The 144,179-nt window shown below is 37.0% G+C and overlaps 3 protein-coding genes, 1 long non-coding RNA gene and 3 pseudogenes across 7 annotated transcripts; 4 read left to right on the top strand and 3 right to left on the bottom strand.

Moving 5' to 3' along the window:
• Nucleotides 1-21,631: 21,631 nt before the first annotated feature.
• On the top strand, nt 21,632-22,629 carry LOC143634999 (uncharacterized). Its single transcript, XR_013153977.1, has 3 exons — nt 21,632-21,950; nt 22,052-22,091; nt 22,349-22,629. It is a non-coding gene; the product is annotated as an uncharacterized LOC143634999 (long non-coding RNA).
• Nucleotides 22,630-35,705: 13,076 nt separating this feature from the next.
• Nucleotides 35,706-38,041, top strand: LOC143634998 (uncharacterized). Of its 2 annotated transcripts, XM_077102926.1 has the most exons (4): nt 35,706-35,748; nt 37,002-37,111; nt 37,199-37,287; nt 37,358-38,041. In XM_077102926.1, exons 1-4 carry the CDS (start codon nt 35,726-35,728, stop codon nt 37,604-37,606), a joined length of 471 nt encoding a protein of 156 aa, XP_076959041.1. In that variant the 5' UTR covers nt 35,706-35,725; the 3' UTR covers nt 37,607-38,041. The 2 variants fall into 2 exon arrangements, with proteins under 2 accessions (XP_076959041.1, XP_076959040.1); XM_077102925.1 differs by having other exon boundaries at nt 37,002-37,287.
• A 7,885-nt stretch (nt 38,042-45,926) lies between these two features.
• Nucleotides 45,927-49,080, bottom strand: LOC143634997 (small ribosomal subunit protein uS5c-like; annotated as a pseudogene). The gene is made up of 3 exons (XR_013153976.1): nt 48,631-49,080; nt 46,789-46,991; nt 45,927-46,181 (listed from the first exon to the last, which is right to left on the bottom strand). The product of XR_013153976.1 is annotated as a small ribosomal subunit protein uS5c-like (transcript).
• A 5,116-nt stretch (nt 49,081-54,196) lies between these two features.
• LOC143634987 (uncharacterized) lies at nt 54,197-54,887 on the bottom strand. Its single transcript, XM_077102918.1, has 2 exons — nt 54,812-54,887; nt 54,197-54,714 (listed from the first exon to the last, which is right to left on the bottom strand). Exons 1-2 carry the CDS (start codon nt 54,885-54,887, stop codon nt 54,197-54,199), a joined length of 594 nt encoding a protein of 197 aa, XP_076959033.1.
• A 2,056-nt stretch (nt 54,888-56,943) lies between these two features.
• Nucleotides 56,944-57,840, top strand: LOC143634985 (antimicrobial ginkbilobin-2-like protein; annotated as a pseudogene).
• Nucleotides 57,841-83,625: 25,785 nt separating this feature from the next.
• Nucleotides 83,626-84,312, top strand: LOC143634984 (cysteine-rich repeat secretory protein 1-like). Its single transcript, XM_077102917.1, has one exon. The coding sequence runs from the start codon at nt 83,626-83,628 to the stop codon at nt 84,310-84,312; it is 687 nt and encodes a 228-aa protein (XP_076959032.1).
• A 15,840-nt stretch (nt 84,313-100,152) lies between these two features.
• LOC143634996 (cysteine-rich receptor-like protein kinase 26) lies at nt 100,153-124,610 on the bottom strand (annotated as a pseudogene). Its single transcript, XR_013153975.1, has 7 exons — nt 123,771-124,610; nt 101,657-101,804; nt 101,454-101,574; nt 101,134-101,344; nt 100,815-101,052; nt 100,582-100,726; nt 100,153-100,478 (listed from the first exon to the last, which is right to left on the bottom strand). The product of XR_013153975.1 is annotated as a cysteine-rich receptor-like protein kinase 26 (transcript).
• Nucleotides 124,611-144,179: the final 19,569 nt, after the last annotated feature.

The following is a 144,179-nucleotide window of genomic DNA, read 5'->3' as shown; positions in this document are numbered from 1 at the left end:
ATAAAAAAAACTAAAATGTTTCCACCACCATTCCCGTTTAAAAAATACAAAATAATAATAAAAAATTGACGAAAAGAATATAAAGAAAAAAAAAACACAATGTTAAAGGAAAAAATACACAATAAATGACGAAAATAAGCATAAAACACAATGATAAACAAAAATACACGACGACTTTTTTCACTTATCATTGTGGTTTTTTTTTTGTTTTTTTATGAGAACGAGAAAGACGGTGTAAACATTTTTGTGTTTTTATTTTTTTCGTTTTTTATTATATTTTGAGTTATGATTTATTTATTTATTTTTGATTTTTTTAGGGGTTTTTTTGTGTAACTATAAATCTTTCTCATCTTTCTAATTTTTGTTCCCTTTTGTAAAATAACTTGAACATTTGATATAAATAGTTTGTTAGTTTGTTAGTTTATATCAATAACTTATTGAGGTATACTAATTAACTTTAGTGAACTTACTCGAATTTCTATTTCCTAATTATCCATAGCTATATTATCAAGGAAAGTGGATCATACTCTATATGAGGAGTGGTTATATTAGTAAATGAAATGAGATGGCTTTGGGTTTTACTATCATGAAGCCTAAACCCTCAATACCTTGTGTTAAACATAATATATCCGTAAGGCTAGATACATAGTGTTAAGATATGCACTAAACTGACTAGAAAGACTCTTACTAATTTCTTCCCTTGCTATCCAAAGCGTGTTGTAAAAACACTAGAACATTCTTTTTGCTATTAGTCGTGTTATGCTCTATTTGACGTAATGAGTCTCCGCAAGACTAGTTGATCAGTAACACTGTTTTGGGAAATGATTAAATGGGTTTTAATATAGAAAGTTCTATTTTCTCAAGAATTACTTTAATACACTCTTGGAAGTTAGATAGCTACTATACTAAGTAATTCAATAGTAAGTATTATATAATCTTATTAACATACATCTTTTAAATTTAAAATATTATCTTATATACGGAAATCCTAAACTAGTCCTAAATAATACGAGGTTTTACATATTTTGATTGGGTGTTCTATTGTTTGTGTTTGTGTGACTAGTTGCAATCATAGAGCGTAGGAACCATGACTATTACTTGAGACCATTGTAACACCCCGACCAAAGGCGGATTATACATCGGGGCGCCACATATTGCTTCATTACTCGCGACACTATTGGTGTCAATATTTATTAATACACATTTTATCGCGCACGCGCAGCGGGGAAAATAAAGAACATAAATCAAACATAAATCAAACATAAATCAATATATTATAAATTATAACATCCAAACAACATTAACTTGTCTTGATACATTTTAATTCTAGGTCCAAAAGTGAAAACGTCCTACGTGTCCACAAGCTCCAAAACAGCTACTGCAAACCTGAACATGTGTTAAAATAAACGTCAAACACTTGCGTGTTGGTGAGAAATCAAGTTTAATACAATACATAGATAACAATAAAATCTGCGCGCAACACGTGTATGTCTGGTGTTTAACAAGGGTGCAATCAGATTGTGATCAAGCCTAGATAGATCATAGCTCATAGTTCATAGTTCAATCCGTGCTCCCAATTGAGCACAAAAACGAGAAAACATACTGTGCAAGTGTAAACAAAGAAAACCGTAAACGATAGGTCTCCCGTGTTCATCCAATGGTACCATGAAAACTTCGGAATAGGCCGAACAAAGCGGTTAATGATACACACATACAAATAAACAGCCAAGTAAACGTCCTCAACACATGGGATACTGCGCGACTAAAGTTCATAAACAGTTTTAAGACTCAAGTTTTGTATGAACACATGAACATCCCAAAGCATTTAAAATAAAAAGGGATTAGATACGAGATAACTCACATGATAAACGATGCGGTGTAAGATAAAGCAAGAACCAACTTTAAACAAGCACAAGTTAACCTATAAATAAGATTATTGTTTTAATGATTGGTTTCAAGTCTTGATTATAAGTTAGCATAATTAATAAGTATATATTACCGGAAAAGCAGGGCAGAACAGGGAGGAAGACGGAGGCAAGAGAGGGAGGCGTCAGAGAGCAAGGAAAACAGGAGAGAGTAAGTGTAGTGTGTGAAGTGTTAAGAAAATAGTACTATATATAGGCAAACCCTAGGGGACACAAACCCTAGAAAAAAAGGGAAAAGATCTCAAAAAGTAAAAGATTCCAAAAGCAAAAGATATGGAAAGATATGGCAGCTGCAGAGGCAAGATAAAGCTGTCAGGGAACAGTAAAAAGCATGGGCGGGTCAGATAAAGGTACTGGTCAAGCATGGCAAAAGCAGATTCTCAAAAGATTATGTCAGTCACTTTTTCTGTCAACCAATGGGGTTGGTGCGCATGCTGCGCCGAAAGTAACTTTTCAGACATAAAGCAGATTAGGTCAACAGCTCAAAAGATAAGACAACACAAAAGCAAACGGCTAGTTAAACAGAAGAAAACTCAAAGGGTTCAGCGCGAGAAGGCTAGGCGCGAAGGCAGACACAGAAGGTCAAGAGAGCGCGAGCGCGAAGGCAGACAGAACCAACCTTAACGCGTCGCGGAAAGAACTACATTTCTAAGCGCGCCGCGGGAGGAACTAAAATTCCTAGCGCGCCGCGGGAAGAACTATAATTCTTCGCGCGTCGAGGGATGAACTACGATTCTTAGCGCGCTGCGAGAAGAACTACAATCCTTAGCGCGTCGCGGGAAGAACTACCGTTCTTAGCGCGCTGCGAGAAGAATTACAATTCTTAGCGCGCTGCGAGAAGAGTTCGTCTCGCGTATCGCTGAAACAGGTGGTCTTCACGCAGGATTCCTTGTAAGGAGTCTGGCGCGTGGAGCTGCGCAGACAACCTTAGGCGGGAAGGAACAAAGGACAAGCAAAGAGTTAGAGGGAAACAAGGCGTAAGGGCGGGACGGCGACAAGAGGGAAAAGAAGGCGGAAAGAGAGGAGAGGGACGGGACGGCGGAAAGAAAGAGAGAGAAAGAGGCGGGAAGGAAAATATATTATTATTATTAAAAATAAAGTATAAGTATAAATATATATTAAATCATAAAAGAAAGAGTTCGGGTCAGAGAAACGGGTACCTGGGTAGGGTCGGATCGGGCAGATGTCACAGTCTCCCCTACTTTAAGAAATTTCGTCCCGAAATTTATCTCGAAGTAGGTTGCGCAGAGAACAGGTGCGGGTACTTGATCTTCATTTGATCTTCCCTTTCCCATGTAAACTCGGCTCCGCGCTTGGACTCCCAACGAACTTTCACGATAGGGATACGACTGCGCTTTGTTTGCTTAACCTCGCGATCCATAATCTCAACAGGCTTCTCAACGAAATGCATAGATTCATCAACTTGAACTTCATCAAGTGGAATGTGAAAGTTCTCGTCAGCTAAACACTTCTTGAGATTGGATACATGGAACGTTGGATGCACATTACTGAGCGCGGGCGGCAGGTCAAGTCTGTAGGCAACTTTTCCCACACGCGCGAGAATCTTGAATGGTCCAACATAACGAGGAGCAAGCTTACCTTTCTTCCCAAAGCGGACAACACCTTTCCAAGGCGATACTTTGAGGAGAACAAGATCACCAACTTGAAATTCGAGAGGCTTCCGCCTACGATCTGCGTAACTCTTCTGTCGGCTTCTGGCAGTCAGCAAATGATCACGGATCTCGGCGATTTTATCGGTTGTCTCTTGAACAAGTTCGGGTCCTGTGATTTGAGTTTCACCCACTTCGCTCCAACAAATCGGGGAGCGGCACTTACGACCGTAAAGTGCTTCAAATGGGGCCATACCGATACTGGAATGATAGCTGTTGTTATAAGAGAACTCGATCAAAGGCAGGTGTGAATCCCAATTACCTCCAAAATCAAGAACACAAGATCGGAGCATATCCTCAAGAGTTTGAATAGTTCGCTCAGACTGACCGTCAGTCTGAGGATGATATGCCGTACTCATGTCCAAGCGAGTTCCTAGCGCAGATTGGAGAGATTTCCAAAAGTGAGATATAAAACGGCCATCGCGATCGGATATGATGCTCAAAGGAGTACCATGGCGGCAGACAATTTCCTTGACATAAAGCTGCGCGAGCTGCTCAACACGGTAGTTTTCACGAATGGGCAGGAAGTGAGCAGATTTAGTCAATCGATCCACTATTACCCAAATGCTATCATGTTTGCTTGCTGTCAAAGGTAACTTGGTAATAAAGTCCATCGCTACACATTCCCATTTCCACGTAGGAATTTCTGGTTGTTCGAGCAAACCAGATGGGCGTTGGTGTTCAGCTTTTACTTTAGAACAAGTCAGACATTTAGCTACGAACACAGCAATATCCTTTTTCATACCGGGCCACCAATAAGTTATGCGCAAATCCTTGTACATCTTATCAGCGCCAGGATGAATAGAATACCGAGATTTGTGCGCTTCACTCAGGATATCAGCGCGAAGATTCTCATCAAAGGGAATCCAGATGCGATTGAGATAGCAGAGAATTCCACTCAGATTAGGGACAAAATGTGCTTCCGCGCCACACGCTAACTCGGCGCGAAGATTACCATTACTGATGGATGCGCGCTGCGCGTCACGAATACGCGATTCAAGGTTGCTTTGGATCGGCGCAAAGTGAAGCTGGGTGCGCGGCAAGATACAGTTAAGTTGGCAGGGTTTTCGGCTGAGCGCATCGGCTACCACATTAGCCTTACCAGGATGATACCGGATCTCACAATCGTAATCGCTGATGAGTTCGTTCCATCGGCGTTGCCTCATGTTGAGTTCCTTCTGATCAAAGATATGCTGAAGGCTTTTATGGTCAGTGTAAAGGATACATTTAGTACCATAAAGGTAGTGTCTCCAGATCTTCAAGGCAAAAACAACTGCACCAAGTTCGAGGTCGTGAGTTGTATAATTCTTTTCATGAACCTTAAGTTGCCTTGATGCGTAAGCGATAACCTTGCCTCGTTGCATAAGAACACAACCGAGACCTTGGTTGGATGCATCGCAATACACGACAAAATCATCATTACCCTCAGGTAGCGCAAGAACAGGAGCTTCACACAACAAACGCTTGAGCGTTAGAAAGGCTTCTTCTTGCTTCGAGCCCCAAATATACGGTTTACCTTTGTGCGTTAGAGCTGTTAAAGGCAAAGCGATTTTCGAGAAGTTCGAAATGAAACGCCGGTAGTAACCAGCTAAGCCCAGAAAGGAACGGATCTCAGAAGGAGAGGATGGCGTAATCCAGTTCTTGATTGCTTCAATCTTGGATGGGTCGACATGAATACCCATCTTGTTTACAACATGACCAAGAAACTGTACTTCATCAGACCAAAATTCACACTTGGAGAGCTTGGCAAAGAGCTGCTCAGCTCTAAGCTTTTGCAACACCAATCGGAGATGTTGCTCATGCTCGGCCTTGGTCTTAGAATACACCAGAACATCATCGATAAACACAATCACGAATTTATCCAAGAAAGGCCTACACACCCGATTCATTAGATCCATGAAAACGGCGGGTGCGTTGGTTAGACCGAAGGACATGACCAAGAATTCAAAATGGCCATAACGAGTTCGAAAAGCAGTCTTCGGAACATCTTCATCGCGGATGCGCAACTGGTGATAGCCAGAGCGGAGATCGATCTTCGAGAAACAGGAGGCACCTTGGAGTTGATCAAAGAGGTCGTCAATACGCGGTAAGGGATACCGGTTCTTAATGGTGAGTTTGTTCAACTCGCGGTAATCTATACACATGCGAAACGATCCATCTTTCTTTTTAACGAACAACACCGGAGCACCCCAGGGCGAAGAGCTAGGGCGAATGAATCCTTTAGCAGTCAACTCTTGAAGTTGGCTGGCCAATTCTTGCATCTCAGCGGGCGCAAGACGATAAGGAGATTTAGCTACGGGGGAAGCACCAGGGACAAGATCAATACGGAACTCGACTTCACGAGCGGGAGGGATACCAGGAAGATCATCAGGAAAAACTTCAGGGAAATCACGCACAACAGGGATATCGCGAAGCTTCTCTTCTTCAGCAGGTTTAACCACATGGGCTAGAAATGCAATACACTTCTTCCGCATGAGTCTTTGGGCTTCGGCGCAAGACATAAGTTTAAGACCACTGGAGGGTTTTTCGCCGTAAATATGAAGATCACCATTTTCTCGAGGTATGCGAATCATCTTCTTGGCGCAAATAACTTCGGCGCGATTCTTCGAGAGCCAGTCCATACCAATGATAACATCAAAGCTTCCAAGAGGCATAGGGATGAGGTCGATTAGAAAATCGTTTTCGTTAAGATTAAGCGTGCAATCTTTAATCACCGAGTTTATTAAAACAGTTTCACCATTAGCCAATTCAACTGAAAAATCTTCTTTTAAGTTATCGCGCGGTCGCGCAAGCTTCTGCTCGAAGGCGCGAGAAATAAAACTTCGATCGGCGCCAGTATCAAAAAGTATAGAAGCATAAAATCCGTTAAGCAAAAATGTACCATTAACTACGTCATTATTCGCTTGCGCTTGGTGCGCGGTTATGTTAAAAGCTCGTCCACGCGTCACTTGGTTTGAAATCTGGTTCACCGGATTCGCTTGCGTAATCTGAACTTGTAGCCTTGGGCACGCGTTCCGGAAATGACTGGGATCACCGCAGTTAAAGCACGATCTGGGTCGTGGGTTTTGGTAGGTTAGTTGTGGATTCTGCGGGTAGACTGGTGGTGTTTGCGCAATTGGGTTGGCGGGAGGGACTCTACAGTATTCGGTTGAGTGACCAATGCGGCCACATCGGTTACATTGTCGACACGGGGTCTGAGTTGGGTGGTGAAGTCTACAGGTTGGGCAAAGGGGTTGGTTTCCTGTGTAAGGTTTCTTAGGTGGCGGGGCAGGAAGTGCTGGATTGGTTAAGGCATAGTTGTGGACTACAGGAGGTGTTGGGTAGGCTGACAGGGGTTGAGGGGCGTATGCTAGAGGTTGGTAAGCGGGTTGCTGGACTATGGGCGGGTTGGTAAGCGCATAAGCCTTGCGTCTGCGCTTGAGGTTGTTACGGTTTGAGGGTTCTGGTTTGGTTTCTGTTGGTTCAGGGGCAGTCTTGGTGAGTTTGGTCTTCTCAGTTCCCCGCAGGAACAGGGTTCCTGCTCTGACATGGTTGTCGCTGAGCACAGCGGCCAACTCAATGGCGTCAGAGAGGGTAACTGGGTTTCTGGCCCATACAGAATCTTGAATTTCCATGGGGAGACCCCCAAGGAATTTCTCGATTGCTCGGCGTGAAGGGGTAACAAGGTGAGGGACCAGTAAGCTTAGCTCGTGGAAGCGCGTCGCGTACTCGCGCGCTTCGCCACTGTATTGCTTTAAGTTCCAGAATTCTTCCTCCAGGCGCTTCACTTCGTTGGGAGGGCAGAATTCTCGCGTAAGAATTTCCTTGAATTCCTCCCATGACATGCTAGAAGCAGCCTCTGCGCCACGCGCATGAGCTACTCCATTCCACCATGTAAGCGCTCTGGATTCCAGGACACTGGAAGCATATAGGGTTCGTCTGTCTGAGGGGCATTGGGTGTGAAGGAAAGTGTTTTCTATTTTCTCAAGCCACTGGAGCATCACGGTGGCTCCTTCAAGACCTGTGAACTTTGGAGGGTTACCCGCGTTAAAGGATTTAATGTTATAACTGGAGGTGTTGGTATTGTTTTGGCTCAAAGCTTGGGCTATCGCGGCGGCCATTTCCTGGGAACGTTGCTGTCTACGCATGCGCGAGGCTTCTCTTCTCTGAAATCGGCGAGATAGCGGAGGCATTCTATAAAAGTTTTAATTTTAGTTAATATCTTGGTTTTTATCGCAAAGTTTTAATCTTATAAAGCTTGGTTTCACGGAGTCAGTTACAGTCAACAGTTAAAGTAAAATAAATGATCCTAAATGCAGACTTAATAAAGGTAACAAATTCGAATCAAGAATCGACAATTCATGTATCACCATGACTTTCCGAATTCCCAATTTAAAATATACGAGTAAACGAGTATTGGAGATTGACGATTCATGTATCACCATGACTTTTCAATCTTCAATATAAAACATACAAGAAAATGAGTATTGGAGGTTGACAATTCATGTATCACCATGACTTTTCAAGTCTCCAACCTCAGAAAATAATCGTAAATGGAAATTGAAAATCAACTATTCATGTATCACCATGACTTTTCGGATTTTCAAATCCCACAAACGAATATGTAAGTAAAATCAATAAAAATCGAAATTCAACAAAAATCGAAATATCGCGAAATAAAACATAAAATCATATACTGCGCAAGCGCGAGCATATTCATAAATAACGAGTAATTAACAATAAGCGCGCAAACATGAGATTTCTCTCATGCGCGAGAAGGGACTCTTAGGTATTCTAGGCCGTTACGTCTAACCACCTATCCTAAAGTCAACGAGCTCTGATACCAATCTGTAACACCCCGACCAAAGGCGGATTATACATCGGGGCGCCACATATTGCTTCATTACTCGCGACACTATTGGTGTCAATATTTATTAATACACATTTTATCGCGCACGCGCAGCGGGGAAAATAAAGAACATAAATCAAACATAAATCAAACATAAATCAATATATTATAAATTATAACATTCAAACAACATTAACTTGTCTTGATACATTTTAATTCTAGGTCCAAAAGTGAAAACGTCCTACGTGTCCACAAGCTCCAAAACAGCTACTGCAAACCTGAACATGTGTTAAAATAAACGTCAAACACTTGCGTGTTGGTGAGAAATCAAGTTTAATACAATACATAGATAACAATAAAATCTGCGCGCAACACGTGTATGTCTGGTGTTTAACAAGGGTGCAATCAGATTGTGATCAAGCCTAGATAGATCATAGCTCATAGTTCATAGTTCAATCCGTGCTCCCAATTGAGCACAAAAACGAGAAAACATACTGTGCAAGTGTAAACAAAGAAAACCGTAAACGATAGGTCTCCCGTGTTCATCCAATGGTACCATGAAAACTTCGGAATAGGCCGAACAAAGCGGTTAATGATACACACATACAAATAAACAGCCAAGTAAACGTCCTCAACACATGGGATACTGCGCGACTAAAGTTCATAAACAGTTTTAAGACTCAAGTTTTGTATGAACACACGAACATCCCAAAGCATTTAAAATAAAAAGGGATTAGATACGAGATAACTCACATGATAAACGATGCGGTGTAAGATAAAGCAAGAACCAACTTTAAACAAGCACAAGTTAACCTATAAATAAGATTATTGTTTTAATGATTGGTTTCAAGTCTTGATTATAAGTTAGCATAATTAATAAGTATATATTACCGGAAAAGCAGGGCAGAACAGGGAGGAAGACGGAGGCAAGAGAGGGAGGCGGCAGAGAGCAAGGAAAACAGGAGAGAGTAAGTGTAGTGTGTGAAGTGTTAAGAAAATAGTACTATATATAGGCAAACCCTAGGGGACACAAACCCTAGAAAAAAAGGGAAAAGATCTCAAAAAGTAAAAGATTCCAAAAGCAAAAGATATGGAAAGATATGGCAGCTGCAGAGGCAAGATAAAGCTGTCAGGGAACAGTAAAAAGCATGGGCGGGTCAGATAAAGGTACTGGTCAAGCATGGCAAAAGCAGATTCTCAAAAGATTATGTCAGTCACTTTTTCTGTCAACCAATGGGGTTGGTGCGCATGCTGCGCCGAAAGTAACTTTTCAGACATAAAGCAGATTAGGTCAACAGCTCAAAAGATAAGACAACACAAAAGCAAACGGCTAGTTAAACAGAAGAAAACTCAAAGGGTTCAGCGCGAGAAGGCTAGGCGCGAAGGCAGACACAGAAGGTCAAGAGAGCGCGAGCGCGAAGGCAGACAGAACCAACCTTAACGCGTCGCGGAAAGAACTACATTTCTAAGCGCGCCGCGGGAGGAACTAAAATTCCTAGCGCGCCGCGGGAAGAACTATAATTCTTCGCGCGTCGAGGGATGAACTACGATTCTTAGCGCGCTGCGAGAAGAACTACAATCCTTAGCGCGTCGCGGGAAGAACTACCGTTCTTAGCGCGCTGCGAGAAGAATTACAATTCTTAGCGCGCTGCGAGAAGAGTTCGTCTCGCGTATCGCTGAAACAGGTGGTCTTCACGCAGGATTCCTTGTAAGGAGTCTGGCGCGTGGAGCTGCGCAGACAACCTTAGGCGGGAAGGAACAAAGGACAAGCAAAGAGTTAGAGGGAAACAAGGCGTAAGGGCGGGACGGCGACAAGAGGGAAAAGAAGGCGGAAAGAGAGGAGAGGGATGGGACGGCGGAAAGAAAGAGAGAGAAAGAGGCGGGAAGGAAAATATATTATTATTATTAAAAATAAAGTATAAGTATAAATATATATTAAATCATAAAAGAAAGAGTTCGGGTCAGAGAAACGGGTACCTGGGTCGGGTCGGATCGGGCAGATGTCACAACCATGTCCTGATTCGAGGGGTGTAGGTAAGGGTAAAGATAGGGAGCATATATTGCATTTGGCTTCTTGGAATGTAGGAACACTAAATAGTAAGTTGCTAGAATTGGTAGATGTGCTTAAAAGACGTAAAGTTCAGATAGCATGCCTCCAGGAGACTGAGTGGAAAGGGTATAGAGGAGCTGAGTGTAATGGGTATAAGTTGTGGTACTCGGGTCTGATGGATCTAGGAATGGAATGAGGTTTCTAGTGGCTAAGGAACAACAAACTAGTGTGGCAGAGGCGATAAGACATAATGACAGGATTATGGTATTGAGATTAGTACTAGGAGAGGAAGTGGTGGCAGTAGTTTGCGCCTATGCGCCTCATGTAGGCTTAGGGGATCAGGAGAAGAGAGAATTTTGGGATTGCCTAGACGAAATGATAGGGGGCATACCTAGGGGTGAGAGGATTTGTATAGGAGGTGATTTTAATGGATACATTGGTAAGGTTAATGACGGTTTTCAAGCAGTACATGGGGGTTTCGGTTTTGGTGATAGGAATGAGATCGGGACAGATCTTTTAGAGTTTGCGGTAGCCCATGACCTAGGTATTTTAAATTCGTATTTAAAAAAAAAGATTCACATTTGATCACTTTTAGCAGTGGCGTACGCGACACGCAAATTGACAACCTTTTGATGAGGCAAGGAGACCGACGTTGGTGGAAGGACTGCAAAGTCATACCTGGGGATACAGTTGTGGCTCAAATCGACTATTGGTGGCAAATATACTCTTCAGAAACAAGCTGATTGTCCGAGAGAGGAAATGTACACCTAGAATTCGACGGGGAAATTTGAATGATGAAAATCTTCCAATGTTTAAAGATAAACTCATGATGCAGACACTGACTCGACTAAATGGGGACTCAACTCAAATATCGGAAGATATGGCGACAAAGATAATTCAAGTAGCAAAGGAGACTCTTGGGGTCACAACAGAAAAGGCAGGTGCCCATAAGGAGTCTTGGTGGTGGAATGAGGTCGTACAAGACAAGATAAGGGACAAACAAGGATGTTTTAGGGAGCTTATGAGGTGCACTAATGAGGAGGAGCGAGTGGAATTGAGGGAGACCTACAAAAGGGAAAGAGAGAGGCGAAGAAGGCAGTATCGAAAGCAAAGAACACGACCTATAAACGGATGTATGAACGTTTAGAAACAAAAGAGGGGTAACATGCTATGTTTAAGATTGCCAAATCCAGGGAGCGTAGAAGGCAAGACCTAGGGCCTGTGAAGTTAATAAAGGATACAGATGGGCATGTACTGGTCAAGGAGGAGGACATCAAGATAAGATGGCAAACCTACTTCCACAATCTTTTTAACAATGGGAGAGCTTACCAAGAAGAATATGAAAACACAACCTTCCAATGACAACAACCAAATAACTGCTACTGCCGACGGATCACACGGGAAAAAGTGCAGACTGCACTTAGGAGAATGGGAAGGGCTAAGGAAATTGGCCCAGACAACATACCCATCGAGGTGTGGAAGTGTCTAGGAGAGGAAGGAGTCATGTGGTTAACTACTTTGTTCAATATTATCCTTAAATCTGGTAAGATTCCAGATCAGTGGAGGAGCAGCGTTGTAGTTCCTATCTATAAGAACAAAGGAGACGCCCAAGGTTGTGGTAACTATAAAGGAATCACACTACTAAGCCATACTATGAAGCTTTGGGAAAGAGTGATTGAGGTTAGACTTAGACGAGAAACTCAGGTTACAGTGAACCAATTTGGCTTCATGTCGGGGCGTTCCACCACAGAGGCAATACACCTTATAAGAAGATTGATGGAAAAGTATAAAGAGAAGAAGCGTGGCCAGCATATGGTGTTTATTGATCAAAAAAAGGCCTACAGTGTTCCACGACAAGTGCTTTGGGAGTACTTGGAAGGTAGAGGAGTCATGAGGAAATATATAGAGATAATGATGGATATGTATACTAGTAGTGCAACAAGTGTTCGTGCGCCCGTGGGGGATACTGATTTCTTCCCCGTGGAGGTATGCCTTCACCAGGGGTCAGCTTTGAGTCAGTTTCTTTTTGCAGTAGTCTTGGATGAGTTGTCAAAGTCGATCCAGGGGACGCTCCCGTGGTGCATGATGTTTGCAGACGATATTGTGCTAGTTGCTGAGAGAAAACAAGATCTAAACATGAGGCTAGAGAAGTGGCGAACAACCTTAGAGATAAAAGGTTTAAGGATTAGTCGTTCTAAGACAGAGTACCTCCACTGTGCTTTTGGTGGGGTAAATGACAATTACGACGCCCAAATCACCATTGAAGGGCAAATGGTTCCGCAGGTAACGAGGTTCAATATCCAGGATCATTTGTTCATAGCGATGGGGAACTAGACATTGATGTGACCCATCAAGTTCAGGTAGGATGGTGTGGATAGAAAGCAGCCACATTTATATTGTGCGACAAGAGATTCCCAACTAAACTAAAGGGAAAATTTTATAGGGTCGCAAGTAGACCGGTATTGCTATATGGAACAAATTGTTGGGCCATCAAGAAGGCACATGTAACACCGCGTAAATTACCCAATAAGAATTTAACCAATTATACTAACTTTTATAAGTTTAGGGACTAAAATAGAAATTCTGAAAATTTAGACTCATCGTGATACGCAACGGGGTAGTTAGTTGACCCATCGCGTATAGCGATGGACTTGCATAAAGACCCAGAAATGGGCGACGTAGCGATACGCTGCAGTCTAACCAACGAGATCATCGCGTATCGCGATGACCACGTTAATTAACCGGACACGTGTCCAACAAAGTGTCAACACGTGGCACGATATGGCAGGACATGTGTCACCACGTGACAAGGCGGTGTATATTGTGGTGCCGCGATACGCAACGGGGTAAAGAAAAACCCATTGCTTATCGCGTTGGGTTACTGAAATTGCCTATAAAAGGGGGTGATGGGCATGAAGCGATTCTCATCCCAAAATCACTTTCACAATCACATGTTTAACCTAAGGAATCGTGCCCACTGTCGTGACAAGCCGATGTGCCGTTTTCTCCAAGTTTGTGCAAGTCTTGAAGTTCTAATCAAGTTAGCATTCAACTAATCAAGTTATATCCTATAATCAAGTCGTCACTCTTTTCTTATTATCATTCCGAATTTCCGAGTAGCCGTACTAAGGTAGGGTATATGTTTAAGATGTTCAATTATAGCTTAAACTTCAATCGATGCTATGGTTTTTAACCTTGAAAGCATTTTATAAACATTCACAAACAAGTTTTCATAAATGTTAATTCTTAATGACGTAATGTTAACAAAGATATATTTTAATAGACATGTAGTAAACTGTAAGGGGGATATCACTAGTAGTGAGTTTATTGCCTAAGGAAAAGTAATTCGTACAAATCCCAATCAACTGAGGGACCCGTTTACTTACCTGGAGAAACTCACCAACGTGTTATAACCTATTAAGCCAAAGCATGCTATATCAAACGTCACATAAAACAAAGTGTTTTCATTCACAAACAAAGAGATAAACGATTTCAAGGTTAAGCTTAAAAATCATAGCTTAATCAAGAAACACCATTCAAATATTTATACAAACCTATTTATGTATAGGTTAATATCATTCTCAATCAAAGAAAGGTTTCAAACGCACCGATGATACAGGTGAATACGTTAACCTTTACAAACAGTCAAAATACATTTATACTCTATAAGATGAATGAGTTGTTTGTCTTAAAGAGTCAGTCAACGTGTACACGAGATTACGTGATCTCTAAAACGTTATAATACAAAGTAGAAAATAAAAGCAACTCAGACCGATTACACATGTTTCTGGATCTAAACATAGCTGTTCAGCCTAAACAGTCAAAGGCTACGTGGTCGCGGGCTAATAGTCATAACTAGTTCTCCATTAGGGGCTATGTGGCTCGGGGAACACTTTTGTGTGTGTAGGGTAGTGGTACAAATCCCGGAAGTAGAAATATTTCTACTGAGCCTGTACAGAAAACTATATTTGTATTGTAACTATTATTTAAATATTTTTGGATTCATACGTGTTCACCAGCACATAGCTGGCATATTTTTCCAACCCATTGTAGGTAATTAAGCATTAGTAGCAACAACAAGGATTAGAGTCTTTATAAAAATAGAAGCGCGTTACAAGATGGTTCCGTTTTTTATAAACTAAATCCTTGTAATATGAAACACATATTTTGTAAACGAATACTTGGGTATTTAATTCCCAAGTATTTTCAATGTAAACTAATATTATGTTCAACCTAAAAGTCTTCCGCTAAAATTAACCCATAAACTCTGATATATTTACAAAACATGTACCAACTTGTGGTCACACACCTAGGCCCTAAGTCTGGGTGTGACAACACAAGTGCGGAAGATGGAGGTAGCAGAGATGAGAATGCTACGTTGGATGTGTGGGCACCCAAGGTTAGACCGAATAAGAAACGTTGTGTTTCGGGAGAGATTAGGGGTAACTAACATATCATACAAGGTTAGAGATGAGAATTCTACGTTGGATGTGTGGGCACACAAGGTTAGACCGAATAAGAAACATTGTGTTTCGGGAGAGATTAGGGGTAACTAACATATCATACAAGATAAGAGAGTGGAGATTGAGATGGTTTGGGCATGTGAATAGAAGACAGGCGATGAATCCCGTTAGATCCGTAGAAAACAGTACTATAGAGGGGAAAAGGGGTAGAGGCAGACCCAAATTGACTTGGGATGAGAGGATTATGCATGATTTGATAGACCTAAACCTCTCTGAGGACATGGTTGAGGATATGAATTCTTGGAGACATAGAATTAAGGTTAATGATTTTTAGAGAGAAAAGAATACCTTAGGGGCTTCTGTTTACCTTATTTTGGTTACACACAACTATGGTATTATATATATATACACATATATATTAAGTGCTATTGTTAATTATATTATTACTGTTGACCTTTGATTTTCCTCTTTTATTCCCCCATACATATGTTTTTTAGAGCTGAGGGTCTCTCTGGAAGCCACCTCTTTATCCCTTTGGATAGAGGTACGGTGTGCCTACATCCCACCCTCCCCAGACCCTACTTATAGCTTTTCTATTGGTGGGACTTCACTGAGTATGATTGATTGAGTACTCCATGACCTTGTTGGTGATATAAACGGCTTCATTAGAAGGGTGTGGAGTGTCATGTTTCTCATCCCCCTATCTTTCATTACCTCTATCTTCCATATCAAGTTTTGCTCCCTCTTTCCAAAACTATGGAAATGCTATCTTTCTCATCCCTCCCAACCCTTAACCTTTTTCTTGCTTTAAGAGTTTGTACGGTTCGAACTATACTTCGACAATCCCCTTTTCTTTTGGCATCAACCACTGTACAATTACACTACCAAACCATACTGCATGAGCAATATCTTGTGGATGGGCAGATTTTCACACAATTATCATTTTGTCACTTCACACTACCGCACCTCGTATCACTGTCACACCCCTGCCCTAAAGATATAAAATTTCATTTATCTAATTCCGTCTTTAATGCCCATTCGTGAATAAGATTTCAGGCCTACCATGTGATCGGGCCGGTGAACGTCGATCACCCTGCCTCCTTCAAAGCTGGCACTAGCCCACTGGTTATTGTTTCCAACTGTTAATCGTTAAGGTACCTTTTTCTTGTTATACTTTAATCTTTTTGTTATAGGATGACAGTGATTTGTGTCGCTAAGTCTTGCAGAATGATGTGCATTCTACGTTTGACTATATATTGACGTTGATAGAAAGGTATGTGATACAACTGTATAACCTGATTCAATTCGCTATACACATTATCATGATAAAGGAACATTTTCTCTGTAGTTATAGGTATTTTTTAACGTTAGTTGCTGTTGTTCAGGTGGTGGTGTTGTTCAAATGGTGATGATGATGTTCCAGTGGCGTTTAGCTTGAGTTTTCAGGCTAATAATAGTTTTCTCGCCTAAAATTTTCTTCCGATGACATGCGACAAACGGTGTTAGGATTATGATAGTCAAGCTCTGTTGGTAGAAAATATGCTAAGAGGTATGACAACCAAAATTTTTTTTTGTTAGTTGGGACTATTATTTGTCAATCGCCAATAGAATAGTTGAGATTATTTAAATATATTTTTCATATATTTAATGTTATTTTTATACAATTTTCATTCATTTTTTAACATTGGCCCAAAATAGTTTCATGCAATTCTCACTGATACATAATTTAATAGGGAAAATTCCCAATATAGTCCAGGTGAAGAGAGAGATTCTCAAAATAGTTCAAAAATTTCCAAAATTCCCAAAATAGTATTTGCAAAATCATCTTCAGCGACACATTTGGATTCGTGACGTGATATTTCGTTAACCAGTCAGATGTTGACACATGTAAAGGTGAAGTGAGATTTACATTGAAATTTGTCTTCCCCGATACTTTTCAATCCAAAATCATCTCCACAGAAACCATGATTTTCCTATGAAATTTATCTGGCCCGTGAGTTTTCAAAAGTCATGGTTTTTCGCGTTTTTTGAAATTAATCTCCTCAGACGCATTTCAGATGAAATTCATCTTTATTTGAATAGAAAGAAGAGTTGCCAGAATAGATGAATTTTGTTACAACTCTATGCAATACGATGGTTTTTAGATGAAAGTTATTTTTTTTGCATAGAAAGAATAGATGTCAGAAAAGATAAATTTTGTTACAAATATATGGTATTCAATGATTTTTAGATGAAACTCATCTTTTTCGAAAGTATTGGTTTGTTCTTACATTTTTCAAACTCCACCACTAACCACCACACCACCACTATAATCTTTCCATGCATTTTACCTCTAAAGATTGAAACTTTACATCAAACCCATGATTTTTCCATGCATTTTATGTCCAAATATCGAATCTTTCTTCATACCATATCAACCACCACCACCATAGTCCACCACCGTCCGACGTCGTCCACCGCCACCATTTTCCGGCCAAACCTATTAAAAGTCCCATAATCTTTACATACATTTTTCTTCAAACCCATATCAACCACCCACCACCACCATCCACCACCTTCTTAACACTTGATACTCAACCAAAGATTAAATCTTTCTTCATACCCATATCAACCACCACCACCCACCACCATCATCCACCACCACCATCCACCACATTCTTAACACATGCCATTTAACCCTCACAACTACTTTCTTGATGAGCAAAGTTTCAATCTTTCTTCATACCCAATTTATCGGATTTTTAAAACTTTTATGGAAATCATCTGAGGAGATTAAATTCATTGGGAAATTATCATTTTTTTAAAAACTTTTTTGAAAATTATATGAGGAGATTAAATTCACTGGAAAATTATCGTTTTTTCAAACTTTTATGAAATTCATCGGAGGAGATAAATTTACCCGAAATGCATCCGAGGAGATGAATTTCAATAAAACCCGAATATCATCTTTTTTTGAAAACTCACGGGCCAGACAGATTTCATTGGAAAACCATGGTTTTTGAGGGGATGATTTTGGATTGAAAATTAACGGGGGAAGGCAAATTTCAACTAAAAAATGTCGTCACCTTTACACGTGTCAATACTTCAGTGGCTATCGAAATCTATCGGCATGAATACAAATGTCACGACAGAGATGATTTTGATGGACTATTTTAGGAATTTAAAAAAACTTTTAAAGTATTTTGGAAATCTCTTTCTTCACTTGAACTATTTTGAGAATTTTCTCAATTTATTATCATATGATATAAAGTGATATGAAATGATAGATATGATATAAGATGATATGTGATATGAGATTAGCATTAAATGTACATTTTTAACTTTTTATTAGGTAATAATTATATTTTTGTATTAAATGTTTTAAAAACTCATTCTTTCAATTTGTTTGCATTTGTCTCAATACTTCTGAAAAAGGTGCTTTGTTCATCTTCAAACTCGGATTCGTCATTTTCACTTTAAATTCTCTCGAGGACTCAATTTCTTTTGGTTCTTCAGTTGACCGACCTTCGGTGATAATTTGCCATCCAATAATTTCAAATATCAAGTAAGAAGTAAAATTTATGTTATTAGTTAATTAGAAAGGGCAAAATCAAGGGGTCTGTGGCCCTGATTAGTCAGATTTGTCCTATTTTTCAATATAAGCTTCTTATAAAAAAAACTATGAGTCATCGTAATTTATCATTTATTTTTCATGTAGCTGTTTATGTTAGAAAAAGAGAATTGAATCCAATCATCTTAATCCATAAACTTATTTTATTTTTTAATTTTAAATTATACGTTAAAAACACATGTACTCCGGTGATTGTATTTCATCTAATCTTTTATTTTTCTAAAATTTTAGCTTTTGAAAAATCATGAGTTGAACCCAATCAATGTGATTAATCCTTTTCTTTTATATAAATCCTAAATAACTTTTTTTTACAGAAATTGTCTAGTTGGATCCGGTCAACTTATATCTTTAAGTTGTTTTATTTATTATTTTGTAAAATAAAAATATAAAGAAAGCTTGAATTGTGGGTTTGTGTCCCTAGTAAATTAAATAATTAAATGCCGATTTCATAGCGTTAATTATTTATTATCAGGGTCGTCTTCGAAAATTGTGAAAATATTTTGGGCCGAACGCTAAAAGAATTTTTGGCTTTAAATTAGTTGAGTAATTGAGTTTAAACATTAAATATCTATTTGGGTGTCAGGCCGAGTCCATCGACCACCCGGTCATGCCTCATAGCCGGTTCTATTATTATAAGTTATTTATCTTGCATGATTTTTTTTATTTCTTTATGGAAATTCAGGAACAAACTATATTACTACGCTATGGATTATTTTCGTGTGTGCATGTAAGGTTATTTTTTCTTTACTCTTTAATGATATTTTCTTTTGCACACTTCAGTTTAGAAATAATTAAAGTTACAATAACGATTTTATTAGTAATATTTTTAATATGTAGAGCATATTTATTCACAATTATTAAATGCTTCTATTCACAATTATCAAAACTCACTACCACCAACTTATATGGGAGATATGAGGGATGACCCTGACTTGCCAGGGTTCTAGTCCTGATCTCACCTGGTTTTACCGGCTTCTCGCTATCGTGCCGTTTGGTGGGCGTGGAGGTCGGGTTTTATCCGGTGAATCCCTCAACAGGTGGACCGCTAGGGGCTCCGTCCGTCCGGACTAGTGGCCGGCTCGGGCTACCTTTAGCCAATGGGGGCCGCGTACGGGGTACCCGGCGTTACTTAGTTGGCCAAAAAAAAATTGTTGTTTTATTTTTCATTCGTTCAATAATATTAAAAGCTAGAAATTTACAAATACTGAAAGCAACCGGTTTTTTAAGGAACAATGCTCTTTAATTTTTATAAATTATTTACTAACCATTAAATGTTTTTATTATTTACTAACCATTAAATTATTTACTAACCGGTTTTTTAAAAAGCATTAAATGCTCTTTAATTTTTATTAATTTTTATAATTAGTGTTTTAATATAACTTTCACAATAATTAGTAGCATTAAATTCGACAATTTTTGGTTTTTGTTATGTTTTTAATGATTTAATCACAAATTCACAATATTAGATGGTAACCCAAATAAAGCCTTGGTTGGAGTCTTGGAGATTCCCCGGTAGAGGTGCACAAAAAAAGTAATAAGATTGGGCCTCTGCTTTAAGCTCGATCCTGGCCGGCCCCAATTATTTTGGCCCTTTGGTTGGAGATTCACTAGTAGAGGTGAACAAAAAATCAATATTCGGAACCGAACTCGATAAAATACACGAAACCGGGCTTTTTATACCGGGTATTTTATACCTGAAACTGTAACCGATCTTACCTGTAGGGTATGAATAAGGTATGCATTTTGAGCTCAATACCCGTACCTGGAACCATACCAGATTTATACCCGTAAATACCTAGAATTAGTCATCTTATACCCATACCCGGTTATACCAGATGCCCGATACCAATTTTTTTATTACCCGAAAAAAACTTTAGTTTTTATAGTATGTTTTTATGCTTACTTTACAACTTTTATGTTTAAGTTTTTTTAAAATGCATATTATAAAATACATAACTTGTACTTGAGTAAATTTATGGTTTTTGTAATATATTTTAATTATTTTTATAAATTACAAAGCAAATTTAATTTTTAAAAGAACTAAAATATGCATTAAAAAGTACAAATTCAAAACCAGGTAAGGACACATACCCAGTTCTAATACTCGGTTATACCTGACTCCGATCATACCCAACCCGGGTACATAGGGTTGAGTTTTTCTCCTCAATACCATACCCGAACCCTACCTGATTTCTTTCAACACCCGATTTCCAATACCTAATCATACCTGAACCGGTTTTATACCCGAAACCGGGCATTAGAAAAATCCCAATTTGTGCACCTATAAGATTCATGCCTTAGGACAAAGAAAAAATTGTTTAATCCAAACAGATATCACACTAAAGCAGGTTTGACCCAAACTGGTTCTCAACCCGACACTACCCAATGGTTTGTAAACCAGTTCGTATTTCCGCGCCTTAAAACCAGTTTGAACCCGACCCGTTTTAAAAAATTGCTTACAGAAAACCAATTAACTGATTTCAACCTAACCCTAATCAGTTCCTACAAGTTCAATAATTTCCCTCCTAAAACCGGCTTCCAACTCGAACCACTTTATAGCCAACCTTGTTTGACCAAGCTGATTTGGGCTTAGAAACTTATTTGTACACCTCTAGTTCAGGGAGGCTAGACGAATAGTCCACTTTAGCTTTATAAACCGTTTTGAAACTGAAAGTGAATTCGGTTCCTTTGAAATACGCTTGAAATTGATACGATCCTCCAATTCGAAATTGGTTTGATTATATTACCGTCAATTTAAAAGTTGTTTTACAACACAGGCCCATGTTTAACAACGTAGGCTTGTGGGCTTATACTAATAAACCCAATAATAATATTCATTTTCATTTAATTTTTGTTTTTCAGGTTACATTTTTACATGGCCGTACATATGCACGACCTAGGGCTGTATCAAATGGCTGAAGATTTTTCAAGAGAGGCTGATCGGAGGGCCCAAAACATTGGTGCTTCTTCTGGTACGTCTTTATACACCTTTTCCGTTCAATTTTAAAAGCATTATTTACCAGTTGTTCTTTATTAAATGATTGTTTGAACTTAGGGTTTATACTTACATTATTACTGTTGTAGGCCGTAGTTTTTTGGCAAACTGGTGGTGTGACCACTGGCAGATTGTTGAATGGACTCAAGAAGAATCATCTTCTCAGGTGATCATCATCTATCAAAATTTTAAATTTATTTTGGATTATTTAATGTTTATTAACTCTTTATCTGATGTAGGGTGAGGCCCGAGCCCGGGCTTGGGCTCAGATTCAGAATGATGCCCGAAATCTGGCCCATCCTCAAGGCCTGCCCTTTCAGTCAAGATTTGACATTAACGAAGCCCGGGCCCGGGAAGCCTACCGCTTATGGCAAGTTGGGCATGCAGGGAATGATGAACAACCCCGAAGGTGATGTCTTTATAGTTTATGTACCTAATATATGTTGTTACCGTTTATGTTGGTCTATTTATTTTCCACATTTTGCATACTTAACGGAGTTACTTCCGCAGGCACACCAAAGCTCGGGTTTCTCATTCGTCGCGCCGTAGGGTATGTTGCTAATACGTAGGGTTACTGACAAACGATACTAATAATCTAAATCTTTGATAAATTGATCCAAGTGGTTGGAATTTTTAAAACTAGACTTTGAGCGAGTGTTTGAGCCACATGTTCCGTTTTAGTTAATTTTTATTATTTGACCCATTTGAGATAAAACACAACTCTAATCAACTCATATATAAGTATGAGGGCTGGAATTCCATCTATGCTTTGGTTTTTAAGTAATTAAAACTTTACTTTTGTTACAGGTCAATAGATCTGGGAGGGGCAATGGTATGCAGAGGCATCCTAGCAACTAATGAATCACGGGTCTGGTAGTCACATTTTATTTATTGGAACTTCTTTATTTTTAGTGCTAAATGATACATTATTATTATTAATTATTATCAATACTATTTTATCTATCTATCCATTATGAATAATGTTATTATCATGACTACTACCTATTTATTTATTATACTATTTGTTTTTCTTTATTGCCTAAAGGTCTAGTGTTGAGTTCGTATTTCTTTTATACGATCCCACACATATGTTTCAATAGCCGGGGTTTTTTTTGGAAGCAACCTCTTTATTCCGTGGGATAGAGATATGGTTTGCTTATATCTCACCCTTCCACGCTCTGCTAATAATGCTATTAGTGGGATTTTTACCGAGTACGGTTGTTGTTTCTTAATAAATGTCTTGCGTCTCTTTGTTTCAAAGTTTTTGAAACTATAACTTATCTTTGTTTCTATCTCTCGAAGTAATTTCGTCATCTAACTGATACTTTAGACATCATAATAGGTTCTTCGTTTATATTAGTAAGTTATTGAAGTATACTAACTTTAGTGAACTTAATTGAATTTCTATTTGCTAATAATACATAGCTATATCATCAAGGAAAGTGAATCATACTCTATCATATAACTATATATGAGGAGTGGACATAGTAAATGAAATCAGATGGCTTCGGATTTTATTATTATGAAACCTAAACCCTCAATACCTTGTGTTAAACAAGTAAGTGCATAATATCAAGATATGCACTGATTTGACTAGAAAGGCTCTTACTTTCTTCCCTTGCCATTCAAGGTGTGTTGTTTAACACACGATTAGATTCTCTTAGCTATTTGTCGTGTTTTGCTCTATTTTCTCTAGGATGACTTCAATACACTCTTGAAGTAAGATATCTATCTTTGAGGGGAATTGAGTTCTCCATGAAGTTCTCCATGAACTTGTTAATGTTATAAGTGGCATCAATATGAAGGTGTGGGGTGTCATGTATCTCAACCTTCATCTTTCCTTATCTCTCATTTACATATCAACTTTTTCTCTCTCTTTCCAAAACCATGAAAATGCTCATCTTTCTCATCACTCCAACCCTCAACCCTCTTCTTGCGTCAAGAGTTTGTACGGTTCAAACTACACATCGGCAATTCTCTTTATTTTCGGCATCAATAGCAGTATAACTACATCGCCAAACCATACTGCAAGGATGTACCTGTGGGTGGGCCGATGTTCACGCGCCTATAGTCTTGTCACATTACGCTACCGCCCCTATCAATGTCACACCCCCACTTTAAAGATACTGAAGTTCATTTAGCTATTTCCATCTTTAATATCCTTTTGTGAATAAGATTTCATTAACATGGAAAATAAGTTCCAGGTCAAACCTTGTTTTCAATTCAATGATATGGACGTGAAGTAGTTCATTCTTGGGTTGGTGTCATGCTAGCATCACGCATCGTAGCCCATAAGTTTTCTTTTACAATATTGACTGTTAAGTTGAAGCGAACTCAAATCATTCTTATTATACCAACCAACACTATTCAACTCTTTCTTCTAAAAGGTAGTGATATGAGTGATGATGATCTTGATCTATATGGAAACTCTAATTACAAAATTTCGTTTCACAAAACTTAGCTTCAACTACTTTCTATACAACTCTTCAACGGAGATAGCGATGCACATAAAAAATCTTACCTTTTCAAAAACAACATAAATTTTAATTTTATCTAAATAGTGTTGTGTTGATGTGCTCCACCTTTAGACACCTCACCCACCGGACCCTAGAGGTGTAAGGTTTGATCACACCCCCAAGGGGTATAAGGCTTGATCTTGAAGCAATCTCATGCCTTATGGTGTAAGGCTTGATCACATGCCCTAAGGTGTAAGGTTTGATCCTAAGACTACCACTACATATTCCCACATCCTTACCGCTTAGCCTTAGGTGTGAGGACTTTTCTATCAAAATATAACTTGTTTGATGGTTACATGTAGTATAACTTTATCAAAGTGGTGCATTTTGCACCATTTCTTTTTACCTCTTCTAGTCTTCTATATATGCAACCTTCTTGTGCATTTTGGAAAAGGATGGAAGGGTGCATCCTTTCATCTATAAGGGTCGATAAACTATCTTCTCAACTTGTACTTCCACTTTTGAGGATGTGGGAAACTGTAGAGGCGTGAGAAAACGTTTAACTTCAACTAGATGTAACCACCAATAATTATCGTTCATCTCAAATTTTTTGTGATAAATGGGAAATCCTATGAAAAGTGTGATGTGTAGTAAGGCGAAAGAGTCCTCGCGCAAAGCGCAAATTACACTGTTTTTCCTGTGAGACAATTTATTTTTATAATTCTCATAGTTTTCTGGTATCATTTACCCAAAATTTAGACATAAGTAAGCTCTATAAATATCTAAATAACCTACATGTTCAACCTAAAAAGCATGTTGAAAATCATCCTAATGAACAAAAAGTCCTTAGGTAGGAGGCACACCTCCTAACTGCGTCTCAAGCCAATTTTCTATGCGCCTCAGTTGCTTTTTTTTGTACACTGTGCGCTCTTTTGAGTTAGAAGCATTTTTACCTTTCACCCGACGCCGCCTTGCGCGTTGGTGTTCTTATTAAAATCCTAATCTAAGGAGTGGGGTGGGTGGCCTCTTGGATGTTGAATTTGTGAGACTAAAAGATGGGACACTGTCACCACTCATCCACCCCCTTGGAGCTTTTTCGGTTATCAGTTCCATTGCTTAAGACCCAATTTAATGTTTTGTTTATCTCCATTATCATATTAACGCCTTCTATTGTTTTTCCTTACTTAAAACCGGACTTAATGTTTTGTTATGTCTCATATCTTGAAACTAGATTTGATTTAACGCCTATTTCACTAAGGTAAGACCATACATAATGTTTCACTTTTGATTTTAAGTGAACCTTCTATAAAAGACCTCCTTCATTTCTTAAGACCTTGTTTATCGGCTATCTTTTCCATTGCTTAAGACCGAGTTTAGTGTTTTTTTAATCTCCATTATCATATTAACGTTTTCAGTTGTTTTTCCTTAAAGCCAGATTTAATGTTATTATTATGTCTCATAACTTGAAACTAAATTTAATCTATCGGTTCTTTAGGTAAGACCATACTTAATGTTTCACTTTTATTTGAACCTCCTATAAAAGACCTTCATTGTGTGTGAAAATATTTTCTAACTGATATAATCTTATCCCTATATGTTTGTTTATTAAACATTTTCTAGAGCATATCTAGCACTTAGCTTTTCCATTTAGGAGGCGAGTAGTGTTAAACCAGATTTTATCTTTCTGTTATGCCTCATAACTTGAGGCTAGATTTAATTTATCGGTTTTTTCAATTACATAAGATCATACTTACCGTTTCACTTTTGTTTGAACCTCCAATAAACGACCTCCTTCATTGTATTTGAAATCATTTTCTAAATAATATAATCTTATCTCTATTTGTTTGTTTATTAAACATCTTCTAGAGCATATCTAGCACTTAGTTTTCCCATTTATGAGGAGAGTGGTGTTATGACTTATGGGGTTGGCCCAATTTAGTAAGTTAGGCTTTGTAGTGGGCTTCAACATTCTCTTTGGTAATTAGGATTTAGAGGAATTGACGTGACTTAGGCCCAAGTCGGCCTAGCACCCATGGACTCCACACATGACACATGTGTGAGCCTTGTCAATGGGTTTGGCCTTTTATTTTCATCCAATAAACTTTATATGCAGTATTGTGAGATTGATTTGTTAACATCTTTCACCCTTTTACGTGAAGACATCAAGCACGTCTCTAGCGTGTGGCCATAATGCAACGTTAAGTGGAATAGCAACTACAATCCATTTTTATAATATGAGTACATTTAATCAGGACATAAATTATGATTTTCTTTTTGGAAGAACATTCATCTTCCCATATCGATACAATGTATGAACACAAGTTGTATATGGTGGCCTTGTTGTTGCTTGAATTTGACGGGCTAAGTTGTAACTATCACATGTGCTAGATTTAGTTGTATGTTAATGCACTTTGAATGAGTGATCTCTTGTGACAGTGATAAAAAATATGATTTACTTGGTAGAAAATATATATCTTATCTTTTCGTGTAAATACTTACTATGCACATATGCATTGATGCCACCATAAATCTTTTTGTTGCAGGATGGCAGCGATGTATGCGATTAAGTTTTGGATAACGATTTGTATACCTTGCATGAAAATATATCGGAGTTCGTATTATGGATTTTAATACCGTATTCGCAGTACACGTTAATCATGATAAAGGTACGTTTGTTCAGTTGCTATAGTTTTTTTTTAAGAAGTTTTTCTTATAGTCTTATTTTTTTATTTACTTTTTGACACACTTCTTAGTTCCAAATAAAGGCACATTTGACTCTATGGTTAGGTGTACTACTATTTATTTTAGATACCATATGCTCAGAAAGGAAAATAACGAGTGTACATTGTCACCTTTGAACCCAATATATCAATTTTCACTTCAGATATTGCGAGCCCGTTAATTTGATTAGTAGTATATGCTAACTAGATTAGGAGTCACAATAAATAGATCTTTATTGTTTTGATTTAAAAGTAATTTTCATTTGCGTAAAATGCTATTTTGGAACGCAATATCACAGTGCTTAATCAAACAAATTTTGGCTGGAAAGATAGCGATATGCATTTAGCATTTTATAAAACTTGCTAGAAGAATTAACAGATAACAGAAATAACCCCAAAAAATTAGAAAACAAAGCAAAAATTAAAAGTTTAAAACACCAAAAAGCGAATGGAAGTGAAACTATTAATGACCTGGTGGGAAAAATCCGTTTTAACTTACTCTTCCCTGTATATAATCTATAAATATAACACTTCTGTACATGCTCTTCATCGTTACCTCTGCTGGTAGTAGGTGTTTAAATATGCTAACTGCAGAAGTCACTCGCATGACCTCGTATATCGAGGTATGTTGTTTGTTAGCATCCTTCCGTTTTTTCTTTTTCATTGTTAAGGTTGCTTATAATATTTGAGGTATTTGTTTCTGATTCCTGAAAGTTTTGCCATGTTAAAGCTCTTATACAATTATATTAATAATTAATATTTTTTTGCCATCGTAGACTACAACTTAATGAACCATAACATTCACTCAAGAATTTACTATAAAGGGAACTGCCCTCCTGATATGCCATAGTGCTTGGCACTTTGTCTAAACATGTGGTATGTCTATTACTCTCATGACTTGTGTGGCTCGTTGGGCCAAAACAGAGTAAGCACAACTAATAACAGTTAAGGGTGAATTAAACAAGAAATCACAACTATCGAGGTTAATACATCAAACTATCCCGCCATTGGAAAATAAATGTTGAGGTTAGTTACTTAAAGATACACTCAGATCCTGTGTATATGAACTTAGAGGCTCGCTTATCGCCTTTTTCATAATTCTTGCTGTTGTCAACTAGATGTAAGACAAGTATTAGTGAGACCAATTACAACCAAGCTTTATGGTTCTTCGAAAGTGGGTGCATGTTCTTAGCATGCATTTTCACTCATTCATAGTGTTTTACCACCAATATTATGGTTGAAACTATTGCTTTTCTAAAAGATTGATATACGAGGAGTCAAATATGGAGGGGTACTGCATATCTCTGAGAACATTAAGGTATGCGAATTTCCTTGTAGTCCATATTCATTGGATTTGAGTGTTACTTTTTAAATTGCTTGAATAAATTGTTTAATGGCTATCTATATAAAAGTTGTGAAAATACGATTTTTGTTTTTTATTCAAGCAAAATAATAGCAAACAACTTTCAACAGTTTTTCGACAGATATCTTCTTCCAATGCGGGTAAGATGTAGAATTCTTTATTTTTCTGGTTTTGTGTTTTAGTTTCATATTGCTTTGATTTGAAACGAAACTAAAATAATGTGTTTAAACCGTTATGGAACTAAGTAAGTATATCATAGTGCTTAATCCAACTAGGTTTTGCTGAAAAGACACTGATATGCATTTTACATCTTATAAAACTTTCTAGAAGAGCTAACAGATAATAGAAATAAACCCAAAAGTGGAAAAATGCAAAAAATATAAAATTTTAAAACACCAAAAGATCAAATGGAAGTGAAACAACTAATGTCTAGTGACATGGTAGGGAAGTAAACACCAAAGATAATAACAAAATATTCGTTTGTAATCAGCATGATAGTCAAATTTAGCTTCTTGTAAAGTTACTTCATTTAGTGCCTTTTAGACCTGTTTCTCGTTCTCTTCCCCTGAATGTAATCTGTACATATAATACTTTTGTGGGTATTAAATATTTATGCTAAGTACAGATATCACTGGCTAGAAATTTTATAACATGTGATGCATTGGATTCATCAAGTCAGTTTAATTTTGTTTTGTTGCAGGATGGCGGTGATTCGTGTCGTTAAGTCTTGCAGAACTATGTGCATTCTTCATTTCTTCGTATGACCATATATTGACGCTGGTAGAAAGGTATTTAATATAGTATTACCTGATTCAATTCGCAGTACACATTAATCATGATAAAGGTACGTTTCCTCAGTAGTTATAGATATTTTTAAGTCTTTCTTATAGCCTTTATATATGTTTATTTAATTTATATAGGTATTTTTAACCTTTTCTTGTACGAGTAGAAACTATGCTAGTCTTGTGGGCTCCCAAAATCTTATTCATTCAGTTATTTAGGCCTGTAAACTAACCGAACGAACCGAATGAAAACAAACATGGCTTGTTCATGTTAGTTCAATTAACTTCAACCGAACAAACGAACGAACACGAACACTAAACAAACAGATTCATGTTTGTTTGTTAAGAAAATGAATGTGTTCGTTTATGCTTGTTTGTTAATTTCTGAACGAACAGTTCATGAACATAAACGAACACAAAGTTAAATGAAGATAATTGAAGACAAAAACATGAATTTCTAAACACTAACTGAAAATTAACAGTTCTTAAACTTAGACTTGCCGCTTATGGGCTAAACAAAGGGTTTTAAATTTGAAATTAATTTCATTTAGTAATAAATAAATTTGTATGATTATTTACACGAGCGTAACTTAGCAAACATAGTGAAACGGATATAAGTGAACATGAACAAACATAAATGAACAAACATAAATAAACGAATGGGTGTAAATGAATGTTCACTTAAGCAAATGAACGAATGGGACATGTGATCATGCTCGTTTTTATAATAAAATGAACGAACATAAACAAACTTACGCCGAACACTTCACTTTGTTAACTTTAGTTACATCCCAATATTTCTGGAGTCAACCTAGGAAGGGCAAAGCTTGCAATCAATGAATAAAACCACAAGTTGGGCTGATAGTTTAAATTATTGTTAGAAGTTTTAAAAATTCTTTGATACAAAATTCTTGGAAAGTAGTATTTTTCTTTGTTTCAAATTTTTTCAAAGTAATACTCATCTTCGCTTCAAAATTTTTAAAGTAGGTTTTGTAGTCATGTTACTTTAGTAACTTTGTCAATATATCTCAGTGACTTACTGATTTAAACTTAGAAAACCTACTTTGTCTAATGGGCCAATTTGATGAAAGAATTACTGTATTAGTTTTGAAAAAAGATAAGTATTTCAAGAAACAAAAACAAGTAGGACTTTTTAAGAAATTTGTATAAATGACAAGCATTATTTTTAAGAACTTCCAATAATAATAATGTAACTACCAAACCTACTTGTGGATTTATTCATTGGTTGTTAGCTTTGCCAAGATCTGTTTGTCTGTAACACAAGTAAAGGTTTATTCGGACTTATGGGCTAAAAAAGGGTTTAAAACTATACATGAGCCTAACTTACCAAACATAATTGATATAAGCGAACATGAATGAGCATAAATGAATGTACGTAAGCAAACGTAAATAATTGGACTACAATGAAAGTAAGGTATGGGTGTAAATGAATGTTCACTTACATAAATGAACGAACGGGACATGTGATCATGTTCATTTATTTAATTAAACTGAACAACATAAACGAACCCCCCCATCCCCAGGGCCGGCCCATGGGCCAGCCAATTCAGGCCATTGCCTTGGGCCTCCAATTTTACTAGGCCTCCAAATATTATAGCATGTATTATATATATGTGTGTTAAAAATGGGCCAGAGACCAAAATGAAGGCCCAATCCCTTTCAGTTATGTATGGCTGCACATTAAATGCTTGATAGGGTAAAAAGCAAAAAACAAAAATCAAGATTTTTTCAAAGAACTTGATTATGAATATTTAATTAAACAGTTTGCATCAAATAAAGCAAGAAAGGTAAATTTCATATAAATATATTTACATACAAAATTTTTATTTTAAAATTTTTTTAACTCCGCAAACTATAAACATAATAATTTATTATCGCCGGTCCAAACCCGAGTAAATGAGGAGGTTTATATCAAATTGTTTTTAAAAAAGGCCTCAAAATTTTATTTCGTTTTAGGCCTTCAAAGACGTTGAGACGACCCTGCCCATCCCCCCACACACACGCGAACACTTCACTTTGTTTACTTTAGTTACATCCCAATATTTCTAGGAGTCAACCTAAAAGAGCAAAGCTCACAATAAATGCGTAGAACTACAAGCCGGCGTGGTAGTTTAAATTATTATTAGAAGTTTGACGGAATCCAGTGAATTGGGGCGATCTTGCCCGTTGATTTTGCCCATGCTAATAAACTAATAACATAAATTTTGCTTCTTCCCCGATATATGAAATTATTGGATGGCAAATTTTCACCGGTGACAAATCGATTGAAAAACCAAAAAGAAAAAGCGTGGAGAGAGTATAATGAGAAAAGACAAATCAGAGTTTGAAAATGGATATAACACCTTTGAGAAGTATCAATATGAAAATGCAAATGAAATGAATGGAATGATTAACTAAAGCTTTTAATACAAAAATATAATATCGTGTGTATCCATCTAATATAAAGTTAATAATGCACATTCAATGCTAATATCATATCATATCATATCGAGGTATATGTGTCTTTAAGAAATTTGCGATTGATAAACATAAAAGAAATGAAATAAATATACACCGATATGATATGATATTAGCATTGAATGTGCATTATTAACTTTATATTAGTTGGATGCATGTAATTATTATATTTTTTATTAAATGCTTTAGTTATTCATTTCATTTCTTTTGCATTTTGATTGATAATTTTGAAATGTGTTCTATCCCTCTTCAAACTCTAATTCATCTTTTTCACCTTAACTCTCTTGAAACTTCAATTTCTTTTGGTTTTTCAATTGATCTACCCCAAGCGAGAACTTTCCATAAATATCAGATAAATTGCAAAATTTATGTTATTAGTATATTATAAATGGAAAATCAAGGGTTTTCATCAGATTTTGTCATATTTTTTAGAGGCAATGGCATATTTCCCATTCCAATCCTCTTTAAATGCATATATACCCAATCCAAAAATTCAATTGCATTTTTCTACTTCCAAACTTAAAAAATATGCAAATTTACCCATTTAGATTTGTTTTATTAAATAATTTTTACAATGACTACTTTACCCTTGCTTTAAATAAAACTTTAATTATTGTATATTTACCCATTCTAACTAGTATTTTTTTATGTTTTTGTACTCGTTTTTGCAAAATATAATTGCAAAATTCCTCAATATTAAAGAGTGATTAAAATAATTGATAACAAGTAATAGATTTGGGAAATCGGCACCGAGTGTATGAAATCGGCACTAGTACTTAATGTGGAATCGCCGGGCATCCGATTTTAGTGTTCGGGGGAGCGAGGAGATTAATTTTTAGGGGTTTTTTTAGTTTTTAAAGGGCAATCTCGTCAAGTTCTAAAATATAATGAGAATGGGGAAATATGTAATTAAAATTTTGGGTTGGCTAAATATGCAATTATCTCTATTTTTTAATATAAGCTTCTTATAAAATACACTGTGATTCATTGTAATTCATCGTTTATTTTCATATAAGTGTTTTTTTTTCTTTAGAAAAAAATATGAATAAATTCAATCATTTCTTAACTCATCAAACTTAATAGTTTTCTTTTTTAATTTTCAAAACATACGTTAAAAACACTTGTATCTCGAGTCATCATAATTCATATAAAGTTTGTTATTTTTCTGAAATTTTTGCTTTAAAAAGAACATAGAGTTGAACTCAATCAACGTGATTAATCTTTTTTCCTTATTTAAAACCAAATTTTTATTTATTTATTTTATTGGTCGTAAGAAAACCTGAATCGTGGATTTATGGCCCTATTAAATACTCATTTTGATATCGTTTTTATTTATAATGTATAGTAATCTATTTGTTTTGAGGGTAAAGTTAAAATACAAAGGGAGACAAAAATGAGAAGTGTGAGAAGAATTTGTGACCACACAAAAATCCTCTTAAAATTAAATTCAAAAAAAAATAATAAAAAAATCATAATTCAAAATATAAATAAAAAACGAAAAAAAAATTAAAATGAAATAAAAAAAATTGACGAAAAGACACAATGCCGAGATCAAAGACACAATGACGAAAATGAACAAAAGACACAATTATAACTAAACAATACACAATAGATAGCAAAATATAACACAATGCCGAACAAAATATAGCACAATGTTGAGTAATATAACACAGTATAAAGAAAAAAAAGACACAATGTCAAGGAAAAAGACACAATCAATGACGAAAATAAATACAAAACACAATGATAAACAAAAAGACACGACTTTTTTTACTTAACATTGTGTGTGTTTTTTTATGAGTATGAGAAAGACGGTGGAAACATTTTTGTGTTTTCACTTTTTTAATTTTATTATTAAATTTTGAGTTATGATTTTTTTATTTATTTTTTAAAAAATTTTGAGGGGTTTTTTGTATGGCTACAAATCCTTCTCATCCTCCTTATTTTTGTTCCCATTTGTAGAATAACTTGACCTTTATCTTGAATGTATTTTTTTTATTTATGGAAATTCAGGTTGAAACCTTATTCACGCCGTTATGGATTATTTTCTTGTATGCATGCAAGTTTTTTCTTCTTGAATCTTTAATGATCTTTTCTTTTGCACACTTTTAATTAGAAAAAAGTTATACTTGTCGTAAAACGAAGCCCTACTTGCTATTCTATATACAGAAAAGGGTTAAAATAAAAAGAAGTAGTTTCCTAAGAATGGTAAGAAGGGTATAAAATTTGAAGTTTGGAAACTATGCACCCTAAATCCTAGATCCTAGGAAACTATTGGACATTTTAGAAACTAACAATCTCAACCACCAGATCTTAAATCCAATGGCCTATAATTATTCTTACCCTTTCTAGAAAACTATCTCTTTTTATTTTAACCTACCCCTATATACATATACCATATTAACATTAGAGAAATATAGAGACAAAGACAAAGAACGAAGAAGAAATAAATTCTTATGATTTCCATGAGCCAATGTCCATACATAAGACCCATATTTATAGTGATCATTACAATAAACATAAAGTTAATGAGGATAAATGAATAGCCACTTCCAACCAACAAATGGATTTATAACCATAATAAAAACAAAATTTATAACACTCCCTCTTGGTTATCAATATATTACGCTAGAGGAGTTGCCTCATTAAAAACCTTGCCAAGAGTTTTTATGGGTCAGGGTCAAACAGGTTTGGATCAGAACGGGTCAAAAAGGGGTTTCTGGTCGAATTTTGTTTTGGTGAACAAGGACAACAGAGGAAACATTTTAGTTTTTTTTTTAATTTTTTGTTTTTGATTTATATTAAGTTATGATTTTTTTTGTTATCTATTTGAATTTGTTGTTGAAGGGTATTTGATTATAATAGAAACCCCTAAAAAAGTAATAAAAAAATCATAACTCAAAAACCCGAGAAATAAATCGAAACTGAAAAACTCGACGAAAACGAAACTAAAAACCAAAATAATTGAAACCAAAAAAACCGATCAAAACGAAACTTAAAAATTGAAACGAACATAAATGAAATTGAAAAAACCGACCAAAACGAAACATAAAACCGAAAACAAATCCGAAATCGACCAAAAAGAAACAAAAGAAACCGAAACACAACCCGCCCTATACGAAAACTCGTGTCGTCTCGAAACCTGATCTGAGCCAAAGCCTGAGCCGAACTCGTTCCAATCCACAACCCGCTTTGCGCCAAAACCTATCTCGTGTGTGAATATGTGTCACTCTCCAAAACCCGTTTCGACATGAATCTGCCACATATCCTTAGGACACTAACCCATATCGACCCAATTCTTTAAATTTGTCGACCCATTTTGACTCGGACTTTAGAAGGTGAAATTTAAAGTGACCCATTTGACCCTTTTAATAAAATATCTGATCTAAACCAATCCATATAATTTTCAAAACCAACTTGTACTGACCCATTTGAAATGCTTTGGGTCAATTATATACCTTAATTTTTAATGATTGGTCCAAAATAGTTTCACACAATTCTCGCTTTATAATATGTGTGTAAGAATGTGACTTTTATGTATAATAAAGCGTAATATAATATTGTATGATATGATATTAGTATTGATGTATTATTAACTTTATATCAGCTGGATAAAGTAATAATTTTTATCTATATTAAATGCAATATTATATTAGTCATTAATTTCTTTTCTTTTGCATTTTGGTATTGATAATACTAAAAGTTGTTCTATCTCTCTTCAGACTTCTATTCATCTTTCTCACCTTAAAAACTCTCGAGGCTTCAGTTTTTTTAGTCTTCCATTGATCGGCATTCGGTGAGAATCTGCCATCCAATAATTTCATATCTCAGGTAAGAAGCAAAATTTATGTTATTAGTTTATTAGCAGGGGAAAAATCAAGTAGTTCGTTGCCCCCGAGTCATCGAAATTTGTCATATTTTTTAATGTAAGCTTATATAAAAACCACAAGTCATCGTAATTCATCATTTATTTTCTTAATAAAAAAGATGAATTGAATCCAATCATACTTATTATTTTTATTGTTTTCAAGTTATACGTTAAAACATATGTACGCTAGTGATCGTAGTTCGTTTAATTTTTTTCTTCTTCTGAAATTTTAACTTTTAAAAAAGCATGAGTTAAACCCAATCAACGTGATTAATCGTTTTTCTTTATATAAATCCTAAATAATATTTTTTATCGTCCGAGTTGAACCCAGTCAACTTAATTTTTTTAAATTGCTTTAATTTATTAATTTGTGATAGAAAGAAAATTCGGGCTTGTGGTCCTAATAAATTAAGTTCTAACTCAATAACTTTATTTATTATAGCTTATAACTTATTTATCTTGAATGCATTTTTCTTTTATTTATGAAAATACAGGAAGAAACTATATTAATACGGCTATGGATTATTTTCGTCTATGCATGTAAGTTTTTTTCTCGACTCTTTAATATCTTTTCTTTTGCACACTTTAATATAGAAATAATTATAGTTACAATAATGATTTTATTAGTAGTTTTTGAATATGTAGAACACAATGAGGCTGTGGTCAAGTGGCAAAAGCAAAGCCTTTAACATCTGGGGTTGGGAAGTGAGTGGGTTTAAGTCCCATACACATAGGGATTAAAAGAATTTATCGAAAAAAAATATGTAGAACATAAATATTATAAATTGCTTCTATTTAATTATTAAGTGCTTCTATTTAATAATAATCACAATTATTAAATGCTTCTATTTAATTGTTATTTTGTTTTTTAATTCGTCCATAAATATTAAAAGAAGTAAATTTATGAATGCTGAAAGCAACCAGTTTTTAAGGACCATTGTTCTGTAAATTTTAAATTCTTTATTCGTTATCAATTATTAAATGTTTTAATATAATTTTCATAATAATCAGTAGCATTAAATTCAACAATATTTAATTTCTTGTTTTTTAGTCATATTTTATAGATGGTAACCCAGATAAACCTTTCACTAGTAGAATTTAAAAATAGTAAGATTGAGCCTTCGGTTTAACCTCGGTCCTAACTGCCCACAATTATTTTGGGCCCTTTGGTTGGTAGTTTAGGCTTCAGGATTGATTGAGATGGGAAAAAAAATTTGGTTTGCGATATCACACTAAACGGGTTTGACCCAAACCGTTTTTCAACCCTACCCATCGGTTTGTAGATCAGTTCAAATTCTCGCGCCTTAAAACCGATTTGAACCTGATCCGATTTGAAATTATTTTTGGAGGAAAACGATTAATTGGTTTCAGCTTGAACCTATATGGTTCCTATTGATTCGATTATTTCCCTCCTAAAACCGGCTTCCAACTCTAACCGTTTTCTAGCCAAATTGGTTTAACGAAAGTTGACCAAGTTCATTTGGGCGTAGACAAATATGGTCCGCTTTCTCTTTGTAAACCGTTTTGAAACCGAAAGTGACTCCGGTTCCATTGAAATATGTTTGAAATTGATACGTTCCGCCAATTTGAAATTGGTTTGAGTATATTACCATCAATACTAGTTTTGCAAAATCAATCCGATTATGAAAATTTTCAATTACCATTGAAACCGGTTATAACTGTAAGAGAAAATACTAAATTGATATCGGATCACTTATGTTTTTTTACAACATAGACCCATGGGCTCTTACTAGTAAACCTTAAATATGAATATCCTCCACTTCGTTTTTCAGGCTGCATTTTTATATGGCGGTATATATGCATGAACTAGGCATGCCTCAAATGGCGGAAACCTTTATTAGAGAAGCCAATCGCAGGGCTCGAATCATTGGCGCTGCTTCTGGTACGTCTTTATACATCTGTTTCCGTTCAATTTTGAAAGCAGTATTTACCAATTGCTCTTTATTAACAATTCACAAGTGTTGTTCAGGTGTTAACATGCCCCCCAGCTTCTTGGCAAATCAGTGGTGTGACCACTGGGAGACTGTTGAATGGACTCAACCAGAATCATCTGCTCAGGTAATCATCATCAATCAAAACCTTATAACTTCATCATGGTGCTCATAATGTATATCTTATGTAGGGTGAGGCCCGGGCCCGGGCCCGAGCTTGGGCTCAGATTCAGAATGATGCCCGACATCTGGCATATCCTCAAGGCGGGCTCGCTCGTTCAGAATATGACATTAACCAGGCCCGGGCCCGGGAAGCCTATCGCTTATGGCAAGAATCGGTAAATGATCCCCTGGTTTCTGGAAACATGTCTAGTCAGCCCGTAGCGGGGCCCGCACGGAATGATGAACCACCCCCAAGGTTATGTCTTTATAGTTTATATACCTAATACATGTTACCGTTTATGTTGGTTTATTTTACTTTTCACACTTTGCATACTTAATGGAATTACTTCCGCAGGCACACCAATGCTCAGGTTTCTCATCCGTCACGCCGCAGGGTATGTTGCTAATACGTAGGGTACTCACAAACAATAATAATAACAATAATCTAAATCTTTGAATAAAACGAACGATCCAAGTGGTTAGATTTATTAAAACTAGACTTTGAGCGAGTGTTTGAGCCACATGTTCCCTTTTAGTTAGTTTTTATTATTTGACCCGCTTGAGATAAAACACAATACAACTCATATATAAGTATGTGGGTTAGACTCCATCTCTACTTCTACTTTGGTTTATAAGTAATTAAAACTTTACTTTTGTTACAGGCCAATAGATCTGGGAGGGGCCATCCTAGCAACTAGTGAATCGCGAGTCTGGTAGTTTCAATTTTTATTGGAAGTTCTTATTTTTAGTGCTAAATGATACATTATTATTAATTATTACCAAAACTATTTTATCTATCTATTTCTTGTTATGACTACAATTATTATCATCACTACTACCTATTTATTTATTATACTATTTCTTTTTCTTTATTGTCTAGAGGTCTGGTGTTCAATTTGTATTTCTTTTATCTAGTCTCACACATATGTTTCTGGAGTATGGGGTCTCTCTGAAGCAACCTCTCTATTCCTTGGGATAGAGGTACGGTGCCTACATTCCACCCTCTCAAACATACTAATAATGCCATTAGTGGGATTTTGACCGACTACGGTTGTTGGTTCTTAATAAATGCCTTACGTCTCTTTGTTTCAAAGTTTTTGAAACTATAACTTATCGTGTTACTATCTCTTGAAGTAATTTTGTCATCTAACTGATACTTTAGACATCATAATAGGTTCTTAGTTTATATTAGTAAGTTATTGAAGTATACTAACTTTAGTGAACTTACTTGAATTTCTATTTGCTAATTATGCATAGCTATATCATCAAGGAAAGTAGCTCATACTCTTATCATATAACTATATATGAGGGGTGGGCATAGTAGTAAATGAAATGACATGGCTTCGGGTTTTATTATTATGAAAAATAAACGCTCAATACCTTGTGTTAAAACACACAAATGCATAATATTAAGATATGCAGTAATTTGACTAGAAATGCTCTTACTTTCTTCCCTTGCCATCCAAAAGCGTCCACACTAGTAGATTCCTTTTGCTATTAGCTGTGGTCTGCTCTATGTAGACGTAACGAGCGTCGCATATTCCGTAAGACTAGCGGAATAACATTGTTTTGGGAAATTATTAAATGGAATTCAATATATTCTGTTCTATTTTCTCTTAGATGACTTCAACACATTCTTGAAGTTAGATAGCTATCTTTGAGGGGACTTGAGTTCTCCATGAACTTGTTAATGAGATAAGTGGCTTCAATATAAAGGTGTGGGGTGTCATGTTTCTCATCCCCCCATCTTTCATTACCTCTCTCTTCCAGATAAACTTTTTCTCTCTTTCGAAAACCATGAAATTGCTTATCTTTTTCATCCCTCCAACCACTCAACCTTTTTCTTTCTTGCTTTAAGAGTTTCTACCGTTCAAACTACACATTGACAATCCTCCTTATTTTCGGCATCAACACTATAACCACATGGCCAAACCATAATACAATGGCCCGGTGTTCACATGCCTATATCCCTGTCACATCACACTACCCCCTCCCCAACCACCACTACCAAGTATCAATTTCACACCCCACTTTCCATCTTCGATCTACTTCTGTGAATAAGATTTCATTCACATGAAGAATAAGATCCAAGTTAAAACTTGTTATCAATTCAATGATATTGACAAAGTAGTTTCTCCATGTGCATCCCGATCTCTATTGAAGATTTGTATAGAAATTAGTTCCAAGGTAAGTTTTGTGAGTTTTTTTTTGTAAATACAATTACCATATAGATCAAGATCATCATCACTCATATTACCACCTTTTAGAACATAGAGTTGTAGTGCTCCCAAGAGACAACCTTGCCAAACGACTCACGTGGCTCCATACCCTGGGAACGGTATAGTGAGTGGTGTTTTCGTTGTTGAATAGTTTGAGTTCACTTCAACTTAACAAGTAAATCTTGTAAAAGTAAACTTTTGGGTTACGGTGCGTAACCCAAAAACGAAAGGACACGGACACGGACACTTAAATGAACAAATTCATGTTTGTTTTTTAAGAATATGAATGTGTTCGATTATGTTTGTTAATTTCTAAACGAACAATTCATGAACATAATCGACAAAAAGTTAAATTTAGATAAATTATATAGCATACTATCGTATGATATATATATATATATATATATATATATATGATATAATATAATATTTGTATTGAATATGCATGTTTAATTTTATATAAGTTGGATACATATAATTGTTATATATTTGTATGAAATGGTTTAGTTACTCATTTCTTTCATTTTTTATATTGACCAATCACATATTTCTTAAACTCACTTAGGCTTTAATTTCTTTTAAAAGAAATTAAAGCCTAAGTGAGTTTAAGAAATATGTGATTGATCAATATAAAGAAATGAAAGGACCGAATAACTAAAGCATTTCATACAAAAATATAAAGCATTAAATATGCACATTCAATGCTAATATTATATTATATCTTATATATCAAACGATATAATATTAGCTTTAATATTGCATTTTTTATTTTTTATTAGTTGGATCAGGGTAATAATTAGCAATGCTTTAGTTACTCAGTTCTTTAATTTCTTTTGTATTGGTTAATAAAAAATTTCATAAAGTCTCTCTAGGCTTCAATTTCTTTTGGTTATTGGATAGCAAGTTACTTCTCATAGGAGACGTATCAATTGAAGAACCAAAAAAATTAAAGCCTTGATAGAGTTTAAGAAATTTGTGATTGATCAATATAAAAAGAAATGAATATTTGTGATTGATCGACATGAAAAAGAAATGAAATAGATGAACAACTAAAGCATTATTACCTTGATCTAACTAATAAAAAATATAAAAAAAATGCACAGTTAATGCTAATATTATATAATATGATATAACACCATATCAAATTATATCAGATGATAATAAACTATATTATATCTATATCTATAATATATATAAACAAAACCTTTAAAAGCTCTCTGGTTGCTCCCTACATTCTCTCAAGCCACTAAATTGCATTATTTGTAAATGGAGGTTTCTCATGCATTTGACCCGAATTCACGGGTATGGGTCTTACCAAACCCAGATATTCCTTAAACGGGTTATATCTCATTAAATTAAAAATTAATCTCACCAAATATTTGATATGGAAATCTTATAAAATAGGGATATACTAAAAATTAATATCTTTAAAAAAAAATTGATATCTGATTTCATTAAAAAATGATATATATTATTTATAATTAAAAAATAATTTTATAAAGTTAGTTTTATAAGCGAGTCATGGGTCTCACCAAACCCAAATAGTTTTTAAACCCGGTTATAACATCTCATTTATATGCGAAACCCTTTCGTCATCAAATACGAAGTATATTATTAACTTTTGTACAATAAATAAAATCAAAATTCCAAAAAAATATATAAATATTATAAACGAATAATGTAAAACAACCCCCGTAATACGGGGATAAAAGCTAGTTATACATAGAAGTCACAATTTTGCTCTAACACACACATATAAAAGTCACAAGCCACCAGATTGCTTTATTTGTAAATGGAGGTTTCTCATGCATTTGACCTGAATTCACAGGTATTAATCTCACCAAACCCAGATACCCTTAAATGGGTTATATCACATTAAATTAAAAATTAATCTCACCAAATATTTAATATGATAATCTTATAAAATAGGGATATATTAAAAATTAATATCCGATTTAAAAAAAATATTATTTATAATTAAGAAACAATTTTATAGTAAAAAAATAAGCGGATATATTTGAAATTTTATAAAACTTTATATTTCAAAAGTTATAAAAAAACAAAATATAAATAAAATTAATTATACTAATATGATATTAAAACAAATTTGGGTGCAAATAAGTAGGACGACGGATATTACAACCGATTTAACTTGGAAGACGGATTTTACAACCTGATGTAACTTGGACGACAGATTTTGTGCAAACTTGGACCGAGATATTAGATTTTTGACAAGTAGCATGTTATTAGTGGTTGTTAAAACTTGTTCGCTCGATTACAAATGTGTTGCCTCCAACAGCTTTTGCATGGGAATATTTAGGCAATATTCAAATAAAATAGGCCATATATGTGGTTCTTCTCCTAAAGGGGCTATTTTGGGAATTTTCACAACCTGTTTTTGTATAATGGACCGATGTGATGAAAGAATTAATGATTAGAGTTTAGAATTTGGACTAACAAACGATTCAATTACTGGAACATAATAGCCCGACTCGAGATGGGAGGTCTCCAATTACCCGATTCGAGATGGGAAGTCTCCGATACAAGGTTACCGAAAACCTAATACTTAGGTAATATTAAACATTGACCCCCCTCCCCTCCTTTTACTAGAACAGAAGATATAAAAGCACTAGTAGAATCATAACTTGCCCTAAACTTTAGTTTCCTTTTATTATTAGAATAATAACCGCTCCTAAATTTCAGCTATTCATTAACCACCTATCTCCTCTTTTAATAATTGATTTGACCAAGACATGGGACCGAATCAATTAATTACTTATTAATTTTAACTTAGCTGCACCAAAAGTGCTGACCGTTTGATCAACTACGTTTCCCATCCAACATGCCCATTAATACTCTCAACTTTCACTCATTGGACGATAACATTCTCAACTAACGATTTGTCTCCTACCACTCCCAACTTGTAACGTATTTTCTTATATCACTCCCGAACTTAACGGACCCTAACTCTGTTAGTTTTTTTTGCTGATGTGGCATGCTATGTGGAAAATACCTTATTTAAAAAAAAGAAAAACCTAACAACAAATACTATACACCTTGGTTTAAAAAAGCGTTAGGCGAGGCGAGGTGTTTTGGTTCAAAAATCCGAAGCGCTAGGCGCAAAGCGAGAGCTTCACGTATGTGAGGCGCTCAATTTAAAAATTACTAAAAAATTAATTATACATGGCATATTTTACTTGAAAATCAATCATAAAGATAAAACGTATCTGTAAAACTAAACATGAATACTTAATACGTAGGTTAAACATTATAAAAACATATTTAAAAGTTGCAAAACACTTAAATTCTTAAGAGTAAAAAGTAAAAGGTATAGTAAAAAAGTAATAATGAAGAAAAATACCTCTCGAGTCATAAATATATGTGTAATAATTAGGTGAGTTTGAACTAATTTAAAAGATGGTAGTGATAACTAAGGAGAAAAACTTGAAACATCTAGAAGGTTAATATTTGAAGAAGATAAACTTTGAATATGAAAATAAAGAGTGGTTTGAATTAAATATAGAGTGATAAATATATATAATACGGTTGGGTAATGTTTTATAGATGAGCCCCTATGTTATTATTTTAAGCATATGGCCCAAACAGCTACATTTTCAATCTAATTTAGACTGAATCACATGAGGCGCTGCCTCAAACGCCTCACGCCTCACCAGCTAATGCGCCGCCTCGGGGCGCCTCATGTATTTTAGCGCCTTACGTAAAATAAGGCGTTTTCAAAAACGCCTCGGGCGCCTCACGCCTCAGGTGCGCCTTTTTAAACCAAGCTATATACACACACACCCACACCCCACCACCGTCTACACCATGACACCACCGTCTACACCATGACACCACCACCACAGACCTCCGCCACTTCCGGGCTCTATCGCTACCTTCACCACTACCGCTAGACTCATTGCCTTCACCATCACCCGCCTCCATCACTGCCTGTCAAAATCCGAAACTCAAGTGTAATTGCCGTCGCCTCTGCGTTTTTCTGGCGAGTTCCCCCCGTTAATGATAGAGCAAGGATTCAAGGTAATCCTTTGCTTGCCGGAAAAACAAGTCGTGGGTTTCCGTCAAGCACCTTATCCATCATTTCACCGCCCACTACCACAACCACCACAACCTTCACCCTCCGCCACCACGAGTGTCTCACCCAACCACCTTCTGGAGTCGTTTGCTCGCCGGAAAAACGGGTTGTAGGTTTCCGGCGAGCACCATCTTCATCGTGTCTCCACTGGTGCACAATCTCCATGATCTCCATTGTCTTTCTACACCTCAACATTATCTCCATTGTAGAAAGACGAAGTAGCTGGAAAAACGAGACCTCCGAAAATGGAGGTTGTTGAGGTTTTATGTGGAAGAAAGGAGATGGCGTGGGACCCACAACCTGCTTTTTATTAATAAAAAAATCCATGTCACAAGAAAACTAACGGAGTTAGGGCTTGTTAAGTTCAAGAATGCCGGAAACAAATAGGGTGACAGTTGGGAGTGGTGGGAGATAAATTGTTAGTTGGAAGTGTTATCGTCCAACGAGTGAAAGTTGAGAGTATTAAAAACCAATATCCCTTCTTTTAATTTGTGTGTTTTCTTCATAATTGTTTTTTTATTTTTTTGAAGTTGATATTTTTAGTCTCTTTTGCCGAAACAGGTATGTGATTCTGAAACTTGGCGATGTCAGGCAATCACGATCCAATGAAGGTGTTTTATTCCAGTTTAATTCGAGGATGAAGTACTTGTTCATTGGCCTTTGATACTAGGATCAGATAATAAAAGAGCTAAAAGCCTAAAATGTCGATCTTGAAAGGTGGCTAGCCTTAAATGTTTTTACCAGCTTTATTTTTATTGATCGACTATCTTATGCAGTGATACATTTAAGGTTAACCGAACCATAATAACTGATCAATGAAGGTTTGGTTTGGTTTTGTTTTTTTGTTGAACCTAAAATTACTGTTCGATTTTGGTTATGTCCCAAAACCAAATCGAATCACATCTAACGTGGGAATCAAACAACACTGAACTTGTTTGAATGTTTGTTATTAGAATTATAGTCCAGGTTCATTCAGTTCATTATTGAGCTATAAGTTTGCCACTACTCGCACCGGATCTTGCCAATGGCTATATCATGAATGAGATTACATTTTAATGAGAGTACTTTTTGTTGGTTTGTTTATACCAAATAGGGCCGTCCAAACCGCTCGTCGCTCGCTCGGAAAATGTTCGCTCGTTCTTTCGCTCGATTGAAAACGAGCCGCTCTGCTCGGTTCGGTTTGTAAACGAGCCAAGCAACGAGCAAAGCTCTTCTTGGTTCGGTTTGGCTCGAATATTTTTAATTTATTTTATATATAATTATATATAAACAAATATATAAATATACAGACAAAACACATAAATATAAGCTTACAATTATTTTTACCCCTATAAATTTTTCATATTTCGTCAATTTTATAGTTTTATTTGTTTGCTTCAAGTTTTTATAATACTAGAAGTTTGTTTATATGATCATTACATCTCACTTCAAACTTATTTTCAATAAAAATTTACAATATATTACACGTTTGTCTAAAAAATATTAATTTATTTATAAAATATATTATTTACAACCTTCAAATTTGTTTCTTATTGAAAATTTTAACGTAAAAAGAAATAAATAATGCTCGAAATCGCTCGATGTTCGATCGGAAAATGCTCGATTCGAATTTGAAATAAATAATGCTCGAAATCGCTCGATGTTCGATCGGAAAATGCTCGATTCGAATTTGGCTCGTTTCGGTTTTCGCTCGGCTCGAATTTCAGCCGTTCGGTTCGGTTTAGTTGTAAACGAGCCAAGTAACGAGCAAGCCTTCACTCGTTCGGCTCGTGAACAACCCTAATACCAAAAGTTAAAACCCAAATTAATTATTTGAACAATTTTCATGCCCAAAAATAAAGCCCAAAAGTATAAAAAAATTACCCATAACCAAACTGAATCCACATATTAAACCAAAAACTGAAAACCGAAATCAATCATTTATTTAAAACTGAAAAGCCGAATTTCGGTTTTGTTTCTGCCTTAAGTCCAGAACCGACCCATTACCCATACGCATCTCTAGAAACCGCAAACCAAGTAGTCCTTACCATGAACCAGCTTTTGGTCCAAAACCGGGCCACATAAGTCTTTAAACCCGAACCGGAGGGTGCAATTTTGTTTACCTTGGTACCATATATCATATATGAAGCTCCAACAAGAAAAACATCTACCATTACAAACACAAAAGATATCAGCCAGTTGGAATGTTAGATCATTACATTCTAACAGCCTTCTGATATGAAGTAAAAAGCCTGAGCTGAAATAATAGGATTTGACAAGAAAAATAATACAGATCGTATATTCATACAATTATCTGATCATTTCCAGAGTTCTTCCATCGGGATCCCATGTTCACGAGCAACTTCACTAAACTGTCTCATTTGCTGAACCGCAACAACAGTTGCTCTAGCATTGTTGAGGGCGTTGTTACTCCCGAGCTGTTTCCCCAAAGCGTTTTCTACACCCGCCATTTCCAACACGATTCTAACTGCACCACCGGCAATGACACCCGTACCTGGGGATGCGGGCCTTAGCATCACCTTGGCTGCACCGTAGTCTCCATCAGACCTGCCATTATAATGATCAAAATAATCAATACTATAAAATATAATATATATTAAAATTTTATATAAATAAGAATTATCACATAAATATATATTAAATGTATTAAATACAAGCCATATAAATAATAGGCTTGCAAGATAGCTCAAGCTTGATAAGTGAGGCGTAGGCTCAGATTCGTTTATTAAACAAGCTTGCTTTTAGGCTCAAGCTAGGACTCGTTTATCAAACAAGCTAATATTATTACATATTTTAATTACAAGCAAATGTATGTATATAATTACGAACTATAAAAGATAATACTTGTTTCACTTCAAATAACCAACTAATTTGAGTTACGACATAAAATCAATATATAAATTTTAATTATAGAAATATACGGGCCAACTCGGGAACACACTAGGTCGATTCGAACATGACCTGTTTAGCTAAATTTCCTTGATTTTGCACAAAACAGACCGGAACCCGTATAAACTCAATCCAAACCCATGAATTTTGTGTTAGGTTCGAGTCATGTCAAAAAATAAACACCCCTAAGTACTTGAATCATGAGGTGACTTGTGAATCAACGCGTATAATTTTGATATGTAAAAGAAACTTAAATCATATTTACCTGTGGGGAAAGATCAAATATTTGGTCATAGGGACTGTGATAATATTCCTTCGAGCATTAGTAGCCGATTTCTGAACGGCGGCAACCACCTCTTTAGCTTTCCCAACACCGACACCAACTTGCCCTTTTTTGTCTCCAACCACCACAACCGCCCTAAAATGCAGTTGCTTCCCACCTTTCACCACCTTTGTCACCCTTCTTACCTGCACCATTAACCTTTTAATTAAACGGGCCGGGACAGTTTTTTGGTCAAACCCAACTCAAAAGTTGCAGGGCGACATCTAGATGGTCAAACAGTCAAATAAGGCATTGCTAGAACTGTGTGAAATTCAATACATATATCTAATGTGTCAAAGTGCATAACATAAAGTCATAGTTCTTGTTCAAGATAATGCAGAAACAAAAACTAATCAAAATGTTTCCTTTGACATTTCCAGGTCAAACCAGTAATTCTAAAATGCAAAAACTGATGCCAAATTTGTTGTAAACTATGAGCCAAAATTTATCTAATTTCAGCAACACACGTTAAGACAATCAACGCAATCACTATATCTTAGATTTAAACAAAATCCTACTTATCAAAAAACAAAATTCAAGAATTAGCTTTCATCAAAAAGTCAAAATGCCCCTCAAAGCCCCAAACTATGAGTAGGGGTGCGAGCCAATCACAAGTCCTGAGACTCTAATAAAGCTCTTTTAATTATTGAGCCCAAGTTTGAGCGTCATATGGGAGCATGTTTAAGCTCTTTAAGCCTTATGTATCTTTAAGTTTTACCTCTTTGGGACTTCTATGTATTAGGTTCGGATTGTACAACCAGCTCGAGCTGAGCTTTGGCTTGTTTAAGGTTTTTTTTCCCAAAATATATAAAAATAGTTAAAACTTAAAACATATACAAATTAACTAATAAATAATAACCAAGTCAAGCCCGAGTTTAAAAAACAACTCACGAGCCGAGCTCGAGCTCACGCAACTCAAAACAAGTGGAGCTCAAGCCTAATCGAGCTTGTTTACCTCTATGTCGTGTCTATGATCCAACATTTGTCTATTTGCAGCAATACATGTTACATACCAATTAATTGATTAATTAATAACAACCGAGTCGAGCCCGAGTTTGAATAAACAACTCACAAGCCTAATCGAGCTCATTAACTCCTAAGTCTATGGGCCAACATTCGTCTATTTGCAGAAATACATGTTACCACAATCAACACAACTACCATTTCCCAAACCCAACCAATTAACTAATAAATAATAATCGAGCCCGAGTTATCATAAGTCAAAACGACTAAATGAGTTCGGGCTCAGCTCAAACAAAAAACGCACTAATCAAACCAGTGTTTTTATAACCGGTTCAAACCGGCCGGTTGAACCGGTTCAACCGGATTTCGCATAGCAGGCCGGTATTTTGAGTCCAGTATTTTTGGCCGGTTTGCTAGAACATCGTACCAGCGGTTTTTATCTAAAATACCGGTTTTTACCGGCAAACCGGTTTTATGTCCGAGAAATTGTTGATATTTGCGGCCCATATTTTTTCAAAATTACAATTAACCTAACAATTAGCATTCAAACATATAAACTTTAAGACTATTTTTTTAAAAATTGAGTGCTTTTGCATTATTTATTTTAATATGGATTAACTTTTGAATTATTTTTTGTTATGGAATCATTTACTTTTGGGTAATTTTTGGATCGAAGTTACTTTCTATCAGTTGAACCTTCCGATTTAACCGGTTATACCATTTTTTAGCCCAAACAGGTACCAGTAAGATACAGGTTTTTAAAACATTGAAACAAACAAAGCAATTCAAGAATCATGGTTGAGCAAAAAGTCAAAAAGTGACCTGAACAACTCTTTCTTCAAACCCATCTCTAATCTTATCCTTCTTCACCTTCCCAAACGAACTCGTCTTCTTCACCTTCGAATCCATCACATACACATCATTACCCAGCACACTCTCCCCACTATACGCCGGTCCGTACAGCTCCTCATACGCCCTGGCAATCTGTTCCTCAGTCTCCTGCGGGCCCTCGTCGAACGACGGCGGAGCAACGAAGCCCTCGGGCTTTTCCGGCGGGTCAAAGGTGGTGATTTCATCTGGGTCGACGGTGTCGAAGAATGTGGTGTCAATGTCGGCTGCGTGGGTTTTGATTGATGGGAAAATGAGGGGTTTGGGATGGAGAAGGAGGTGGGATGGGGGTGGAGTGGGAGAGAGTGGCGGCGGAGAGAGAGGGTGGAGAAGGTGGAGGAGAGAGATGAAGTGAGAGAGGTAGCCATGGTGGAAGAGATGATGATGATGATGATGATGATGATAATAGAAGAAGAGAGTGATAATATAGATAAGGAAAGTGGTCTTCTTATCTTTTAAGATTATACGAGGGAATGATGTTAATAACATTCTAGTTTTGTTTTTTACCGTATTCGTATAATTACACTAAAAATTATTATATTTTATTTAATGTCGACCTGAATGATATTACCATCTTTGACTTGTTCGATTATGAGGGAATGATGTTAAGGATAAGGGCCTCTAGGAGACGGAAGAATAAATTGTCAGGGCGTTTAAAGATTATGAGGGAATGATGTTAAGTACCCTTAAAGTAGTAGGGTTGTTCATAAGTTGAGTTAGGTTGGGTTTGAGGTCAAGCTCGAATTTAAACGAGGCAGCTCAGCTAGGATCAGACTCGAAGTTAAACGAGCCTAAGATCAAGACATGACCGGAGACGAGCTTAGGTCGAGTTTGGTTTGGTTACAAAAATGATCCAACTCAGTTTAGGATGTTTCAAATTAAGTTTTTTTTAGCTAGTTTTATTCGAACTTTTATCGAGCGACCCATGAGTCACGAGTTTTTTGAACAACTCTAATTTTAAGTTATGGCCTAAACTAGAAATTTAACCCCATGCATTGCGGCGTGAAATTCAATACAGCATTGGCACTCGGTACTTCAAACGAGAGAGTAATACGGAACCATGGGAAAAATTCCATATAAATATAACCGTCGTATTTGTGAAAACCGTGGATTTAAAAATGACGTTACAAAAATTAACGTTAAAACATAGATAAAAAAAGTTATCGTGTATATTAGTAAAGTTAAAAAAGGAAAAACAAAGGAACACCAACTTTCTTAAGTAAAGGGGCTAAATGTGTTATTAGCCAAAGTTGAGGCACTAAACTTGTGTTGATTAAACTTTAATAAAGTAAAGGGAGTAAATATGTATATTAGTAAAGTTAAAAAAGACACGAATAAATTTGAAAACTTTATTAAAACAAAAGGGTAACTTTATTAAAACAAAGGGGTTAACATGTTATTAGCAAACTTGAGGGATTAGAAAGGTTGAAAAGAAAAAACAAATGAATTTCAAAACTTTATTGAAGTAGATGGGCTAATCATGTCATTAACAAATTCGAAGGATTAAAGTGACAAGAGTTTTCTCTTAAATATTTTAAAATTTGTGGTATTGAAACTTGTGATTGGATCAAGTTATGAATAGTGTCATATGTGAGTGTAGCCATATTAGCCTTTTAGTATATATATAATGTTGATATTAACGGGATTTTAGTTAGATTCGGGTTGATATCTGACAGGTTTACTAGAATGACTAGTTAACCTGTTGATTATACTAGAGTAAATGGTATTTTATAAAGTTTTTATATTGTATTTTCCTCGTAGGGTGCATGAAAACAAAGACTTTTTTTGTATTTTCAATTCCAATCTTCAAACTATTACCCGTTTGCCAATAATAATCTATTACTACTATTCGGATGTTAAAACATATTAACTCAATTTATAAGTGTACTTGTAATTATGTTCTACTGAAACTGCTTGTATGCTTAATGTTATATTGGCGGTGTTTCTACAACGGGTATAACGATAATGAGAGTATGGTAGGGTGATGATATGGATGCTTCCAGGGCTACCTTCCATCTTGTACTTACAACACGAAAGAACTCGTTAAAGGGGACTAGAGACCGGGGTTTCTGGACCAACCTCCAATGCTCAAAATTAGTAATTTATCCCATGAAAGTATATAGATAGTAAATATAGATATGTATACTTGAGATAGATAATTCGTATTGGTACGTTGTGTACCCAATCGCAATTCGCCGGCGTTCCGGTCGCCGGAGAATTCGCGAATTCAAATTCCGGTACGTTTCGATCCCTAAATATTAAAAACTTAAATCGCGATTTTGAATCTGAAGGTCGTCGCTCTAATTGAACAATAAATCGAGTATCCCAATTTCTGGTATGTCGGACCAAAGCAATTGGCGGGTTTCTATAATTCGATTCTTCCTTGTTTGGCCGGAATTCTAGAACATCGCTTCTGGAATGTCGCTCCAAACCAATCAGAAGTTGCGACTCGCCGAAAAGAGGAAGAAGAAGATGGGAGGCGGCTGATATGTAATTTTAGGGTTTAAAAAGTTTTGATAATTTAATACTTAACCCAATACTCTATCATTCTTTACATTTAGTCCCTAAAGCTTATAAACTTACATAAAGCCTAATAAAAATGTAAAATTAGTTTGTGTATATAAACAATTAACTCCTTCTATTACCACTAGTTTACGTTTGATCATTAAACTTATATATTTATACATAAAAAGTATTAAAATAAATTTATAATATATATAAATTATAAATAGCTAGTTATTTATTTGGTGCATCGAACCGAACTACATGGTACACCATACCGGTTCGTACCAAAATGAGCCTACCCCCTCCATACCGAATTCGTCTAGCCTAGCGAACCGCGTACTCGTACCGGAGTGTACCGCGATTTATGTGACTATGGTTGAGACCCGACGGTTAAAGAGCAGCTGAGGCGATTTCAAGCTGTTTAACCGGTGACTGGTCATTGTGGTTGGAGTGAGCTGATAGTGTTATGCCTCAACAGCTCATGGACTTAGCAACTCAAAGGACTAACAACTCAGTTAATGATGATTACTCTTTGGAGAGGATCTCTTAGTGAGTAGTATTATGTGGAGTGTTATTATATAGAGGAGTAGGAGGATGTAGTGAGAGTGGGAGAGTTGAAATGAAGAGAGAGTAGAGAGAACGAGATGATAACACAATATCTGGGGTCTCCTTTTATAGGTGCTATGAGAGCTTCCTCGAGGAAGCTTAAGCTTCTATAAGAGGAATGGGTCAACTTCTCCTTTTAGCTTACTCAGACAAACCATCCCTCTTTGATGTAACTTGTAGTCTGCTTTGAGCCTGCAAGCAGACATAGTTGCTTTTCTTCAGACTTTAGCTTTATGTCATATTATAGGTGCCAGACTTTAGCTTTATGTCACATTAGAGGTGACAACCTAAGGTTTACTATAGCGAGGAGCTTCCCTTGCAAGCCCAGATATGGTGATGAAGCTTCAAGCTTCCCAGCTTAGCTGCTGTAGTTTGTGGCTTCTTAGCTGTTAGGTTTCTTTAGCTTGTGAGTGGGTAGGGGTACCCACGTCATCAGCCCCACAATCAGAAGTATTTTGAGTGACATGATAAATGCTTCTGAATTAACTCTTTTCTTCACGAAATCCCCCATGGGTGTTTAATGCTTTTGGACTCAGCAGTGTTCCTCTTGTTAGACCAATGTACATATTGTAGCATCTTGAATGTTTCGTATTTGAATTCGTTTATGTTTAACCCGACTCGGGAATGGAATTCAGATATTTTGTATTAAATTTTTTAAATGACATTCACGTTATAACACCGACTTAAGACTTTCTTATTGCATCATCTCGTTTTCTTTTTCTTTTTTACGTTTTTGAGCACCAGATTATTGTTTAGGAGGCATATTTAATTAATCAATTGCTATAAGCCTAAAAGTCAATAACAAGATAACAATACAAGTTTTTCACTATTGACCAAATACTAATGAAGAATATTTATCATTCAAGTAATTAAGCATTATATACAGTAAATTCCGGATAGTTAAAATTGTTTGACCTAATAAAGATATATACCACTTAAGTAATTATCCAAATATCCAATCGTTCGACCGAATAGTGGGAACAACCATAAACTTATGTTGAATTGTTAGGAAAAAAACGGTCTATGTTGGAACGCAGGTTATTGGGAGATGTGGGAACAAAACCTCAAAAGATATACGCTCAAGGATATAGCTTATGAAAGTCAAACGCTGCACATAGTTATGCAATGTACTCAAGATATATCATATGATTCATATCCTTTAATGAACGCTTAACGTATCTAGCGAGATGAAATCTTGTTGTAGTGGAGCAATCTTGTTGTAGTGGAGCAACCGTTGCAATCGTGTTCTCTCCAGATTGTTATATATATGATATATGTGTTAAACCTTAGACAAGTGAATCAAAAATCATATACACGATTGTTTATGCGACTCATTTATTAATAATAATAAAAAACCAAATTTATACTAAAACAAAATAAAAGTAAATGAATTAAAAAATGAAATAACCCAAATAGTCATTTTGACCCCACATTCCAAGATTAGCCTCTCTTCTTAAAATACCCGAAGGGCCATCCAAAAACATTCGGTTCGACCATTTAAAACCTGTCATATGTCGAATTATGGAACCATCAAGATCTAGCCATGTGTGATAATAAAAAGGCGGTCCAACCGACTTCAAAAAGAACTACTAATTTTACTGTTTCCGACGAGATATACGGACATAAAAAAACAACTGGCCTCACGGGATTTCAAAGTGCTTCTATCGGACCGATTGCCTATCACTTGTTCTTCGGAAATAATATAGATACCGTAGAAAAAGCACACAAGGTTTTGATCATCACAGATTAATGTGGAAAATCACACCGCCTTCCCTAACGGAAACCTGTGATTTGTTCTTCGATAGATGAGTTCGTGATAACAAGAATCATTACCCTTTGTATAAAGAAGACGAATGCCCTGATTTGGCTTGCCAAACTTATGGCACAAAAGATTCCAAGTATTAAAAATGGAGATGACAATCCCAAGGCTGTGACTTCATATCCCTAGGTATTTCAAAGTCCTAAACCAACCCCCTGGCAACCTAAATCGGCGCCTTCACAAACTAAAGCGGCGTCCTCACAAACTAAACCGGCGGCATTACAACCTAAATTGTCTGTCTGACGAAAGCACTTTGAAATACCGTCAGACTAACTGTTTTTGGATGTCCATTTTAGGTATATATATATCTTTTGAGAAAAGGTGGCTAATCTTGGAATGTGAGTAATCAAAATGACTATTTTGATCATTTACCTTTCACTGGTATTCAATAAACAAAACCGTTGTTAGAATACAATTAGCAAGTCAAAAACTGTACATGTATTTTGAACAAAAACCATATCATAGGACATAGGTTTTTTTTTGAAACTTAACTTTCATTAAAAAACACCAAAACACAAGGCAACCTATCACCAAGGTGGGAAAAGGAAGCCGAAAACCAAACAAAGTATTTTACATTAAATCAAAAGAACACCATCGCTTCCAATCAACTACGCCTCTTTTAAACCTATGTTTGTACCACAAAAACCCCAAAGCCTTTATATCGGTGATCAAGTCCGCTACCTTCGTGTCTTTACTCGAAAATATTTTTTCATTCCTCGCCTTCCAGAGCCGCCAACATGCTATAATAATGATTCCATGGAGTACCGTCTTCTTATTCCCCGAGATGGCACAGTGCTCATGCATTTCCACCAAATCACTAACATGAAACACAAACATACCCGGAATCCTACACCATCTAGATATCCCGTTCCAGACACCCGCTGCAATACCGCAACCTGTAAGAAGATGCTCAATCGTTTCATCACAGGTCTCACACCAAATACATACTGGATTATCCACCGGAACACTTCGTCTCAACAAAGCCATCTTAGTTGGTAGGCGGTCCAAAAACGCTCTCCACATAAAAATGTTGCATTTAATAGGAACCCATTTGCTCCACGTAAAGCCGAACCTCTCATCGCTGTTTCCTGTATGTCGCAACCACCTTTTAATCGATGCCACACTGAATCCCAAATCCTTTCCATCGATCCAAACCCAAGTATCTTGGTTGTTTGTTATCCGCACCTGCTGTAGCATTAATTCCAATTGTTGTTTGGATTCTACCTCCTCCACAGTCGAAGGAGAACGTCTCCACTCCCATGTAATAATCCGAACATTGCTTTGGAACCTGAGTCTACCACTAACACAAACCCGTTTCTTTCTTTCTTTCTAAGTTGAATAAGTCCGGGAACTTATCCCTTAACGGCTCATCACTCAACCAACTATCTAGCCAAAACCGTATTTATTCTCCATTACCAATTTGCCCACGGATCCTGCTGTTAAAACCGACGCCTTGAACCTTGTGTTTATTCCAAAACGACACAAGGTTTCTCCATACTCCTTTAATAGAATTATTAACCGGCGCCGCACCCCAGCTTCGACTTGAACCGTGAATGGACGCAACCACTCTCCTCCATAACGCCTTTTGTTCAATATAAAACCTCCAAAGCCACTTACCAAACAACGCAATATTATTTATATCTAATCTTGCTATCCCCAAACCTCCATCCCGAATAGATTTTGTAACGATTTCCCACGACACCCAACTCATCTTCCTAACCTCATCCGATCCACCCCATAAGAAACGTCTCATAAGACCTTCCAAATTATTAATTACCTTCACAGGCGCCTTAAACAAAGAAAAATAATATGACGGTAGACTGTCTAGAACCGATTTAATTAACGTTACCCGGCCACCAATGGACAAAGTGTTAGCTTTCCACTTCGACAACCTTCTCTTGAACGTAGAAACAACCGGCTCCCAATTCGTAGTACGATTCATGTTCGCCCCGACCTTAATGCCCAAATAAACAAAAAGGAATATCACCTGCTTTACAACCCAAAGCTTCAGCTTCAATCTTTAAGTCCTCAATATCTACCCCTACAACATACAAAACCGATTTATGCAAATTAATTTTCAATCCGGAGCACAAATAAAATATTCCCACGATCCTTTTCATATTAACAAAATTGAACTCAGACCACTCCCCCATTAGCATCGCATCATCCGCATATAACAAATGTGATAAAACCGGTCCGTCGTTAGGAAGCCGAATACCATCAAAAGCACCTATATCACACGCCTTATTCATCAAACCCGAAAAAGCCTCCATCAAAATAATAAACAGAAATGGGGACAAGGGATCACCCTGACGAACTCCTTTTTGAAAACCGAACTCGAAAGTTGGCGACCCATTTACCAAGACCGCAGATCTAGCTGAAACCAAAACCCCACGAATCCACTCACACCACTTCGAAGGAAAGGCCATTTGATGAAGAACCGATAACAGAAATTCCCAATTGACATTATCTTAGGCTTTGTCAAAATCAATTTTAAACAAAAACATTTCCCCCCCCCCCCCCGCTTTTTTGCCCACGAGATAACCTCGTTTGCCATTAGAGGCCCGTCCAAAATGTACCTTCCTGTCAAAAACGCAGACTTTTTTTCTGAAACAATATTATTCATACACGTTCTCAATCTATTCGCCAGCACCTTCGACACCACCTTACTAACGCACCCTATGAGATTAATAGGACGAAAATCTCCTAGAGTATTCGGATCTCCCACCTTCGGAATAAGAGTAATGAACGATGATCCTACTACCGCACTAAACCTCCCAACTCTGTGAAATCGATTCATAATGTCCACGAAGTCCTTCTCAAACAAATCCCAAAAAGTCCTTAAAAACCGAAAGTTGAAACCGTCTGGACCGGGCGCTTTATCCGCACCACAATCAAATACTGCGCTTTTAATTTCCTGCCCAGAAAACATTTTAATCAAATCCGCTGCCTCCTCCGCCTGTAACCTCTTCAACCCGTACACCAAAAGCTTCGGTCTTCTAGCACTATTCTCTTTAAACTTATTACTGAAAAAGCGAAGCACCTCACGCTTTATGATATTCGGCTTCGACTCCCATATACTTCTAACCATCAATCCCATAGGACATAGGTATGTCATTTCTTTAATTGATCTCACAATCTTAGCATCAAATATGTTATAATCGAGTTGACTTTTTATAAAGCAGCATATTGTTTTAACAAAACTGGCCCTTGGGTTGTATGGCCAAATCCAATACTAGGTTGACTTTTTATATTTAATTATAAAAGAAATAGACTATAAGTTAGCCAAATAGTAAGAAAGCAACCACAATCCGAAAATGGGAAAGTTCATGTTATATACAATGTTGTTTATCTTGTTAGGGTTTGGTTTTGTCACTCATGTAGATGGTGATTACACCACTGCTTCCGACTGTTTACAAGCTCGGAACTCGACTTTGAATACCGCCTACAAATCAAACCTTAAAACACTGTTGGATTCGCTAGCCAAAAATGTGCCTCTTCAAAAGGTTTCTTCAATACGAGTGTCAGAATAGGTTCCAATCAAGTTTATGGTCTAGCATGGTGCCGGGCGGAGATTTCTCCCCGCACATGCTCCGAGTGTTTGAACGATGCTATCAGCATGTCATTAAAGGATTGCCCCGGAAGCAAAACATTGGTGGTGTGGTCGATCTTGTGTAGTTTAAGATTCGCGAACGATAGCGTGTATGGTCAACTTTGGGATACTTCATCGACGAGTAGTGGCGATGACTTGATAAACCATGGGTGTTTTCAAGAGGGTTTTCTATGATGCTATCTTTAGCTGGAAATGTTTCTAATCAACCGTTGATGTTTAACACGGATGTTGTTGATGCTGGAAGTGATGGGAAGAGGTACGGGTTCGGTCAATGCAGTCCCGATTTAAGTAAGATGGATTGTGAAAAATGCTTGGGGGATCTTTTAAGGACTTCTTATAAGTTGGTGTTGAATCAAACGAGTTGGGAGTTGCGGGCAATGAGTTGCGGTTTGTGGTATGACTTTATTCGATTTTACAACGACGGTCCAGCAGTTTCGAAGCCGATTGCTTCAGGTACGATAATATTAAGAATAATGAAATTGCTAATTTAACTATGATTTATGACTAATTTAATTAATGTTATGCAGGAGGTGGAGAAAAAGGGTATAACGGAGACATGACCTTGGCTTTCGTAGCACTTCTTGCGTTCCATTGGATTTGAATGAATCCAAATCAAGATCAGAATTAACAATGTAAACTGAATGGGCTGTTTCAGTTTCTGTTTGTTTGTAACTAATTTGTAAAGCCAATTAATAAAAGGATGTGGTTCTAACAATTATTCGTTCGCCAAAGAAAATGGAGCTCCTAAGTTTATGTCCCACGTCAGATGGTATTAGAGCTTGTGATATCATTTTATATCGCTTATGTCCCACGTCAGGTGGTGTTAGAGCTCCTAAGTTTCCTAATGGAACATTGCATTAACGAAAATCAATCTCCTCGTTATGGTGGAAATCATGGGGATGACTGTTTGTGGCATTTGTTCAATGATCTCTTTACTAAGTCCAACAAACTCGACATAATCGTTAAAGAACTAGATCATGGGTAGCAGAAACATCTACCAAAAGCATGAGATCGAGTATTACTATGGTGTAATTAGCTTGACATCTCATTGTGAGCAAAAGAGGTCTCGACATTAGGCGTTACTATCGACATCTTGAAAACATCCCCTCAGTTATTTGATATCTTACTTGATGAGATATATTTTGATGAGAAAACATCTAGGTTGAAATAGACAAACATTATGAATTATGAATAGAGGTTTACAATTAGTTTTTTATATAATACAACCTGAAGTTTAATATAGCCGATTCCGTTTTCTTTGTTGTTTTTTTTTCATCTTCATATGCCTTGAAGTGTTCATTCGTTTTTTTAAGCCTATCATTTTAAAATATCAGACAATTGATGGTACGATTCTGAGATAAAAAAGAACAAACAAACTCAAACCGCCAAACAGGGGTGCAACTTTTTGGGGACCCGGGTTGGCCCCGGTCACTACCGTTTTCTCCGTTAGTAGGGTAAATTTCACGATTTTTTCGAAAAACTTTTATAAGTTTTAAGTTCAGTCACCATCGATGTATTTTTCCAAAATGCTAACGGTCACCACTGATTTTTTTTTAAATATAATACCTCATTGTTTGGTTTTTTTATAAAAACACGCAGTTTTTATAAACAATAGTTACAAAATATAGTAAAAAGCTTTGTTTTTATAAAACTCAATATTGAGGAAGCTATATGTAAAAATAAAAAATCGTTTAAACAAAACATAAAAAAGAACGGGGATTGATTACTAATTAGGATTTGGATTTTTATAAAACTCGCATGTGCCTATGTAGCATGTTCGGCTGTTTTTACCGGACCGGAGACCACCTCAGGCCACAACCACTGCCATCGCTTACCGCCCGTTGCTCAGCCCTGTAGCAAAGGTAATAGTTCATCTTCGTGTTGTTAAACATTGTACTGCATTTATATTGATTAATGTTCAAGGATTATAAAATCAGGGCTTGTAATTGTGGAATTGGGGATTTGGGGAAATTTATCAATTAAGCTTGTAATTGGTATTGTATGGTGAAATTTAACTTTAACTCACCCTATTGAATCTTCTTAATTAGGTAAATCATGAAAAAGCAATATACTATTTATTCTTTTTTCAAAAAAAAAAAAAAAACAAATGATGAACAAACGAGTAAAAGTCACAGAGCTTCAACTAGTGAGCTGGTTAATTTTGAAGCTCCATAACAACCACAACCAAATACTAATGATGTGGATCTTAACCAAGTAAATCAACAAGAAAATCATGGTGATTCCGAAGCTCCACAACCACAGTCAAATGCTAATGAAGTGAATCATGGTGATTCAGCAATGAATATATTCAAGAATAGCATTCGCAATAAGATGCCAGATGAGTATCTCACAAATAGCTTGGTGGTTTATATAGAAAAAGAAATTGCTGAAACATATGATTCGGAATCCATACTTGAGGAATTCAAAAATCTTGAAGGTGGTTGAGCTGCTTTGTAATTCTTCTTCTAAGGCACTCAGCCTTCCTTTCGACTCTCGCATTATTATGAATATGTTAGGTCTTGTTGGTTAAAAAATTATATAGTTTTTTTTTAATTGTAAGAATAATCGTTTGATTGAATGAAACAAAATTAGATATAGATGTCATATTGTTTGATTCGACCCGAACCGAACCGAATTGTCGACCCAAAAATTTTGGGTCTGTGACTTATTCCTTGAATATTTCGTGAATGGTATTCCTTACTGTTGAATACATCAAAATATAAACAAACGGAAATTTGTATAGCGTAGAAGTTAAAATTAATAGAAATCGGAAATGAGTGGTTCACATGAGAAGCGAGAAAACATCCATGACTCACTAGTGTTTTCATGCTCCAAATGTGTATAAACAATTAAAATAATATGAAAAATCAAATTAAAACAAGATAATAATAACTTGAGTTTCACACCCCAACCTACAGCGGAATTGTCGGGGACGTGAACCGATTGTCACAACTCTCAAGGTTAATATTATGCATTATTAAAAGTTTCGATATCTATTAAATAAGTTTCCAAATAACAATCATTCATACAAAATCCAAGTAAACGAAGTACATATATCAATCAATAACAATATGCCTCATAAAGTTTTCTTCTAGCATAAATCCTTAAGTGATTTTGCACTTAAGTTACTTCACATCAAACGATAACCTGCATATGCGTTGAAAATAGAATAGTTTTGTCAACACAAGGTTGAGTGAGCAACACACCAGTTTAAATGTTCATATAGAAAATAAGTAATTGCAACAAGTCATATGAGGATAACAAATCAACCAATGAACAAGTATAACTGAGATGTCGAGAAGTACAAAGCTATAACGACTAGCGTATGATCATACTATTCTGCGATTATGTTAGACCTCTCCGAATGCGAAAGCATACAAGCACATAAATAAGTAAAGTATAAGTTGTTAACACATAAGACAATAGTTGCAGTTTTGTGTAGAAGTATATATGAGAAATACAATTTACGGATATGTCCCCAAAACGTGAAAAAAGAAGTAAAATGGGGGAATGTGGTACTCACCTCAATAGACGAACAAAAAGTGTTTCAGATAATGAAAAGGCGGGTACCGTCACACGCGAACGTTTAAACCTTGAATGATGAACAGACGCGGTTAATTGAACCCAACAGTGTCGGCAAAAATATGGGTATGAATGAGTAGTTAGATGGTCGATTTAATCTAATTATATATAAGGGTTGTGTCGGCCACCGATTAAGGAATGTGTCTAATCATTTGATTGAAATATAAACACTGATTTCGTGTTCTAGGGTAACTAAGGTTGCCGGTTTGGTTAAAGATGGAAGACAAATCAATTTTGATATTATTTACTCGATTAGTATGTCGGTTAGGCCGCATTTGATAATAATACGCGATACACAAGATCAATTTCATCAAATAAACGAAGATTATTGCCCAAGATAGTGATTGTTGAATTCGGGTTCAAGAAAACTAACATGGGTCGGGTTTGGGTATTAGGATATCCCGATTGTAATATGGGTTATAACATATTTTCAGTTTGGACCTTGAGGTTTGAAGTTGGATACAAAAGGATTTAAGACTTATACTTTGTATTGAAAATGTAAAATCAATAAAGATTATTATAAACAATTTAATATTAATAAAATAATCAAACAAATTCGATAACGAAATATTTTTAATAAAAATAACCTGAACCTTGAATCGAGTCGGGTGAAAGTATAAATCGAAAAACCCGAGTTGTTACAGTCTCCACTATTTTAGGGAATTTCGTCAAGAAATTAATGAATACTATAACAACACCGTTAAATAAAAAAAAAATACCTAATACAAAACTTTAGATAGTTGATGTAACGTTCAAAATAAAATCCGATAAGGGCACTTATATATAGGATGTACCAGCGGCGTATCCACCATGTCCTTATCATTCTTACATTTGTACCGTTATCTCAACTACTTCCGGTTCTTCATTATGACACACAACTATCTGGATCATGATTTCCATGCGAGGACTTAGGTAATTATGTATGCATCCACACATACTTAGATCGCCGGATGGTCCACATAACTCGTCCCATTGTGTGGGTTATAAAACATTTGAGTAAAACATGATTTTGAGGAAACAAAAATTTTAAGGAGTTTTAGTCAGAAAATAAATGTATAAAACGATTCCAAAAGTTGCAATGGAATTCTATTTAGATAACGCAAAAGTATAAGTATTTGAAGAAGACATCACTTTATGAAGGTAATTAAATAATATAAAAGTAAACTTTAATAAACAATTTTATGTAAACAAAAGGAACTTTATTCATGAGATGGAAGATAAATAGTCCAAATACGAAAATAATCCAAGGCCATAAAGAAGCGTTACAATACGTAATTAAAAAAAGACAAAGCAATTAAAGATAGATCGATAAAGGGAACGACAAAAGTCTTCATGATCGTTGAGTAGCTCAATTGACGTGACTTGGGGCACCATGAGGAGTTGCATTCATAGAAGTTGGAGTAGTGGAGGTAGATTGGCTCGGAATAGCTTGAATAGGTTGAGCTTGCATAGCAGGGGCTTGAGCAAGGTAGGCTTGGTACACTTGAGCTTGCGGATGCGGTGTCTGATAAAGTTGGGTTAAGTAAGATTGACCTAAATTGATTGGAGGAGCTTGGAGGAAATGAGGTGGTTGGGTTTGAACTTGATGAGCATGGGTCAAGTAGTAGGGTGTAGTCATGGTTTGGGCTTGATGGGCATGGATAAGTTGAGGGCACATATTACGAAGGTGGTTTGGGTCTCCACAATGATAGCACGTACGGGTATTAGGAGCACCGGGTTGAGCACGTGGGGTGGCTTGTGCATTTGGCGGAATACGGCAAGTGTTAGGAAGGTGGCCATGAAGATTGCATTGGGTACAAAGTCGGCAAGGGGTTTGGGGAGAGTGATGAAAGTTACACTTGGCACATAGGGGATGAGGACCGAGGTAAGTCTTTTAGTTCGGGGCACTTTGGTTTTGGTTAGGCATGAGGTTGGTTATTGGGTTGGTTAACGGCATAGGCTCTACGCTTGTTGTTGTAGAAAGCAGGTTTGGGTTTAGCTTTCGCATCAGATATTGAGTCGGTTTCAGTCTTGTCAGGATTAGGCTTGGAATCCTTACGAGACAAGGTTCCATCCCTAACATGACTATCGGTGAAAGAGGCAGCTAGGTCCATCGCCTCACCAATGATTAACGGGTCACGACTCATCACGGCATCACGAAAAATGATCGGAAGACCGTGAATGTACTTATGAATACCGCGAGTCTCGGGGGTTACCAAGTGGGGTACAATATGGCTAATCTCGCGAAACCGGTTAGAGTAAGTGGAGTTATCCCCACCAATATGCTTAAGATCCCAAAATTCAGCTTCCAATCTCTGCAGTTCGTGTTCCGGGCAAAATTCCTTCTTCATTGCCTCCTTAAGTTCTTCCCAAGGCATACACACGACCACGTCAGACCCTTGGTCATTCCTCAGGGCATTCCACCAGATGACCGCTCGACTCTCAAAACGGCTAGAAGCAAACTTGGTCCGTTTGGCATCCGGACATTCGCAATGGATGAAGATGTTTTCCATTTCCTCGAACCATTGAAGCAAAGCGGTGGCATTTTCCTCTCCACGAAAGGATGGAGGTTTGGTGCTCAAAAAGTTAAGGAAGTCATGGTTATTGGGTGCGACCGAGGTGGCTGACCCGTTGGAGTTAAGGCTCTGGATTTGGGTGACAATTGTGGGCATTGCAGCAGCAAATTCCTAGGTGATTCTAGCAGCCAAGCGGCGATCGCGTGAATCGGATGAACGTTGGTGACGACGATGGTTTCTTAGGGACGACATTCTATAGGGACCAAAATGAGAATTCATAAGATGAAGGATAAGTTGAGGAAAACACTAGAATAATAAAATGGTTAAGTATATAGATAACTTATAATAACATTGCCTTGAGAGGTAAAGGGATTTGTGTCACAAAGGTTAAAAGTAAAAGACTATAATATAAGGGGGGGGGGGGGTGCATAGCATAAATAGTTATTAAATGATATAGTCAATAAGATTAATGTGTGATGACCACATAAGAAGTTAATGCAGTTTAAAATTTAGATTTTTATTAAGTTTACAATAAACTAACGAAATATAATCGTGGATATTGTCATCCCATGAGCTCTCCATTGCAATTTGAATGGCCCAACGAACTAATGAATAAAAACAACTGAGTTGAACAGCCCGTGAGCGTTACATGGCAATTTTATTGTCCCAACTAATTAATGAATTATCAATGCAATATAGTTTGTCGGCACGATGAGCGTTATATGGCGTTTTAACCGACCAAACTAAATAACGAACTATCGAAATAAAATATGGGTAGTCGGAGTATCTTGTGAACCACCACGTTGATTACTCCAACAAAAATACAAATCAAGTTAAGAGATGGATAGTAGGAGTGCCCATGGGTTTCATGGATTTTTCACCCAACTAACCATTAAAATAACGGAACACGATAATCGGGAAAACCGAGTTTAGCCACGAACCACCGTGAATTCGGTTTAAAAAATATTATAGGGATGCAACCACTAACGTGGTCACGGTTGACAGCTTAGGGTGTCAGTCATATGGCATTTTTGGGTCTCGCTCGAGTTTATAGGGTCGAGTACTGTGGTCAGGTTATCCTCCAGGTAAGGAATAGCGTCTTACCTTTGGTTCTTGGAACCGTTTTGCCAAGGCCCAACTCACAGTTTATCTTCCCTTTTCATTATTACAGGGACATGCCACAAAACCTAGCCCTAAGGTGTACGAGCGAAAACAAATGTGGGAATTCTTAAGGAATTTCCCGAAAATAAAGGCAATCTAATATCAAAAAGTTTTCTTTGAATGTTGAGGCATAACCTCGGAGTTTGTGTGTGTGTGCATAACAATACAATAAATAATAACTAATTATCTAAGAAAGCTGTAAACAATTTAAAATTGAACACATAAATGTAAACAAATAGGCACGTATAGGGCTCCTAAACATGTGTCTATGGCAATTTCTAACGACCTATCTTAAACCTTCAGCTATGATACCAATCTGTCACACCCCAACCTATGGCAGAAATGTCGGGGGTTGAACTGATTGCCACAGCTCTCAACGTTACTATCATGCATTTATAAAAGTTTCGATATCTGTTAAATAAGTTTCCAAATAACAATCATCCTTACAAAATCCAAATAAACGAAATACATATATCAATCAATAACAATATGTCTCTTAAAGTTTTCTTCTAGCATAAATCCTTAAATGATTTTGCACTTCAGTTACTTCACATCAAACGATAACCTGCATATGCGTTGAAAATAGAATGGTTTTGTCAACACAAGGTTGAGTGAGCAACACACCAGTTTAAATGTTTAAATAGAAAATAAGTAATTGCAACAAGTCATATGAGGATAACAAATCAACCAATGAGCAAGTGTAACTGAGATGTCGAGAAGCACAAAGCTATAAAGACTATTGTAAGATCATACTATTCTACGATTATGTTGGACCTCTCCGAATTCGAAAGCATATAAGCACATAAACAAGTAAAGTATAAGTTGTTAACACGTAAGGCTATAGTTGCAGTTTTGTGTAGAAGTATATATGAGAAATATACAATTTACGCATATATCCCCAAAACTTGGAAAAATAAGTAAAATGGGGGAATGTGGTACTCACCTCAATAGACGAACAAAAAGTGTTTAAGATAATGAGAAGGCGGGTACAATCATACGTGAACGTTTAAACCTCGAATGATGAACATACACGGTTAATTGAACCCAACAGTGCCGGCACAAATATAGGTATGAACGAGTAGTTAAATGGTCGATTTAATCTAATTATATATAGGGGTTGTGTCGGCCACCCATTAAGGAATGTGGCTAACCATTTTATTGAAATATAAACACTGATTTCGTTTTCTAGGGTAACTAAGGTCGCCGGTTTGGTTAAAGATGGAAGACACATCAATTTTTGATATTATTTACTCGAATAGTATGTCGGTTAGGCCGCGTTTGATAATAATACGCGATACACAAGATCAATTTCATCAAATAAACCAAGATTATTGCCCAATATAGTGATTATTGAATTCAGGTTCAAGAAAACTAATATGGGTCGGGTTTGGGTATTAGGATATCCAGATTGTAATATGGGTTATAACATATTTTCAGTTTGGACCTTAAGGTTTGAAGTTGGATACAAAAGGATTTAAGACTTATACTTTGGGTTGAAAATGTAAAATCAATAAAGATTATTATAAACAATTTAATATTAATAAAATAATCAAACTAATTCGATAACGACATATTATTAATAAAAATAACCCGAACCTTGAACCGAGTCGGGTGAAAGTATAAATCGAAAAACCCAAGTTGTTACATTGAGGAGTCGGAGCATTCATGAATCACCATGGGTTATCATGCTCCAACCATAAAATAATTAAGAGAAAGATTGAGTTTAACCACGAATCACCGTGAATTCAATTATATAAAAAGGAGTATAACTCACATTGGTTACGATGACCCCAAAAAAATTTGAATCATAAATTCATTCCTTTAAGAAGAGAGGAGTAAAAATTGTGGGATTCTTAAGAAATTTCCCTTAAAAAATCTAAGGTTTTGAAAACAATTTTTAGGGTGAGGCATAGCCTTAGAGTTGTGTGTGCTTTGTGTAATAGATATAATATAAACAGTGTAAACAATTATAATTCAGCTACGAAGCAATAATCAAGATAGGCAATTAGGGTGCAAACGCGTATAAGGCACAAGTATAGGGACCCTAAGCATGCTACTAGGTCATTACGTCTAATGGCCTATCCTATAGACTTCGACTCTGATACCAATCTGTCATACCCCAACCTACGGCGGAATATGTCGGGGCGTAACGTTGATTTTTCAGTAGCTCAAAAGACACTAATATTAAGTGAAAATAACTATATAATTTATTAAAAATTACTCAAGTACACATTACATTAAATATAAAACAATTCAAATACAATATGATTTGATTATTACAAAACCTAAAGTTAATCTAAGTTATCTTCTAGATTCTCTAAGTCTTCGCTTATCAACCTGTAACACGCGTTAAAATAAATTTGATAAACATAAAGTTGAGTGAGTAAACACAAGTTTAATTAATATAATAATATAAAAAAGACAATTTTAATGCGGATGCGGTAAAGCAACAATTAATTTAACAAATGAGGTGTCTTTTGGCCATGACTCTCGAAAACAGTCAATGGTTACTCAGACTGCGTGTAAATAAAAAAATAACGTGTCTTTTGGCCATGACTCTCGAACATGGTCATTGGTTACTCGGACAAATATAAACATTATGTCTTTTCCCTTGACACAAAGTCAAGTTACTCGGTAGGTCTTATGATCATACTAATGTGAATGAGGTGGCCCAACTGCCAAAGCAATAAAAAAAATTAACACATAGACATGTAGCATATAAATAATTAACTGTGCAATACACATAACGCATATAAATAGAATTGCGGTGAAGGACTCATTTAACATAAATAGTTGAAATAGTGGTACGCATGTTACCCCCGAAATAAAAAAAGAAAAAGGGGTGTGATTACTCACCTTTGCAATTAAGCGAGCTAACTGAAAGGTCAAAGTACACGAGAAAACAAATGAGTGCATAGGCCACACTGGAATCCCGACAATAAGTCTTGTTGATGCGTGTAAAAATGATTTTCCCAAGAAAAGCAAAAGGACGCACTTGACTCGTTAACCAATACCTAGTACAAGTGGGGTTTAACTATGAGAGTGTGTTCAACAACACATGGCCTCATACACAATGCACAACTTGACTCGATGACTTGTTAGTGATAGCCTTTACGTCAATAGTATTAATATGCTCTAACATGTATCCTATATCATGCAATGATCAATCAAGCAAGCATTTATCATTTAACTCATATTCTGATCATACAATTGACGAGATAGATTTTAGCATGCAAATGATGATTTTATTGACCTAGTATACTATAAATATAAATTATGCAGTAGAGTTAATGAATTAGGCTTGTTAAAAAGATTGTATAACATTTTTATCATGCATACAATGATAACAATAATTCATTAACTACAGCTAGGTAACAGTTTATCAGATTATACAAAGAAACTATTGGCATGTAACTTTAACAATATAGACTCAAATAAAGCAAGACTAATTGAGTTATATTCCTAACTCGTAAAATTGAGTTCCTGAAGTGGAACCAACCCATTTGGAATTGTCGTGAAAGAGTTATGATGTCGGTAAGACAGGCCAGAAAATGACTCCCTGAATCATATTTGGCACACAATCTTGTAAAATCATAAGCACTATTCAAAATTTTTCCAAAATTAAAAAATATAGCTTTCTGGAAACTAGACCCATAGTAATATTTTTTTAGTTTTAGCCGCCAATATTTTTCCACTTTCAACTTTAGTCTCCTATACTTCTCATCTTTTACAAGATTTTTTGTTTAATGTTTACGTCAAAATTTTGCGAGTTAACCCGATGTAACGCATGTGTGTGGTTCAACATATTTATGTATATTTCCCCGTTTAATGGCCCGTCGCAACGCGTAGATGTTAAGTTGACTTTTTTTGTTGTAATTTACGTTTCAGTCTAATTTTTGTTTGTTAACACGACGCAACGAGCGTGTGTGGTTCAACGTTTTTACGTCTACTTTTTGTTCAGTCTCTTAATGGTTAAGGTTAATTACTAACTGTGGGAGAAAGGATAGCGAACGAAGGCGATGGTGATAGTAACTTCATGCTTTCGAATGGAGTGGATATGTAAATACACGATTTACACACCGACATAGCGCGAAGGGTGTTAATGCTAGTAATGAATAAATACCTGTACACACAATACACATGAACATGTCACAGGTAACTCCAATATCACTAATCCTCTGTATCAACCAATTACATTATCTAATTATTATTTGCACATAATACACCACAAGTCACAACATATTAACACAAAAACACCACACATGTGAATACAACTAGGGCTGTTCATGAGCTGAGCCGAAAACCGAGCGAGGGGTTGCTTGTTGCTTGGCTCGTTTACAACCGAACCGAACGGCTGAAATTCGAACCGAACGGAAAGCGAAGCGAGCCAAAATCAAATCGAGCATTTTTCAATGGTACATCGAGCGATTTTGGAGCATTATTTATTTATTTTTCACTTTAAAATTTTCAATAAGAAACAAGTTTGAAGGTTGTAAATAATAAATTTTATATACATATTAGTAGTTTTAGACAAACGTGTAATTAGTTGAAAATTTTTATGAGAAATAAATTTGAACTGAGATACAATTGTTCGTTGCTTGGCTCATTTTCCAACCGAACTGAGCAGAACGACTCATTTACAATCAAGCAAAAAACGAGCAATCATTTTTCAAACAATTTCCAAACGAATGACTAACGGTTTGAACGGCCCAAATTACAAGACAACTCATTACACTTCAAATCCATTTTTGTAAAAAAAAGAAAAAGGGAAAAAAAAAGAATACCATTTTGACCGGAGTCATTACACCCACAGTATAAAGACGGTGCAAGCTTCAAACCACGAGCTCCATTTTATTTCAATGGCGGAAGAAACCCTACCCGACGACATGAATGCAACACATACTATTGAAATACTTGCTCGATCGTGGCTAGCCACTCGCAAGTCTGTCAACCAATCCGACGTGGAAACGTGGCTCCAATCCAACAATTCATTGATACCTGATCACATCAAATCCATGCCTCCATCAGACGTCTACCAGTTAATCACTTCCTTTTCAACCCATGTAACTCCGTTATCATCATTCACTTTCAGTTTAACCGTATACTTTTTGATGTTGTGCGTGGTGCGGTTTTGCACTAAAACCGATCACAAGTCCAAAGTTTAGGTTTTATTGGTTTTGGGTTCAATTTGGTTTTTGGGTTCAGTTCGGTTTTGCTAATAAGTTTTTAAAAATTAATAATAAGTAATAGAATATTATACATTTTGGCCTAGAATATTAACGTTAAAAATAAAACAAATATCCAACTTTATAAAACATAAATGATTCAAAGAAAAAGTAATTCAACAAATCAGATTTTTCGGTTCGTTTTGTTTTTTTTTTCACAAAACCAAACCGAAGTCAATATTTCGGTTTGTACTGACAATCAAAAACCAAACCGTCGGTTTCTAATTCGGTTTGGTTTTCCTGAGTCGGTTTTTTCAATTTCATGCACACCCCTACTTATATTTAATCATTTAGGCATTCCATTAAAGGTTGATTGTTGTTTTTAGGGCATATTTTTATTGCAATTTGTGGAATGTTAAATGGTACATTTGTGTTGTGTTGAATTGCTGATTATGTTTATATAGGAAAAAGATCCTTTTTATTTTCGTTTCCAACGGTCAGATCAATGGATGCCGGTATACAATTAGTTAGAGTCTTTAAACACAGATGTGGTAGTTAACAAAATACAAGTTCAAGACTGGCTTACTGAGAATGCAGAGCTCATGGAAGATGTGTCAGCAAAACATCGCGACACTAATTATCTGGTGCACTACATTATAAAGTGCCATAAGAAAATACTGAAGAAAAGAGAGAAGAAAGAGGTAAAATTTATATCACAGCTTCTTTTTATTTTGTGTTCAATCGATTCAAAAAGCTTTCTTCTTGTGATGCAGTTCCATATTAGTTTTGGGAAAACTGCAAGAAAATGCAATGTACTAGAATACTAATCAGTTTTTGGTTTTAAAATTATATACGACACACATTCGTTTAGTTATTTGATTGAATGTACTTGATTTTTCTTACCAAATTACACAGTTTGTTTCATCAACTGCTAAAAATGCTATGCTGTTATGAATTACATATGTTGATAAGAAACGTTATGCTCATTAAATGGTTCAAAAAGGTACACTGTATTTGCATGCTGTTTGCTATCAAATATATTTTGCGGTCACTTGATTCTAAAAGCTTCTTTATTTGTTGCAAGGTTACGTTTTATTTTGCGGAAATCTGCAAGAAACTGCAATGTACCAGTCACTTTTTAGTTTTGTTATATGTAACACACATTCTCTTAATTGTTTAATGCAACAGACTAAATACCAATTCTTACCAACTTATACGGTTTGTTTCATTAACTGCTGAATAACGGTATGTTGTTACAAATCGCATATTTTGGCAAGAAATGGCAAGTATTCATGCAGTTTGCTATCTAATTTATAGCATAAAGCTTTAAACAAGAATTAGGCAAAGATCCTACAATATCTTTCTTATTACGACCTAACTTTATTTAAATTTCATAATGGCGACTTAATATGTTATTACTTTTTCATTTTGCAGGGATTGCATACTCGTGTTAAGAAGAGTTCTTCAAAGGCTCACAAGACCGAAAAAAAGAAATCACCAGCTATGCTTCCAAGTATGAGTTACATTTATTCATGCATCACTTTTCTTTTACTCCGTTAATGAATTCATTTATGTCCATTTTTGTAATTGTTTAAATTGATTTTAGTAAAAAAGTTGATTTTTTCTTTTTTAATTTTGCATGTAGTAGCGCGACCAAACTCCCAAAGGACAGTCCTACTACATACATGGTGAAACGGAATGAAGCTTTACAAAAATACCAGATGTGAGTTTTGTTTTATATCTTTGTAATTCTTCAAAGATTTAATTATAAAAACTGTTCCCACGTTTTGTGAAATTTGCACAAGATGTTTATTCTTTTTAGAAATTCAAGGTTTGTTCATGGTTCTGTAACACCTTTGTTCTCTCAATTTAACCAAGTTCTACATATGTTTTGCCCATATGGGCAATTTTGTCATCCCGTTTTCCAAACAGATACGTAAATTCACCGTAATTTATGAACATTGGATATTGAAATCACGATGAAAACGTTTCTTTTAAAAGTCAAGCTGAAAGCATTTAAAACACAATAAAGCTTAATTGGGAAGAAGGGGGGGGGGGGGGTGGGACAAAAGTGTTACAAAATTGTGAAAGTATATTTTGAGTTTTAAAGAGATATGTACCCTTTGTGCAAATTTTGTAAAGTTCAGGGGTGGTTTTTGTAATTAACATGATCTCTTTCTGTATTTTACAACAATCCTCATTTGGAGCAAAATAGTCAAACGCGGGGGTATGAATTTCTGACACGACAACCTAACTAAAATTTCGCAGACTTGGTTTAGTCTAAACGGTTTTGGTCAGTTTTGGGTTTGAACCCACAAATACGTTTAGCTAAATGTGTGATGTTTGTGTCAAACCTGCTAGTTCACCGTTTATTGTTTTTTAAATGTGTATTGGGTAAAAATTTTAACTATCTGTTTTTTTTTTTTGCCAAATTTTGAAAGTTCAAAAACAATTTGGCATATTTAAAACATAATTCTTAAAAGAAAATAAAAATAACATGTAGTTTTAGAATCTTAAGTATTAATATGCAAAATTATAATAATAAAAAAATAGAGTTATGCGTATCATTTGTACGTGTTGACTTGTGAATACACGTGTCATGTTTAGGTTATTATAAAACTTTTTGATGTGTGCCGAGCTTGACCTGTCAACCCTTGAAATTGACCGTTTAGCCACTTCTACTATAGATAATGAATTTGCGGCTCACTATTTTTATTAATTGTGTTAACAGTTTAACATGATTGGAAAAATAGCTTGGCGCCATGTTTCGAAATCAAGAAACCTCAAAAGTTGTAACAGGGCCATGATTTTTTATTTATCGTAAGTTAGCATGATGCACAAAAGACTGTTGGATGCTTTACTTTATAGTGCCATTTACAAAGTCTCTCTTAAGTTTGTGCAATGTAGGTTGGCTTATGAGGATAATTTTGTTGCACCTTATTTATTCACACACAAGATAACATCAACTTCAATTTTGGTTTCTAAAATAATTGAATATAATGGGTATAACCATATAAAAGATTAATTTTGTTTTTCATAATTTAACTATTTTGTTCATCGTATTAGATACGTTTGTTAAAACAAAATATTTGGTGACATGTAACATAATGTTCTTCATGTGGATCGTTGTCGAAACATATTTAAAAACATAAATTATGACAGAGCACATATTCTTTAAAAGTGTATTAAGTAGACTAGATACGTGTATAAATAATTTTTTTAAGGAGATCAAGATTAATTGAGAAGATATAACTGAATTTGTTTATGGTTCGGGGTGGGCCAAAATAATTCCGAACCTAGTGCCCGTATGCATGACACGCATAATCGGGCGCCTGCATCAAGGCGTCGGTACATGTTTTATAATACACAGTTAACCGCCATTCAGAAAAGAAAAAGTAAAAAAGTTAAGTTAATCCATCTTGACCTAAACATATCACAATTTTTTTTATAAAAAAATGACCTCTTTTGGCCGAAATCTTTTTTTTTTCTTTACCATGCCACCTCTGTGTATGCATGTACAAAATAAACAATACGCAACATGAAGGAAAACAAATTATATTGAGCACGCTTGCACAAGATACACAACATTAACAATATAAAAAATATTCAGTATGTATACATGCATGAGATGCCAAAAGATATAACTTTCACGATATATTTGAACACACAAACATTATATACTTATTATCATCACGTGTTTGTGAAATAACCGAAAGAAAATACAAATATAAATACAAAAGTACATGTATATGTATAATATAAACAACTAAACAACTATAAATCTAGCAATATTAAAGTGGAAGATGTCTGCACATTCACCATCCTTTCTACATCAACAGGAAAAGAGTTGAAACTAAAAACATTCTTTTTAACATTCAGACAAAATTACAATTTTTGTTTGAAAATTAGTAAATTACGGACAGGATCTTTTAAAACGTTCACTTTCACTATATGTCCTTTATAGGGGAAAATGCCTCCCTTTTCATTCTTTTGACTAATGTTCAACCATTTCCTCTGTTAATTTTTGACATGTGCCAAACATATGAGGACATTTTAATCTTTTTAATCATAATTTTTAATCATACTTATTTATGATTAAAAAAAATAAATTAAACAGTATTCAAAAACTAAAGAATATATTATAATATTCTAAATATTGTGGTCCATTGTCTAACCTCATTTCTTTCTCTCTTAGCCAAAAGTAATACCTCGTTAAATAGAGCAGGATATTTGACTCTTGATAAATGATCTAGGCACTCGAACCTGTTTAGTACAGTTCTTAAACACTATCTCAAGTCAGACCACCTTATCCGCCCTCGAGTTAAATGTGATATATGGATCCGCATAAGTTGTCTTGAGATTTGAGATTGGTAGTCATCCATAAATCAATCTTGGCTCGAGCCACACTTACGCTTTAGCTATGCGTCATAGTTACATTTTGGTTACCTCCACATTACATATTTCGGCTGCAGACCATATATTAATGATTTTACAAAAAAAAAAAAGATGGTCTGAACATTGATCGCACTACAAAACAATGGAATTGTATGGTGGAACTAAACTATCAAAGCGTCTAGGTTAAAAGTCACCGCAAAAATGCTTTGTCCAGACAAAAAAAAAATGCACAAATTAAGATCCTGTAGACCAAACATCATTCAACTAAGGTATCATATTATTACCTGAAATATCACATGGTTGTTTAGACGATAAACAGACTTTATATGGCTATCATAACTAGCTTTGCACTACATCATACTAGACGTTCGAGGTAATTTTTTTCTTTTGGGGGGTGGGTGGGTGGGGGGGGGGGGAGGGAATAAATGGGTCGGCCATAGCCCAATACATCAATGCAACCAAAGTGAGCCAAATGTTGGTAAGCCCAAATTAGTGCCAGCCCATTTGGGTTAAAGCCCAAAGTGTTTCCTATAATTAGGAGAATTTTTTTCCCAAAAAATGATAGATTATTCTCTACACTCTTCATGCTTATACATTTGCATATATATAATCCCACCATACGATGGATATGCATACATGTTTTATAACTTATACATTGTTAGTCACGGATGATTTACAAATTTTGAGGGCATAGTATAAAGTAGCCTTGCACTACATCATAAACCCACACTAGTTGTTGTGCCCTAATATGGTAAGTCCAACTAAAGGTCAACCCATTCGGGTTTGGGCCAAGTAATTTTCTATAAATACGTGGACTCCTCCGATCCGGTGGCAATACCTTGTCTTCTCTAACTTGTTATTTCTCTATTATGTTCACATTTATATGCACGGAGGGTCACCTTAGAGAGTCAGGGTCCCGGGACTCCAATTTTTTTTTTTTTAAATAAGTAGTAGAAACATTATAGAAATTTTGTTAAGGAACACATCAAAATATTTCAAGGGAACCCATAGTATCAAACTCAAGTTGGTTGTAGCGATAAACCCCTTAGCCTTTGAATGAATTGAGGTCACAGGTTCACGATCTTCTAGCGCTGGTTCTTGTTATCTTCTATATTGACATGTAGAGAGGGTATGCTAATTTTTTCGAGAACCCCATAAGAAATATTAAATATAACCCATACAAATAAGATTAATTTTGGTGTCGCACTGTCATCAGATATCAATTGTTGTAAGTTCAGCCACCCTTTTCATATAATTCTTTATCCTTTTCACATTTTGCTCATGACCCTTAACAACTTCCTTATCACAACAAGAAATACTACGATATAGAATATTGTTGGTGTCTACTAATTTCTAAGTAAGTCCGACGTATGAACTACTGTAAAAAGTAACAAGTTCGATTGAGAACCTGTTGTATTTGATTAATTTTCATATTCTTATAGTAATTTTAATGTAAAAAACTAAGTTTGATTGAGAACCTTTTGTATTTGATTAATTTTGATATGCTTATAGTAATTTTGATTGTCGAAATTCTATGGATCTGAAAGAAGTGTGTTTTCTAATGATCAGTAATGATCATATACTTTTTGTATCAAGATGTTGTATTTTATATGTTTCTCGCCACGACCCGATCGACCCGAATGGAATCCAACATTTAGTTGTGAAAAAATTGAACACTAAAAAGGGAACTCATTAGAAAAATTTTTGGGTCCGCCACTAGCGGCGATGACGTTAATCTGAGCCAGAGGTATCTCTCCCCTTAGCATAACTACACTAAACCTTACCCTGCATCTTAGCAAGAACATTAGCTTGGCTTAATTATAATAAAGAAGGGGCTGAAGTCGTTGGATCAGGCTTAAGATGATGAAAAACTAATTAACACTATCAAAACAATAAGACGAATCCGGACCTGAGTATCACTATCCTTTGTTATCCGAGTCCACCATTTCTTGATGTGGAAATGGGTTTCAACAACATGCATGACAACTTATATGTATTAGCTTGACATACGTAAGAACTCATACACAATGTTTAAAACCAATTTAGGTTAGAAACTCATTTTAGCCTAGCCGAGTTCAACAAGCAAAGTAACTCATACACATTGGCAAAGCTTCAAAAGAAATTCCCTTTTTAATCTAACCGAGTTTGATGACACCACTAGGGTTTTAAACGAATCAAACATATCCAAACAAGACCTTGTTGGTGTTCGTCCGTTAAGCTTTCGTCAGACAATCGAACGGTTCATGAACACTTTACCAAAAAAAATTTCTTGTCCATGTTTGTTCGTTATGGAATTGAGCTTGTTTGTGTTTGTCCATGCCAATTCGTTAATTTGGTAAACGAACACTACCGAGCACACACGAACGTAACAAGACACTAAATGACACTAATGAACGTAAGTAAACACAAACATACGTATATTAATTTGAGAATATAATAATCAATAAAGCAACACAAAATCACTCAAATAATGAGAAGTACACCACATAATATTCAAAAGAAAAAAGCTTAACACATCAATCATAAACATAATTATATCAAAATAGTAATAAATAAATAAAAATATTAATAGTAAAATTATAATAAACAAACACATACATGTAAACTAATGTAACCGGATGGAGGTAAACGTATGTAACCAGACGAACATAAACGAACATTAGCAAACGTTAACGGACGAGCCTAAACGAACACATTACCGAACGCTCACGAACAAATTGAATGAACGTGACCTCTCTTCGTGTTCATTCGTTAAGCTTACCGAATGAACTTGGTTCATGTTGTGTACGACTCTGTTTTGTAAATTATTCTTTCGTATTTACAAGTTCTATTAATGTTGTACACTAGTTAGCTTGTCGGTTTGTTTCTTGTATGTTTGGACGCGATGCCATGTAAACAAAAGCCCATTGGGCTGTTAATAATGAAGAATGGTGCATGAGATTCTTCTCATGGAAACATAACCTTCTGCAAATTATGTTATCCACTCACCTCCTCTTTCTCCTCTCCCTTTCTCCATATCCTCTTCAGGTAATAACCAACCAACAAGATCCGAGATCTCTATTCTTCACTAGTGATTCCAGCTAGCTAGTGGTGAGATTAATCCAAGAACACTAGTTATTTGATCTGTTATTAGGACCTACATTTGGTATCAGAGCTTTCGGCTCTACTAGTTATAGATCTTGGGTCACAATCATGGATTTTAGTCTTGTTTGTGTGTTGAAGACTTGTTTTTAAGTGTTTAAGTGGGTCTACGGGTTCACTTGTGGATAAAAAGTGTGTTTGCAAGCTTAAAATTTGTGTGTTCTTAGCTTCGGGTTTGTGGAAAAGGTTGTTTGTGTGTTCTTGTGTTGTTAAAGTTCAAGATTTTGGGTTGTTAAAGGCTTAAGATGGGTGGTTCTTAGATCTACAAGTGTTAAAGGGTTTCAATCGACTTTCCTAAGAAGAAAAGTGTGTAAAGATTTGCTAAAAGTATAATCCGTACTTTCCTTAAATTCAGATCTAATCGAGTTTGAAACCATTTGAATCGAATCTATACCATACAAATTGAATTGCTAAACCATTCGAATCGAATTGCTAAAACCATTAGAATCGAATTTAAGAAACCATTGTCATTAAACTTATTACATGTTAACTTCATGCCAGAGGGGTATGCCAAAACATGTTAACCCAGTTCCCATTGTCATTTAAACTTATTACATTCTGCTATGTGATGTTAGACATAGTACCTGTTTCGGGCAAAGTGGCTGTTAAATGCCAACGGGAGTGCATGGGCAGGGGTGGCCATGTGTTTTTAGCTCGTTTCGGTTTCACCTGTGGCTTAGTATAAAAACATCATACACATACATACATACATACATTGAATTTTACGAACAAGTATACTGTTTTTTTCCGTACTTGTGAAACTTGAAACTCATCAACTAGACGTAGTTGACCCGTTTTAACATGATTTTCAGGTGAGCCAAAGTTGGAATGATTTGCTTACATGCTCGGCGTTAAAAGTGAAGTTGAATCGCTGTAAATAGATACAAGTATATAATAAAGAATAAGCAACCACGAGAATTGGTTATGTGTTTTTTTGCCTAATTTGTAAACTTAGTATAAGCCAATGTAGTAGGATGTAAATAGTTTTAAATTTTCTTTATAACAATGTGGTTTTTACTAGAGGTGCCTGTTACATTCCCGTATTACGCTTCAGCAATTACCTAGTCAGGGTGTGACACTTAAGTATTTTAATTTATTTTATTTTACTTTATTTTATTTTAATTTTTAAAATTTTATCTTTAATTTCATTTTTAATTAGGTTTGTCTTTGAATCTATAGAAAATATGTGGGTTTATGATAAGGTCCATTGTGCAAAAGATGTTAAGTGTTGGACCGACAAATATATATATTGTATATATTTAAAATGTATGGATTCGATGGGTAAATATTTTTTGGTTTAAATTTGTAAATATTTTTAGAGTTTGGGGGTCGAGAGTGTAAAATCATTTAAAACTCGATATGTTTTGAACCTATCGTGAGATAAATAGGGCCAACCAAAATATCTTTCACTTCATTAACTTTCAAAATACTAAACACTCTAACTCTCTCTACTTTATCCTATCTCCACCACCTTCAAACTTCAAAAACCCTAGTTTTTGAACAACAAATCAGCTTGTTCTTTGGTATCATCACTTGATCATCATCAAGATGAATCCTTCACCCACAGTAATACACCTTTCATTATGGATTTCATATTGTCTCCGTTCATATTCTTCAACAGTTCATATCAGAAATGTTTAAAATCAAAAGGGTTTCTTATATGTTGTAGTTTGCTTTTATTGATGTTACAGATTTAACATCGATGTTATAACAAACATCTGGGTGGATTGAATTTAGTTTTTATCCGTGTTTGTATAGTTTTAGGATTTTAGGTCATGTTCGAACCTATTTGGGTTCAATTGACCCTGGTTAAGTATTTGAAGATTCATGAGGGCTGACCACAAAACCTTCATCGGGATTATATGAACCCAGAAAAGAAGAAAATCAGAGATTTGGAGAATGTTAAAATTTTTACTAGAATCCAAACGATCTGAATCTGAGTTCTTCAACCATTTGAATTCAATTTAGATTCAATTAGAATAGTTGGACCTTCTCAGAAATTTCTCGAAGGAAAAAGAAATCGAATTTAGTATAATATAAGAATTCGAATGGAATTTGATTCCAATCGAATCGAATTCAAAACCATTCGAATCGAGTTCCAGATTCATTTCGATTGGTTTGAAACTCGATTTGATTAGATTCATTTCAAATTCGATTTGATTGGTTAACACTTGGATAAAATCAGACTCTTACTAACTTGAAGGACTCGAATGGTTTATAATTCAATTCTTATCGAATACAACATGTTTAAGTTAATCTAATTCAGTTTGAATCGAATCTCTGGATTCGATTAGATTGAGTCTCAATTAGATTCGATTACTTTTACAGTCGATTCGATTGGTTGACATTTAAGAATTTTCATGTGTTTTGTTATCAACTCGAATAAATTAATATAACTCGATTCGATTGGTTTGCCATTGGCATTTTTTTTAACACACCTTCAAAACTGTTTTATTTTATTTTATCATTTAAGATATTTTCTTAATGTTTAAAGTTATCCTTTTATCATAAATTACAAACTTATTGCCTAGTTATTTTGGTTTCTCTTTTTGTTTCCTTTCACAGTTAGTATGCACATATATATATATATATACACCCACACACACACACACTTTTATTTCAACTCAATGATCGCCTCTAATGTCTATCTTATGTCTTAATGTAGCAACACAACATGTTTTTCCCTCTTGATCTTCAAAGGAAAAGGAAGCATAAAGTGTTCACATCAATGATCAAAGGGCTACAGGAATGTCCGTTAATCTACGCTATCTCTGCCAACCCAGAGATACATAGCACTTGGGTTGCACAATTTTGGGTAAATTTTAAGACAACAAACAAGGGTAGCTCAATCACAACCGAGGTAGCAAATCTTAGATTGACGATCATGGGGGATGTCATTAGAAGGGAGTTGGTGATTAATGATGCCCCACATCATTCATCTGAAAAGTTGGAAAAGAAGGATCTGGAGCAGTTTGTAAAGGACATTGGGTATGACGTCGATTGGGGACCTGTGAGAAGAGACATTTTCCCGCCTATTGGAAGTTCCTATTCCATATCGTTGCTCATTGTTTATCTGCACAAAAGGGTGGGTTTGACAAACTAAAAGATGAATGGGTTGGAGTAATGGCGTGTCAAACATACCAAACAAGGTATAACTTCTCATCGCTTATCTTCAAGAGCATGTAATTAAATGTGCTCTCAAAGAAAACCTAGAGAATGTATCCCTGTTTTGTCCAATTAATTCTGGATGACCTGTTAAAGAACGTTCCAAGACCGGTCTATCCAGAAGAAGTTGATGTTGAAGAAACAGTTGTTGAGCCATTGGAGCCTCATCATTTGAAGATGGTGAGACAAACAATCTTCAAGGCGATGTTGGAGCCAGTGGGGAGAAGTGGGTATAGGAACCAAGGTCAGGAGCCCGGTGCAAAGTTCGGTCAGTTTGCTGAGACCGAACCTGATAGTGAGAAAACGGAGGAAGAAAGGGATAGTGGGGATGATGACGACGGTTAAAGTGGCGATGATGCTGCAGATAGTGAGGAAAGTGACCCTAGGGTGAAAACAGAACGAAGAAGCGTCATGATAAAGAGAAAAAGGAAGGCTGTCAGTAAGCCTTCTGTTGGTGAGTCATCTAAGGAACCAGTTGAGGAAGAAGAGGAGCCCGAACACCCTCTCAAGCGTTTGAAAAGGATGAAAGACTCAAAGAAGTCTACATCTTCAAAGATGCCTACTTCGGTTAAGGTAATCTTTCCTTCAATTTCCACATTATTGATTATCAACCACACCACCACCAACTACACAAACCGACCCACACCAAGCCTCACCACCACCCTAGCTCGCACTATAGAAAAGCTTAAGGCCAAACAAATACATGTGCCCAAGACCAAAATCAAAGCCAAATCCAAAACGAAAACGAAAACCAAATCCACATCCTCTAGGACACTTGTAGATGAACCAGTCACACCTCCCGAAACCTCACCATCGAGGTTAGATGAACCATTGCCATCTATCTTAGAAAACTTACCCACATCCACCACCCAAACCGTAACCAAGCCTACACAACAAACATTTTCACCACCTAGGATTTCCTGACCATTTAGATCACCCACATATCCATTCACCTCCCCAATTAAAGGTACCTCCTTTTGGACCTCCACCTTCACCTCATCAATCCACACCCAAACAACCTCACAAACCATATCAAATTCAACCCAACCCATTAGCCTTCCTTTAACAATTACCACATTCCTACCTATCCAAACCATCACCATTCCCACTCAAACAACATTTTCAATCGCACCCCATCCACTTCCAAAATCCCTATCATATACGCTATTCCCATGTCAAGTGGTAAATCAAGGAAATCTCCAGTGTTTCGAGATCCTATCCTAGATAGGATTAGAGCATTGGAAGAATTAAACAAAAATAGGGTGAAACTGGAACACCTTGAAGGGAGGAAAGTCGTACCTTGATTGTGAGCCAAAGGCTCTGGATTGAAAACCTGCAAAATCGAGTGGACAATAAAAAACAACTGGCTACTCAAGAGTCTTTTCTAAATGCCAAACGTCACGATGACATGGTTTGACTCCAATCAAGGGTTTCATACCTTGAAACCGATCTTCCTTCATCCTCAAACTTTTCTCAAAGCCTAAGGAGGGAGCTAGAATCGACTGTTGACAAAGCCTTGATTGAGTTTGAGATTCTTGGTTCATGGGTTAGCTTGTTGAAGGGTGAGGCCAGTTCTTCAAGAAACGTGGGCACCCTCATTGGTGAAAATGTGGAGCTTAGGTCTATGACTGAGCGATTGGAGAAGGAGATAGAGGAACAGAGAAGTCTCAACAATAATCAAGACCTTATTAACGAGGGTCTTGTAAATCGTTATCTTGCAGCGGCTAAAGTGATGAGAATGACTGATGAAGGTGTTGAGGACTTGAGAAAACGTCTGATGGAGACGTTTGAAGTTGCAAGAAACCATCTGCTGTTGCTAACCTTGTTGCTGATGCAAGAAGAGTTGGAGATCAAAGCAGTCTTGATGGGATTGTCTTTGGATCTTCAAGCAAGGGTGCGAGTGGAAGCCGTGTTGCCACTGCTAGTGACTAGCCAATCATGGTTGTTGGATATTGGCTATAAATTTCTCACAAAACCTTCATCAAGTTTCAATATTAAAGTATTCAGCAAAACAAAGTGTTCCTCAACTCTACCAGCGTCATACTAACAGATCGATTTGGTCACTCAAAACACGGACACGTGGACAGACAAGTGCTTAATCAAAACCAGTGTTTTGAAACCCAGGCCGGACAGCCGGTTCAACCGGCAATCAGTCACTTGAACGATGTGGATTGCATACGTTGAACCATTTCTCAAAGAACCGGACGGTTTTCAATTAAACTAGTTTGACCGGCAACACGTTTTAAAGGTTGAACCGGCTAGAAAAAAGGAAATGAAATTTCACTTGAAGGTAACCAGAGACTGGGAATAATACGCTATAATGCTTGGAGCAACTTGCTAATTAACTACACTAGATTAATGAATGCTTTAAATTAACTTATATAGTAGTTAAACATTCTAGCACAAGATTGAATGGAATAATATTCTTTGATGTATATTTTCAACTTTCAAGTTCCTTTAAAATTACAAAGTTTTGTTGTATTTATTTATATTATTATTATTATTAATTTTGAATGGCAGAATATCTCACGTGTAAATCTACCCTATTCGGGGCTATGTCCAATGTCGACTCCTCAACCGTCGTGTGAGACCGTACCTCATGATTTAGGTACGTTGAGGAAAACAATTTATATTAACCCCTTAATGATTATGCCTAAGGATAGAGGCGTATGTCAAACATGAACAATGGAGATTAGATGCTAAGAATATTAGTATAGGCTAACAAGAGATTGCAGCAGTGTCAGATATGAGATAGTTATATAATTACACCTTGTCTTAAACACACAGTGCAAACGTTCTAACTTATTTTTATCAATAATATTATGCTACTCACATTTGGTACCATATTATCTATGAAACTCTCAGCCCTGTTAGGCCTTGCTTTGTAACTTAGTCTTTTGTATTATATAGTTCTATTCACGATGTATTTTTGTTAAGCTAGCGTCTTTGTATTTGTATGTTTAAGGCCCGAGTCCTTGTAATCATAATTTTTAAGGTACAATTCAGTAATATTTTTTTCAACGGCAGCAATTTAATTTGTTAGATGGTAATACAACCCTACACAAATCAAACTCTACATGATGGTATATTTTTAGGCAATTTACCAACTAGAATTCTGTAAAACTCTTAAAATGACATTACGTTTTACAACATCCAGTTTGGCCATTTGGGTTTATAAAACTACAAAGTTTCACAATTACCATGAAGAAACTAACAGAAATGAAATCCATAATTTTGTTTTTCTTTCTTCTACAAACAATCCTCAATGTTGTTAATATAGCCATGGCTGAACCAATCTACACCGATATCTTCAGATGCAAAAAAGACTCCGGCACTTATCAACCCAACAGCCCCTACAAAACAAACCTCATGGCCGAACTAAAGAAGGCGCAGTCTGGTACTGGCTCTGGACCAATTGGCAATAAAGCGGATGAAACTGTTTATGTTGTGACGCTTTGCGCGGGATATTTAAAACCCAATGATTGCACTTCTTGCATTAACAAAACAATTCCACTGCTTCTAGAGAAGTGCCCGAACCAAAAGGGAGCCGCGGCATGGAGGGTAACATGTATGGTACGATATGGGACGCCTGTTATAAATAACTATGATGTTTGGTTTCTTGCCAATGAAGTGAGTCCGATTAAAGCTATGGATGTTGCATTATTAGAGAAATCCTTGTCTGAGTTGGTAAGTATGTCATTGTATGAAGTAAAACCAGGGCTTCGAAGATACGTTTATAAGGATCTAGGTTATGGAAAAAATGGGACGTTGCACATGGTTATGCAATGTACTGATGATTTATTACCGAATGATTGTCATAAATGTTTAATACATGTATCAAACGAGGTGAAACCTTGTTGTAATGGAGCAAAAGCTGCAGCAGTGTTCACTCCCAATTGTTATATTAGATACTCACTTGGCGATTTTCGAGAAGGAGGTAACCGTCCCAGTTCAATTACCATTAATTGATATTATTAGCATACACCTACTTTATACACTTGATTCACGTTGAACGTGTACTATAAAGTGAACTGAGTATTCTGTATTTGAATTTGGTTAAAGCCTGTGTAAACTTGCTAGTTTTACTAGATTTTCTTTATTAATATGTGATTATAGTTCAATATAAGTTTATATGTATGCTAGTTTTTGATGTGCGTCTTCAAACGAGACCAAACCTATGAACAATCACTTTGCTTTTAATATGATCTATAAAAGCATAAATTGTGGAGGATTACCTATATCGCAACTTAACACTCAATTGCGAGAACGAAGCTTCTTGTCATCTGCTCAATGAATTAAAGTTATTAGGGTTTCCGTCGAACGAAAATGATGAAGAATGAGAGAAGATGTCGCATGGGGAGGAATTTAGGGTGAAAAGTTATATTTTTATGTATTTTGGTAAAGTGCATTTATTTTTTGCGACCGCCCATTCATTAGTTGCAAAGTCTGCGACCGTTTTCCAACCGCGACCGTTTTCCAACCACTGTTTATCATTAAATTTTGTTCAAGTAATTTAGATGATTCTTGCGACCGTTTTGCGACCGAGTCTGGGTTAGTCGTTAAAGCTGCAACCATTATGATTTAGGTCGCAATTCAGGTGCAAAAGTTGCCATTGTTTTTTTTTGGTCGCAATAGCCAATTTTTCTAGTAGTTAACGGTGTTTAACATGTTTTACAACGGTTGGCATTCACACTGTTGTAATTTTTTTTTCACCGGTTTTTATATACGATTTTGTAGTTGTTTACTTATTTGCTGTGTCCATGCGCTACAACGGGATGCGATAATATTATCAAACAAATGAAGGTTATTGGCTATAAATTTCTCACAAAACCTTCATCAAGTTTCAATATGAAAGTTTTCAGCAAAACAAAGCGTTCCTCAACTCTACCAGCGTCATACTAACAGATCGATTTGGTAACGGACACGCGAACAGACATACGAATAATCAAAACCAGTGTTTTGAAACCTAGGCCGGACGGCCGGTTCAACCGGTAATCAGTCACTTGAACGATCTGGGTTGCATACGTTGAACCGTTTCTCAAAGAACCGGACGGTCTTCAATTAAACCAGTTTGGCCGGCAACACGTATTAAATGTCGAACCGCTAGAAAAAGGGAATGAAATTTCACTTGAAGGTAACCAGAGAATTTGGGAATAATACGCTGTAATGCTTGGAGCTTGCCAATTAACTACACTAGATTGAATGAATGCTTTAAATTAACTTATATAATAGTTAAACATTCTAGCACAAGATTGAATGGAATAATATTCTTTAATGTCTTATCAACTTTCAAGTTCCATTAAAATTAAGAAGTTTTGTTGTATTTATTATTATTATTATTATTATTATTATTAATTTTGAATGGGCATAAGATCTCATGTGTAAACTTATCCTATTCGGGGCTATGTTTAATGTCGACTCTTCAACCGCCATGTGAGACCGTACCTCATGATTTAGGTACGTTGAGGAAAACAATTTAGATTAGCAACTGAATGAAAACAATTTAGTTTCTTTGTTTTAAAAAAGAAACTCTTTGGTGTGCCGCTATTCTGCATTATATTGCGACTGTTAAACAAAGAAGAAGCATTGTCGGTTGCTTCTTGTTGCCGGACTAGAATCGAAGGTCGTTCACCGGAAACCGTTGTCTATAGCCTCTGTTTCAACTACTAATCAGGAGAAATCAGGTTTAATCGTTTCTTGGTCTGATTAGCGTTTGCTTGTTTTTTGAGATTGTTTGACTCGGGTTGGTTGCCAAGATTCAGTTTGTTATTCGGGTTTGCTTTGATTGTGTGGGTCGGATATTTATTGACAGGTGTTTCGGGTTAGACCTTTTGTTTATTGGTTTTTTTTCTCTGTTTTCTCGTTTGCGATGTCTGAAGACGGGAAGGTTCGAATAGACAAGTTTGACGGGACTGATTTTGCATGGTGGAAAATGCAAATAGAGGCGTTACTTGGGGAACACGATTTGGATATGGTATTTGAGGAAAAGCCGGATAAACTGAATAAAGCCGAAGAAGCAATTTGGAACTCAAAGGACAAGAAGGCTAGAGGTAAAATTACATTGGCTTTGACGAGGAGCATTGCATTTAATATTATGAAAGAAACCACGGCTCGTGGTATGATGAAAGCTCTGTCAAATATGTATGAAAAACCGTCTGCAACCAATAAGGTGTTCTTGATGAGGGAATTGTTTATGACAAGGTTGCACGAGGGAAGTTCAGTCACGGGTCACATTAATGACTTCAACTCAATTATGTCCAGGTTAGCGGCATGAAATTGGATAATGAGACTCAAGCTGTTATATTGTTATCTTCTTTGCCCAAGAGTTGGTCTGGAACTGTAACGGCCATTACTAGTTCTGCGGGGGCCGATGGTTTGACATTTGAGGGGGCCCGAGACATTGTGTTGGGTGAAGACGTTCGCCGGAAAAGCACGAGTGGCGGATCATCTTCTGGTATGTTTTATGCCGGCAGGGGAAGGGTAAATAACAGGAGCAGTGGGTCGGGGGAGGAGTTCGTCTAGAACTCGGAAGAATGTGAAGTGTTGGAGGTGTAATGAAGTTGGACATGTTAAAAGTGTTTGTCCAAACAGATTACAGGGAAAGGCTGCTGAGGTGAACACTGCTGAACAGGTTAATGAAGGTGTCAGTGATGACGAGGCATTATTTTGCAGTGTGGATAGCATGGTGAACTCTTGGGTCATGGATTCCGGTACTTCGTTTCACGCTACGCACAGCGGGGAGACGATGGTGAATCTAAAGGCTGGTAACTTTGGGAAGGTACGTATTGCTAATGGTGATGTTCTTAATGTTACGGGCATGGGGGATGTTAATTTGGTAACTCCATTGGGAACCGTTTGGAACTTGAAGAATGTTAGGGTTATTCCATCGTTGAAGAGAAGGCTTATCTCTGTTAGTCAACTGGATAAAGTAGGCATGGAAGTAAAGTTCGGTGGAGGTAAATGGAAGGTAACTAAAGGTAATATGGTTATTGCTCATGGAAACATGTATGGTTCATTATACATGGTGCAGGTGCCTACTGAGGGAAGTATGACCTTCCCTCAAAACAAAGTCGGGTTCGCTGAGTCGAAGGGGCAGAATAAGGTTCAATTTGCAAGAGTAGAGCCTGGTGCCAAGGTGATTCAAGCTGAGCGGGGTCGGAGGTTAAAACATGTCAAGGGTTTGGTGACAGTGGGAGCGCGGGTTGTGTTCCGGGAACAGTTACAAAACAACATTGGGTTTTGAAGACCGTTATTCCGATTGTTAAAATCTCTCCTAGGAAACTCTTGCTGAAAGAGAAGAGTGGTAGTGGTTCTCGGGTTATCTCTGGATCTGGTGGACCGTGCGTATCAGTTGAGATAGAGGACAGAACAGTTTCGGCTAATGAGTTGGGGCTCGGTGGAGCTTCAACTGGCCCTTCTGGTACTTGATGTTGAAGGGGGTTGCTGCAACTAGGTGGTAAGTCTTAGCTTGTTTATGGGAACCGGAAACTTGGAAGACTTGTTAATAAAGATTACTGATATTACTGATGAGTGGGTTGCTTTGTACTTGAATGGCGGGCTAGAGTTTATCGCAAGGCCTTCAAGTGGGAGATTGTTATGATTAGTGAAGGCCTTTGGGCCGAGTTCGTTGGTTGACAATTAGAAAACAAAAGGGGCGGCCCGTTTAATTATGGAGGATGACCCATTTGACGTTTTCTTGGTCCCTAAGTCACTTAACCTAATTGTTCTCTATATATATCATGGTCATGTATTATAATCTTTGTATCGTGCTTAATAAAATACCCTAGTTGCAGCCCGTGGAGGTAGGTCGCCTTGACCGAACCACGTAAAATCTCGTGTCTCTTATTTATTGCTTTCGTTTGTGCGTGTGTGTTTGTGTTTCCGCTGCGTACCAACTCTGTTTAATACCTAACAGAAGTGAGTCCGGTGGATGTTGCATTATTAGAGAAATCCTTGTCTAAGTTGGTAAGTATGTGATTGGATGAAGTAAAACTAGGGCTTCAAAAGCAATACGTTTATAAGGATCTAGTTTATGGAAATAATGGGACGTTGCACATGGTTATGCAATGTACTAATGATATATTACCGAATGATTGTCATAAATGTTTGATCCATGTATCAAACGAGGTGAAACCTTGTTGTGGTGGAGCAAAAGCTGCAGCAGGGTTCACTCCCAATTGTTATATTAGATACTCACTTGGCGATTTTCGAGGAGGTAACCGTACCAATTCAATTACCATTAACTGATATTATTAGTATAAACCTACATTATACACTTGATTCATGTTGAAAGTGTACTATAAAGTGAACTGAGTATTCTGTATTTGAATTTGGTTAAAGCTTGTGTAAACTTACTAGTTTTACTAGATTTTCTTTATTCACATGTGATTATAGTTTAATATAAGTTTGTATCTATACTAGTTTTGGTTCACGGGTGAATATTACTAAGATCAAAACAAAATCAGTAGAATGAGAAGCTTCTCTATTTATTTAAATACAAACTACTTATTATGACTCCGCTCTACTACAGGTCTCGCGATCTTATCAAACGGAAATCACAAACCAGTACTGAATGTGAGACTATTACCATATGAGAAATACATAATATCCAATCCTGCAAATACCCAAGGGATACTCACGTTATACAAAGTAACATAATAAATAAATAAATAATAATGGTTCCTCAATTCCATTAATAGTCCCCTTATCATGTTATGTTGGGATAGAATTAGCAGGTTAAGTTATATCATCGTAACATAATAAGAGATCTCTAATGCTTGTTGATTAAGCGACACTCGAATTTAAATTGGGGAAAAAGATTTGCAGTGAATCTCCACCTTACCACTCGGCTATGGCGCCAAACTAATACACTTGGAAGAAAAGATTACATTTTCAGGTTGGATTACTCAATTTTAGTTTACTTGCATCCATTTCTTAATCCTTTTTTCAAAATTATAAAAACAAAAAACTTGCACAACCAAGACATACACAGTTATACATATCAAAGATAATAAACATTGAAAGTAACTAATCACTTTTAGTTATTGGAAAAATAATTGTTTAAACTTTAACTTAATTAATCATCTAGCTTTGATAAAGACTAACTAAATATGACTTGAAATATTATTAGTTATTGATTATATATTACTTGTGGAAAGTGAATACGGTGTTGTCATGTATTGTAAGCTTAGACGCAAAACTCATCAAAACTACTTAGTTTTGATTAAAAATATTCAAAATTAAAATTCTTTTATGTAATCCCTACCATCGATAATTAATTTCTCAATAGCTTGATCTCCAACCCACTGTCTCCCAAGGTTTTCATATGAAATTAATGCAATCCTTATTCAACTATATATATTTTGACATGTGTCACATATCTATGCCTTTTTCCTTTTCTCTGCTTTAACATCGGAAGCTCTATTGTAGACCGAATACTCACGTCAATATCATCGAAACTTCTAAATCTGTTAAATGTATGTGTTGTATCCACAAAAGTTAGAATGTTAATATTCAACTGATGTACAACTCATTATTAATATTAATAATACACAAAAAGTGAAATTGATGATCAACTGCGGGAGTAAATATGAATGAACAATATAATTTCCATTAGATTGCTAAAACATAAAAGTTCATATGAAATCGTAGATTCAACCGGAATTAGTATATGATGAATTACAAATCAATTTTAAAATTGATGGATTCCCAACAATCAGTTGCGATTAGATAATAAGAAAATTGAAAAAATCTTTTAGATCGAAGCTGTAGGTCTTATTAATGGATCAAACAACGTGTTCTAGGATCAATCTCGCTTGCAAGCTAGCGAAAATCACTTGCAAGCCAACCGAGGTCTCAGATCTTGAGTGTGTTTGTTATTACTCGAAACAGAAACAAAGAAGGGATAAGGTAGAGAGAGTAAGTACAAATTGCATGTGCAACGTCCTACTATTTATAGTAGAGAGCATGTCATGCTTTCTTTCAATTCATTCAGCCCAATGGGCTACTCTTTACAAGATCTTGGGCCCAAACATACAAAGAAACAAACGAAAGCTAACATAATATATTGTGAGTTAACCGAACAAATACAAAATATTTCACTAAACAATTTGGGCTTTACAATCTCCCTCTAGTTTTTTAGTATTTGTGGCAGCTTCTGTCTTCAGACTGTCTCATACACTAGGTACCCCATCTTCTTGTACTTGATCATCAACAAGACGACGTACGAATTTGTTGAAAGTCTCAACGATCTGATTGGTATTTTCTTTGCCAATGACTTTGAGTGTGGGCATAAGAGACTTGTAAAGCTTCTTCAAATCCTTCTTGTTGACTCGTCAAACACCCGAAGAGGAGGCATTGATTTGCAATGAATTATTGCTTCACCGGTCTCACTATCGAATTCCCAGCAAATAAAGTCATGAAGAATGTTGCGTGGAAAGGGTTCCCCATGATAAATCGGTCGCCCGTCCTTTGGTATCTTGTATCTCCATGCCTTTCTTCTCTTGCCTGTGACAGGGTCAACCTCATTAGGATGCAGATATGTTCTTCCCTTGTTGAGTTTGAAGTTGGGGTAATTGTTCTTCCATTCCCTGTGCAGAAACCTCTTGAACCAACTTTCAAGTTTCTTCTCCCCAATTCCATCACCGGTTGCTCTTCGAAAGAAATTCATATCAAGCTCACACAATGAATGCATCTCATTGTGATGCATGTAAGTCTGATCACCGTTAGCACGCCTGATGGCCCAAGATTCACTATCAGCATACCACTTGGCATACAAAGTCAAGAGTCATCATATTAGGTGTAGTTTCTGCATCAGATACTCCCACTTTTGCTCACACCGTGTCATTTCTTCTTTCTTGGTTTTGGCACATCAGCATCAGAATTTGAAATGCTGGAAGAGCACCAACAGCTTCAGTTTCTTGAACTGGATCTCTGACCTCCGGTTTTAGAGTATCCGGATTCGGTGACCAGTTGATGTAGTCATCTAAGTCAGAGTCCTTATTTTCCACGATCAGTGATTGAGTACCTGCAAGTTCATTAACATTGAAAATAGACTTAAACTCATCAACCGAACCTACATCCATGTCCCTTGTTTCCTTTACAGCATCATCGGCAAAGGGATCATGACGTGGCACATCATCGTGTGGAGCAGATTGTTTGCCCGCTTCATTGCCACCACCAACACCAGCACCTCGATCTCCGCTATCATTATTTCCACATGAGTCGTCGTCATCATCATCATCATCATAACTATCCATTGGTTCTTCATCATCATCCTCCTCATGAGCTCAAAAGCAGGGATATACTTGTTAACAAGTCTTCATTCATTTTCAATTGAACCTCATTGAAACTGCTTTGTTCTTCAATCTTGGCTTTCAAACAATCAATCTTAGACCTGAGTTTGGCATTATCGGAAATGAGAGTTCCAACATTTCTTGAAGATCCTTGATCATTTTCAAGAAACACAATCCTTGACTCCAGTCTCTCAATCTTTGCCCTTAACTGGTCAACCTTGAGATGAACTCACTCCTCAGACTTGTTGCAATGTGTGTGAGTTGAGGATGGCAGATCGGCTTCAAGAATAGCAATCCTGGATCTTTGTCTCTCAATTTCATCATGAGGTTCAGCAAGAGAAAAGGATCGATTGTTGAGCAAAACACTTTGGCTTTCAACTTGTGTTTGGTGAGAGGCTATCATAGTTTCATATCTTCCAGTTTGTCTTTTATCGGCATCTCTCCCGTGCTCCAACCTTCTCACTCTTTCAATCAACACACCCTACTCCTTTTCCGAATCCACCTCCTTCTCCTTTTTCTTTTTCACGAAGTCTAGCATCACCATTTCCCGATCCGCCTGCTAAGAGTTTGTTTCCTCCAGGGCCAAAATCCTATCAAGGATAGGGTCCATGTACACTGGAGCCTTTTTATACTTTCCACTGGACAGAGGCTTCGCGTTAGGATTTGGGTAGAAGGTGGGGTGATTGAGTGGGTAGGTTGGATTGTGCTTTGGATGGGCATGGTTATGGTTTGGGTAGGAAAGGAAGTGGTTAAGGCTAGAGGTAAGGTTAGGGATTGGGTTGTGGTTTTAATTTCAGGTTGGGTTGATATGGGGATGGATATGGTTTGGGTACCTGGTGAGGATGTGAAGGTGGATGTCCAAACAAATGTGGCTTTAAGTGGAGTGGTAAAGAAGGTAGGTGACCTAAAAAGTGAGGTTAGTTGTGGTAGGGTCTCAGGTTGTTCTAGTGAGGATATGGGTATGTCTATATCTGGTAGGGATGAGCTTTGGATAGGTGTGGTTTGTTGTGTAGGGGAGAGTTTGGGGCTGGTCACAGGTGAGTCATGGAGTGAGAGTTTGGAGGGTTTGGTTTTCGGTTTGGGTCGGAGAACTTCGGCTTGTTTACCCTTAAGTTTGGCTAGTTGTCATTTGAGGGTTTCGGGAGAGGCTTGGTATGGGTTGAGTGGTTGTAGATGGTGGCGTGGTGATTTCTGTCATAGTAGTGGCAGACGGCTTTACCTTCAAGAAAGTGGGCTTCTTGGAGTCCCCAATCTTCCTCAACCATTTTAATGGTTTTTCAGGCTCTTCTTCCTCCTGTTCTTCTTGTCGAGATGAACCACCAGTAGAAGGCTTGTCAATAGCCTTCATTTACTTGTCAACTTTACCCTCCTTCTTCTTTTCAATATTTTTAGCTTCAACTTCTGCTTCAGTTTCTGTCTCCTCGTCATAAGATTCCTCAACATCTGCCACATTCTCCTCTTCTTCACTTTCAACTTCACCGGTCTCAACAAATAGACCATACTTCTTCCCTGGAACCTCTCATGTGTACTTTTATCCTCTATTTGTAGTGCTCAAGATAGCCTCAAAGGTTGTTTGCTTCACCACCTTTGCATGGTGAGGTTCCAATGATAGCAACTCAACACCTTCTTCATGAATATCTACTTTATACACAGGCCTAGGAACATTAGGCATTAAGTCATCCAGTAACATCTACACGAACCTTGGATACATCATCCAAGTACTATTAGTAAGGGCATTAGTGTGCATGCATAGGAAGATGAGTCTTGAGAAGTTAAACTGCATTTTGTTGGTCAAGAATGCCATAACACCAGCCCACTATGCCCTCAAACTATCAAATCCGCCTTTTAAATCAGACAAACAATGCATAACTATGTGAAACAAGTATCTCCAATATTTCTCCAGTGACTTCCATTTTCTATCGTATCCAATTTCATCCACAAACTCCTCCAGCTCTACTATTTTAATCTTCTTGAAGAATTGATCTTCAGCTCTTTGATGTTCAAAGCTCTTCTAACATCTACAATAGTGATTTTCAATTTCTTCCCGTCCGCTTCAAATGTAATAGAATGAGTCCATGGAAGCGTTAGCATTTTCCCAAACTCTTCAATCCATCATGTATGAATTTCTAGATTGGCAGAGATAGAATGCATCAGAGGAGTCTCTCTAAGTCCTTTTATCATTCAAGTAAAGACCTTGAGTTTCTTCTTCTTAGGAAGATCAAGAGGACAATATTGATGGTATTGCTGCAAAGACCTTATCAAACATGATACATTGGTAATAATTTAAAAGAGAAAAGAAAAGAAATAAACAAATAAAACAAAAAAATTATTAAAAAAAACAAAATAGAATGTAAAGAAATAAAAGCTGAGATTAAAAAAAATCTAAATACAAATGAATTGCGTTGCATAATTGTGGAGTATTTCTCTCATCCGTTACCATTAAGCGTTCAAAACACGTTATGATGCGTAGGTGTGACCTGCTTATAAATAATGTTTGGTTTTCCTCCCCGACCGATATAGGATGTCACAGATGACTTATAAATTAAGAAATAAGTTTGTAACTTTATAAAATAAATCATGAAAATTTGTTTTAATTTAATTCGATTCCCTTTTATTTAACTCAACAAACATAATAAATTTAAACAACGAATTCAAGAAACACAAAACTTATTCAACTTTCGGACCAAAACGTTAACAATTTACAATGTCTAGATATTAAAAGTTTAAAGTTACAATAATTTAGTATACACCTAACCAACAAAAAACATCAAGAAAAGACCTAAACATATTCTTTCATATTAAGCCACCATCAACTTCTTCAAATATTCTAATAAAAGAAACTCATTTTGTTTCACCACCTGAAAATTTAAAAAAACAATACCATCCAAATTAAATAAACCATTAAAATAATAACATGTTTAATAATGAAAGCCCGTGTTACACACAGATGAAAATTATAATAAAAGTAAAAAAAAAAATATTACATGTAATACGTAAATTGAGCTAAATTATATAATGATTTTTATTTATGACTTTTATAACAAGTTTTTATTATATTTATACACTATTAATTATAAATTATAATTTGCAAACCAAACCTTGTTGTTTGATTTATTAAAAAAAACATTCATATTGATATTATTATACATTTTATGTGCATAAAAATGATTTTTAGAACAAAATGTTGCCACTGATTAAAAAATGTCTTTCTATAACGTTGAAAGAATTGGAGACCAAGACTCAAACAATAATGTAAAATTTTAATATAATTTTTATTAAACCAGCTACTGTCACTTTATAATTTTTACATTACACAAAGTAAATTTTATTAAACCAACTGCAGTTAATAATTTTCACCAACCAAAATGAGTTGTACAAAAGTAACAGTTAGATAAGCTATTGTCACTTCTTCAAAATGGTTATACTAAACCATTTTGTACCAAACCATCTTGAACGCAAACTTACCATATTCAGTAATATTTAATACGTAGGGAACCAATCCGTAATTCATGCTTACCACATGAACCTTTTGTGTAATTTATTCTGTTTATTTAATAACTTACTTGATCCCAAGAGGAAGATGACATGGATAAATAAACTGAACTACACAACCAGGTCTTATGTATCCTTCCATCTTAGATGAACACTAAGAAAGACGATTACAAACCTGCAAATCAAGAAACCAAAACTATGTTACATAATCATATATTATTAATAAAGGAATGAATAGAAGAAATACCAAAAAGAACAAAACTATGAAAAAAACGTTTCATTTTCTTGAATGGGAGGTAAAGTCCCGAATTGGGTTTAAAACAAAAGTTAAGTTGGTAAATTTGAAAGATTTGTATGTAACACAATTTGATTTATACGCAACAAAACTAAATGAGTTTGACAAAATTTATCATTCCATGGCAAAAGAAGACAGAAATATGCAAGGGTAAATTTGTCAAATCCAAGAATATCTTGTTTATAAATCGAATATTTTTATGTATGAAGAACCTTCAAATTAGACCATAGATAATCAAACTAACAATTAATGCCCAAATGTCACTTTTGCATTCATTCCCCTTATTGCTTTTGTTTGCATCTATTCCCTAATCAAACTTCCATTCCCTAAAAGCCGCATCATCTGGAGTTTGGGATATCTAATTTATAGTTTTATCATAATTAATAATAGCATTTTAATATAGCATCTATAAGAAGTTTCCCACCTAAAGAAAATACATAAAATTGTTGCATTACCATATTTAGTTATAGATATAGCAATTATGCTCTTTTAATACCTGCATAATCTAGTGTAACTACTTATGCACATATAACTAATATTGAAGTTAAACTTCATCTGAATCGGTTAATTAGTTAAATGACTTACACATAGGATAACGAAGGCACTGACTCTTGCAAGTCATTTGCAGAGAAAACAATAATCTAGAAGTGCATGCTAATGAGCGGGTCGAGTCGTGCCCTGTATAACAAACACCAACAAATAATTCAAAAAAACAATTGGATTTTATAGAAATTATAACAAAAAAATAATAGTTATATTTTTATTTTCAGAAGTTATTTGCTTTGTTTATAAAATAAAGTATCTACCTTGTTGAAATTATGAAATGTTGACAATGGAGCATAAAAATTAATTAATTTTGTAATTGTAATTATAAATTAAAATTAATACAGATTGATCCGAGAATTTAGTATATAATAATAGAATGAGTGTTTGTTATTAATTTCAACAATTTAACACTATGAGTGATCCGAGATTTCAACAAGGTATAAGAAAATAATTGAATGCTTATATAAAGTTTGTAATTAAGAATTTATATGAAGTCAAATTATTTGAATTTAAAAATTAATGAATAATTAACGTCAGTGTTATTGTCATATACTCGGATATTTGTCTTAGTAAAACCGAAGTAATGATTAAACATTATTATATGTTCAAATAAAACATACACTATATCTAAAAAATTAATATAATGTATTTTGTTTTATTTTCTATGTCTCATTCAACAAATAATGGTCAACTTATTTTTAATATATCAATTAAAAAACAACATTTAATATTAACTTACCTCTTGTGTATGTGTATGTAGAAAATAAGATGAAAGAGTATGCAGTTACTAACACAGTTAACAAAATGATTGATAAATCATTTGTGTTTGATAAGATATGTTTTCTTACCTAATTTCATGGAGCATTAGTGTATACTTAATTAATAGTTTGTTTTGATATATGGTTAAAGAAATCGAATGTAAGAAAAAGGATTATTTATTTATGATGAAATTGTTGCATTTTTTAAAATATTTTCCTTTTTTTGGAATTTGCTCATATTGAATAATTTCATAAGGAAATATTTCACAAAACAACAAATAATCAAATATGATTTATAAGGAAATATTTGGTATTTTATGAACTTTATGGTATAAAGTTTAAATTTTTGTTATTTTGAGAACCCAAATTTGATATTCGGTTAGATATATTTTTTTTTATTTTTGACATCTATGAATAAATATATTAATGAATTTAGTTGAAAGTGACATTAAAATCGTAATAACTTGAAATATTTAGAAATATTTATTAAAAATATTTTTTTTATTTAAGGCATTAATATTGAAAAATTATGAAATGGTCAAATTCATTAAAATTTGGTTTTTGAATAACTGGTGAAAGTCAAACTATATAACATATTTTTGTAAACTTCATATAAATGGTGAGAATCTGAATTTGAATGGTGAAAATCAGTTTCTAAAATGTCATATTAAATGTGTATTATTTTAAAATGTAAAGTACGATAATACTGAAAAGTATAATAATGTTTTAAATTGCATTGGCATTGGTGTTTTAATTGGCTATGATATTAAATTTCAAATTAATCAAACTGATTAAAATTTATTAAATGGACTTTGACCAACAACATATGAATGATTATATAAAAATCAAATAAATTACATAAATTGTGAAAATACATAAATACATGAATAATAACAAAAACATACGTCAATATTAAACAAAAAATAATAAATCTTATCAACAAATCCTCAATCTATGAAATTAGCTATATCAAGTTAGGGACATAACCTAAAATGAGAAAATTAAATATTTATATTAGTATTACATAATAAATAAATTACCAATTATGGAATATTTGAATTATGTAACAAATGTAAAATTGATGATAGCTTGAATATTTGAATCGCGTTACCTATTAGACAAAATAGGGAAAATCTCCATTTTATCTTCGATTTTGATATAGAACCTAAAGAGATTATAAAAAAAATCATATAATAATTAATACAAATACAAATAAAAACGAAAAACAAAAACAATTGTAAATGAAATAAGGAATAATATGATACTCGGACCTCAGAGTAGCAAATAAAACCTTACCGGAAAACCGTAATAACTTCAAAATATCAATTCAATCTTGGATTTTGATAAACAGCCTAAAGAGATTATAACAAAAACATATAACAATTAAAATAAATATAAAACCTTACCAGAAAAAGATATAACCTTATCGGGAAATCATGTAACATTGTTGGCCATTATAGTATAAAATATAGCCTTACCGGAAAACGATTAATCCCCATCTACATTACCGGAATATAGGAGATGATGGAAGTAATAAGCCGAGAGAGAGAGAGATTAAAATGATTAGGGATGAAAAATCTTAAAGTTTAAATATGGTGTATGCAATTTTTTCAGACCCGAACCAGATGTCGACCCGGACTCCTTACCGGGTCACAGGTCGGACCGACCCAGGAGGGCGGACCGGACATTGACCCAAATGACGTAATAAATAATTAATAGTGTGTGTGTGTGTATATATATATATATAACAAATTTTTATATATAATATAAGTTTTTCCTTTTTTGGGTTAATATCCATTTGTTTATTATTTTCTCAAGATTTTGTATTTATTTTATTAATTTTGAACCATTGAATATATTGGATTCATTTCTTTTTTAGTATTAATTTTTAGTTTTTCATTTATAGGACATGTACATCAAACCATATATCTAAATATATATGTTTATTTTTCTAGATAAAGACATCATTAGAGTCCAGTGAAATGGCTAAAGGGGATTTTCTTAAAACTTTTATCTTGGTTTCACACTCGGGTTCGAATCCTCTCTTCGTCAAGTATTGTTGATTTAATAAAAAAAGGTTTTCATATGATTTGGCAATAATAAGAAAGGAAATAGATGACTTGGCAATGATGTGGCATTGATGTGGACACCCTAGTTAAATGTCATGTGGAACATTGTATTGCTTTAATAGTATTGTATGATAACCAACTGGTTTGAATACTCTTTTTAAAATAATAATACATTCCCTCGCCATTAAAGAATGAGTTCGCTCAAAAATACGATATTGTACCTATATATAAAACCGAAAAAAGATTGAGATCAGGCGAACCCGAACTCCTGTACAGTTGCACAACCTCCGACACTGATCATATGTATTTGTTCTTCCTCTTGTAACTCAGTACTCAAGTTGTTTTATCGGGTTGCTGAATGATTTTTCCAATTATTGTGACTAAATTAACCCTTTCGGCTTTCGTTACGGTTACACTTTTAGCTTACACTTACACTTTCGTTAGTTTATAAACAACCTTAAATTATATGTACAGTTACACTTTTTGCTTACACTTTCGTTATTTTATAAACAATCTTAAATTAACCCGAGTTGTTCAATCAGAACACCAACAATTCTGATTTTGAACCAGTTGATTTCTTTTGGTTCATGAAGAGAATTGTTGAAACGACCATGACCACGACGAATAAACCAATTAACCATACAGATTATTGTGATTGACTCAGATTTAAGATCATTTTCACCATTTTAATTGTGCTTCAAGTATTGCTTTTGAATTACTCACAAAACCTTCATCAATGCTCGATTTTGCCTGCATGGTTTCTTCAGTTTTGAAATCTACTCATGCATTGGTCCTTCAATCACAACATCATCAGCATCACTTTGAATATATGCTCACGTATTTCTCACAAAACCTTCATCAAGGTTCAATATGAAGTTTTCAGCAAACAAGAACGCTAAACTCCACAGGCGTCATAATTAGCCGCCGGTGAATTTGACCGCCATTTCATCCACTTTTGTTTTGATGTTTATTGTGTGTATTTTGCTACCATAATTTTCGATCGACGTAAAACACGTGTTAGTATTATTTTTGGCATATCATATCTATATTTCTTTGGTCTTTTATTTTTGTTGTTACACCGAGTGCCAGTACCATAAGTGAACCAAACCAAACGAATATCAACCAAAACTGACTTCTTGCCACATCGTGCGGAAGAATATGACTAGCATTTTTTACTTCAAAACACTCGGATCTTATAGCATGCATATATTATACTTCATGTGCTAATATTCCTTGAAGTGAAACATATAATTAAGAACTTTATTCTAAAAACAATGTGACATAAAACAAAAGGGTATTTTGTGATTCAAAGGTTATGGACAGTATTAATTGGATAATATATCATCTGCATGCAGCTATCGAGAAGTCATATCAGAAAATGAAGCAGTATTTACAGAAATCTCCTGTGATCCGGATCCTTTTCTACTATCCTCCAAAGCACCAATGTGATCACCACTATATGGAACAAAAAACGCAGGCTCCGACGGTACTTGGAGAGTAAGTGAGAAGCTATTAAGCATAAGAACAACCGCAGATATGGTTGGCCTGTCTGCGACATTTTTTTAACACATAATAACGCTATATGAATGCCTCTAATAATTTCTTTTAGTGAACTTGATCCTTTTAACAATATCGGATCTATTATATTTGATAATGTTCTAGTTCGCCAATTTCTCCATGCCTACAGGAGATTAGTAAAGTTTTTATGAAGTTATGATGTATGACAAAAAGATATATAAACAAAAATTATGTTGGTTTCAATTTTGAATGAACAAGGAACTTACATAGCTGAGCAAGTAGACATTATCCTGATTTTGAAAACATTGGTTTTGTTGACCTGTTATTAGTTCTAACAACACTCCAAAACTAAAGATGTCTAGTTTCACTGAGAATTGACCATGCATACCATATTTTGGTGCCATATAACCACTGAAAAGATTGCAATAAGTGAATAAAAGTTAGCACTTGATAATCATAAGATATATACTACAAAAACCCAAAAATGTATACTACTTACTAGGTCCCCACAACCCTGCGTGTGTTTCCTTGAGTTTCATCAGGGTTAAACAACCTTGCCATGCCAAAATCCGTTATTTTGGCGTTCATTTTAGCATCTAGCAAAATATTACTTGCTTTGAGATCACGATGGATAATTCTTACACGTGAGTCTTCATGAAGGTAAAGTAATCCCCTCGCAACACCTTCTATTATGTTGTACCTTGTATCCCAATCAAGAAGTGATCTCTTATCAGGATCTACAAATTTAAACGTTAAATGCATATAATGGAAGGAATTGCATTACCAAAATCATTAATGCATTTAGATAACTTCATTACCGAATAAAATCTTATCTAGGCTTGAATTTGGCATATACTCGTATATGAGGACTCTTTCGCATTCTTCTAAGCAAAAACCAAGCAGTCCAACTAAATTACGATGGTGAAGTTTGGCAACCAACATCACCTCATTTTTGAATTGCGGTTCACCTTGTCCGGAATCTCTTGACAACCTCTTCACTGCTATCAAACGACCATCTTGGAGCTCCCCCTTATGTTGTCACACATTAGTTTCATGCCATACTTCATTTGTTTATTCCATTCCATACAGCCATAAGAAAATCGAGCTCCTAGTTACAAAAGAAGTTTTTTAAGCATACCTTGTAAACGGGTCCAAATCCACCATGTCCGATCTTATTTTCTTCAGAGAAATCATCTGTTGCTCTCCTCACTGTACCGAGATCATATTCCGAAAATTCTACGGTGCTCGTATCCACAATTCTACCTAGACAAGGGGTAGCATTGAATATGGTCTATATGGATGGTCTTTAGATGAAGTTAGTTATGCTGTAAATTCAAAAACTTACTTTCTATACTTTCTTCAAGCAATTTCTTCTTCCTCAACATTATGAAGATGCAAATAGAAACCACTATTATAACAAATGCAGTTGTTGTCATAACGATAGATGTTACCATTCGAGTTAGGCTTGTATTACTTCTTGCTGGAATCACTGTCGAACAACGGTAACATAAACTGATAGGTAGATAAGTTTAAACGATTCACTTTTACATGGGTTAAGCTAAACACATCCCCTTCTTACTTGTCATATATCTCTTCGACCCTCTTCTTTACTTATCATACCTCTCTTAAAAAAATATCACATAAAATTTCCTATTCACCTTTGAGAGTCTTTCTTTTATACAAAAAAGTTTCAAACACATTTCTTGTAAAAAAATATAGTAACAAAAAACTTTTTCAAAAAGTTAAAAACAAAGGAAAAAAACACTTTTGCAAAAAGTTAATCTGTAATCTTTCACCACATAAATAATCTTCATGTTTCCCAACCAAGTTGTTATAAACATTTACAACATCGACTTAGAGTTTTCAGGTTTGATTACATGACATTAATTTTAGGTTTTACAGTGAATGAACTGGGCTAAAAAGAAATTGAAATTTATAATTTGTTGATCGGTTGACTCTAATCGATATTAAAGTTTCATATCTTAGCATATTTTAGATTTTGGTTTTTAGTCTATTAAAAAGAAAAACACACCCAAACTGGTTTAGCTCAACAAGTATTGGATGGAAAGTGAAGACTTGGGCTAGATACTACAAGGTCTCTCAAATTTGAATCGGATCCCAACTGTGTTTTACCATAGTGGGTCTTCGGGTGGCGGATTTTCATTTTCAATCGGGTACAGATGCTAGAGAAAACAAAACTTTACGGCAATCTTGAATTAAAAAAGCGTGAGACGAACAAAAGTGAAGAGTTCCTAACCAAGGCGAAAGGAACAAAAGCGAACGTTTTATGAACATGAGGCGACCATTTTTTAAAAAATATTAAATTATTAATAAACCACATATTATATACAAACCACATTATACTGTACTTAGTTTGTTTTGTGTTTGATTTAAGTGCCTACTGATAAATGAAAAGAATATGGAGGGTTCATAAATTAAGAGAAATGTTCACATGAGTTTCAACTTTTAAGTGGGTTGAAGTCATTAAAGCTATTTTTTATATTTTTTTTAATCTTTATAACTAGTATTAATGGATTCGCATTTGGTAGGAAGGATTTCAAATGCTAAGAACGTTATATGTGTTTTCCTTCATTTTTCTATCTTAGTCTTCAAGTGTGTTATTTCAATTTTTATTTATGAAAATGTGTCACTTTAGAAATGCGTCAAATTGCTTTGGCACAGGTCAAAATGAGTCATTTTAAAAGGGTATCAGTTTAGTTATAGTCAACCAGTCAATATAAAAAGGTATCGATTTCGTTCGAGTTTCAACGGGTCTTCTTAAAATCCTATCGATTCGGTTCGGGTCATAACGGGTCAATTTTAGAAGATATCGATTTGGTTCGAGTTAAAATAGGTCATTCTCAATGTGTAACGATTTGAGTATGGTCAAAACATGTCAAATTAAAAAGGTTTCGACTTGGTAATGTTCTTAAATGCGCTTTGGACATGCTTTAGTTTATTAGGGTGCAGGACTTTTCACATGAAATATAAAAACAGTTTTCGTAGTCAGATGGTCACTATTTTTGTTAGATTGGTGTATGAATATTTATGTCATCAACTGTGTTCTCAGTCCAGAAAGAAAAAAGCCCAAATCATTCTTGAATGCTTATCATGAATCCTTCATGGATGCTTATTTTCTGATTTGCTTGCTTTCCAGATTAATGTTAGTAAAGTTTATTTGTTTTCTGTTAATATTATAAGTTTATGAAGTTTATGTTTTATAGTATTAATTTTTATTCGTAAACATTTAACTATGTAAAGTTATTCTTTTTAAGTTTATGTGTTTCAATACTTTGTTTGCGTATGAATATGAATTACAATAAAAAATCATGTTGCCTCAAAATATTTAATAAAAAATAACTTGTCGTTTAAAATTATGTATGTTTTTGCTTGGCGCTTTCTATATTTCCGCTTGTGCCGTGCAAGGATAAATAACCTAGTATATATAACAAACGTATAAAACACACACACACACACACATATATATACCAAAATTCCAAAAATTGTGTAAAACAACTTTTCGAGTACCACATTACTTGCCTAAAATATCAAAGTAGCATAAAAACAAGTTATCGAATACCAAATTACTCAGAAGTATTTCCAAAAGAACACTATTCAAAAGTGTTTCAACTTTCAAAAGTTTATAGCCAAATGTGAAAAGTCTAGAAGTGACTAATCATAAGGTTAACTTGAAAATGATCTAACTAGTTGTTTTTGTACATGAAGCTTTCGTCTCCTCACTATTTCGCGGTTTCGTCTCCTTGCTTTTTCGCTCCGCACAAAAGCGCAGAAAATGTTTGCCTTTTGAACTGGCTTCGCCCTGGGTAGACAAAAGCGCCAATGTGCTCGTCTTGGGTCGCTTCTCGTCTCACCTCGCCTTGAGCACACTTTTTTAAACCAAGACCTACAAAAGTGCATGTCTGCTATCGACAGGGCCGGCTCAACGGTTTTGGAGACCTAAAGCTTACTAAATTGTTTGGGCCTTTTTCAAAATGATTTGATATAAACCCTCATCCTTCACCCGGGCTTGGGACCGGCAATAATAAACTAAAAGGTTTATAGTTGGCGGAGTTAAATTTTTTTTTTTGGTTTTATTATTATTATTGTTATTATTATTATTATTATTAATTTTGTGTTTAAACAAACTTACACATCTTGCTTTACTTGATGCAAATTGTTTAATCAAATATTCATATTCAAGTTCTTCAAAAAAAATCTTTCTCAATTGACAAAATAGCTAAACCATTTAAAGCATCTCGTTTAATTTATTTTTTTTGTCTTTTTGAATTACCAGATTCATACTTTCGAATGCGATTTGACATTGTTAAAATGATTAATCCTAAATCAACTATCAATCAAATGAAGAATATAATACAACTACTTATTACCTAAAACTAAAATATAGTTCAATCCACAAAACAATTAAAGCAATCAATATGAAGCAGAGTACAAAGTTACCAAAATACTCGAATAGAAAAAGCGATATGAAGCAGCGAGCAATCGAACTGAAGAACACCCAACGATTGCAGAGAGATGAAGTAGCGAGCAGCATCGATTGAAGAACCATAATATTGAATTTGATTGGAACGATTAGATGTTGGAAAGATGCAATCCGTCTGTTCGGTTTCTGAATTGAAGAAGTCGGCCACGCTATCTCTTATTTGCTTAACCCTAGGTAAAATAATAATATCATTAATTATTTAATAAAAGACTGCGTTCAAACAAATATACATACACATAAGTAATATATAATAACTTATATATGCCACACACGAGGAACAATATGGTATTCTTGGAATGTCGGGGAGCATAGATTGCACGCATTAGGGTTAGAAGAATTGTCCAATGGAATGGCAAGGGGCAATACACGAGAGGTGAATCGGTGATCAAAAGCACCCGACAATGTTGCTCGAAGTGGTGGTGTCTTAGAATTTATGGATTTGGCATGCGTTTTTTGGAGTGCCTGAATCCAATAACGACATACGTCGTCAATAGGTTGTATTTGTTCAATAGTATTATGACTAAGCTTCCCCAAGGTGTCCTTTTGTGGAAAACGGAGTTCAATGTAGGTTTGGATATTATCTTGCTCATGGGATATACCCTCCATAGGCAACCATAGTCAACACGTTGGTGCATCCACCTGAAAACAATTTTAAAAGACAACACTTCAAAGAAGCGCAAGAAGCAACACCAAAAATTATTTTACGATCTTTTGGTGTCCTGAAAGGAAGGTGGAAAATAATTCACTAACATGCAAAACAAATGCATCCCCAAAGCATTAGAAAAGTAAGTGTGCTTGTATTATTCTACACAGCAAGATTTTGAAGAATCAAAGTGTCGCGATATCTCTTGAATCGGCAGAAGCCAATATTCTCACACATGTACAATCCACCATAACCTTCGATTGGATTTCATCAAGCATTTGTATCAATTGAACCTTTTAAATAATTAGTTATATTTTTATTGTAGTTTTATTGTTACTTAATATCTAGTGTTATGCAGGCCCGGCTCTGAGAAAGCGAAAAGATTTTCGGCCGAGGGCGAAATTTTTTTTGTGCCTTAATTTAAAAGGATTATTTTGTTGGTTTAAACAATTATATTTTTATATAGGTTTTCTTGGTTATAATTTGGGTTGTGTAAAATTTTTTTGCATAAAAATAGGATTAAACATGTCTCAAATTAGACTTGAACCCATAACCTTTTGGTTGGGAGTAATACCCCTTTGCTACTAGACCAAGCTAGTGATCATGTAATTTAGTTTAAACATTAAATATACATATTGTTTTAAATAAAAATAAATATAATTTTTTTTTTTAAAAAAAAATTCGAGCCTAAAGGGGTGTCGGGTTGTGGCCGTCGACCACCCCGCCACCCCTATGGGCCGGCCCTGGTGTTATGCATCATTTATTTTTATGAGTTAAATGCCAATTTAGTACATGTAGTTTGACCAACTTCGTAAATTTAGTACCTATTCTTTATTTTGTGCAAATGGCTACATCAGTTTCAAAAAAACTTGTATTTTTAGTACTTTTTTTCTATCTTCGTCTATTTTTTTCGTTAAGTCATAGATAATTTGGTAACTTCGTTATTTTCTTTGTTTTTTTTCTTTTCTTTCAAACGCGTATATCTTGTAAACCCTAATTTCCCAAATCATAACATCAAAATACAAATCCTAAATCCTCAAACCCTTTCTCCTTCATCAATCATCGATTCGTTAGAGGTACGTACACAACATGTATTCAATCAACCTCTAGATTACCAACATTTTGACTTCAATTCCACAAACCCATATCCAATACACATCGGCGCCACCGCCACCTCCGCCGCCACTAGTCACTTTTTTAGTGAAACTTAGACGGCATGTTATGATTCCACAAACCCAAATCCAATCCACGCCGGCAATTGATTTTTTTTTTTGAAACCCATACAGCGGGTTTACAAGATATAGTGTTTGAAAGAAAAGAAAATAACTAAGTTACCAAAATATTCTTGACTTAATGGGAAAAATAGACGAAGTTAAAAAAAAGTACTAAAGATGTAAGTTTTTTGAAACTGAGGTAGTCATTTGCATAAAATCAAAAGTAGGTACTAAATTTGCATAGTTGGTCAAACTACAGGTACTAAATTGGCATTTAACTCTATTTTTATTGTTACACACTATTTCATATTAATGTAGTTAAAAAAATAATTATTTAGGAGAAGCCTCATTTTGATGGAATACCTTTATGATAAAGATATTATGCGAGCCAATAATTCAGCAATGGCTGAATGGTAAAAACATTTACTATTATTTATATAGAGTAAAAGAGAAAGTTGGTTTCACAAAACTTAAATATGTACCAGAAGTATATATTGGATATTTGTGCAACTAAAGCAATTAAGTTAGCTCTGGTCTGTTGGCTTTGTTGTTGTTATTAGATGGTGTTTTCTTGATTTGTTGACCTGGGTTTGAATACTTGCAAAAGGAAATATTTTCTTTATTTTTTTTTCATGTGTCATTATACAAACTTCAAGCAACCTAAGCCTTTTTTGGCAGATTCCTAAAAAAATTTTGGGTTGTTTATATGAAAGGAACGTCATTTTCTACGATGTTATAACCCCTACGTTTGCAGCATAGTGGTGAATATCGGAAGCATAGATGCACACTTCACTCTGATTTTGCAGATTTTGTAATATAGGCAGCGAGGAAGTTTCGCTTTTTGGTGTAACAACTTTTGTTGCAGCTCTGTCTGGAACCTGAGCTCGGGGAATTCAGTTCATATGCCACTATGTTAGCTACAAAGTGGTAAATATTAGAAGCATGGATGCATGCTTCGCTCTAATCTTGCCTAAAGAGTTGTAGAATCATTGTTTTTAAAGCTATGATGATTAAACTCGAGAAAAGTCAATTGACTTTCGGTCACAAAGATCTGAGCTCCGGTTATACCCCCTGAAGAGGTAGGTCCCAGCAGAGCCCAGTTGGTCCCGCAAGACTCACCTTGAACAGGGACGTCTGCGCAAAGGCCATCTGCTCCCGCAGGACCCACCATGCTCAGAGAATCTTACGCGCAGTATGCAAGCTGTACACGCAGGGAAAGCCTCCCAATGGTGAAGTACCCCGCCTGTTCCCGCAGTTGCGGATACAAGCCATCAGGGAAGGCTACCCGCAGACAGCAGGGCTACACGCACAAGACAATAGACACTTCAGTAGTCACATGAAGGAATGAGCAAGGCGGGAACAATCCCGCCAAAATGAGTCAGTCCGTATGATTCTGAAAGATCTGTACTATACCTACCAAGGTATGGATAGGACAGACAATCTGACCAGAACAGCCCATGAGCCAATCACAGGGTGACAGCTCACCGACAACAGTACGAGGAGGAGCACCCTCTAGTACTGTTTGTCACTATTAGCCGCTGCCTACTCACCAACCCTTACTGCGGGGCGTGCGCAGCCTACAGTTGGTGGAATAGTGTTACTATTGGCCGTAACCTATTCACCAACCAGCATGGCCGGCGTATAATCCACAGTAGGTGGGACGTGCAGGATCTACAGTTGGTCGAATAGTGCAGCCGACTTTGTTACTGTTGGCCGTAACCTATCCACCAACCAGTATGGCCTGTGCACAGTCCACTGTTGGTAGAACAGGAATACTATTCAGCCGGCTGTACCTTCTAGGAAACCTACCTTCGGCTATAAATACTCCAACATCTTGGAATGGTAAGATCATCTGCTATCCAGTTATCTAGCAATCTCTTAATATACACTCATATTCAGAGCAATCTAGTCTGATTCTCACGCCGGAGGGTGGTCACAAGGAGGAACCCCCCCCCTTCTCAGTGACGAGCTTACGGTGTTTGTTTTGCAGGTCTCCTGAAGAACAGCCTTCTCAGTTAGATCTCATCCGTGGGAAACATTACTTAACCCCCAGATTATCTATAATCTGTCCAGGGTTCACTTAGTGTTTCTTCATTGGCGCCATCCGTGCATAAAAGCTAGAACTATTTTAGTTTTTTTCACAATTTCTGAAGAAATGGTTAACGTTACTCCGGTCCAAAGGCCAGTAACCGACCAAGAAACCCCGGTAACAACCCCAGCAACTGGGGGGAACACCGGCGGTTATACAATCCTTACGAACACTACCCCGACTACCCAAGCCGTGGCAAGTGGAGTAAATATTCCACTGGGGTTCACCAATACCCAGCTGGAAAAACGAACAAGGGCCCCTCGCCAAACACTAGATCAAGTGAAGGCGTGGGCCGAAGCACGGCAAAGAGAATTCCAAGCCGAATTGGATGAACGCTTGCGTTCAGCTCAACAGGCTGACGAATTCGGCAGAACTCGCCAACACCTCGATATGAGCAGTGACTGCGAGTACTCAGACGACGAGTTGGAGTCCGATACCGACGCAAACCCTCGCCATAAGGCGAAAGGGAAGCGTAAGGAAACGGACGTCCAACCAAAGAGGAATTTTGGAGAAGCTTTTAAACCAATCGCGGAGAGAAACCCGCGTGACTTCTCCAAAACCTTTAGACCGACTGCTACAAATGCAGGAAAGTCAAAATTCGCAAGGGACATTGCGGAAGCAATCGCCCCGAGAAGTGCCAAACAGATGTCCAACATTGGCACTTATGATGGTCTATCCGACCCAGACGACCATTTGAACAGGTTCATTGCGGGGGCTACCGTCAGCAACTGGACGGAACCCACGTGGTGCTACATATTCCAGATGACTCTGGTCGGAGCAGCCAGGGCATGGTTCGATCGTTTACCGATCCACCACATATATGACTGGGCGGACTTTCAGAACAAGTTCAGCCAGCACTTTAGCCAACAGATGAAGTACACTGAAGAGCAGTGGACGATCCTCAACTGCGTGAGAGAGGAGGATGAATCTTTACTAGACTTCATCACCCGCTTCAACTCCAAAAAGCTAAGTCTCGGCAACATAAGTGAGGATCTGGTTCGCGCCGCCTTCATCCAAGGCGCCGAATACCCAGAACTTATCCGCACATTGACGGGTAAGGATGGCATGCCATCAACTTGGGATGCCATCATGACGGCGGCAAAGCGCTTTGCCGAGACGGAAAAGCAACTGGGAAGGGATCTTCCCCAGAGTACACACCTCTACACGCAGAGGACAAGGGAGAACAACGTTAGGACCGCCCGGCAGAACAAAAAGAGGCGGCTAGGTATTTGGCAGTCAAGGGTAAACTTTGACACCTCATCCAGCTCTCGCCCTCTTGTTGGCGGAAGGGACAACTCACACCCTTCAAACCGAAAAAACCGGTGGACGCCACTCACCAAGAGCGTCACGGAGATATTTGCCACGGAAAAATTGCCATGGCCAAAAGCCCCATTGATCCGGCAGAAACCTAATGCGGATCAAAGCAAGTCTTGTGATTTCCACGGGACAAAGGGTCATGGTACTGAAGAGTGCACATCCTTGAAAGACATTGTTGAAGCATTTGTCAAGGATGGAAGACTTGCACATCTCGTGGCATCAATCAGGAAGGGAGGAAGGAATGACAACCGGTACAGAGGTAACGGACGAAAGCCCGTTGACATCAGCATTAACATGGTTCACGGCAAGGTCGGAGGAAGAAAAAGACGAGCGACAGAACCATGCGCGTGGAAGGAAGCTGAGGTGCGCTTCCCGCGAGTGCCAGGAGGCCCCAGCAAAGAAGGCCCCATCGTCATCAAAAGCCAGCTGGGGCATTACATCACTTCCCGCACTCTTGTTGACAACGGCGCTTCGTCAACAGTGATGTACAGGCAGTTCTTTGACAAGCTGGATGATGAAGACAAAGAACGCCTGGAAACGGTCTACGCTTCAATGGAAGGGTTTGACGGCAGTACAGAAACCCCCCTGGGTATCCTATCTTTCCCCGTCACTCTTACAGATGGAAAACACTCCCGCACAGAAGATGTGGACTTTGTCGTGATGAGGAAGCCACACCACACGTACGACATCCTCTTCGGGAGAGACGGGATGGCAAGATTCAACGTCGTGGTATCTTCAGTCCACGGCATGATGGGATGGCCAACAGCTGAGGGTGTAGCGATGATCACTGGCATTCCCCAGGTATGCATCGCATCTGTCTCATCTAAACCCAAACCAAAGATGGCTAAACCAACCATCACCGAACCGGAAAAATGGGCCTTCAATGGCAAGTACCCCGACCAGGCCGTTACCATTGGACCAACAATCGTTGATCCCACCCGCACCCTACTCAAACGCTTACTGCAGAAAAACGCTGACATCTTTGCGTGGGCACCAGCTGACATGACTGGTGTACCCCGAAGTAAGGCGGAGCATAAGCTCAAGTGCGATCCGGCTGTCACGCCAGTCGTACAAAAGCGCAGAGTAATGGGGCCTGAACAAACTAACGCGTGTAGAACCCAAGTTAAGGAACTCCTTGACGCAGGCATCATACGCGTTAGTAGATATCAAACATGGGTTGCAAATCCCGTAATGGTACCGAAGAATGACAAACAATGGCGCATGTGCATAGATTTCAAAGATTTGAACAAAGCATGCCCCAAAGATTGTTATCCGTTACCAGAAATTGATCTTAAGGTGGATTCGTTGGCACCATTTCGCCTTAAATGCTTCTTGGATGCATATAAGGGGTACCATCAAATCCACATGGCCGTAGATGACCAGGACAAAACCGCATTTCGGACGCCCGATGGTACATTTTGTTATAAAATGATGCCATTCGGACTTAAGAATGCAGGGTCCACGTACCAACGACTGATGGACAAAGAGTTTCATGCCCAAATCGGGAGAAACTTGGAAGTCTATATGGATGATTTGGTCATCAAAAGCCCCGAGCCAGAAGCGATGTTGAAAGACATTGAAGAAACTTTCAACACGCTCAGAAAGATAAACATGAAGCTCAACCCGAGCAAGTGTTCATTTGGGATGGAAGAAGGGAAGTTCTTGGGAGTCATTGTTACTAAAGATGGCTTCAGAGCGAACCCTGAAAAGGTCGAAGCCATTGTTAAAATGGAATCACCTACCACCATCAAACAGGCTCAGACACTGAATGGACGACTAGTCGCACTTAATCGCTTTTTGGCAAACCATGCGGATAAGTCGTTTCCTTTCGGTGCAACATTGAGAAACTGCTTAAAGAAAACGCACTTCCGCTGGACACCAGAAGCGGAAGCAGCTTTTCAGGAGATTCGGTCACGCCTGATCGAACTCCCAACACTTACAGCACCACAAGCGGGAGAGGAGTTAATCCTATACCTTTCCGCAACAGATAGAGCAACCGGGGCAGTCCTGCTAATAGAACGAAAAGGCATCCAGATGCCAATCTATTATGTTAGCCGTGTACTAACAGACGTAGAAACCCGGTACTCTACCCTCGAAAAATTGGTCTTAGCACTTATACACGCTTCACGCAGGTTAAGACGATATTTCCAGGGCCACCCAATCACCATTCTCACCAACTTCAAACTCTCAAACGTTCTAGGCAAACCCGAATTATCGGGACGTCTAGCCAAATGGGCAATTGAATTGGGAGAATATGCAATTAAGTACAAGCCAAGACCAGCCATAAAAGGCCAGGTCCTGGCCGATTTTATTGCAGAAGTCCCCGCTTCGCGGGAGAAAGAGTGCCAGGAGGAGGCTCAACCCTCCCCAGCACAGGACATCAATGATGTCTGGCGACTCTACACTGATGGAGCAGCCAATAACGAGGGTTCAGGCGCAGGGTTAAAATTAACCAACCCAGCAGGTCAAGAATATACTTACGCTATTCGGTTGGATTTCCCAAGTACGAATAACGAAGCCGAATACGAAGCATTCTTGGCCGGATTGAGAATTGCGCGTAAGATGGGAGTGAAAAATTTGGAAGCCCACGTGGATTCCATGCTGGTGGCCAACCAAATAAATGGGACGTACACGGCTGTAAACGACACAATGGCCCTGTACCTCGCCCAGGCAAAAACCCTTATGCGTGATTTTAATGATTGTAAAGTCATACACGTCAAGCGCAGCGAAAACAAATCTGCGGATGCGTTAAGCAAGCTTGCATCACTAGCCTTCACCCACTTGGGAAAGGACATCCGCATTGAACTCCTCGAAGCACCATCAGTCCCGCACAAGGAAATTTGTGTCATCCAAACCGGTACAGAAACGTGGATGACACCAATAATAAATTACCTTGCAGCAGGAACACTACCAGAGTCAAAAACACAGGCAAGAAAACTACGCTGTAAAGCACTGAATTATCAACTCGTCAATGACATCCTTTACAGACGTAACTTTCTTGGCCCACTCTTAAGATGCGTGGACAACCAAGATGCTAACTACCTCCTAAGGGAGGTACACGAAGGCATCTGTGGAGTACACGCAGGTCCCCGCGCTGTTGTAGCCAAGCTAAACAACGCGGGATACTTTTGGCCGGGGATGCATACGGATGCACAGGCATACATCAGAAAATGCAGGTCTTGCCAGCTTTACGCACCCAACACGCACCGCCCGAAGAATGAACTTGTTCCGGTCACTTCTTCATGGCCATTTCAGAAGTAGGCCATCGATGTGACAGGCCCATTTCCTACAGCAGCAGGAAATGTTCAGTTCCTAGTGGTAGCCATCGACTACTTCACCAAGTGGATAGAAGCAAAACCTTTAGCCCAAACAACCGCGAAACATATCAAAAAATTTATTTGGGAATTTATTATTTGTCGTTTTGGACTTCCACAGAATTTGGTGAGCGATAATGGCACCAACTTTGCTGACAAGAAGCTACAACAGTGGCTAAAAGAACTTCAAATCACCCACACCTTTACCTCAGTGGCACACCCGCAAGGTAATGGTGAGGTGGAAAGAGCAAATAAGAGCATCGTCGAAGGCATCAAGAAGAGACTATCGGAACACAGATCCGGCTGGGTGGACGAGCTTCCGCACGTCCTTTGGGCAAACAGAACGCTGAAAAAGGCCAGTACGGGAGAAACCCCGTTCAGCCTCACTTATGGCACTGAAGCCATGGTCCCGGTCGAAATTGGTCTACCCTCACCAAGGGTCTTGAGTCAGCCAGAAGACAATGATGCGGAAAGACGGTTGGATCTTATGCTAACCGAGGAACGCAGAGACTTAGCCGCAGTACGTGAAGAGAACTACAAACGACAAATGCAAAAGTACTACAACACGCGGGTAAAACTCTGCAACTTCAGTATAGGAGACTACATACTGCGTAACAACGAGGCTTCAAACCAAGAGCGCCCAGGAAAACTGGCCCCGGTCTGGGAAGGGCCATACATTATCAAAGAAGTCCTGGGAAAAGGCGCATACCGGCTTGAAAGGCTCGATGGTACCCCCATCCCAAGAACATGGAATGGAGCTCAATTACGCAAATGTTATATGTAGATCAATTCCAAACTTGTAAAGAAAAGGCCTAGAGCCACTTCTAATGGAAATGATTCTCCTTTCACAATGTGTTGATAGCCTTACCTTTAACTTATGAACTTCACATGTGCCGGTATTCACCGCATCAATGTGTGAAGTAGTTGCGTGTGGAAGGCGGAAAAACCCGCATAAACAACGCTAAAAATAAGGAAAACCTACACGCAGGTCAGATGTAAGTAAAGTTTAGCCATCCTTGTAAGTGCAAGTGACGGTCTTACCCGCACAATCACGAACAAGGAAGCAAAACTTCAACCTATCATCTACCACGTTCAAAGGTTAACTTATACTAAAAAAGGATAAGGAAAACCTACACGCAGGTCAGATGTAAGTAAAGTTTAGACATCCTTGTAAGTGCAAGTGACGGTCTTACCCGCACAATCACGAACAAGGAAGCAAAACTTCAACCTATCATCTACCACGTTCAAAGGTTAACTTATACTAAAAAAGGATAAGGAAAACCTACACGCAGGTCAGATGTAAGTAAAGTTTAGCCATCCTTGTAAGTGCAAGTGACGGTCTTACCCGCACAATCACGAACAAGGAAGCAAAACTTCAACCTATCATCTACCACGTTCAAAGGTTAACTTATACTAAAAAAGGATAAGGAAAACCTACACGAAGGTCAGATGTAAATAAAAGTTTAGCCATCCTTGTAAGTGCAAGTGACGGTCTTACCCGCACAATCACGAACAAGGAAGTAAAACTTCAACCTATCTAGCACGTTCAAAGGTTAACTTATTCTAAAACACTTGGAAAATTGCTAATTTAAAATATGCAAGTCATATAAAGCAAGGAATCCAATGAAAGAAGCGGTCTTAGCCGCACAAAGATTTACATTTCATAATTGTTCGTTACAAGAATGGCCGGGTAACTACCCGCCTACAAAGAATCTATACAAAGTCTATCCTAGCAGCGGGAATGGATCTTCAGAATCAAGCTTCAGGACCACTTCCACTTGGACCCGCCCCATCAATAGAGCGTGGCGGTTCAAGGAAAGCCTTGAGGATAGCAAGTCCATCATCAGCAGCAGCGACTTCCTTCACCTTCTCCACCACCGGATGCGGAAAGGCGGCATATTGGTTCACCGCTTGGTCATATGCAGCTTCGGTATCCACATCGAACAAAGGGAAGTTGGAAGGCGGGAAGCCTCTCTCAACGAACCCTAGACCAAGCAGGAAGCCGGCCTTTTCCCCATCCTCATGAGAAGCGTTGAGGGCTGCGCTCATGGCATCATCGTAGGTAGTCTCTGAGAAGACCCGACGCACAACCTACAAAAAAAAAAAAAAAGATACAAGTGTCAAAACACCTTTTCTATGAACAAAGGAAAGCGTGAAGACGTAAAGATTAACATACCTGAGACAACGCTTCTCGAAGAAGCCATTCCTTGGCAACCAGAGCTTCTTCAAGGGCGGCTTGAGCTTGGGTGCAGGCGGTTTCGGCTTCGCTTTTGTTAAGGTTGGCAAGTAGCACTTCCTTTGCGGCAGCCTCTTCGACGCCCTTAAGCTTCCGCTCAGTGTGGTCAAGCACACCCCTTTGGTCCAAGATCTCCTGGAGCTTCTTGGCATCTTCCATTGCCAAGGCATCATGAGCACGTTGGAGAGCCTCTAATTTGGCCTTGAGCTCCTCGTTCTCCATGCGTAAAGGCTCAGCAACGGCTTCAGCCTTGGTGGCCCTCTCGGTCGCGTTCCTCGCAGTCTCCTTAGCTAGCCGAAGCTGTTCGTTAACAGCTTGGGCAGCCTTGGAGCGGGCCTCGAGTCGCGCTTGAACCTCGACCTCAAGGGCCTTGAAGGCCTTCTCTTTCTCCGCAGCAGCTGCGGACAGTTGTTGGTTCTCCTCCCGAAGATCCCGCGCTTGAGATACGTCCTTGGCGCGAGCTGCTTTCAACTTGTCGTTTTCACGACAAAGCAGCTCGACGCGCGGCTGCATCCGGGCCTGGAGAACCCGAAGCTCATTGGTTAGCCTACCCTCTTGGTAGCTAGCCATGGCTTCCCCCAACGCACCATGGGGAGCAGCGTGGCGAGCCCATTCCACGCACTCCACAGGGGTACGAAGGGTTGTTCCTCGGCGGATGTTCCATCGCGGAACATACACTTCATTGGAATCCGACACTGAAAAAGAAACAAAGCAGTTAGGAAAAGATGAAGAAAAAAATATAAAAGCCAAAAGAACCCTACGCACCTGTAGGGTCGATCACAGGCCGATAGCCACCGAACCCATCGCCTGAACCTAAGGGAAATCCATCCAAAAGTCGGGCAGATGGGAAGGTGGCAAAGGTTGGCGAGAAGCCCTGCGCGTACCTGATGGGCCGGCCGTCGTTGCCGGTGGCGGAGGCATAGTAGTGGCCGCCGTGGTCGCCGTCGGGGTCTCCGCCGCAGAATCTGCAGCAATCGTAACCGCCGGCTCGGTGAAAGATGCTGTAAAAATCGCACTTACCACCGGCGGTGACGTCATCTCGGCCGGAACAGTCGGCTCAAAGGGGTGAGCAACTGATCCAGCGGAAGCAGGCGCCGGCGCCTGGGTCGTCGCCTCAGGTAGGCTGACCGAGCCTACCGTGGCGGAGAGGTACTCCCCTGCGCTCCACCCTGGAATGCGTCAACATCCACGCCTGCACAAGAAGATAAGTGTCAAATAAATTTATAAAGTGAAAACTACAAAGATAAGAAGAATGTTTGTACTTACGGGTTTTCTTGAGCTTGAACGTACGGACGGGCGGGGACGAATCCGATGGAGCCGGTCTCTTGACGCCGGCTGCCGTCGTCGCCATTGGTACTCCGGAGGTAGCAGTCGTAGCCTCCGGAACACTGGTCTTCTCGCCACCGGGGTTCCCCGCCACCTCTTCATTATCTGACTCACTGTCAGATAAGACCACTGGATCGGCCGTGGAGGCCACCTTCTCCTTCCCTTTCCCACCGGCAGCCCTCTTCTTCCGCACCAACGGAGGACCATCTGCGGATTCCTCAGAAGAAGACAGGATGTCAGGAATTCCGGCAGCGGGTACAGCATTGAGAGGGGGAGGATAGAATAACGCCTTACCTGGCCGCCGGTGGCTCAGGATCTCGTGGCCCAGCGGATAGACCTCCACAAACCGATCCGCTGTTTGCTCCAGGATGGGCAACTCGTTCTCGTCTAGAGCACGAGTACCCACCCGCACGGGACCGTCAGCTTCCCGCGGGTACAGGAGTGACTCCAAATTGTTCCCCTCTGAGAAAAAAAAAGTTAGAAGACAAACTCAAATCAGCAAAAAAGACAAGACATACCATAAGGAATAGAATTCAAACCGTATTCGAGAAGGATGGGGAACCGAGACGCCTCCTTCCATACCCGGCTCATCCCCAGCATTACCATCCCGGACTCCGGAAACCGGTAAACCGGAGATTGGACAAGAGATATCTTCGCGAACCATTCCGCCTCCTGGTAGCTGGAAGCGTGAAGGCTCGGAAGCGCTTGCCCCTTCTTAAACTTCATGGCAATAGGGATGGCGCGGGCAGAAATGTAGAAGAACTCCCGCTTCCACGATCGGAGACTGCGCTCGGTCGCGCAAATCTTCAGACCCTTGATCCGGGTCGTCAGGGTGTACCACCCCTGGATGCACCTCCAAGTATAGAAGGTCATCAGGCGGTCCACATAGGGCTCAATGCCCAGAATTCGGCACACCCACTCGAAGTGCCGAACCTTGGCAATCGCCATCGGGTGCACCTCGGTCAGGTGCACACCGTGCCTCTCCAGGACACGGTACACAAACTTTGTCAATGGGAACCTAAGGTTCCCATAAACAAAGAATGCAGCATATACCCCGATCTTGCTACTGGGGGCATCGTACACAGTCTGATGAGGTTCAGGAAACTCAGGCTCAAGAGACTCAAGCATGAATTTCCTGACAACATACTGGTACAGATCGATAGGTAGAGCACACTGGCACTCGCCAGCAGTACTCCTATCGTCGACTACAGCTTCAGCATCATGAGAAGACACTGCAAAAGAAGAAACGATTTCGGAGGAATGCTCAATTAAAGAAGAGAGTATTCACCAGAAATCGCTTTAGAGATGAAGAGAAGAGGTGAAGATGTGAATTACAAAGGACCCTCTCCCCCTTTATATACTAATCGCAATTAATGCGATGAATTTAATGCGGAGGAGAGAGAAATCGAAGGTGCAATGAAACTATGACACGTGGCAAAAAGCAGGCTGGCAACAGCTGTTGACAGGACGCGTACCATTAATTTCGCGGCCACGCGCCCGAAAAACAACGCCCACGCGCCTGAAAAAGCGTCTGGAATGACCATGTACTGTCATGTCACCATAACTTCCTGCACGTCCTGACACAGTCAGAAGAAACCGTCGCACGACGTTTCAGATTTTGGACTGTTCCTATCTTTCCACCAACTCTTCGAATTTCAAAATTCAAAATTTAAAAAAGATTCAAAAGTAAGCGGGAAAATACCCCTTACCTTGGCAAACAAATAACCGTAAGACGGATGCGGGTACAGTGTTAAGGCAAAACCCTTCACATACCTAGCACCCGCAGGGAATTGAAGCCAAGAATACCTTGGCAACCAAGTAACCATAAGCCGGGTGCGGGTACAGTGTTAAGGCAAAACCCTTCACAAACCTAGCACCCGCAGGGAATTGAAGCCAAGAATACCTTGGAAGTAAAGTAACCGTAAGACGAGCGCGGGTAGTGTTAAGGCAAAACCCTTCACATACCCAGCCCCCCGCAGAAAATTGAAACCAAGAAGGATCTTCTGGGCAATGCTTGCGGATAGAGGAGTAACATCCCCGCATAATGGGAACGTCGAGAATTATATTGTTTGAAACTCCGTGATGGAATTAATGGTCTTAGCATAATTGATCACTATGTTGAAAACCACCAAGACCCCATGGAGACTATATACAAATAAGACTCAACGCTCCTGACTCGCGAGAAGGTTACATACCTACCCGCATCATACCCAAAGATCAAGCAAAAAAATCGGGAATTTTTGCAAGTGACATTAGGAAACCCGCGGGAAGAATTCCCACGGAGAACCTTAAAACTAAAAACCTTTTCAAAACCCCTTGCTTAAAGTCCAAAAGTTCACCTCACTTTATTGAACATTCATGAGAAGAACATTGGACTGGGGGGACTTGAAGAGGTAGGTCCCAGCAGAGCCCAGTTGGTCCCGCAAGACTCACCTTGAACAGGGACGTCTGCGCAAAGGCCATCTGCTCCCGCAGGACCCACCATGCTCAGAGAACCTTACGCGCAGTATGCAAGCTGTACACGCAGGGAAAGCCTCCCAATGGTGAAGTACCCCGCCTGTTCCCGCAGTTGCGGATACAAGCCATCAGGGAAGGCTACCCGCAGACAGCAGGGCTACACGCACAAGACAATAGACACTTCAGTAGTCACATGAAGGAATGAGTAAGGCGGGAACAATCCCGCCAAAATGAGCCAGTCCGTATGATTCTGAAAGATCTGTACTATACCTACCAAGGTATGGATAGGACAGACAATCTGACCAGAACAGCCCATGAGCCAATCACAGGGTGACAGCTCACCGACAACAGTACGAGGAGGAGCACCCTCTAGTACTGTTTGTCACTATTAGCCGCTGCCTACTCACCAACCCTTACTGCGGGGCGTGCGCAGCCTACAGTTGGTGGAATAGTGTTACTATTGGCCGTAACCTATTCACCAACCAGCATGGCCGGCGTATAATCCACAGTAGGTGGGACGTGCAGGATCTACAGTTGGTCGAATAGTGCAGCCGACTTTGTTACTGTTGGCCGTAACCTATCCACCAACCAGTATGGCCTGTGCACAGTCCACTGTTGGTAGAACAGGAATACTATTCAGCCGGCTGTACCTTCTAGGAAACCTACCTTCGGCTATAAATACTCCAACATCTTGGAATGGTAAGATCATCTGCTATCCAGTTATCTAGCAATCTCTTAATATACACTTATATTCAGAGCAATCTAGTCTGATTCTCACGCCGGAGGGTGGTCACAAGGAGGAACCCCCCCCCTTCTCAGTGACGAGCTTACGGTGTTTGTTTTGCAGGTCTCCTGAAGAACAGCCTTCTCAGTTAGATCTCATCCGTGGGAAACATTACTTAACCCCCAGATTATCTATAATCTGTCCAGGGTTCACTTAGTGTTTCTTCACCCCCACCGTCCGTCGCAACGCGGCGGGTAAAAATACTAGTATAGAGTAAAGGAGACTGTTGATGCCACATCTAATTTTTGGAATATTTTAAATAGCATTTCTGTATATATTTTCAAAGGAAGAAAATACAAGCAATTTGACTGTTTGGTGGAGTGGCAAGAGTAAAGATGGTGAAAGTTTGTACTCATGGGTATCAAGTTCGAAACTCCTACAATGCTGACGTGAGTTGGTTATATTAGAAACCACACATGCTTGGCTTAGTTTTGTTCAAAACTTGGAGTTTTATATTTTTTTTAAGGTTTTTTACAGTTTATGTTATTTTGCAGATTCGTGATAATTTAGTTACATCCTTCATAAAGTTCATGCATGGGTCCGTTAAAAAAACATGCATTAGCATTGGTGTTATTTTAGCTAATAACAACAATCGTTTTTATATTTCCATATCAAATGTATGTTTGGTTGCTATACGGTGTGTTGGTTTCATAACAGTATTGTTACAAGCTAAACTGATATCGCTTAACATGCAACACCAAACAGAATTTGTTGCGCAATGCGTGCGTGGAAAAATCTAGTGTATAGTAAAAGAGAAAGTTGGTATTACAAAATTGAAATGGGTTCCAAAATTTTCATATATAATAGATATTTGTGCAACAAAATCAACTAAGTCAGTTCTGGTGTGTTGGCTGTTGTGAAGTTGGTAGGTGTTTACTTTTGTTTGATCCGGGTTCAATTCTTCTTGGTATAAGTAAATGTCTTCTACAACTTTTTTTTTGGATTTGTGTGATTCTTCTTGGCAAAAGTAAAAATGTCTTCTACAATACTTTTTTTTGATTTGTGTGATTTTTTTTTATTTTGATACCATAAGAAATGTAATGGTAACTGACCGAACACCAGTTTTATTTTATTTTTTTAGTTTCAGTATCGTAACTAACGTAACTTAAACCGACCAAAACTGTAACGAACATGATGGAAACAACCGAGTTTTAACGACCGACGTCACTCCATTGGTCCACCTCAATTTCTATACTTTTTTTTTTGTTTTTGTTTTAGTTCCGATATCGTAGCGAGCGTAACCGAAACCGAACGAATTCACGCAGAATTACCGCCCGCTCGGGAACAACAACGCTTGGGTTTTACCACCGGCCGGTTTTCCGACTGAATACATGTCGTTTTAAATACTTAATTTTTTATATGTTAATTTGATTAGTTTAGTTGGGTTTCAACGATTGGGATTTACCAACATCGTCTATACCGTAACGAACGTAACAAACGATGACTGAATTCATGTTGACCCACCGTCGTAACGCTCGGGTTTACCAATGCCGTGGAACTAATGGCCCGGTTTACCGACCGAATAAATATGCTAATTGATACGCTATACAAGTGCTGCTATTTTTTTTGGTTTAAACATGTAAATTTGACGTTTTTATTTTTTAGGTTTAGTTCTGGTATTGTAACTAATGTTGTCAATACCGACCGAATTCGCGTTGACACGTCGGTACCACACCCGGATTCACCGACAAATTTCGTCACGCAACGCACGGGTAAATCACTAGTTGAGAGTAAAGACGAAGTGTGTAGCCGCTAAAATTGAAAAAAAAAGGATATTAAAAGGAAATATTTAAAAGAAGAAACTGACAAGCAACGAAACATAAGAAAATACCATATAGTTTTTTATTATTATTTTATTTACTTTTAGTTTTTTTTGTTCAACTTTTAGCATGGTTCAGTGACCAAGGTATATATTGGAATTACAAAAAGGAATAATAATTAGAAAGACGAGAACTATTTGTAAATTTATAATCATACAAAAAAACTAAAAAAATAATAAAAAATCATAATTAAAATTTTATAAAAAAATGAAAAAGGTAAAAACATAAAAATGTTTTCATCGTCTTTCTTGTTCTAAAAAACACAATTATAAGTGAAAAAGATCATTAAGTCTTTTTGTTTATCATTTTGTTTTGTGCTTATTTTCGTCATTGATTATGTATTTTTTCCTTAACATTTTATCTTTTTTTTTCTTAATATTGTGTTATATTACTCAACATTTTGCTATATTTTGTTCGGTATTATGTTATATTTTGTGATTTATCGTGTCTTTATTTAGTTATAGTTGTGTTTTTTTATTTATATTCGTCATTATGTCTTTTCGTCAATATTTTTTATTTATTTTATTTATTTTTATTGTTTTTGAGCACGAATGATGACGAAAACATTTTAGTTTTTTTTTTTATTTTTTTGTTTTTTATTTATATTTTGAGTTATGTTTTTTTTATTATTTTATTTTTAAAGAGTTTTTGTATAGTCACAAATTATTCTCACAATTCTCATTTTTTGTCTGTCTTTGTATTTCGAAAATATTGGCTATTGAATAAAAAAAGTTACTCTCTTCTTTTTGACGCGTTGAATCAAATTATTAACTTTATTATAGAGAAAGAATAAAACAAAATAAACATTGAAATTATGATAATGTGTATAAGCAAAACCCTAATGTTTTTGCCTTTTTAATTATCATTAAGCGTTGAATCAAATTATTAATTTTCTAAAAACAATGCGTGCCTGCTTGGTAATGGTCCTTGACTATTGCGACATCCACCTAAACCATCTGTCTTTTTATCAAAGTTGTTACAAAAATAATATGATGTGATGTAATATGTTTTTATGGCCATGACTCATGAGTTTCAAGCTGACCAGTTACATGTTCACATCTAATCTAATTATCTAATTAGCATTATGTAAGATTAGGACGTCTCCAATAATTATTTAAAATTTTTAGCCCGAATATAAGAAAACTTTCCAACATTTCTGGCACCCTTTAACACCCCTACTCGATGTAGCCGGCGTTAAGACCCGACCACCTTAGTTTTGCCGCTTCTTTTACACATCAACCAGACTAAAAGTAACTACATTTCAACAACGGTGAATAGTTCTAATTTGTATTTGGTTGGTTCAACACTAGATGTGTTCGATGACTGAACAATTTTTTTTTAATTATGTAATCATTTTATATTTCTATTTATGAACTTTAATAAATATTTTTCTTTACCCAATTTAATTTTCTATTAAAACTGAACATTAATAAAGTTATTATTCAGCCTTTAAAGTTTAATAAAGTTAATTTTTTATTCTTTAAATCAGTAAATCTTTTTTTATACTTTTGTAAATTTGATTCTTTTTTATTTAACTTATCATAATTAAAGTTAGCGTTTAACTTTAAACATGTTTACTAAACCGTGTGGCTTGCATATATTTACCATCATTGAGATTTTAAAGCACACATGGTGTATATTAACCCATCAATACACCGGGTAGCAAATACACCACCGCCGCATAGCACAGGCATCACGTGCTAGTTCTTATACAAATCAATTTTGATTTAAATATAAACAAGACGAGAACATACCAAAAAGAGACTGAGCCTGAGATGGAGGAGAAATGTTCACGTTCACGTCATCATAAAACAAATGATCTTCATACCTTATATTGCACTTAGGAGATAGAATCCTCACCCCCATTTTGATTCGACAACATCCATCGAGTCGAGCAACCGCGTCTCTCAAGCAATCTCGACATTGCTCATTCGATAGGTCTGGAGTACACTGAGCAAGCCCATAAATGGCAGTGCCATTAGCCCGTGCCATTGTGCCACTAGCGTACTTTAACTAACCGCCACTAGCCGCTTGCATTGTCACGTTTCCTAACAGTTTTAACACGTCTTCAAGTAACCCGGCTACATTCGTTGCATTAATATCCATATATTCCTCGACAAAATCATTAATATCATTTTTCCCTAAAATAATATCATTGGAATACAACAACAAACAGTTATCATAATATCCACTTGAAACTATTTGATTGGGACAAATTTCTCTTAGTTTCACTATGGAGTTGTTGACACAAGTGAGACATGTAACCAAGTCGGTGTCACCCAGACAAAGGGCGATGGTATTGGCTGTATCGGGTTCTGGCCTGAAGAGCTGTTGAAGAAACCGTAACCGGAGTTAGTGGCAGGAAGACGGGCAAGGGCACGATTGAGATTTATTCGTAAACTACTGTTTGTTGTGTAATTGAAATCGGGATCACAATATCTACTAAAGAAATCAGGTTGAGCTAAGATGAGAATGTTTAAGGAACATATGAAATAAAATGAGAGAAACATAAGTTTTGACATCATTGTGCTATTGATTCATGTAGTCATTCAGGGTAGAGCTTATATAAGAAATAAAGTCAAAACACTAATTATGATAAACTTCACTAAATTTCTTACATACACATACGTTATGTATACAAATGTGATAAAGTAAAGAAGGTGACGATTCAAGGATGAACATGAATGTTGAACATTGTACAAAATGAAAGATATTTGTGAGGATGGATACCACATTTTGACTTTTTCTTAGTTCAATATTTCTTTTAAAAATAAATAATATCGTATACTTCATAATTGTTAAAATTGCCCAAAAAGTTATTTAGTAAAATTTAACACTTTTTAAATTTTAGAGTAAAGCGTCAAATCGTTTCTAAGGTTTGGTTGTTTTTGCGACTTTAGTCCAAAAAAATTATTTTGTGCATCTGAACCATTGAGGTTTCCCAATCGTTGTCAATGTCGTCCAAATTGATAGCACTGTTAATTTTTACCGTTAAATTAGGGGCTATATTGTCTTTTTACATATATATTATTTAAAAAAGATAAAAAAAACCTAAATAAAAAATCGAGTTAATGGTCATTTTCGTCCATGTGGTTAATAGTCATTTTCATCCATGTGGTTAATAGTCATTTTCGTCCATGTGGTTTGCTACTTTTGTCAGTTCAAAGTTTGAAATTTTGTCTATTTAGTCCTCATAGTTTTAAACATTACCAAATTACGTCCCACCGGTCTAACGTCATCCAACTATGCCGTTAGTTTAAGGATATTTTTGTCTTTCTCCTTTTTATTTTGAGTTAAAGGTCATTTTCGTCCATGTGGTTTAATACTTTTGCGACTTCAATCCAAAGTTTGAAATTTTGTCTATTTAGTCCTCATAGCCAATTATGTCCCCTCATTTAACGGCGTCCAACTATGTGAGGTCGAATATCGTAGCGAACATCTAAGTCGAAATCAACATCAGGAGGTCGAATATCCCATATTTACATGTTTGCTCAAGAAATCGATTCACTAAATCGTCTGTGTTCTTCAAATCGTGGTGTTGTTCTTGAATTCGTGGAACTACAGGGTTGTAAATGGCTAAATGATATTTTTACGTCTAAAAAGACGATTATACTCTCACGTAATGTCTAAAAAGATATTTATGACCCTCACGTAAGGGAATAGTGGTAACGAAGTAACGGCATATTTGGATGTCGTTAGACGGGGGGACATAATTGGCTATAAGGACTGAAATGACAAAATTTTAAACTTTAGACTGAAGTGGCCAAAGTATCAAACCACAAGGATGAAAATGACCATTAACTCAAAATAAATAGGACGACATTGGCAACAATTGGTAAACCTCAAGGTTCCAGTCGCACAAAAAAAATCTTTTGGATTGAAATCGCAAAAACAACGATACCCTAACATGATTTTAGCAATTTAGATTTTATGAATTATATAGAAGCTACGTCATGAGGACTTGAGCCCAGGTCTTCTAACGCATTGGTGTTTTTAAGGTCTGAATTTACCAAAGGGTTAGGGGTGTGTGGTGCAGTTCTGTGAGATTTTGAGTTAAACCAAACCATAAACAAAACTTCGGTTATTGAAATTTTAAAATAATTCGGTTTCAGCCTTTTAGGTTTCGGTTTTAGGTTTTCGATTTGATTTAGGTTCAGTTTAGGGTTTTACCTTTTGAGCCTTGAAACGTTTAGGCCGAAAAGAAAGTTTGTCGTAATTAATGAATCCAGGTAGAAATAATTTTGTTAATCGTTAACTAATAGACTATTATACATTTTACCAAAAGTATTTGAGCTACATATATATTAAACTCTTATAAATTACTTAAAATGAAAACTAATACAATAAAAAATCTAGAGATTCGGTTCGGTTTTTGTTACATGCAAAACCAAAACTGAACCGTTAGTTCAGTTTTACAAAAACATAAAACCAAATCGTCGATTTTTGTTTCAGTTCGATTTTTTCGATTTAGATTTTTTAATTTCGGATCTGTTTTTTTTTTTGCCTTCTTGCACACCCCTACAAGTGGCCACCAACCCCATTGGCACTAAGCCCATTTGTTTGGACAACCTATTTATAGGCTCAATCCTCATTTGCTGACATAACATGCGAATGGGGTGTTCCCATAAGCAACTGCATCTCATTCATTGAATTCCTCAACGAATGGGTTCTATATTTAACGAACGAGCCTCCATACGCTAAAATATAAGCGTATGGGCTCCTAGGCTAGCGAATGGGCTGCAATATGCCTACATTTTAGGTGTATGGCATAATCTAAGTGAATTGACTCCATTCGCTAAACATGCATGTTTAGCAAATGGGCCATATTAAAATCATAAGGTAATGACTAAACTACCCCTAGCCTATTCGATCTCTGCCGCGGACACCATATAATGCACTAAGAAATCTTAATCTTAAATATATATATATAAACGAAATTTTTAAAAGCTCTCTTGTTGTTCATCACCTCTTCTAAAGCTACCAGATTGCTTTATTTGTAAATGGATGATATTCTCATGCATTTGAGCCGAGTTCATGTGTATGAGTCTCACCAAACCTAGATAGTCCTTAAATAGGTTGCAACACCTCATTAAAAATTAAAAACTAATCTCATCAAATATTTAATATGAAAATCCTATAAAATAAGGATATACTAAAAATTTATATCATATTTAAAAAAATATATATTGTTTATAATTAATAAATAATTTTATATTTAAAAAAAATAAGAGGATCATGGGTCTCATCAAACCCAAATAACTTTTAAGCCGGTTATAAAATCTAATTTATTTGTTAAACTCTTTCATTATCAAACCTTAAGTATATTATTAACTTACTTACAATAAATAAAATTAAAATCCAAAAAAATATATAAATATAAGAAAGAATAATATAAAAACAACCCCGTAATACGGGGGGATAAAGTTAGTTATAATATATTTGAGTTTGAATTATAATAAATATATTATTAAAAGAGGTTTCGTCATAGAATTAAATTTGAACGTATACTTGTGAAACTCTTTTATCATTAAACATTAAGTATATTATTAAATTTTTACAATAAATAAAATTAGAATCTAACAAAATATATAAATATTAGAATAAAAAAATTTAAAACAATCTCATAATAAGGAATAAAAGCTAGTTATAATATATTTGAGTTTGAATTATAATATATTATTAAAAGAGGTTAAGTCATAGGATTAAATCTGGGTTACTTACTTATTAAGGGTTTGAGCCTTTGAGTTTGAGTCATTAGTGATTGACTGCTGTTCGGGAAACATGAAAAACAAGAGACAAGCTAGCACCTAAAATAAGTCAAAAGATATCTCGAAAGAAAGATACCTAAAATTCTAGGCAACCTAGGGCCTTAGGCTCAAATAATAGAAATCTACGGTTTTAAAATAAAGAAAGAGGAAACAAAGCAAGACGACGATCAAGATCGAAAGCTAAAACAATTAGTTTTTAGCCCCCATGTTATTGGGTTAATTAAGGTTTTTATGTTTTTCGTTTTGTTAGTTTTTGTTGTAATGATTTGTTTTATTTTTCAACGAAGTTTTGTTTTTGATTTAATATGCATATGTTAGTTTGTTACGTTTATTATATTTTTTTTAACATTTGGTTCCTTCAATTAACATGGGTATTTTACATTTTCCGTTTCTAATATTGTGAATATATTTTATTCGATTTTAATTTAATCTTAACTCAGGTTTGTATAACAGAGTATATACATCAAAAAATAAATCATGTATGCTTTTATAAATTTAAGATAGCATAGTATGTTACTAATCTGCCACCAGCAATAATTGTTCTAGGTCTGTAATCAAGCTTGCCGTGATGGTGGTGGTGGTATGAGTGACGAAAATGAAAATGGGTTGACCTAGGTAGGATTTCATAAACAAAAGAGGAGGTAAGGGACGACCAAATTTGAATCGATTTGACTGGTGTTCATTCAGAGATACATGAGAAATCTAACCAAAAAAATGTGCGGTTGATGTAGGTGACGATGGTGGTTGATCCATGAGACATGAGGCGACAATGGTGGGTGGTAATAGGAAGTTAACAAGTGATAGAGAAGATAGACTAGCAACAGAATATGTAGAGAAGAAAAATTAAATTAGGGTTTGATGATAAAAATGTTTCACAAATAATCTAAGGGCTATCTAGGTTTGGTGAAACCCGCAACACCACAAAAATTATTTTTTTGATGATTAAGGGGTTTCACAAATAAATGAGATGTCAGAACCTGTTTAAGGGCTATCCGGGTTTGGTGAGACCCATGACCCGCGAAAATTATTGTTTGATGATTAAGAGCGTGTTTGGGATTGATTTTAAAACAACTTATCTAGACTATCCGTTGCGGTGGCTTGAGCGCGCTCGCAAGTGGCGCCGCGAGCCACATCAACTCGTGAACACCACAACGACTTAGCGCGAGCGGTTCGGCGCTAGTCGGCGCAAGGTTGGTGAATTTGGCTAAAGTGAGCGTTGGAAGGGGAATGTTTTGGGAATTGGACCGTTGGATTTATTGTTTTTTTATTTCTATAAATGCCTATATAAACACTATCACACACAAAAAAACATATACAAAAAAATACCCAATCATTCTACTCATTCTCTCCAATACACCTAACTACAAACCAAAAAGGCAATGGAATTATTTTTCTTCGTCCGACTCTTCGGAGGAGGATAGCCTAGTGAGATTAACAGTTAATCTGTTGGCTGAACGTTTTCAAAGAAGACAAAGACTTACAAGACAACCACCTCTTTAGCCTAATCGAGTGGGCACTAATGAAACTTTGGCATGCCAATATTTTAACCCCAATCCCGTTTATGAGGAAGAACGTTTTAGGTGTTGTTTTCGAATGAGTAGACAACAACTATTCATGCGTTTATCAAATGAGTTGTCGGATCGGAATCCTTTTTTTCAATAAAGAGAAGATGCAAGACGTGGACCGGATTTCACGACCACCCAAAAATGTACAGCTGCTATTCGTCAACAAGCGTACGAAAATTCGTCAGACGCAATAGATGAATACCTAGAAATGTTTGAAAACGTTTCGCGCGACTCACTTCATTTTTCTATCAAGGTATACATATATACATATATGTTTCCTTTAGTTATGCTCGGTAGCATCGACTGTACGCATGTTGGATGGGATATGTGTCCTACGGGCTGGCGAGCACAGTTCACCGGGGTAATCACCCCGACCCTGTATCATACTTGAGGCAGCGACCTCCATGATCTTTTGTTCTGGCATGCGTTTTTTGGTGTTGCCATGTCAAATAAACACATAAATGTTATCGAACAGTCACCGATGTTCGATGACATTATTGACGGGGTTGAGCCAACTCAAGCATTTTATGCGAACGGGGTTAAACTCAAGCATGGCTACTACCTGGTTAATGAGATTTACAACGAATGGTCGACGCTTGTTCAAGCTTATGCATTGTAAAAACTCGGGTTTTCATATAATATATTAAATACCAATACTCGACCCGATTTTGTTTTCGGGTAATTTTTATCAACAAAACATCGCATTTATCGAGTTATTATTATAACTGTTTATTATATTTAATAAATTATTAGAAAATAACTATGAATTTTATACATTTTTAACCCTAAACTTAGATTTTAGCTCATTATGTATCCACATCCAAAGTTTAGGGGCCTTATTGCAATTTATCTAATTATTATGTTATACACGTTTATCCAAACCCGTAAAACCATACCCATGCCCGTATATGGATCCAATACCGTAACCCGTTGTTTTCTTGTACCTTAATCCACAGATTTATAATCAATTTTAATTCGCAAGATCGTTGTTATGTCTATTGCAATGTATACCGACACAATTGATTTGGAAATTATTAGCGCAATGATACGGGTTTATAAAAATACAAAACTGTCTTTTGTGAATTGGTGTTATACTATATATGGATCATAATAATCAAATTAAACTCGCATATACAGTCCTATACACATCGCGATTCTAAGCCCCATAGCTAATTAAATTATCATAGCCTGCAAGCATCCTCCCTAGTTCATGTTTTAGCCGGCTCTATTACGATCAGTTTAATTATCAATTGAATCTCGTTGTAAGTAATTGTTATATGGTAACGTTTCTTCATAATACCAGTATCCATAGCCCTATACTCAATCGGCCAAACATTTAACGTATTGGCCGATTGTGATTTCTAGGGTTCTTATCTGATTTGGGTTATTTGACCTTGTGTATATAAATTATCATTTCTGTTTATGACTTGAGTTAGACACCAGCCCAGTTGGCTGGTGCATATGGGCTAAATAACAAGGACGGCTTGGGTGCGGGTTCAAGTCACCCAAGCCCGTTTTTTTAACTTTATATTTTATTCATTTTATTATATTTAATCAATAAAAACACATTATAATTGATATAAAAAGGTTAAATAATTAATATTTTAACGTAACTGGCTCATTAGATTTTCGTTTTTCCGCACTTTGATAAAACAATATATATATGTGTGTGTATATATATACGGTTTGGAACAAATACAAATGAAATTAACGTGCTAAACGTGAGAATCAAGTAGAGTAATTATATATATATACAAGTAGAGTAATTATGTAATTACATTATACAGTAATTATTGAGTAATTACATAATTACTCTATAATGTAATTACATAATTACTCTACTTGATTCTCATGTTTAGCATGTTAATTTAATTTGTACGTTAACCTACCCTTATATATATATATATATATATGTATATATATATATATATGTATATATATATATATATATGTATACATATATATATATGTATATATATATATATGTGTATATATATATATATATATATATGTATATATATATATATATATACATATATATATATATATATATATATATATATGTAAATATTAAGTAATAAAATGACAAAGGATTTTAACCATAAAAAATATAATAGAGTTTTTAATCTCAAATAAATATTTAAAACATATATTAGTATGTATAGTATGTATCATATTAAAATAATATTATTGGTTCAATTATTTTATAAACGAATATATTTTATATAACTAGTTAGATGTTATTATTTATTATTTACAATCTTAATTAAAAATAATCTTTTTAAATAAATAACAAATTAAACTATATATTATTTCACAATCACACATATTTTGAGGAACATATGCGTATCTTACAATATTTTCATATTATGTAAATCTTAATATTTACATATATATATATATATATATATATATATATATATATATATATATATATATGTAAATATTAAGTAATAAAATGACAAAGGATTTTAACCATAAAAAATATAATAGAGTTTTTAATCTAAAATAAATATTTAAAACATATATTAGTATGTATAGTATGTATCATATTAAAATAATATTATTGGTTCAATTATTTTATAAACGAATATATTTTATATAACTAGTTAGATGTTATTATTTATTACTTACAATCTTAATTAAAAATAATCTTTTTAAATAAATAACAAATTAAACTATATATTATTTCACAATCACTTGATCACCATTCCATCCCAAACCAATTTATAGAATCCATATTAATCTATAGTATTTTCTCGCAATCACTCTTCATTAAGATTTTCCGTTGATTTTTTTGACGAGTGTGATGCCTTAATATCTTTACTTATCATATCATTCCTCATTTGCTTATTTGATAAGGTGAGTAACACATTCCCCATTTTTTACTCATTTTTTTTATCATTTTGGGAACATATGCGTATCTTACAATATTTTCATATTATGTAGTCTTCTCATTAGCAAACTGTTGTTCCTTGTGTTATATCAATGATTTGCTTAACTTGTTATATGTTTAATTGCTTATTTGAACGCATTCGGAGAGGTCCATCATATTCACATTAGTATGATCATACGATCGTTGTAGTAGCCAAAGCCCACTTCGCAAGGCGATAGATTTACCGATACTCATTAATTGCTCATTGGCTTTAATTGTTTATCTCACAAAGGACGATTTTGCTCTTTTCATATTATATATATTGTATTAACTGACTGAAGTTTTACTCACTCAACCTTGTGTTAGACAAAATCTACTTTATTTTATACGTATATGCATGTTTTCTCTTGAATTGATTGCAAGATTGGTGAAGAACTTAGAGATATTTATGTTATAAGAAAAAAATCAAGACTTATCTTAAATTTTGAACTAGAATTATATTGTTGCTTTTATTTTCAGATTATGTACTTTGTTTATTTGAATTATTTGGATATTTAATTTAGATTAATAGGATATCGTCATGTTTAAATATTGCATGATAGTACCTTGAGAGCTGTGGACAATCAGTTCGCGCTCCGGCATTTCCGCCTTAGGTTGGGGTGTAACATGCATCTCACGTTGAAGACAAACGGAAGTACTTTAAAAAGAAGCAAGAATAAGCACATAAAGATAATGAAAGGGCGTTTGGAGTTATAAAGAAAAAATTTCATTTGATTTCGAGGCCACTACGGTTTTGGTCATGGGAGAAAATAATGGATGTCGTCTACACTTGTATAATTCTAAATAATGTGGTTCTTGAGGATCAATGTGTGGCTATTTGTCAAAACTACCAAGGTGACGTCTCACGACCCGAATCGACAATCACCGATGATGAAAAACTCCAAAACGTCTTATATATCAAGAACCGCGAGGTCCACGGAAACCTTCGTCATGTGTTGGTCGAGCGTTTATGGCCAGACCTCCCCATGATCTTGTACTAGACTAGTATTATTATTCATTAAAATTTTTATGATAATGTATTATTCGTTATTAGTTTCCAAATTTAGAATAAAATAAATAAATCAGATAATTCGCTGAAGTCACCGCTCGTCTACACCACAACAGGATCAGGCGCGAGTGTCTAGTCAGCTTTCAGCCAACATTGCATGACACAGTATTATTGCATGAATTCGGAGCCAAACTTCAGCGACAACACACAGTCTTAATTTATTGGCTTTTTCAAAAAGCCAGGATTTGTGGCTTTTAAAAAGTAGCTTTTTAACCCTTTTAAAAAGCTAAAATAAGAAAGATTTTTGTGATTGCCAAACATTCTTTTTAACTTATTGCTTTTTACAAAAACCAATAAGCCAATAAGTTATTTTCAAACGCAATCCCAAACATGATCTAAGGGGGTTCACAAATAAGTGAGATGTTATTACTCATTTAAGGGTTGTCCGAGTTTTTGACCAATTATGAGAGCATTCCAAAACCGAACCTAAACCACTCCTTTTAACTCGTTATACTCTATTATATTTCAATTAAACTTGAGAAACAATCCTCTAATCATCAAAAACATAATCACATTTTCACTATATACACATATTACAATACTTAAGTTTACTCACCAACCACTTGTAGTAGACAAATGTTTTTATGCATGCTACAGGTACACTTCGATGAATTGATTACATAGAAGACCATTTAGTTATATTGTTAGGTTAACTCAAAGTAAAAGACTTAAATATTATCAGCTGATTATCTCTTTATTTATTACAAACTTGATGTATTTATGACATACAATGAATAAATGTAATTAAGTAATGTCTCTTTTTAATAGTGGCATGTGTAATGAACAATCATGTTACGCCCCGATATATAATCCACCATTGGCCGGGTTGTTACAAGGCCGTTGTAAGACAACTTCAGTTTGTTTCGATTAAGTTCAAATCAATAGTGGTATCTATTGAGTACATTGCAGATCTTGACATTGTGCCATTTTGAAGAAGTCGTAGGAAGATCAATGGTGTTCAAGAAAGGATTTGAGGTTATGAAAAGTTGAATGAGAACCACAATTAACTTTTGTCTTCTCGGTCAAATAAACGATAGACACAACTTGGTGAACGTAATTGGTATGGTGGGTGTGGTCATGGCTATAATAACCGAGGACATTGACAAATCTAATTAGGAAAGTCAACAAGTTTATGAGGGTGGTGATCAAGAAAAGCCCAAGGGTAGGGATCGTGACTTCCGTTGTCGAGGAAGGGGAACATGACATGGAAGAGGATATGGTCGAGGAGTTTTGAAAATAAAAGGAGGACCAAGCACTTTGCATACAAGTGCCCTGACTTGAAAGAAAAGGAGGAAGCTGTTAATTTGATTCGTGAAGATCCGAATCCAAGATTATATTGAAACATAATGAGGAGGTTTTAGTATTAAGGAAGGTAATGTTAAAAGTTTATCTTGAAACGAGTTAAAAGAAAGTTGAAGAGTTAGAGTTGCAAGTTTAGATTATTTGAGTTTGAATTATAACATGTTTATTATTAAAAGGGTTTGAGTCGCAATATGATTGGATATGAGTTACTTTTTCATCGACTTTATTTCTTGTACATATAGAGGGTCTAGGGTAATTGTAATGTGTGGTTTTTGTTTTTAATAAATCGGAAAAGAGTCGTGAGAGTTTATCACAAAATATCGTGTTTGCTCGTGTTAGGCCGACTAGACTTATCTTGAAGACTAAGTTAGAAACCATAACGAGGTCAATCTATAAATATCCATCTATTATAATTGTAATATGTATACCTATTGAACGATAAAAAGATACACTAGTTGCAGCTCTTGTGTGTTTGAATTTCTATTTCTGATGCGTACTTGCTCTGATGACTAGATACCTACCATTAACAACATATTAAAACCGTATGATCAAGATTAAATCTGTTGGTGATGACTTTTATTTCTCTAATTTTCAAATGCCATTTAGGACATTGTGTTGTGTTATTCTATTTCTGCCTCCTAAATTACTAGATTCATATTATAATGTTTCTATCTTCATTAAAAAAGAGATGAAAATATTTCAATTCTATCATAATCAATGTAGTGCCCTATGTGAAATAGACGTGGCTGTGAAATGAATGAGTCAAAGTGGCTGTACATCACATGTTACCAAATATTTTTCAATAACAAATCCCCTTTTATTTTCTAGAACTCGGACCGAGTGTCTTTGGACGTTTACCATACTTTGTGTCTCTTTTATTACTAAATTACTAAATGATGAATCAAATATAATTAGTACATCACTAATAATATTGTTAATTATATTAGGAATTTAGGATCATGTTCTACTATATCTTTTTCTTTGTTTGAACGGCCAACAAAGAAATCTTTTTAACAGAAGCGTACCAAAGGTAAGCAAGAAGCTCCCTTACAGAAACCCTACACCAACAAATCCCAACATCAAAAAAGTACTACATGCAAGGTAATGGTGAGGTGGAAAGAGCAAATAAGAGCATCGTCGAAGGCATCAAGAAGAGACTATCGGAACACAGATCCGGCTGGGTGGACGAGCTTCCGCACGTCCTTTGGGCAAACAGAACGCTGAAAAAGGCCAGTACGGGAGAAACCCCGTTCAGCCTCACTTATGGCACTGAAGCCATGGTCCCGGTCGAAATTGGTCTACCCTCACCAAGGGTCTTGAGTCAGCCAGAAGACAATGATGCGGAAAGACGGTTGGACCTTATGCTAACCGAGGAACGCAGAGACTTAGCCGCAGTGCGTGAAGAGAACTATAAACGACAAATGCAAAAGTACTACAACACGCGGGTAAAACTCTGCAACTTCAGTCTAGGAGACTACATACTGCGTAACAACGAGGCTTCAAACCAAGAGCGCCCAGGAAAACTGGCCCCGGTCTGGGAAGGGCCATACATTATCAAAGAAGTCCTGGGAAAAGGCGCATACCGGCTTGAAAGGCTCGATGGTACTCCCATCCCAAGAACATGGAATGGAGCTCAATTACGCAAATGTTATATGTAGATCAATTCCAAACTTGTAAAGAAAAGGCCTAGAACCACTTCTAATGGAAATGATTCTCCTTTCACAATGTATTGATAGCCTTACCTTAACTTATGAACTTCCCATGTGCCGGTATTCACCGCATTAATGAGTGAAGTAGTTGCGTGTGGAAGGCGGCAAAACCCGCATAAACAACGCTAAAAATAAGGAAAACCTACACGCAGGTCAGATGTAAGTAAAGTTTAGCCATCCTTGTAAGTGCAAGTGACGGTCTTACCCGCACAATCACGAACAAGGAAGCAAAACTTCAACCTATCATCTACCACGTTCAAAGGTTAACTTATACTAAAAAAGGATAAGGAAAACCTACACGCAGGTCAGATGTAAGTAAAGTTTAGCCATCCTTGTAAGTGCAAGTGACGGTCTTACCCGCACAATCACGAACAAGGAAGCAAAACTTCAACCTATCATCTACCACGTTCAAAGGTTAACTTATACTAAAAAAGGATAAGGAAAACCTACACGCAGGTCAGATGTAAGTAAAGTTTAGCCATCCTTGTAAGTGCAAGTGACGGTCTTAGCCGCACAATCACGAACAAGGAAGCAAAACTTCAACCTATCATCTACCACGTTCAAAGGTTAACTTATTCTAAAACACTTGGAAAATTGCTAATTTAAAGTATGCAAGTCATATAAAGCAAGGAATCCAATGAAAGAAGCGGTCTTAGCTGCACAAAGATTTATATTTCATAATTGTTCGTTACAAGAATGGCCGGGTAACTACCCGCCTACAAAGAATCTATACAAAGTCTATACAAAGTCTATCCTAGCAGCGGGAAGGGATTTTCATAATCAAGCTTCAGGACCACTTCCACTTGGACCCGCCCCATCAGTAGAGCGTGGCGGTTCAAGGAAAGCCTTGAGGATAGCAAGTCCATCATCAGCAGCAGCGACTTCCTTCACCTTCTCCACCACCGGATGCGGAAAGGCGGCATATTGGTTCACCGCTTGGTCATATGCAGCTTCGGTGTCCACATCGAACAAAGGGAAGTTGGAAGGCGGGAAGCCTCTCAACGAACCCTAGACCAAGCAGGAAGCCGGCCTTTTCCCCATCCTCATGAGAAGCGTTGAGGGCTGCGCTCATGGCATCATCGTAGGTAGTCTCTGAGAAGACCCGACGCACAACCTACAAAAAAAAGATACAAGTGTCAAAACACCTTTTCTATGAACAAAGGAAAGCGTGAAGACGTAAGGATAAACATACCTGAGACAACGCTTCTCGAAGAAGCCATTCCTTGGCAACCAGAGCTTCTTTAAGGGCGGCTTGAGCTTGGGTGCAGGCGCGTTCGGCTTCGCTTTTGTTAAGGTTGGCAAGTAGCACTTCCTTTGCGGCAGCCTCTTCGACGCCCTTAAGCTTCCGCTCAGTGTGGTCAAGCACACCCCTCTGGTCCAAGATCTCCTGGAGCTTCTTGGCATCTTCCATTGCCAAGGCATCATGAGCACGTTGGAGAGCCTCTAATTTGGCCTTGAGCTCCTCGTTCTCCATGCGTAAAGGCTCAGCAACGGCTTCAGCCTTGGTGGCCCTCTCGGTCGCGTTCCTCGCAGTCTCCTTAGCTAGCCGAAGCTGTTCGTTAACAGCTTGGGCAGCCTTGGAGCGGGCCTCGAGTCGCGCATGAACCTCGACCTCAAGGGCCTTGAAGGCCTTCTCCTTCTCCGCAGCAGCTGCGGACAGTTGTTGGTTCTCCTCCCGAAGAGCCCGCGCTTGGGATACGTCCTTGGCGCGAGCTGCTTTCAACTTGTCGTTTTCACGACAAAGCAGCTCGACGCGCGGCTGCATCCGGGCCTGGAGAACCCGAAGCTCATTGGTTAGCCTACCCTCCTGGTAGCTAGCCATGGCTTCCCCCAACGCACCATGGGGAGCAGCGTGGCGAGCCCATTCCACGCACTCCACAGGGGTACGAAGGGTTGTTCCTCGGCGAATGTTCCATCGCGGAACATACACTTCATTGGAATCCGACACTGCAAAAGAAACAAAGCAGTTAGGAAAAGATGAAGAAAAAAATATAAAATCCAAAAGAACCCTACGCACCTGTAGGGTCGATCACAGGCCGATAGCCACCGAACCCATCGCCTGAACCTAAGGGAAATCCATCCAAAAGGTCGGGCAGATGGGAAGGTGGCAAAGATTGGCGAGAAGCCCTGCGCGTACCTGATGGGCCGGCTGTCGTTGCCGGTGGCGGAGGCGCAGTAGTGGCCGCCGTGGTCGCCGTCGGGGTCGCCGCCGCAGAATCTGCAGCAATCGTAACCGCCGGCTCGGTGAAAGATGCTGTAAAAATCGCACTTACCACCGGCGGTGACGTCATCTCGGCCGGAACAGTCGGCTCAAAGGAGTGAGCAACTGATCCAGCGGAAGCAGGCGCAGGCGCCTGGGTCGTCGCCTCAGGTAGGCTGACCAAGCCTACCGTCATCGGCGGAGAAGTACTCCTCTGCGCTCCACCCTGGAATGCGTCAACATCCACGCCTGCACAAGAAGATAAGTGTCAAATAAGTTTATAAAGTGAAATCTACAAAGAAGGATGTTTGTACTTACGGGTTCTCTTGAGCTTGAACGTACGGACGGGCGGGGACGAATCCGATGAAGCCGGTCTCTTGACGCCGGCCACCGTCGTCGCCATTGGTACTCCGGAGGTAGCAGTCGTAGCCTCCGGAACAGTGGTCTTCTCGCCACCGGGGTTCCCCGCCACCTCTTCATTATCTGACTCACTGTCAGATAGGACCACTGGATCGGCCGTGGAGGCCACCTTCTCCTTCCCTTTCCCACCGGCAGCCCTCTTCTTCCGCACCAACGGAGGACCATCTGCGGATTCCTCAGAAGAAGACAGGATGTCAGGAATTCCAGCAGCGGGTACAGCATTGAGAGGGGGAGGATAGAATAACGCCTTACCTGGCCGCCGGTGGCTCAGGATCTCATGGCCCAGCGGATAGACCTCCACAAACCGATCCGCTGTTTGCTCCAGGATGGGCAACTCGTTCTCGTCTAGAGCACGAGTACCCACCCGCACGGGACCGTCAGCTTCCCGCGGGTACAGGAGTGACTCCAAATTGTTCCCCTCTGAAAGAAAAGAAACAGTTAGAAGACAAACTCAAATCAGCAAAAAAGACAAGACATACCATAAGGAATAGAATTCAAACCGTATTCGAGAATGATGGGGAACCGAGACGCCTCCTTCCATACCCGGCTCATCCCCAGCATTACCATCCCGGACTCCGGAAACCGGTAAACCGGAGATTGGACAAGAGATATCTTCGCGAACCATTCCGCCTCCTGATAGCTGGAAGCGTGAAGGCTCGGAAGCGCTTGCCCCTTCTTGAACTTCATGGCAATGGGGATGGCGCGGGCAGAAATGTAGAAGAATTCCCGCTTCCACGATCGGAGACTGCGCTCGGTCGCGCAAATCTTCCGACCCTTGATCCGGGTCGTCAGGGTGTACCACCCCTGGATGCACCTCCAAGTATAGAAGGTCATCAGGCGGTCCACATAGGGCTCAATGCCCAGAATTCGGCACACCCACTCGAAGTGCCGAACCTTTGCAATCGCCATCGGATGCACCTCGGTCAGGTGCACACCGTGCCTCTCCAGGACACGGTACACAAACTTTGTCAATGGGAACCTAAGGTTCCCATAAACAAAGAATGCAGCATATACCCCGATCTTGCCACTGGGGGCATCGTACACAGTCTGATGAGGTTCAGGAAACTCAGGCTCAAGAGACTCAAGCATGAATTTTCTGACAACATACTGGTACAGATCGATAGGTAGAGCACACTGGCACTCGCCAGCAGTACTCCAATCGTCGACTACAGCTTCAGCATCATGAGAAGACATTGCAAAAGAAGAAACGATTTCGGAGGAATGCTCAATTAAATAAGAGAGTATTCACCAGAAATCGCCTTAGAGATGAAGAGAAGATGTGAAGATGTGAATTACAAAGGACCCTCTCCCCCTTTATATACTAATCGCAATTAATGCGATGAATTTAATGCGGAGGAGAGAGAAATCAAAGGTGCAATGAAACTATGACACGTGGCAAAAAGCAGGCTGGCAACAGCTGTTGACAGGACGCGTACCATTAATTTCGCGGCCACACGCCCGAAAAACAGCGCCCACGCGCCTGAAAAAGCGTCTGGAATGACCATGTACTGTCACGTCACCATAACTTCCTGCACGTCCTGACACAGTCAGAAGAAACCGTCGCACGACGTTTCAGATGTTTGGACTGTTCCTATCTTTCCACCAACTCTTCGAATTTCGAAATTCAAAATTCAAAAAAGATTCAAAAGTAAGCGGGAAAACACCGCTTACCTTGGCAAACAAATAACCGTCAGACGGATGCGGGTACAGTGTTAAGGCAAAACCCTTCACATACCTAGCACCCGCAGGGAATTGAAGCCAAGAATACCTTGGCAACCAAGTAACCATAAGCCGGGTGCGGGTACAGTGTTAAGGCAAAACCCTTCACAAACCTAGCACCCGCAGGGAATTGAAGCCAAGAATACTTTGGAAGTAAAGCCAAGAATACCTTGGAAGTAAAGTAACCGTAAGACGAGCGCGGGTAGTGGTAAGGCAAAACCCTTCACATACCTAGCGCCCCGCAGAAAATTGAAACCAAGAAGGATCTTCTGGGCAATGCTTGCGGATAGAGGAGTAACATCCCCGTATAATGGGAACGTCGAGAATTATGTTGTTTGAAACTCCGTGATGGAATTGGTGGTCTTAGCATAATTGATCACTATGTTGAAAACCACCAAGACCCCATGGAGACTATATACAAGTAAGACTCAACGCTCCTGACTCGCGAGAAGGTTACATACCTACCCGCATCATACCCAAAGATCAAGCAAAAAAATCGGGAATTTTTGCAAGTGACATTAGGAAACCCGCGGGAAGAATCCCCACGGAGAACCTTAAAACTAAAAACCTTTTCAAAACCCCTTGCTTAAAGTCCAAAAGTTCACCTCACTTTATTGAACATTCATGAGAAGAACATTGGACTGGGGGGACTTGAAGAGGTAGGTCCCAGCAGAGCCCAGTTGGTCCCGCAAGACTCACCTTGAACAGGGACGTCTGCGCAAAGGCCATCTGCTCCCGCAGGACCCACCATGCTCAGAGAACCTTACGCGCAGTACGCAAGCTGTACACGCAGGGAAAGCCTCCCAATGGTGAAGTACCCCGCCTGTTCCCGCAGTTGCGGATACAAGCCATCAGGGAAGGCTACCCGCAGACAGCAGGGCTACACGCACAAGACAATAGATACTTCAGTAGTCACATGAAGGAATGAGCAAGGCGGGAACAATCCCGCCAAAATGAGCCAGTCCGTATGATTCTGAAAGATCTTCTGTACTATACCTACCAAGGTATGGATAGGACAGACAATCTGACCAGAACAGCCCATGAGCCAATCACAGGGTGACAGCTCACCGACAACAGTACGAGGAGGAGCACCCTCTAGTACTGTTTGTCACTATTAGCCGCTGCCTACTCACCAACCCTTACTGCGGGGCGTGCGCAGCCTACAGTTGGTGGAATAGTGTTACTGTTGGCCGTAACCTATTCACCAACCAGCATGGCCGGCGTATAATCCACAGTAGGTGGGACGTGCATAATCTACAGTTGGTGGAATAGTGCAGCCGACTTTGTTACTGTTGGCCGTAACCTATCCACCAACCAGTATGGCCTGTGCACAGTCCACTGTTGGTAGAACAGGAATACTATTCAGCCGGCTGTACCTTCTAGGAAACCTACCTTCGGCTATAAATACTCCAACATCTTGGAATGGTAAGATCATCTGCTATCCTGTTATCTAGCAATCTCTTAATATACACTTATATTCAGAGCAATCTAGTCTGATTCTCACGCCGGAGGGTGGTCACAAGGAGGAACCCCCCCTTCTCAGTGACGAGCTTACGGTGTCTGTTTTGCAGGTCTCCTGAAGAACAACCTTCTCAGCTAGATCTCATCCGTGGGAAACATTACTTAACCCCCAGATTATCTATAATCTGTCCAGGGTTCACTTAGTGTTTCTTCAAATGTAATTGCAATAGGAACTTAATTAAAACAAGAAATGCTTGATCGTCGCCTATGATCCCAAGTAATCGAGCAAGTCTTCTCACGATTTCTGATCCATAGGAAACTCAACAGTTTGGTCTCCTCTACTATTAGAAGTAACGCATGCAAGGTCTTCTTCTCATATTATCTATTTTATAAAATATATTTAAATGATATATCGAATAGTTTTAGTAACATAAAAGTCAAATTCCTTTCATCAAATATTGACATAATTAGTTTGACTAAGCTTGCTACACATCATTGACATAATTAGTCAATAAATGCGATGAACCGTAGACAAAATAAAACAATGAACTCGTTGAATTTTCTAGCGAGCCAAATAATCTGAACACGGTTTTAATAGATGAATGGAAAAGGTAGTACTTTATGTTTCGTATTCTTGACGATAACAGAAATCAGATCAATAATAGAAAAGATATTAATTTTGAGGAGTTATTTAACATGCATTCCTACCTCTATGCCTGATTAATTTACAATTTCTCGCATACTAGGCCGTCCCTGATAAAACAAAAAACTTCAAGACCCAAGACATGAAAAACAAAATATCTTAAAATAAAAACTCAAAAACTCTTAAATAATTAGCTATTGGAGTATAATAATCTTAACTTTCATCTATTCGCTCATGGTACGCCGAACTTCAAAAATAATTTCCATCATTTTCAACTTTTGACTAATTTTCCTACAACAATCTCAAGCTAACGGAAGGCTAACACTGTTAGTTTTTGTTGACTAGACCGCCTATGTAGCCGCTTATTTGTTAAATATAAATAAATACGCAAACACACACACATCTCCTTTATATACCACTACAACAAAAAGGGCTCTTTAGGACTTTTTGTGTGGGACACTTTTAAAAGAGGGTCCTAAAATTTATTTAATAGGACAAATGAACATTTGGGGTCATTTTACAATATACGTTACAGAACCGGTGTCCTAAAAAATCAGTTAATAGGATGGATGATTCTTTGGGGTCGTATTATCATATAACTTAGTAAGACACATAAAATGTAAATCCTAATAAAGTAATCTATAAGACATGTAGTTGTTGGTGTCCCATTATGTGGTAATGTAATAGGACGCTTTATCACTGGAGGTCTTATTATAACATAACTTAATAAGACACTTTGTAGTTAAGTCATAAATGTTCGGTGTTATAGAACCATTTCTAGTCGAAGTCATATAAGAACATAACTTAATATGACATTTTACATTATTGTCATATAACTTTAAACTTTATAAGATGCATAATCATTGTGGTGTTATTATAATACACCGTAATAGGACATTTGATATTTTTGTCATAAAACATCTGGTAGCTTATACGCTATAGTTTTATTATAACATAACTTAACAAGATACTTGACACTTGAGTCTTATAACTTTAACCTTTATAGGGCGCTTAATCATTGTGGTATTATTATAATACACCGTAATAGGACACTTGATATTGTAGTCATAAAACATATGTTTTATTGGACGTTTATTCGCTAAAGTTTTATTATAACATAACTTAATATGACATTTGACACTTGCGTCTTATAATTTTAACCTTTACATGACGTTTAACCATTTTTGTGTTATTGTAATGCACTGTAATAGGAAACTTGATATATGAGTTATAAAACATCAGTTTTATCGTTTGTTTATTCGCTAGAATTTCATTGTAGCATAACTTATTGTGACATTTGACACTCTCTCAATCTCAAACCTGTTACGTTTAAATTTTTAATTTCCCTCTCAACTCTCAAACAGCATAACCCAAATTCAACCATTAGCCGAAT

This window comes from Bidens hawaiensis, unplaced genomic scaffold (assembly GCF_021521415.1).
Source record: "Bidens hawaiensis isolate Kalapana, Puna unplaced genomic scaffold, B.hawaiensis_p1.1 tig00007372_1, whole genome shotgun sequence".
NCBI lineage: Eukaryota > Viridiplantae > Streptophyta > Magnoliopsida > Asterales > Asteraceae > Bidens > Bidens hawaiensis.
Note: the sequence above shows the minus strand (reverse complement) of the source record. Positions and strands in the feature narration are given on the sequence as shown.

What these genes read in the sequence shown, in the direction of transcription:
- LOC143634998 (XM_077102925.1), top strand. Translation starts at nt 35,726, where the DNA reads ATGGATTATTTTCGTCTATGCAT. An exon ending in GATTATTTTCGTCTATGCAT is followed by an intron (nt 35,749 to 37,001) that starts GTAAGTTTTTTT and finishes TTCGTTTTTCAG; the next exon opens with GCTGCATTTTTATATGGCGG. An exon ending in AACCAGAATCATCTGCTCAG is followed by an intron (nt 37,288 to 37,357) that starts GTAATCATCATC and finishes ATGTAGGGTGAG; the next exon opens with GCCCGGGCCCGGGCCCGAGC.
- LOC143634987 (XM_077102918.1), bottom strand. Translation starts at nt 54,887, where the DNA reads ATGGGAGTGGAGACGTTCTCCTTCGACTGTGGAGGAGGTAGAATCCAA. An exon ending in TGGAATTAATGCTACAGCAG is followed by an intron (nt 54,715 to 54,811) that starts GTGCGGATAACA and finishes TGCGACATACAG; the next exon opens with GAAACAGCGATGAGAGGTTC.
- LOC143634984 (XM_077102917.1), top strand. Translation starts at nt 83,626, where the DNA reads ATGGCTGAACCAATCTACACCGATATCTTCAGATGCAAAAAAGACTCC.